This window comes from Panulirus ornatus, chromosome 2, assembly GCF_036320965.1.
Source record: "Panulirus ornatus isolate Po-2019 chromosome 2, ASM3632096v1, whole genome shotgun sequence".
Lineage (NCBI taxonomy): Eukaryota > Metazoa > Arthropoda > Malacostraca > Decapoda > Palinuridae > Panulirus > Panulirus ornatus.
Genome location: NC_092225.1, coordinates 69001534 through 69145712, shown reverse-complemented (window position 1 = coordinate 69145712; position 144179 = coordinate 69001534). Strand labels below are relative to the sequence as shown.

The window sequence follows — 144179 nt, the reverse complement described above, 5'->3', positions numbered from 1 at the left end:
TTCTGAGGCGCAGGACTTGAGCGTGTAACCCAGGATACGCAGTCCTTGCGAGTGCCGGGAGAACTTAAAGATCCTGAACACACGGAACACTCGCAGGGTAACGAAGGCCCCTGACACGTCGTCGTTGTCGGTGATGCCAAGCCCGATATAGTAGGGCAGGATGGCCACCACGTCGATGATGGACATGACAGAGCGTACAAACTTACAGCGGTCAGGCGCAGCGAACATTCGCAGCAAGTACTCCGCCGTGAAGATCATGACGCACGCCGTGTCACCACAGAAGAAGATTATTTTGTAGCGCTCCCCGCAAGGCTGTGACTCCTTCTTGCCAGGTAGGCGTCCACACGGCACCGTCTCTACCACATTGGCCATCACCGACACGGCGATGAAGAATCCTGTCACGTAATAAAACACTAACGCCGCCGTTGACGTATGAGGGTTCTCAAATGCGCGCCACATGCGCTCACGTATTGTACGGTAAACATACTTGTCTTGCTCTCCGCTCTCGGAGAGCTTGTCGTCCAAAAGGCGCTCGGCATTTTCACGTTTGCGGTCACGATAATCTTCGTAACAACAGTCACCAATCACATCGGGAATGATGCCAAAGAAGGCGAGCTCCTCATCGTAGCTAGTGAGGCACTCATGCTTAGGGTAGTGGAGCTTCCCCGTGCGGTAGTAGTTGAGAATATGCCGAAATATATCAGGGTCTCGGTCAAAGAAGTACTCTTTTGTTTCTTCATCGTAGAAGAATTCTCTCTCGTTTGAGCCCAGCAGTGTGTCGGGATACTTCTCGAGCGTGTTACGCCAGGTTTCGAACCGCCGGCCCGACACATTGATCAGCAACTTCTCATCATCCGGGCGCCGCTTATCCTTGGGGATGGGCGGCGCCGGCAATGGGTTGTTGGCGATGGGAACCCATCCGATGGCAGCTGCTCGAGCGAAGGGCAACCAAGCGGCCACCGAGGCCATGCTGTGCGGGGGAATGTTGCTGGTGGGGGCAAGCGCCGGTGCGAGCCACGACACTCAAACAGCTCTCGCACGCACTCGGGCACTGGGGATGCCGCCCTACGATACCCGCCTATTTGTACATGTTTACCTTGTGCCACGATCACTACCGGTACCACTGCTCACTACTGGTCACTTTGTACTTGAAACACACAGCATAACACCCGGGAAAATCGCAAGCAGGGCAGAGGAGGGTGATTCCCGCGCCCGCTGCTCCACTACTGAGCGGGTGTGCGCAGCGAGACCCCCAGTGCCATGCGCGCATCGATCTTCACAGCGCCAGGGTAGCGGCACAGAGCCACCGCACTGCTATTTCACAGGCACCTGACTCCCCAGCTCCGCCAGCCGGACACATCCCTCCTCTCCTCTTTACACACCACCATACACATCTCCTCCAAACATAAACAAGTTTACCATGGTCACGAACCTAGATGTGAGGAGGCTTTGGTTGTGGCAAGGCTCGGGTGGTTGCCTGGAGAGGAATGAGTGCGCGTGTCCCGTATCCATGACGACATATGCGTGAATAAGCTGTCCTTGTCTCAACACTACCTGTCACCTTTTCGCCCAAGACAACAAACTGGCGATATTTACGTTAGTCATGAACGTAGATGTGTTGTAGACAACGCTAGATACACACCGTGTGTGTGTGTTTGCCAGGCGTTATGCTGAGGTGGCAGAGAGGGGGAATGAGGAGAATAATCAGGCTGGTAGACGGAGGGCAGTAGCGTGCAGTGAGTGTGTGTGATCATCGGCAGATCACCAAGACTGTCAGTTCATCCTGCTGCGGGCCGCGCCGCACCGCGCCTCTCTCTCTCTCTCTCTCTCTCTCTCTCTCTCTCTCCCATTACTCATTTCATCTGCTTCTGGCCAGGTGGAGAGGCTTCTAGTCTTCCACCCCAGACACTCACTACCTGTATACACGTTTGAATGTATGTATGTATGAACACGTTGACGTACATTACGTTTACATACACAGACATTTCTCTCACGAAGGGGTTGAGAGCAGGTAGTTAAAGATTTACCCGCGTACTGCTCTTGTAAAATCATTTACATGCGTACTGCTCTCGTGAATTATGGAGGTAGGGCGGGGTACAAGAGGGGGGGGAGGGGTTATGTGTACCGTCGGTGGCACACCTGACAAGACACCAGACGAGAATAGATGTGTTAGTATTGTATCCAAACACGGGGCGCCTCACATCATCATCATCTGGTCCAGTCGCTTCTCTTGACTGGTTCCTGCACGTGGTGCGTCTGAGCGAACCACCCAGCGTCCCCCAGCCCACCATTCTCACCCACACACCCAACCGACCCTCCACACCCAGCCACCCGACCCTCCACATCTACCCAACCGCCAGCCCAGCCCTCCACACCCAGCCGCCTGCCCGCCCGACCCTACACACTCATCCACCCAGCCGACCCTCCACACTCATCCACCCAGCCGACCCTCCACACTCATCCACCCAGCCGACCCTCCACACACAGCCACCATCCCGCCCGACCCTCCACACCCAGCCAGCCGCCCGGCGCGGCGCTCCACTGCAGTAGTAAGTAATGGTCCACTCGACCCCTCAGAGCCAGGCTGGAGATTAGTAAACTTGGCCTACCATGCGTTACACGGACGCCGGCAACACTTCTTTACATATAATTTCTTTCTTTTATTACATTTATTTCCTCCAGAAAAAACTCCTGAGAACTTAATATTCATCAGGAGAGTGCGGAGTCTGAGAGAGGTTGGTGGAACTGGCTCAACCAGACTGTTACACTCACACACACACACACACACACACACACATGCACACCAGTTTCAAATGTATTTTCAGGCAATAAGAGCGAGACATGTCCTAGACAGGTGCAAGGGTCTGGGTGGATAACATGGGCAGGGTCACTCGTTACTGATAACTGTGATAAAGGCGAACCAGACAGCCACGCCCATGAGCTATGATATCTTAAACAGCAGCCGTGTGGGCTGTCTGTGGAACATTACAGCCGTGTGGGCTGCCTGTGGAACATTACAGCCGTGTGGGCTGCCTGTGGAACATTACAGCCGTGTGGGCTGCCTGTGGAACATTACAGCCGTGTGGGCTGTCTGTGGAACATTACAGCCGTGTGGGCTGTCTGTGGAACATTACAACCGTGTGGGCTGTCTGTGGAACATTACAGCCGTGTGGGCTGTCTGTGGAACATTACAGCCGTGTGGGCTGTCTGTGGAACATTACAGCCGTGTGGGCTGTCTGTGGAACATTACAGCCGTGTGGGCTATCTGTGGAACATTACAGCCGTGTGGGCTGTCTGTGGAACACTGAAAGAAACGCATCTTGTATCTTATTTTGTTTATTTTCTCTAACATCAGAATATGTGTGTTGGAAATGAAATGTTTGAGGACAAAGTGTGGTGTGAGGTGGTTTGATCGAGTAAGTAATGAAAGGGTAAGAGAGATGTGTGGTAATACAAAGAGTGTGGTTGAGAGAGCAGAAGAGGGTGTTTTGAAATGGTTTGGTCACATGAGGACAATGAGTGAGGAAAGACTGACATAGAGGATATATGTGTCAGAGGTGGAGGGAACAAGAAGAATCGGGAGACCAAATTGGAGGTCGAAGGATGGAGTGAAAAAGATTTTGAGCGATCGGGGCCTGAACATACAGGAGGGTGAGAGGCGTGCAAGGAATGGCGTGAATTAGAAAGATGTGGTATACCGGGGTCGACGCGTTGTCAGTGGACTGAACCAGGATATGTGAAATGTCTGGGGTAAACCATGGAAAGGTCTGTGGGGCCTGGATGTGTATAGGGAGCTATGGTTTCGGTTCATTACACCTGACAGCTAGAGGCTGAGTGTAAACAATTGTGGCCTTTTTTGTCTGTTTTCCTGGTGCTACCTCGCTGAAGCAGGGGGTAGAGATGCTGTTTCCTGTGGGGCGGGGTAGTGCCAGAAATGGATGAAGGCAAGCATGTACGAATATGTACATGTGTGTATATATGTATATGTCTATGTGCATGTATATGTATGTATATGTTCGTATATTTGAGTTTATATATATATATATATATATATATATATATATATATATATATATATATATATATGTGTGTGTGTGTGTGTGTGTGTGTGTGTGTGTGTGTTTGTGTGTGTGTTCCCATGAGTCCACTGGGAAAATGAAACACGATAAGTTCCCAAGTGCATTTTCATGTAATGATCAGGGGAGATACAAGAAAGAAATATAAGTCAGCTGATATACAACGAAGAGACGTAGCTAGGACGCCATTTGGTAAACACGTGATTGTCCAGGACAGACAACGAGCGTATCATAAACTCATTATGTGGATAAGAAGGGGAATTGTTTACAAATTTTATCAACAATAAAGCTATCCAATTTGTATCGACCTTCACTAATATTAAGGTCATAATTCTCTGCGTATTTAATAATAGAAGATTCAATGATATTTCTCGTGGTACTGGAGTTAGAGTTAATAACTGAGATGGCATTACCCCAGTCAATACAAAGATCGTAGTTTTTAACGTGATTAAACAAGGCATTTGATTCTTGTCCTGTTCTTATACTATATTTAGGTTGCTTAAGTCTGACAGAAAGATCCTTACCAATCTGCCCAACGTAAACCTTATCACAATTTCTACATGGCACTTTATAGATGCACCCAGGAGAATTTTCCGGTGAGTTCCTGATTAAGATATTCTTTATAGTATTATTGATGCTAATGTTAACATTTACATTAAAGGATTTCAGCAACATGGGAAGTAAAGTAAAATTATTACTAAAATGGAGAACTAAAAGATTCTTGGTGTAAATGGGAGGTTTGGGCTCAACTCTATAAAATGATTTCTTTGCTAACCTAAGGGATTTATCAATGAAAGATCTAGGGTGCTTTAACTTACATCCAATAGAATATATCTTCTCAAACTCATCATCAATAAACTCTGGACTGCAAATACGTAATGCCCTAAGGAACATAGATTGAAATGACGATAATTTAACTTTGTCATGTTGTGATGAGTAATAGTGGATATATGAGCATACATTGGTAGGTTTTCTGTATATGCTAACCTCAAACTTGTTTCCTTGCCTATGTATCATGCAGTCTAAAAATGGTAACACCATTATTTTCATTTTCTACAGTAGATCTAATGGAAGGTACTAAATTGTCAAGTAAGGGGAGAAATTTTTGTAAATTTTCATTTGTTGGCCAAACACAAAGAACATCATTTACATACCTAAACCAAATTGCATGAGAAGGTAAGACATCCTTTAGTAATTTTGTTTCAAAAAATTCCATATAAAAATTACTTAGTACAGTTGAAAGAGGGTTACCCTTTGCCATACCAAGTTTTTGAGCATAATATTCTCCAGTAGATTGAAATACACAGTCTTTTATACACAATTTCATCTTGTATCTCCCCTGATGATGTGATTATTACACGAAAGTGCACTTGGGAACTTATCGTGTTTCATTTTCCCCGTGGAGTCAAATGAGAGTTGGGGTGAGAGAGTATCATTAAATTTTAGGGAGAATAAAAAGATGTTCTGGAAGGAGGTAAATAAAGTGCGTAAGACAAGGGAGCAAATGGGAACTTCAGTGAAGGGCGCAAATGGGGAGGTGATAACAAGTAGTGGTGATGTGAGAAGGAGATGGAGTGAGTATTTTGAAGGTTTGTTGAATGTGTTTGATGATAGAGTGGCAGATATAGGGTGTTTTGGTCGAGGTGGTGTGCAAAGTGAGAGGGTTAGGGAAAATGATTTGGTAAACAAAGAGGTAGTGAAAGCTTTGCGGAAGATGAAAGCCGGCAAGGCAGCAGGTTTGGATGGTATTGCAGTGGAATTTATTAAAAAAGGGGGTGACTGTATTATTGACTGGTTGGTAAGGTTATTTAATGTATGTATGACTCATGGTGAGGTGCCTGAGGATTGGCGGAATGCGTGCATAGTGCCATTGTACAAAGGCAAAGGGGATAAGAGTGAGGGCTCAAATTACAGAGGTATAAGTTTGTTGAGTATTCCTGGTAAATTATATGGGAGGGTATTGATTGAGAGGGTGAAGGCATGTACAGAGCATCAGATTGGGGAAGAGCAGTGTGGTTTCAGAAGTGGTAGAGGATGTGTGGATCAGGTGTTTGCTTTGAAGAATGTATGCGAGAAATACTTAGAAAAGCAAATGGAGTTGTATGTAGCATTTATGGATCTGGAGAAGGCATATGATAGAGTTGATAGAGATGCTCTGTGGAAGGTATGAAGAATATATGGTGTGGGAGGAAAGTTGTTAGAAACAGTGAAAAGTTTTTATCGAGGATGTAAGGCATGTGTACGTGTAGGAAGAGAGGAAAGTGATTGGTTCTTAGTGAATGTAGGTTTGCGGCAGGGGTGTGTGATGTCTCCATGGTTGTTTAATTTGTTTATGGATGGGGTTGTTAGGGAGGTAAATGCAAGAGTTTTGGAAAGAGGGGCAAGTATGAAGTCTGTTGGGGAGGAGAGAGCTTGGGAAGTGAGTCAGTTGTTGTTCGCTGATGATACAGCGCTGGTGGCTGATTCATGTGAGAAACTGCAGAAGCTGGTGACTGAGTTTGGTAAAGTGTGTGGAAGAAGAAAGTTAAGAGTAAATGTGAATAAGAGCAAGGTTATTAGGTACAGTAGGGTTGAGGGTCAAGTCAATTGGGAGGTGAGTTTGAATGGAGAAAAACTGGAGGAAGTGAAGTGTTTTAGATATCTGGGAGTGGATCTGGCAGCGGATGGAACCATGGAAGCGGAAGTGGATCATAGGGTGGGGGAGGGGGCGAAAATTCTGGGGGCCTTGAAGAATGTGTGGAAGTCGAGAACATTATCTCGGAAAGCAAAAATGGGTATGTTTGAAGGAATAGTGGTTCCAACAATGTTGTATGGTTGCGAGGCGTGGGCTATGGATAGAGTTGTGCGCAGGAGGATGGATGTGCTGGAAATGAGATGTTTGAGGACAATGTGTGGTGTGAGGTGGTTTGATCGAGTGAGTAACGTAAGGGTAAGAGAGATGTGTGGAAATAAAGAGAGCGTGGTTGAGAGAGCAGAAGAGGGTGTTTTGAAGTGGTTTGGGCACATGGAGAGAATGAGTGAGGAAGGATTGACCAAGAGGATATATGTGTCGGAGGTGGAGGGAACGAGGAGAAGAGGGAGACTAAATTGGAGGTGGAAAGATGGAGTGAAAAAGATTTTGTGTGATCGGGGCCTGAACATGCAGGAGGGTGAAAGGAGGGCAAGGAATAGAGTGAATTGGAGCGATGTGGTATACCGGGGTTGACGTGCTGTCAGTGGATTGAATCAAGGCATGTGAAGCGTCTGGGGTAAACCATGGAAAGCTGTGTAGGTATGTATATTTGCGTGTGTGGACGTATGTATATACATGTGTATGGGGGGGGGGGGTTGGGCCATTTCTTTCGTCTGTTTCCTTGCGCTACCTCGCAAACGCGGGAGACAGCGACAAAGTATAAGAAAAAAAAAAAAATATATATATATATATATATATATATATATATATATGTGTGACTGTCATGGCAGATGGCTATGAAAATTGCCTACCACTTTCTATCATTGTTGTAGAAGATGGTGTTAAGTATCTTTTACTTGAAAATGTGTACGGAGAAACTATTGAATGCTTAGCTGATGTCTACTGTCACTAATGCTGTGTTGCCAGGGGGAAGGGTGGGGCTCTGTTGTTGGGTGACACCATCTAAGGATATATTGTGCAAGGTCTGTGTAAAGTATGGTGGTGAAGTGGGGGTTTCACCTCCTAAACACATATTATACACTGGAGTTCCCAAAGGAGCTCTTCTATCTTCAACCCTCCTCATTCTCTTCCTGTTTGACTTCCATTATCTTTAGCAAATTACAACTTAAAGGTTTTCATATACTGATGACCTCACAATTGCATCACAAATCCCTGACACCAAGGTAGCAGCAACGAACATGCAGCACTACATCACACAATTGAAACAGTGGCTTTCCCAGAACAGAATGTCTGCATCTTTACAGAAGTCCTCAATCACTATTTTATCCCCAGACAGACAGGAACCCAGCTCACACCTCCAGTCACCATAATCACCATGATCAAAACGCTAACCTTTCCAGGCATCATGTATGACACAAACAGGACATTTTCTCCCCACAGGAATAACATCAACACAAAAGCATCACATAGAATGCTCTTTGAACACTAACTGTCACCAGGTTTGAATTAGAAGAAACATCTCTTACCATTTTTTACAAACAATTCATCTACTCCACTCTCACCTATGCATCACCTGCATGGTCTTCCACCCTCTCAAGAACAAGCATAACAAAGCTGCAGATCACAAAATAGTACACTCAGAAGAATCACTGGCTGTCTAGCAACCACAAATACTCAATACCACAATGAAACAAAGATCCTTTCCATACAGTACCACCTTAACATGCCGAATGGTGAGCACTCAAATAGCAATGAAAAGCTTACCCGTGCCTCACAGTTCAGCAGCCCCTGCTCACAAATCCCCCCACCTCCAACAAATGTATACACACTTAAATACAAAATGAGCAGTAAACAACCATCCTCCCAACTCATAATTAAACTGCACCCCACCAGACATACACCCATCAGAAGCCACACTTCCCATACATACATGAGTTACACACTCTCATTCTTGCTCTAGGCATCACCCATCTCTACAACACTACAGACACTGTTTCAGCATATCCCAAGATCCTTTATGCCAACAGTGCAGCTACTTCAACAAAGTCATTGAGCACTTACTACTCAATTGCTCTGCACTCTCAATTAATAAATGTACACAGAACATTATCACACTTTGTTACCCATGGTCCATCTGGTGGACATGGGAGCCTCACAGATAGAAAGGACTCCTGGATAGGGGAAGTAAGCAATTATGATTTTAAGTTCTTTTAGATTTGTGGTATTTTTTTATATAGAATAGACTCCCAGTTTTTATAAAGAATTTAAAATCCCAGTTTTTAAAAAGAATTTAGAATCCTAGTTTTTTTTAAATTCATCCTCACTAATTTTTGTTCCTTCATGACCTAATTCTGGGTAAAGTTTGTTTTGGAGTATATTGATTTGCTGGAATGCAGTGGGGGATGAATTTGTATTTTAATGCCCATTTTCATTTATTTCATATCCTCTTCATAGTAATAGAATTATCCCTGGGGATAGGGGATTAAGAATACTTCCCACGTATTCCCTGCGTATCGTAGAAGGCGACTAAAAGGGGAGGGAGCGGGAGGCTGGAAATCCTCCCCTCTCGTTTTTTTTTTTTTTTTTTTTTTTTTCCAAAAGAAGGAACAGAGGGGGCCAGGTGAGGATATTCCAAAAAAGGCCCAGTCCTCTGTTCCTAACGCTACCTCGCTAACGCGGGAAATGGCAAATAGTTTAAAAGAAAAGAAAAGATATATATATATATATATATATATATATATATATATATATATATATGTGTGTGTGTGTGTGTGTATAGCATGCAAACTTCCAACAGCCAGGATCGAGCCCGGGACCCCTGTGTAACAGGCGGGAATGCTACCACTAGGCTATGGCCCATATTTATATGAGTGGATGGGCCATTCTTCATCTGTTTCCTGGCGATGGTCTGACCGGGCCATATCTCACAGACTATAACTCCTTCGTTAACCATGCAGGTCTCACTCACCCCAGCTATGACTGGCCCTTCACAAGGACACAACGTCACGTAGGGAAACGTTAAGTCGCTGGGAATCCACAGGAGAGCACGACCTGGGTCAAGGGCTTTCGCATCACCTGCATCCTGAGGACGCTGGCTGATGCAGACTACTGTGAGCTGGACACACACACACACACACACACACACACGTCCCCGGTATGGGTCCGGTATGTGGGATGTTTTCCTATGCTGCAAATTAGAGTTTTATTAAGATTTCGCTTACCATTATTGAGCCAACAAAGGATAATTGTCATGATGGCTTTGATGTATCTGCGTTATGTTGGAATTACATCAGTATAGAAAATGGTGACTATCTCTTTGATGTACTAATATCACGTCGAAATTATTATCCAAATAGAAAATTGTGATTACCGATTTCATGTACCCGCATTAAGTCCAGATTGTACTTCAGTATAGAAAACTCTAATTACCGTTGTGATGTATCTGGGTTGCGTTGGATTTACATGAGAATGGAAAGTTGTGATTACCACTTTGTTGTACCTACCTGTATTATATCGGAATTACATCAGTGTAGAAAAGTTGTTAATACCTTTTTGGTGTAGCTGCGTTACGTTGGAATTACATCGGTATAGAACACTGTGATTACCGTTTTAATGTACCTTCGTTATGTACGCATTACATCAACATAACGATGAACTCATTAATGTTGACATGGGTTCATAGGTTCAGTGTTATGACAGTATGAAGTGGTATTTGCCATAATGCTCGGGTCATGGTATATGTCATAATGCTCGGATAGTGGTATATGCCATAATGCTCAGGTCGTGGTATATATCATAATGCTCGGGTCGCGGTATATGCCATAATGCTCAGGTTGTGGTATATGTCATAATGCTCAGGTCGTGGTATATGCCATAATGCTTGGGTCGTGGTATATGCCATAATGCTCGGGTCGTGGTATATACCATAATGCTCAGTTCGTGGTTTATGCCATAATGGTCAGTTCGTGGTATATGCCATAATGTTCGGGTCGTGGTATATGCCATAATGCTCAGGTCGTGGTATATGCCATAATGTTCAGGTCCTGGTAAATGCCATAAACCTCAGGTCGTGGTATATGCCATAATGCTCAGGTCGTGGTATATACCATAATGCTCAGGTCCTGGTATATGCCATAATGCTCAGGTCCTGGTATATGCCATAAGGGGCAGGTCCTGGTAAATGCCATAAAGCTCAGGTCGTGGTATATGCCATAATGCTTGGGTCGTGGTATATGCCATAATGCTCAGGTCGTGGCCATAATGCTCAGGTCCTGGTAAATGCCATAAAGCTCCTGTCGTGGTATATGCCATAATGGTCAGGTCGTGGTATATGCCATAATGCTCAGGTCGTGATATATGCCATGATGCTCAGGTTGTGGTATATGCCATAATGGTCAGGTCGTGGTATATGCCATAATGCTCGGGTCGTGGTATATGCCATAATGCTATGGTCGTATATGCCATAATGCTCAGGTCGTGGTATATGCCATAATGCTCGGGTCATGGTATACGCCATAATGCTCAGGTTGTGGTATATGCCATAATGATCAGGTCGTGGTATATGCCATAATGCTCGGGTCATGGTATACGCCATAATGCTCAGGTCGTGGTATATGCCATAATGCTCAGGTCGTGGTACATGCCATAATGCTCGTGTCATGATATACGCCATAATGCTCAGGTCGTGGTATATGCCATAATGCTTAGGTCGTGGTATATGCCATAATGCTCGGGTCATGGTATACGCCACAATGCTCGGGTCATGGTATACGCCATAATGCTCGGGTCGTGGTATATGCCATAATGTTCGGGTCGTGGTATATGCCATAATGCTCAGGTCGTGGTATATGCCATAATGTTCGGGTCATGGTATACGCCATAATGCTCGGGTCGTGGTGTATGCCATAATGCTATGGTCGTATATGCCATAATGCTCAGGTCGTGGTATATGCCATAATGCTCGGGTCATGGTATACGCCATAATGGTCAGGTTGTGGTATATGCCATAATGATCAGGTCGTGGTATATGCCATAATGCTCGGGTCATGGTATACGCCATAATGCTCAGGTCGTGGTATATGCCATAATGCTCAGGTCGTGGTACATGCCATAATGCTCAGGTCGTGGTATATGCCATAATGCTCAGGTCGCGGTATATGCCATAATGCTCGGGTCATGGTATACGCCACAATGCTCGGGTCATGGTATACGCCATAATGCTCGGGTCGTGGTATATGCCATAATGTTCGGGTCGTGGTATATGCCATAATGCTCAGGTCGTGGTATATGCCATAATGCTCGGGTCATGGTATACGCCATAATGCTTGGGTCGTGGTGTATGCCATAATGCTCGGGTCGTGGTATATGCCATAATGCTCAGGTCGTGGTATATGCCATAATGCTCAGGTCATGGTATACGCCACAATGCTCGGGTCGTGGCATACGCCATAATGCTTGGGTCGTGGTGTATGCCATAATGTTCGGGTCATGGTATACGCCACAATGCTCGGGTCATGGTATACACCACAGTGCTCGGGTCATGATATAAGCCATAATGCTCGGGTCATGGTATAAGCCATAATGCTCGGGTCATGGTATACACCACAATGCTCGGGTCATGGTATAAGCCATAATGCTCGGGTCATGGTATACGCCATAATGCTCGGGTCATGGTATACGCCATAATGCTCGGGTCATGGTATACGCCATAATGCTCGGGTCATGGTATACGCCATAATGCTCGGGTCGTGGTATACGCCATAATGCTCGGGTTAGAGTTACATGTGTGTATAAAAACGCCCCGGTTGCCATGGCAGCGCCGCCCCCCACACATGAGCGTGATGAAATATGCTGAACGTTCAGACGCAGTGATTTCGTCGCTTCAGCTGAAATGATAAGGGATGAGAGTGGGTGGGTGACTGACTTCAGGTGCTACTTTCAAATCGTCATGTTTCATGGGTTGGTACAGATGCAAGCACTACAAACAGCATCCGATCTTATGGCTCCTTTGAAGGTTGTGATATTGGAGGAGGTCAGAAATATAGAGAATCGTGTGGTGAAAATATACGAACGAACTGATAGCTAAAAAAGGAAGGATACCGGTAAATATATATATATATATATATATATATATATATATATATATATATATATATATATATATATATATATATATATTGGAAAGGATCACAATTTTGCGCGTGATCAAGATATTCCTATGAGTCCACGGGGAAAATGAAACACGAAAAGTTCCCAAGTGCACTTTCGTGTAATAATCACATCATCAGGGGAGAGACAAGAGAGGAATATTACAGTCAGTTGATATACATCAAAGAGACGAAGCTTGGACGCCATTTGGTAAATCACATGTATTTATAGTATTGCTTTCAGGTACTCTTATCTGTGGCTCAGTCCTTATCAAAAGACAATTTAGATTATCTTAGGACATCATATCCTGCAGACAAGATGGTGAAGATTTAGTATGGATTAAATGACTCACGTTCTTTACAGTGAATGCCATTCAAACTGTTTACAAGATCGGCTCACACGAAGCTTATACCTTACAAAGGCTACCGGGAAGAGAAACGTCTGTGTATACATTAATGGTTTACAAGGCCACCTATACCATGTGTTGTGTTGTTCTCAGACCAAACATACCATGGTAATATATATATATATATATATATATATATATATATATATATATATATATCATACTATTCGCCATTTCTCGCGTTAGCGAGGTAGCGTTAATAACAGAGGACTGATCCTCCTCGGGAATATCCTCACTTGGCCCCCTCCACTGTTCCTTCTTTAGGAAAACTAAAAACGAGAGGGGGGGATTTCCAGCCTCCCGCTCCCTTCCCTTTTAGTCGCCTCCTTCGACACGCAGGGAATACGTGGGAAGTATTCTTTCTCCCCTATCCCCAGTTCAGTCAGTGTGGTACCGTGCGTCTGTCATCGCAGGCAGAGCACACGGGTGTTGAGGTGGAACAGGTGTTCTGTGTCTTCGGTGTGGGAGTTGCATCGTGGACAAGAGGAGGTGGTGGTGGTGGTGGTGGTTCCTGTGATAGACTGAACCGATTTTTGTAATGTTGAGGAGATGGCTGGTGGGTGCCCCGAGCGCGGACGAGAGGGTGTGACTCGTGTTTGTTTGGGGAGTGTAATTTCAGCTGGGTTTATGTCTGCTGGGGTGAAGTTCAAGAGCGGGCTGGGATGGCGAACAGCTGCATAATGTTTGTCGAGTCATTACATTGTGAATATGTTTTGTCGTCTGCTAGGGACGAGGGACTCGTGGATATAGGGATGAAGCGAGGAGTGGAGGCTGGTAGTTGGTTAGGAGGAAGGAGCAAGAATAGAGAGCTGGCTACTGCTATCGTATAAGGCTTGGTTGCCAAAGATGAGGAAGACGCACTCTACTGGACAGAGAAAAGAAAGTAGATAAGAAATGATAAAGACTAACACCAAACTTTAGTCTTCTTCTTGTGTATTAACTTTCCTAACTTTCGCCTTGGCACAGAAGGACAACAACCAAGTTCTTACCCAAAATAACCTGACCTCTCCTCTCTTAACTAATTCTTTCTTAAAGTTTTATTTCATGACTCATCCCTGCGTTCACTCCACCTGCATTCAGGTTGAGAAGCTGACTATCATGCGGGGCGTGGACGAGCAGGAGGGCTTGTGTTCTGCAGTGGTTCCACGCCCTGGATAACGTTGTCGGCTGATGTGTGTGTGTGTGTGTGTCCCAGGGAGGTCGTGGTCCTCCTCGTCTCTCCCTCCTACCACTCACATATCGCGTCACCTGTGAGGGAACAATTATATCCCTTGAGTTGCCTGAGGTGCCCCTATGATGTGTGACCATTTAGTTCCACTCTACAGTAATCCTGCCTTATTTCATTCCCCTCCATACAAGAGAAGAGGACTTACTTCCTTTACGATCTCTCTTACCATGGGAGTTTAAGACCCAACCCCGAATTCTAGTGATTATAGTAGAGAGGATGACAGGGGAGAACCTTGTCGTTCCTCGCCTACTATTCTATGCATATCATCACTGGAGAGACGACTTACACTATGCTGTACAGTTCACAACATAAGAGGTTCTGTTTTACGAATTATGTCAGATGTCGAGCCATGGAAGCTACCCACCATAACCCAGGTGCCAGGATCACCAGTCCTTCGAATGCCTTGATGCCCGTGTATGTACGAGGCAGTGATTATCATGATACTGTTACAGACATCTCATCAAAACTGCCACCGTAGCCACCAAGATTGATCAGTTTGCCGACTGTGGTCCGCGGTACATCTTCACTGAGCTGTTAATCCGCTTGGAGGCATCAGAAACCTGTGTCGGTCAGTATCAATGGACCGTCATGGCAATACGAATGACGCTCTAACCACGACTGAAGTCAGTGACCAACTACAATGAAATCCTGAGGACATGCCTCACGTAAGACTACTACAGCTGGTAACGCTATACCTAGACCGACTCGCGGCACACGGAACCACCTCAATATATAAGCACCTCTGCCCTTCCTCACACACACATATACGTATTGGATTTTTTTCCCTTTTTCCTCACGTAGGAGGAAATAATGACCAAACACGTTAACGTTCTCACGACAATCGGCTACTCAGTCTTTGACAGCAAGAGTTGACTGACACTCATAATGTTGCGGAGATGCGTTCATGTGTCTCATCCCAGACATTCCCACTCAACAAAGAGCCAAAAAAAAAAAGAAAAATTGCTGACAACAGAAACTCTTGACACAAGCTGAAATCAGCAAAAGAAAAAAAAAAAGAAGAATACTAGTCACTGGAGCAACATAGGGCCAGATGAATCTTGTGGTCTTCGTTGCCTCACGCTGGGTGATAACCTCCACGAAATGACACGGTAACAGCTCCGTCTGGTGAGGACTCACGCCAGCCCTCCCTCTCAGGCACGACACAAGTCGCTCCAAGCTATGAAGAGAAATGTACAGTGCATGATTCAAACTACAGTAACACGGATGGTACAGACTGGACTCTCGTATGCCTGAGGAGGAGCTGTTGGTACGTATCATAGCATGAAGAAAAAGATCTGGCTACAAATAACAGATATTTTTCCTCTGCACCATCAACAGTTAACGAGCAAAAGAACAGTGAACGGGAGGTTGTTATGCGACGTATGATGTTCATCATCACCAGAGAAGGTGGGGAGCAGAACAGTCTAGGGGGCCCCACCACCACCACCAGCAGAAGGTACCAGAAATGACCCACTTCCCCTTGGTAAGGTTTACTCAGCACTGAACTGGATCATTCGATCACACTCACATATACCGTCCACTTATTATTCTCGCTGTCTTCAGTGAACTTTATATTATCTATAATGATTCTTCACCTCCTTACGATATTGAGTTAGATATTTAAGTTTATTAATGACGATTGCCATCCTAATTTGAAGGAACAATTACCTGTCAGAGCTATATACTGCTGTCAAAGATGCTGATAACCTAACCACTTTCCTTAGTTTAATTACCCGCTTCCCCCGATATTATGGCTGGAATGGAATGTTGTTGCCTCCGGGAACTAAGGAGTGATGTTATGATTTTCTGAAGCGTTGTCGATGGCTCTACTGCCCTCACACACTCCTGCCATGAAGGGACAGATGTCTGAGTGTCATTCTTAGCGTGACAGGACAGATGTCCGGTTGTCACTCCTCGCTTGACAGATATTTGGGTGTCAAATCCTCGCTTGACAGGACAGATGGCTGGGAGTCAAGTCCTGGAGTGACACGAGAGATGGTTGGATGTCACTCCCCGTGTGATAGGAGAGATAGCTGAGTGTCACTCCTGGTGTGACAGCCACGGTTGTCATAAACTGTCCCTCGTCGCCTCATTACACTGAGTATGGGTAATCTAGGCGTATCTAATGACGGTATCTAATCTTGCTTCCAGTCACGAATGCTTTTCAGGGACCATATGCTATGCAGCGAGAGCGCGTTGGGTCTTCGAACTGTCTTGTACACTTGAAGGAAGTGATTCAAGATTTCTTAGATGTTTCGATTGGTGGTCATAACTTGATGATAGCCTGAATGACCCTTGCAGTCGAGAGGCCTGAAGCCCAATTAACCAAACAGGCAAAGTTCAATATCTATTCTAAAGTCAATGTTTATTTGAGCCAAGGAAATTTCCCAGATGGTGATAACATTGTCCAGCTCACAACCTTAGAAGAAAAATATAATCGAGTTATCTTACAATGAGCCGCCTGGACGAACGAATCAGTCACACACGACCGTCTCCATGTGCACTATATGTTTACAGTGATACTCTGTCACGTATCTCGAAACTCACCAACTTTTCAGACAGTTAAAGAGCGATGGGCACGTTATCCCTGCTTGAGGACCCGGAGAGATAAGTCCATAAAGGTGAGATGCGACTGAAGGTGCCGTATACCAGGTTAATGTCCACTTAATTGTCATCATCACACTGGAATGTTACAGCAGGTGCGGTGTTTAGAATCTCTTGCCACCGGTTTGGTACAATGACTGAGCTCAATCAGTTCTTAAAGATAGTAAATCTTATACCAATTATCAGTCACTCAGAGATGTTTTCAGTTTCTTTCATATACGCTAAATCTTTCGATCTCCAATGGTCTATGAAGAGAGAAGAAAGAGAGATCATTTTCAAAATCTGTAAGATCAAGAGGTAGTAAAGGACAGTAGGCTGAGGTACACACACACACACACACACACACACACACACACACACACACACTGCTGGTAACACTCGCCGAAGAAATACATTAAAAGTTTTCTCCACAATACTTCGTTGTTTGAGGACGAGCACAGCGAGACTTGCAGAGGAGTTCCAGTAGAGCCAGTGAAGGTGTGACAGCGAGACGTGTGGCAAGTCTGGCGTCTAAAACAGCTGGCTCACAGCAAAGAAAAAGAGCGCGAGTCGTGATACGTGTCATCTAAGAACAATGACTGTCGTAGTCCACAGCGGAGAGAGCAAAGAGATCGGCATCAAGGATGTTCCTCAGCAAGACATACGTGGCCCGGTAGGAGGGTCCCTGAGCGGCGGGGCACAACCACTGTGAGGATGTCTGGCCCGGTAGGAGGGTTCCTGAGCGGCGGGGCACAACCACTGTGAGGATGTCTGGCCCGGTAGGAGGGTCCCTGAGCGGCGGGGCACAACCACTGTGAGGATGTCTGGCCCGGTAGGAGGGTTCCTGAGCGGCGGGGCACAACCACTGTGAGGATGTCTGGCCCGGTAGGAGGGTTCCTGAGCGGCGGGACATAGCCACCATCTGCAAGATCCTGGCCACAGCCCGGCCGGAGGAGGTCATGGACAGTGGACCATCGCCATCAAGGTCCTGAGCACAACAAGACTAACACATGAGAACACTATTCCAAAAGACATTAAGAAAACGTAAAGAAATGTAAAGAGGGAGTCTCATCTAAAGAGCTGCAATGGGTAATCTGAGACTGAGACAAAATGGAAAAGAAAAGGAAGAATTATATAAGAAGATACAAGCATTATATAGGAAGGACAAGAGTAAAATAAAAAAAAAGTTCTAACTAAAGCGAGTTAGAAATTTTTATCAGAGATATGGGCGGTATCAGCTACAGCACTAATTTCCAGGTTTAATGGACAAGTATTTACCTTGATTACAATAACTGTATGTAGCTCAACAAAAAGAATACCAAGAAAATGTCGATGAATTTCATTTAGAAGCTGTACAACCACACAAAAAAAAATAGCTCATAAGAAGGTAAAAAGATATTGTAAAACCTCGCGAATCAAAAAGGAAAATTGAGAAAGGAAATGGACTCCCGTGATGTAGAGGTAAGCGTTCCTGACCGTGACGCATTCACGGGCCGCCCAGGGTCGAGCACATAGGTTTGGATCCTGGATGCCGCAGTCGGGCCACAGTCAACGCAACTGTTCATCCACCTTTAGGGGTTGGTCAATAAACTGGGCACCTGGCTCAGGCATATATATATATATATATATATATATATATATATATATATATATATATATATATATATATATATATTTTTTTTATACTAATCGCCATTTCCCGCATTAGCGAGGTAGCGTTACGAACAGAGGATGAGGACTGGGCCTTTGAGGGAATATCCTCACCTGGCCCCTTTCTCTGTTTCTTCTTTTGGAAACCTCCAACAGCTATGACCACCCCTAAAAGGGAAATGACTATTCGAATACTATGCAATCGAATACCCTTCGTCTCACATTGGTGAGCAACAGGGCCTCCACTGGTCAACTCCCATAGGCTCACACAACCAGCCGATAGCATTTTACAGAACCTAACTGTACAACACGGAGGTACACACACACACACACACACACATGTATATATATATATATATATATATATATATATATATATATATATATATATATATATATATATATATATTTCATACTATTCGCCATTTCCCGCGTTGGCGAGGTAGCGTTAAGAACAGAGGACTGGGCCTTAGAGGGAAAATCCTCACCTGGCCCCCTTCTCTGTTCCTTCTTTTGGAAAATTAAAAAAAAAAAAACGAGAGGGGAGGATTTCCAGCCACCCGCTCCCTCCCCTTTTAGTCGCCTTCTACGACACGCAGGGAATACGTGGGAAGTATTCTTTCTCCCCTATCCCCAGGGATATATATATATATATATATATATATATATATATATATATATATATATATATATATATATTCTTTTCTTTCAAACTATTTGCCATTTCCCGCATTAGCAAGGTAGCGTTAAGAATAGAGGACTGGGCCTCTGAGGGATTATCCTCACCTGCCCCCCTTCTCTGTTCCTTCTTTTGGAAAATTAAAAAAAAAACAAGAGGGGGAGGATTTCCAGCCTCCCGCTCCCTCCCCTTTTAGTCGCCTTCTACGACACGCAGGGAATACGTGGGAAGTATTCTTTCTCCCCTATCCCCAGGGATGATATATATATATATATATATATATATATATATATATATATATATATATATATATATATATATATAACATTGATGGAATGTCCTTGATTAGGGCCTCAGTTGGCCTTGCCGTCTCTCTGCTAACATAAAAGATAAGATGGGTAGAATGGTGCAAGCCATGTATGGACTTGCAGGAGCCCTAGAGATAGAAGGAATACTAGAGGAGCCTGAAGATACAGGGAACAGTGATGGATCCCTGGAGATAGAAGGAACACAGAAGGACACTTGGAGATTGAAGGAACACCAGTAGATACCTGGAGGTAGAAGGAACACCGGGAGATCCCTGTAGAGGGTGACACTGGAGGACCACTGAAGATAGAGGGTGACGCTAGAGCATCACTGGAGATAGAAGGTGACACTGGAGCATCACTGGAGATAGAAGGTGACACTGGAGCATCACTGGAGATAGAAGGTGACACTGGAGCATCACTGGCGATAGAAGGTGACACTGGAGCATCACTGGAGATGGAGGGTAACACTGGAACATCACTGGAGATAGAAGGTGACACTGGAGCATCACTGGAGATGGAGGGTAACACTGGAACATCTCTGGAGATAGAAGGTGACACTGGAGCATCACTGAGATAGAAGGTGACACTGGAGCATCACTGGAGATAGAAGGTGACACTGGAGCATCACTAGAAGTAGAAGGTGACACTGGAGCATCACTGGAGATCGAAGGTGACACTGGAGCATCACTGGAGATCGAAGGTGACACACTGGAGAATCCCTTGAGATAGAAAGAACGATGGGACAAATGAAGATAACAATAAGTCAAAGATTTAGAGATGCAGCTGGACTGGCTGGAACCAACCATGAAGCAGACTGGGGCAGTGACCGTGCTCCGCTAACAAGCGACATGACACGACAACTGAAAAGAGTAAAGGAAAGCAAGGCTGGAACAGAGTCAGACTTCTTCACAAAACTCTGAAACCAATAGAATAATGAAGAGTCTGTTTATGATAAGAGTAGAAGATGAATATGAAGTGTTAGAAGACGAGGAGGATGTATGTAGATGAAGGAAGGAAGGAAAGAAGAGAAATCGAAGATCACCAGCAGAGATGGTTGTGGAAATTGTACCTGAAAGAGATAGAGAATAATGAGAAATTGAAGGTAGGAAATTCTACAACCTATTAAGGAAAGAAAAGGAAAATCTGCAGATGCCAATAATGATGAAGAACTCGACTCCCGAGCAAAAGACAAGAAGGAGCATACAGCAAAGCAAAAGAAGAATGGCTGAGAATAACCGGTATATAAAGGTAGCGAAACACGAAAAAATATACAAATGATAAAGTCGATAACTGGTATTAGTATTTAGACAGAGAGTAATAAAGAGTGCTAATGTAGAAATAAGCGATACTAAAATCATGGAAAAATTAGATATCGAAATCATTCGATTTTGAAAGTGGAAAATCATTTAGAACAAGAATCAAAAGGGCCAGAGGAAAATTGGGACAGTAAACGCAATACAACTGTGACTTGAAGTTATCGATAAGATAGAAGACTTTGGAGCAAAAAAAGATGATTAAGTTGGCAAACTGGATATAGTACTTCAGGAGTGTACTGGAAAGAAAGAAAAAAAAAGATAGCCACATCTGTAGTCGCGCACAGCCGCGGAAATGCAGATACACGGTTGTGCGAACAGCATAGCTCGAGAACCCTGATGGGCCATGTGACGCCAGATACGAAGAAAGGTAAGATAAAAGAGAGAAAAATATGTGTGCAGTTTACCGTGGTTTCAGAGTTAGTCAAGGAACACGAGATGAAATAACGACACTACAACAGATAACAGGAAAGAAAATACTATATGAATACAACAGGATGTGTCCGTGTGTATTATAGAATATCGTAAAGATGTTAGTAGAAAATAATACTGAAAGAATTGGTACACGGGGGCAAGATTGTACTGGTATCAAAGAACGACACTTGGCCTGAGAGGAAAGTTAACAATGTGGAGGAAAACAGGACGAAGTGGGAAAGGGAAGATGGCATAGAAATATGGGGAAACAACTTGAAATTTGTAGATGACACAGTACTAATGGCGGACTACGGAGAATTTTGCAGTTGACACATTACTGCTGGCGGACTTCGAACAAGTTTACATATGACACAGTACTGTTGGCGGACTTTGAAGAAAAACTACAAGCAATAGTGGAAAGAATGTATGAAAATTGAACATGACTAAAGGATGAACGTGCCCAGAACCAGTAACGAAAGCGAGATACAGAGAAAGATATTTATCCTGAGGCAGTGTCGAGATAAACAGCAGAGGTGAAACAAGTAGATGGCCTGAGATAGACATGAAACGTGAATACTCGACATGAAACACGCAGCAGAAACTTAAGATGGTAGATATGTTGTTATTGAAAGGAAAGTTGAGAGAACCACGTATGACTCAGTACTTGTCGTGGATGAAGAAATACTAGCGATGTTAAAGATAGAACAAGAAGAATCCTGTTATGAAGGTGAGGGAAACACCAGTGTGGTTTGTGGGACACGTTATCAGCACAGGTTGGTGAGAGGGTATGTGGTCTTAGAATCGTCAGTTATACCCAAAGAAGATGTTAACGATTTCACGGTTGGTGAATGTAGGTAACTTGATGTTGACGTTCTTAATGAGCCTGGTGGTTGACAGGCCTAGAGCATAACTACCCAACCCGAGCCGGCCCAGGAGGTAGAAACAAAAAGACAGGAAGAGGCTGACGGTGAACGTACCTGATGAAGTAAACGGAAAGCCTGAAGAGCTAAAATCATCATCCAATTATCTGATGAAAGAATTCCAGTCGAGGAAGATGATGACAGGTACTTCTGAACAGTATCAACTGACGGGTAGCTCTGAAAAGAACATATATACTGCATTACGTAATCGAGAACTCTCCAATGAACTTCTGAAATTTTGAATATACTATCTTAATAGAGCGAGCAAGACCCGCATTCATATCAAAATGATTCCATCTAGTGAGCCCCAGAGAAGTATTAACTGGATATCTATAATCTATATAAGTCTATCCTCACTTCCCCATGGCATAGAAACAAAATACATCAAGCCTTGCACGTCCTTGACACATGTCCTCAGCCCGTGTCTGGTGTTTACATGTGAAACCAGAGCTTCCACACGAACGTTAAGGCTCCGGCTATTTATTTGCTTTGCGCGGTAATGTGATTCGTCACGTGACAGAAAAGTCACTGTCTTGACCTCCACTTTGGCACACGAAACGACCGATCCTCGCTGCACACGACCAAAATCCTCCATCACTCGTCATCAAAGGGATCTTCACCAGTCTTTACCCACAATATTTATCCATACATTCCACTGTCCAACTTTAAAGATTGTGTTTAAGAAATATTTATAGAAACAGATGGATTTGTATGTTGTCTGTGGTATTCATGATCTGGATAAAACATATGATAGAGTTCATAGAGATGCTTTGTGGAAGGTCTTAAGAATATATGGACCTTGAGGTGAACTGCAGTCTTGATCAATCTATCGTTTGTCATTTCCCCTAAGTGGCAATACGCTTTTACAAAATTTCTTTTTCGCGATTCTGTGTTCATTTCGTCGCACAACACATCTTCATTATGCAGTGTATCTCTCCACGCAATACCAGGCAAGTTGGTTGGTTCTCTTTTGGCTTTCAGTTTGCAGACTGCCAGGGTTCATTAAGGGAGACAACGCTATTTTGGAACCACCGATCGAAATGATTTGAAATACCTTCGTCAGGTGTTCCAGATATTTCTAAGGCCACACACGCTGCCACCTGCATACATGGCCCTTGCCACACAAATCATCCCAACAAAATCTCCTACTCTTGGCCATCACCTCCTTTGACTTAAACAGCTAAAATCACACAGACGTACATCAGAATTAAATTGATTACTTAATTCATGCAAGATTCTTGAGCATCATACATTTACATTCTTCTCGTTCTCCGAGGCTTTCTGTGCCTCTCCAATTTTCCTCCCTTGCGAAACTTTCCTCTAAACTTTAAGTTTTCCATTACCATCCTTTTTTGAGATGTTTGGTTCACCCTGTGGTCCACAGACCTCCTCCTTTGAGCACCTGTTTACCTCCCCCCAAAATAGTTCACTTTCCTCCCATAGATTTTGATTCATCTTCCTCCTAAGATCCTCATTTACTTTCCTTTGTATATTCAGATACCAAAGTGTCTTTATTATTCACGACTGTATGGTTTGAATTCCTTGTCGTCTGTACATCATAGATTCCTGGACGATGGAACCGCATCTTGTCTATTTCTAAACTAGTTTCCTAAAAGCTTCCTTCCACTCTGTTGTTCCTCACCTTCCATAACATATTCTTACAAAGCCAACCCACACCACCGTCGTGGCCTCGATCAATCCATTCTTTATATGCCTTCTCGTAACATCAACCACACTTTATTATGTTACATCAATTCCCTCAGTTTTTTGTTCAACCTCCTTTGAGAATCAAATATAAGACTCAACCTTTCAATCTTTTCGCTTCTATCCTCGCAGCTCTACCATGACCAGTTCTATTCCTAGACCTCAGATAATAAAAGGGTGACCCTCATATCACTATAATTTAACCTGACAAACTTTTTGTAGACCGCATATCATGCAGGCTGCCTGTCATATTCTTTATTACTAGACACACATCAGTCTCACCCTCGTCTGCCCTGCCATCTCTGTACCATAACCACACGAGCGCACGAACATCCTCCTACTGAAAATACATATTTGCGATATTCACACCTACGTATTGCACGTAGCTGTATACCACCGTTAGTCACCGTGTCCCCTGTTCTCAGCTCATCAGCCAACAGACATAGGCTTCTCCCTGAATCTACATGCTAGATCGCTCTTCTAGTTTTCTCCACAGGGTGTATCCCTAACCACCCGTTCCCCACCTTCATCATGACGTGACATATATGCGACCATTGCTGCCGTAGTACACCTAACCCACTTGAGGTTCGTAAATGATCATCGTGAGCTGAAATATCTGCAGTCAGATGTTAATGGGCTCTCATCATCAGTCGTAGTTCTCACACTTTCCTTCGCATCAGTCACCCAGCACGTCATGACCTTACATTTCTCTGTTTCATCGAGGACTTCAACGTCTTCTTAAGTCTGTTCTCCGTAAACTTAGCACTCCCTGGGTGCGTGTGGCCTGCATCTCCTGCATTGTATGTGCGTCCATTTTTGATGAGCCATGCGGGTTGGTATGGCTGAATAGAGTGTGAGAGGATTACTTTAAGAATGTAAGAGGATGGCAACTGTTCATGTTTTCCGGTAGAATTTCACAACTGCAATATATATATATATATATATATATATATATATATATATATATATATATATATATATATATATATATAGTCCTCGGGAAAATGAAACACGATAAGCTCCCAAGTGCACTTTCGTGTAATAATCACATCATCAGAGGAGATATTGGAAAGAAATGTAGCAGTCAACTGATATACAACGAAGAGACGTAGCTTGGACCCCCCTAGTCAGTCACTCCCTCCTCGGCTTTCTAGACCAATCTTCGGCAAACTATAGAAACGCGGGACCTCTGTGTCTGGATGAACGTTGTCAAGTCACATACTGCCGAAGGACCATCTCGGCCTTTCAGTCCCTCACCTGCAGCGTCCTACAGAGCACAAAGATGGAACTCTTATGCTTCCTCTTCCCTGTTAATGTCCTGATGGACACGTCTGCTACGTGGAAATACGTCGACGACTCCACCATCAGTATTGCGACAGGTCTCCCGACTGCATCGCTGTTCAGAACACCCTCAGCAGCCCTCAGAACAGGTCTACTGCCAACAATATCACCATCAACCAAACCAATCCCTGGGCCATACACGCCCCCAGATCTACCTGGACCTTAACGCGGTGGTGGGGTTTGTGTGGAGCAGTGATGGCTTGGGCTATGGCAGCGGGGATTTTCCTTTCCCTGGTACGTGGGTTTAACCGTGCTGCAAAGGTCAAGCTGGAGCTCTCAGACGAACACATGTTGGCCATTTTTCTCCTCCTATACTTCTCGTTCTTCTCTTCTTGGTCTAGCAAAACTTGAGCAGGTCATTTGTTTGAGGCAAGGGAGGAACCCTTTTGGTGTGGCTAAAATGAATTTCTAAGATAGATTATTCTCATCTATATTAAGAGCGCTGAATAATCTTAGATGCTACAGTGCTTGGCTTATAAGCTTGAATTTTATAATCCAATCCATTCGTGGGCCTTACACATCAACCTCACTTCCGACCCCTGTCCCACCGTCTAATCTCCAACTAGGCCCCAGCCCCTTCCAGGTACTTGTAGCCCTCCAAGTTTCTCGTTGTCACACTGGATGATATATTAACCTAGAGGAACACGTCATTGCCATCGTCAAATCTTCCAGCTATCCTGTCTACATTCTCCGTCGACTTCAGACACTTGGACTCCTTCACTAGAGCTTAGTAACACCCCCAACAATTTTCATTCATTCCAAACTCACCTACGCCTCCTCAGCCTGGCTTTCATCTTCATCCATTACAAAACAGAAACTACTAAAGAAGTGCAGAAAAGAGTACAAAAGACAATCCTTGGTCCACTTACACCACCATGGCGAATCCATGCAACTACCACCTGAACCTCATCCTACAGTCTGTAGTGAAGCCACCACCATCATCTTCCGCCAGAGATCCCTCGTCCCTAGAGTTGCAGTTCAGCACTGCAACAACACAGAACCTACGTGGGCTAGTGAGGAGCAGACGCACCTGAGCCATAATGAATATCATCAGTAAACAGTGTGTCAACCTCCGCGTGTGCATCTGTGTAAGGCATATATCATCATCCCTGTATGATAACTTTCCTTCATCATTGCATGCATTTTCTCTGTGAATTTTCAGCCTTTATCGTTGGCTAATGTAATGAATTTTCAGTTATTGATATTATTACAATTATTTTCATCCTTGTTTTCATTATCATAATCATAATGATAATAATAAAAATAATAATAATAATAATAATAATAATAATAATAATAATAATAATAATCAGAGTAATTATAATGAAAATAATAGTGATAATGATAGTAATAATGATAATAATAGTAATAATAATGAAAATAATAATAGCAATGATAATCATAATAGTAATGATACTGATAACACTGATAATGGTTATGTTGATGATAATGAAAATAATGATAATACTGATGATCATTATTTATGTTATTACTATTAACGTTTTAATCATCATTATCATCATCATTATCTAATCGTTATTAACAACATCATCATTACACTTTATCCACCATAGTTTCAAGTTCCATCATTGGTGTCTGATCCGTTTACGTTTTCATATTCTTCTAATGAAATGTATTTCGATCCCTTGTAAACACGATGTATTCTCTTATTTCCCTTGACATATACCGAGTGATTCAGGAAAGACAAAGATAACGTTGATTAGGTTCTCCGCTCCCCCTCCTGTCTTTAGCTATTGTCTGTATGTTTCGATTCCTTATCTTATGTATAGATGAAGCGGTTCTAGGGCATTCGTCGAGTTCATTCTTCTAATAACCGGTATTTGGTGGTTATGGGCGAGATAGTGCCATGAAATGATGATACGCCACTGAAGAAAGCGTTCCAATATACTTATGCTGAGGCGGGTGTTACCGAACTCCGCCTGCATGAGGTTATACACCGCGGGTGTAGTAGATGTTGAATCATCGTCAGTTTACACGAGTTTTCGTGAGAAAGACAGGGGACAGGAGGTCTGATTGGCCCACGACTGGATAAAAAGAAAAAGGGATTTTAACTTGACAAGAAAATGTAATTCGCTCAGTTGTATTTCAAGCTATCACCGGCTCCCCACGGCTGCACATTAGCCTTCTAGCGTCTCCGTTACCGCCGTCGTTTATGCAGTTTATATCTGGGGGTTTTCTCTGAGTACACCTGAATTTATGAAATTTTCGTTTAAACGACTATTGAAGGTATTCATGGCCTTAGCATTCACTACGTCTGACGGTAACTTATTTCAGTGCTCAACACACCTACAGGAAAACAAGCTTTTTCTCCACGTCCGTAGTACATCTTTTAGCTTTGAGTTTTATTCCATTTGTCCTGGTAACCGTATGATCTTGCATTTCGAAAAGATGTTCGTGATTTACTTTATCAGAATTTTGAACACTTGGAGTAAGTCGCCGCGAAATCTACGTTTTTTAAGGGAGAAGAGATCAAATCGTTTTAGCCTCTCTTCGTATACCATATTTCTAAGGGATGGGATCAATTGTGTCGAGCGTCTTTGTACTTACTCTAATTTTTCCTCCTCTTTTTTTATAGTTCGGGGACCAAAATGGACTGCATGTTCAGGATGTGATCTTACTGGAGAATTCCAACGTGTGAGAATCATTCCTGGTGTCTTGTAATCCATGTTCCTGGCCATGAAACCTAACATTTGGTTGCATTTTTTACTTGCTGCTTGACACTGTTTAGTGTATTTCAGATTGTTGCTAATGACAACTCCAAGGTCCTTTTCGTCACTTACTTTAGTTAGAGAATTTCCGAATAGTTTGTAGTCGTAGCATATACTTTTGTCTCTAAAGTGCATAACTTTACACTTGTCTACATGAAACTTCGTTTGCCATCTGTCTGACCACTCTGCTAGTAAGTTAAGATCTCTTTGAATCATTTCACAGTCCCGCCTGTTTACAGCTCTACCTCCTAGTTTAGTATCGTCGGCAGATTTGGAGATCTTAGATATGAGACCGAGTTCTAAGTCATTAATGTATATTATGAAAGGAATTGGGCCTAGGACCGACCCCTGTGGCACACCACTCGTTACGTCTAGCCAGTCTGAGGCTTCGCCGTTTAATACTACACGCTGCATTCTTCCGGTAAGCCAGTCTCTGATCCTTGTGCAGAGTTCTTCACCGATTCCTTGTGCTTTATGTAAAAGTCTCTTGTGAGGAACTTTATCGAAAGCCTTTTGGAAATCTAAGTGTACTACAGCCGTGTTGGTTGTCCGATTTGATTTTGTGTCCTTCCAGAAACGTGACAATGGCATCATTATTCCCCCTATCTTGAAGATGCAGGAGTCTCGTAGAGAGAGAGAGAGAGAGAGAGAGAGAGAGAGAGAGAGAGAGAGAGAGAGAGAGAGAGAGAGAGTCCCGTTGGGGTTATATAAGTACGTCCTGAGATGATAGGTCACCACACGAACTCCCTTACCTGTGGCGAGCACACGTCAGGCACCCCAGCCACCACGAGTGCTGGGGAAGGTCCATCTCCCCCTACCTGTCATATCGACTGACCTCCAGTATTTTTCTTCTTTGGGGTTTAATGATATGAATATACAGTGAAGCCTCGTATCAACATGATCAAAGGCTACTCAATACTTCTTACTAGCATCGTATTTGATATCCCACTTGCCGACTGGCTTACGATAACACAAAAATGTAGGAAAATTATATAGAATAAAAGATAGGATAGTTAATCCAACGGTAATTCCAAACAGGAACACGTTTTTTAGACCAGGTAACCAACCCCCCGCAGTACGACAGCGATTAACCCGGAGGTGGTTGGCTGTGGTAGCGTGTCAGTGTACACGTACGTGATAATCATCGTACCCAGGCAGCGGCCAGTGATCACGCCATCATGCCTCGGGTCAGTTGGGACAGTACTGCCCTACCCCCTGGCTACCCTGATGCCGTTCATCAACAATTCTAATCATTTTGCTGAATTTCTTTGTTAAAGAGAAATATCAAACAGAGATGTGTACTGTACGTATGAAGTCCCACATATAAGTTGCTGACCGTGATTCATTAACGGACCACCCAGAGTCGAGCGCATAGGTTTGAATCCTGTTTGTGGCAGTCGGTCCACAGGCAACCAGCTGTTTACTAAATGGCGCCGTAGCTACGTCTCTTCGTTGTATATCAACTGACTGTTATATTTCTCTCTTGTGTCTCCCCTGATGATGTGATTATTATACGAAAGTGCACTTGGGAACGTATCGTGTTTCATTTTCCCTGTGGACTCATAGGAATATATATGTGTGTGTGTGTGTGTGTGTGTGTGTGTGTGTGATAAATAGATAAATAAATAAATATATATATATATATATATATATATATATATATTTTTTTTTTTTTTTTTTTTTTTTTTTTTGCTTTGTCGCTGTCTCCCGCGTTTGCGAGGTAGCACAAGGAAACAGACGAAAAAATGACCCAATCCACCCACATACACATATATATAGATAAACGCCCACACACACACATATGCATACCTATATATTTCAACGTATACATACATATCCATACACAGACATATACATATATACACATGTACATATTCATACTTGCTGCCTTCATCCCTTCTCTCCGCCACCCCGCCACACATGAAATGGCACCCACCCTCTCCCCGAGTACGCGCGAGGTAGCGCTAGGAAAAGACAACAAAGGCCACATATGTTCACACTTGGTCTCTAGCTGTTATGTGTAATGCACCGAAACCACAGCTCCCTTTCCACATCCAGGTCCAACAAAACTTTCCATTGTTTAACCCAGACGCTTCACATGCCCTGGTTCAATCCACTGACAGCACGTCGACCCCGGTATACCACATCGTTCCAATTCACTCTGTTCTTTGCATGACTTTCACCCTCCTGTATGTCCAGGCTCCGATCGCTCAAAATCTTTTTCACTCCATCCATCCACCTCTAATTTGGTTTCCCACTTCCTCGTTCCCTCCACCTCTGACACATATATCTTCTTTGTCAATCTTTCCTCTCTCATTCTCTCCATGTGACCAAACCATTTCAATACAGCCTCTTCTGCTCTCTCAACCGCACTCTTTTTAATACCACACATTTCTCATACCCTTTCATTACGTACTCGATTGAACCACCTCACACTTCATATTGTCCTCAAACATCTCATTTCCAACACATCCACCTCCTCCGCACAACCCTATCTGTAGTCCATGCCTCACAACCATATAACATTGTTGGAACCACTGTTCCTTCAAACATACCCATTTTGCTCTCCGAGATAACGCTCTCGCCTTCCACACATTCTTCAACGCTCTCAGAACCTTCGCCCCCTCCCCCACCCTGTGACTCGCTTACGCTTCCATGTTTCCATCCGCCGCCAAATCCACTCCCAGATATCTAAAACACTTCACTTTCTCCAGTTTTTCTTCCTTCAAACTTACGCCGTTCCCCGCGTCAGCGAGGTAGCGCCAGAAAACGAACGAAGAATGGCCCATTCACTCATATACACGTACATAAACATATATAGGCAGCGAATATGAATATGTACATGTGTATATATGTATATGTCTATGTATGTATATTTATGTATACGTTGAAATGTATATGTATGTATATGTGCATGTATGGGCGTTTACGCATATATGAGTGGTTGGGCCATTCTTCGTCTGTTTCTTTGCGCTACCTCGCTGACGTGGGAAACAGCGATTAAGTATAATAGAAAAATTATATATATATATATATATATATATATATATATATATATATATATATATATATATATCCCTGGGGATAGGGGAGAAAGAATACTTCCCACGTATTCCCTGCGTGTCGTAGAAGGCGACTAAAAGGGAAGGGAGCAGGGGGCTGGAAATCCTCCCCTCTCGTTTTTAATTTTCTAAAAGAAGGAACGGAGAAGGGGGCCAAGTGAGGATAATCCCTCAAAGGCTCAGTCCTCTGTTCTTAACGCTACCTCGCTAGCGCGGGAAATGGCGAATAGTATGAAAAAAAAAAAAAAAAAAATATATATATATATATATATATATATATATATATATATATATGTGTGTGTGTGTGTGTGATCGTTAATGATAGTGTTTTATGTCGTGTCATCATATTTTCTGACATACCGGTGGGCCGTTTTGATAACTGTTTCTTTCCCTAAACCTTGAAGGTTTGGAACTCTCTACCTTCTCATGTATTTCCCAGTAACTATGACCAGGCACATTTTAAAAGGATACGTTTTTTCCCCCAAAATTTATGAATACTTTCTCTTGTCTCTTCTTTCCCTCTTTCATTAATCTTTCTATATTCCAATTAAGGCCTGCGACTGGAGCCTCCAACATAGAGAAAAGACACTGCCGGGGTCCCACAGGGGATGGGTTACAGAGCACCACATGTCGATTTAAATACATGACTTGCCAGTGGGCCTGGAAGTATATGCGACTGTATTTGCTGATGATGTTAAGATTATGAGAGAAGTTTGGAGAATTTAGGATGGTGAAAACCTGTAAAGAGATAAAGACAGACTCCAGCTGTGGTCAGGCACATGGCAGATGAAGAAGGGTAATGAAGATTGAAGAAAGTGAAGGGAGGTGTCATTATGAGTTTACTATTTTGGAGGAGAGAAATTGCTAGAATTATCACATTTGGTGGACGTAGAGGGTCGATTTAGTACCAAGGCCATACTCAGGACATAACACCAGGAAAATTGTTTGAGACAAACAACTTAAACAAAGTCAACACGAAAATTGCCCCTCAGGCAGTCACAAATATAAAGATGTCCAGAAACACTTTTACAGCACATGTTGGACCCAAACACGAGCATGCAGCACCAGTTTGCCCATCCCGCTCCAGGGAACACATCGATCTGCTGGAGAAGGTCCAAAGGTGGGCGACAAAGACTCTCCCAAAGTAAAGGAACTAAGTTCCTGGGAGAGGGTAACAGCCAGGAGGGTACGCATGTTGGTGGAGAGAAGGGGAAAGCACCGCTGTAGTTCCTGAGCTGGAAATCCCAGATAAACGAGACAACTTATAACGGAATACAAGAAGCAAGCTACTGCAAAAAAAAAAAAAAAAATGATAATAACCTCTATAGTAACAGAGTTAGGAATGCTTAGAACAAAAATAGAAGTAGACTGTAAATGTTACTAGCATATGTCAGCTACAATATAGTAAATTTACTGGAGAAAGTTTAAGAGATGGGACTTTACGAGTGTAAAGCTCCCTCCCCATGTTGAGCCAGTAGATCATTACAGACACGCACACACACACTCATGCACGCTGTTGAAAATTCCCGAGCGATTGTGAGTACTGCGGGGAGTCATTTATACTGATTGTACACAGTATATGCAGTACTCAGCGCCCTTTGTGGCGTCACGTGTGTTGCCAGTTTAGAAGCGATTCAAACACACTAAGTTACTCAACTTGATAGACTCAAAGGCAAAGAATACTTATGATAATATTATCAATGTCACGTATGAGCTAAAGCTTTTTAGCGAAGCAAATTTTATTAGTGACGGCATCATTCTTTAGTGGATGTACGTGTGATGTGCTAGTGACGCCTGGATCTCGGCGTACCCCTGACACGGAGGCCGAAAACTTGTTGTCGGATTCGTGAGGCCTAAGCCAGGTAGGGGAGCCTCGTCTTGAGTCAACTTCTGTCTGTCCCTGACCTCTCCACCATAAAAAGAATAAATGTATATATCAGAGGAGGTGGACGCCACACGCAACCTGTTTTTTTTTCTCTTTATGAGACACCTGCCAAACAAGAAGGTTTAGTGATGAATTGTAAGCCTCCGCCTTGTCGTTACCTTTGTGCTAAGTTCAAACAAAGTATTGTTGGAGTGAGGTGAAGGGATTGGTACGGCACACTCATCCATACACTACTGAGCCAGGGCCTACCAGGCTGGAATATACCCCAAGCTCATATTTTAAGTTCACGAAGATGTGGTAGCCCAGTTCACCTCATGATCTAGTTTTCTATTCTTATCGATCATTAGTTAAATAGAAGGCGATATGATTGAATGAAATATCTATCTTTAGTTGAGGTTAATAACACGGAACCAGAAGAGCAAGGTAGTTCATTTAAGTTAATCTTAAGAGTCGTGGCTTCTTCTTAAGATCTTGTAGACCCTTAAAAAATCCATTAAAAGCTTCGCAAGTGAATAGATTTTTCTGCATCAAAAGTCTGCTCAAGTTTACCAGATCACCTGTCACCAAAGTACCGTATCAGGCACAGAACCTTCACCTATCTTTACACACGTTTATCATTACGCTATGAGAGGGGGAATTACAGAAAAACAGGAGAACCATATCACACCAGGGATGGGGTCCCACGAGTGTAAAACTCCTTCCCCGCACAGTACGAATATACCTCTGCCTCCCCTTCTCTTCCTTTCAGCTTCAGCACTTCCAAACTCACTGCACTAATTTCCAGACACCAGAGGGTCACACGGCCTCAAGGTAAAGCCCTCTGTCAGGGATCAGGACAGTTTATAATTAAAACCACAACATGCAGAGCTCCCGGGAATCACCAGGGACGTTCCGGGGTTGATGGACATCGCAATACGACACCAGAGAATCTAATCAGTTAAGGGAGAGAATTGCATGGCAGTTTGTTGGTAATCTCTCACCTTTAATTGTCTTAGTAGAATTGACACCTTTAATTGTCTTAGTAGAATTGACATCAACTCTGCTATAAAGTTGCCTGGCAGAGGGTAGACATCGCTAATCCTATTAACACATCAGTCACTAATCTACCACATATCTCGCCCATCTGTGTTAAGGGGGACATATTTCTCCCAGTCAACTTTACTCCCCACTATACAGTACAATGGAGCCACTACAGCTATCATCCACCCTGCCATTTTTCTATGCTTACCTATACACTTTAAAGGTCCACTCCACCTTATTGGATCCACCTTTGTTTTTTATTATCTCTACTGCATCTAACCCCCCCCCCCCAGCTACTGCATCTAACCACCCCCCCCCCCCCCCAGCTTTTCCATTAAGATAGTGCTTTTCTTGCGTCCTCATCTGATGGGAAATCATTGATTCATTTCTTTTTGAAGTATTCTTAAATGTGGCGCGATGGCTTTTTCATTAAGCTTACCTTGTATGTGATGATCATGTGAGCATTACAAGAATCAGTAAGTTATATGTGATGTTCGTGTAAGCATAACAAGCACTCACTAGGTTATATGTGATGTTCGTGTAAGCATAACAAGTACTCAGTTATATGTGATGTTCATGTGTTCAAAATGCTATAAATGCCTGTTTTCGTAACGCTTATAGCCTATTCTGTTTTGATATGCCTATTTGGCCTATTGTCTTTGATTTTTTTTTATTATTCAGCTATAGCGCGGTGTTTCTGATTTACTATTTCTCCGTTATTTCGCCGTCCTTAAAGCGAAAATAGCCTGCTTCTTTCCACGAAGTATATTACTTTATGTTAAAAATGGAACATTTTCCACGTCACCGGTCTGACGGGTACTGGCCGTGTGTGTGTGTGTGTGTGTGACGGGTACAATATATATGAATGTATACCGATACGACGCTCCGCCCTTCGTAGCCTAGGTTGAACACTGTATTGTTTGGGATAGTCAGTTCTCGTACAAACACTTCTGGACGTTATTTCATTTACAGTGAAGTGAGTACTCTATCAAAACCTAACAGTTTAGTTGAAGAGCTTGGTAGCGAAGTGTTCTCTACGGATGGAACAGTATTGTTGTGCCAAATGAGTGAACACCAGTTATTTACGAGAGATGCTTTGTGTTTCAACATTGACAGACATCGAAGCATAAAGTTAGCGCTGTGGCAAAACTTGTAAGCAGAGCATATGCCTTCTTACTTCCTATACCACAGCTGCAGGTCGGCAGTCTCTATTCGTCAATGGTCAAAGTGGGAGGATGAAGTACAGGTAACTTATGCATGTACTGGAAAGAATGGACACACTACAGGAAGAGAGAAGGTTCCGAAACCAAGTGAGATGATGGCACCGACACGCTGGGACCTACCTGGATGATAAAGTAATATATATATATATATATATATATATATATATATATATATATATATATATATATATATATATATATATATATATATATATATTCTCCTTACTTCCTGCCCCTATATAGAAATGTGAAATGTTCAACAATCTTCAACTCAGACGCTTAAACCACATGCTCACTATGACTTTCCCTCTGTGTTCTAAACATTTTCTTAAATTCAGCAATGGATTGCGCTTCAGTCTCTCGGGAGTGTCGAGCGAAAACTCCACAGATAATCTGAATAACTTTATCTTACAACTCAGCAATTGTGACTGACTTTAACTGCGACGCTTTCTCTTTGACATAGTCCCCATGGGGAGCCGCCCAGCGAACCAACCCACTTTGTACAACTACGCTCCTGACTTGAGGAGTGTTGAGATGATTGCCGGAACCATCTCTCACCCTCTGTGTCAGTCGGCAGTAGACAGCAGCCGCCCAGGGAAGTACTACCCATCTGTCTTACGAGTATTGAAGTGATGCCCGGACCATCTGACAACCTTCGTGTCAGGATTTCATGATCTTAAGTTCCATCTCATGAAACCTTGTTACCTAGCTAGACCATATATAATGTACCTTGTTACCTAGCTAGATCATATATAATGTCCATGAAACTCTCATACATCCTTTCTTTGAATTTACCCTCTTTTCTTCCCCTGTTTATCTCTATTTTTACATTCTTAAAGTTTCTTTGCATATATATATATATATATATATATATATATATATATATATATATATATATATATATATATATATATATATATATTGCGTGTTTATACACTTATAAATAAGTTATAGGAATATAATATGATGCTTCGATATATAAGAATATGAAGCACGCGAGACTGGCTCGGCTTCACTTGAGGCTGGGTGGTGGTGTGTCCAGGGATGGCCAAGGGCCAGCACCTGATATATGACCTATAAAAAGCCAGTCCTCTGGACGTTTATGGGTCAGGCGTCGACCCATGACTGAAGACTGGAGGTTGATGGTCTCGGGAACTTCACACATGGATTTTATATATATATATATATATATATATATATATATATATATATATATATATATATATATATATATATATCATAACCTGCAAACATATTCTGGTAATCTACGGTATTTCTAGTACAGGAACTTATTCCTATGCGACAGGACGAAGCTTCCGTACATTGACTAGGCTTCGGCTGCCGCAGTCCACTGTCGTCTGTCTCTGTGGGGTGTAGAGAGTTGTTCGTTATTTCAGTCACTCGAAGAAATCGTCATAGATCTTGTCTTTCACTTTTTATATGGCGATTATTTTAACGTCATATGGGAGTTCGGTGATTAGCGGAGGCAGATGTTATTATGTAAGACGTTGAGGTACTTCTTGGATCATTTGTGAACTCTGCATCAGTCTCATATAGGAAGATCTGTCTTTTCGAAAGAAAACATGAAAAATATTGTAGCACTTTTTTGTACCTTTTTCAACTGCGAACCAAACTACCTCGATATGAATTCTGAAACATAGACACCTGGCTGATGGAACGACCGTATTTTTTCTTTTTCTTTTTTTTCTCTCACTTCCCAGACGGACGTGTAGTACAACCAAGTGGTGACCACTAAAGTACGTGAAGTTAGTGAGTGATACATACGCTGGTGTCCAGGTTGTAAACTGGATCGAGGCCATCGTCAGGGACAGTATGTTGCCAGGAATACATGCTCCAGGCGGATTTTATGGCAACTGGCCAGGGATCATCTGACACGGTTGTATGATAAATGATATTATCATCTGTTAATCAGAATTTTAACAGTTTCCTTCCTGTATAGATCTCCGAAGCCCAAGGCCGTTGGTTGATAATGCTACCACCCTGCCCCTTCCTCCTCCTCTCTCTTACTAAGCCTGAAGGTTCACGTTGTCCTCTACATGGTAAAAGCGCTCCAGCTTGAAATTAATTTAAATAATCTCGGAGAAAGGACACTGGAATGGAGAGACGGGTTGCTCAAACGCAGGGTAGAAATACTCGATTTTGAATGCATGTTTATGCTTGACTCGCCAAAGTTTGTATGTTGGTCCTTAAGTCCGTTAATTCCGACTCATGATGGCCTGAAAAAAAATTCAGATTCCACAGTAATTTGTAGATGTTCTCATCATCCAGAGAACCCTCATGATAGTGAGAGAAGTTTGGTACTCGCCATCACTGACTTCATCCTACTTACATCAGCACCACCGCCCGACACCACCAAGCGTCGCCGGTACCAGCTGTTGACCTTTCGATCAGCCAACCCGTAAATTATATAATCGCCTTCAGAGGGACCGCATCCCTTATCCCAGGTGGGATAGGTTTCCCATATCCCTGGACGAGGCCCCGGATCTTAAGAGATTACAGTGATCCATCCGTAAGGCGCAGAGGGGGAAATCCCAATACGAAAAGGTTCTTGCTTATCTTCTGATTTGACACAAATAGGCTTCCTTAAAATTTTATGTGGTATTACGCAGAAATAGGGTCTCCTTTCCTATCACTGTTGATCCTCTTCCCACATACAGTTTAGGGCGTGTTACACGAACACACACACACACACACACACACACACACACACTAGGTAATTAGGTTTACACTTAATTCAATTAAGTGGAAATCACACTCACTAACGGTCCAGCAGGAAACCACAGGAGACGTGTAGGATAGCCATATTTATAGCTTTCTTACAGTTAAACACAGTTGCTCCGTGCATCATTCGCTGGGTTAAACCAACTCTGCTTAGTACTTCATCGTCCACAACATCCAGTTGTTACAACACAAGTCGGTGATTTAGACTGATCACTGGCATCGACGTTGCCCGCACACGCTCAACCCATTTTCTAATCAATGGAGTCTCTTACACTGAATTAAATAACCAAACATCTCACCCTCTCCTCTGTGCTCGAGGGAATTAAACTCTTTCTAATGTATCCTAACAGTGATGCAAGTAGTGGAGAACAATTAAGCCTTGTACAATATCTGACAGGAACGCTTCGTATACCCTACAGTAAAACTTCAATCACAGAGATCCACTATTCACTAGGATCTCTCTCCCTGTCAGCGTCACAGATGAATGTATCCAGTTACCCATTCTATAGACCAATCGTTAGGGGAGGATGTACAGCTATATTGACTGTGGGCCGACTGCCGCCGCTAGGATTCGAGCCTGTGCGTTCGACCTTGGACGACCCGTGAGTGCGTCACGGTCAGCGACAGATGACAGTTGTTTCTCTACTTCTTTTTCTTGTTCCTTTGTCTTCTTCGCAGGAACTCCTGCTACGAAGATTAGATTATATGAACTTGACAATAGTAGAACATACTGATAACTAGAGCCTACGCGTACAATTGTACGTTATGTTGTATAATTCTCCCTTGTAGAAAACACACTCAAGTCCAGAGATCCTTCTAATTGCCTATCACTTCCACAGGATGACCTGAGCGTAATGCTCTTTTGTTCAAGAGTGCAGAAGTAGCGTGCAGCTTAGGCCTGGTACGTGGTCATGGATGACCTCGAGTGACGTGGTTGAAACCTCTTGTTTGTTTGATTATAAGCACACGAAAGTGCATCGTTGGCGGTAGTGAGAATGAGTGACGAGTGCATATGCGCACAAGTGACAGGTGACAGCGGTGGTAAGATTCACGCGCATGTGTATATATATGATGAGTGGCAGACAGCAGTGTAAAGGAGCGCCTTAAAGAAGTGTGTAAGTGACCAGTGGCAGCAATGTTGAATAGTCGTAGTAAGCGAGATCACGGCAATGGTCGTTTAACATCTGCAGGAGAGAATGTTTACTGCATCCGTCAGTGTCCGGGCGCCCACTCCCTACCATGCCTGATGCAGATGACACGGTCTTTGTTTATCTTGTGAGTGTCACACACCAGATGGCAGAGCTCCCGGAACATGACCCAGTGACTGCTGCTGGTGTTCAGTGATGGGATCAGTTAGCTACACACTGTTGGGTTATCTTGTAAAATGACTGTTACCCCTCTCGTCGCTGTGACGTACAGTATATTTGTGGTGATTATTTATGTCATAATGAGTAATTAACCTAGCTATCATAATTCGTGGATCCTGAAATCTGTCCTGCCTCCCGCTAGTGTCGTATGAGCCGCCTTTCCACCTGACTAGTGAATGATGTTGAACTTACCTGAGTTGCGTCAGGGCCCGCGGTTAAATAAACGTCGGGTGTCGGGTTAATCAGGCAAGCGTTCGTTTAGTGTTGCACGAGTTGCAACTGTAAGAATGAAGAGCACACACAGGAAGACACATGAGCAGAATGTAACCCTTGTAGAGGAGGTGGCACAAACTTTGCTGGCATATGGGGCTGGGAAAGCAAGAGACTCCCGAGGTGAATCGGTTGATCTGAGACATGTCAGACATATCTCCAGGTCTGGGTTATCCAGGAGAGGCGCAACACCAGCGCAGAAGATTCTACGGGACGTGGACACTAATAGTGTAGTAACGTCAGTGCCAGGGGCAGTATTTGCCATCCCTTACATGATTACCTCAAGGAGCACTTACAACCACTCTCGTAACACGGAACACAGGTAACACAAACCTTCAAGGATACAAACTGTACCCTTAACCGTACAAGGACTTTTTCGGTTGGTTAATGTAGCTCGACGGTGGCTGGTCAATCACCTTTAGTAGTTAGACCCCTACCCAGCCAGCCGATCAACCAAACACACACACACCAACAGGCAAATACCTCCCACGCTAACCCTGACGCCTGGAGCAGAGCGGAGGTATTCAGCTTGACGACAAACTCAGGTCATTCGAGCACTCAGGTTCCTCACGAGTGGCTCCTCCTCTACCCTCAGCCGACATGGTCTGGCTGCTATAAACGTCATGTAATGCGACGCGATTTAGAAGAGAGGATGCGCGATTCACAAGAGAAGTTGGTTCGCTGCTTGAGCACCGAGCCAAACTAGAAAATTGAATCAGGAGAATTAGAGTATATTTCTCACGAATATCAACAATGAAACAATTTTTTGCTTGGCAAAACAACATATCGTAAAGATAAGAACGGAGTGTCTGTCCTCGTTAGCGAACGGTTTACTCCAAACCCGCACTGTGTTAGAGCTCATGTGGACAATACAGACAAGGTTCCGTGGCTACGTAGAGGTGATGACACGCTCTGCGATATCATTCATGGAGCACAAGCCACCACCCTACACCAACTATCTCCCAGATGAGGGCGATGTGCTATCCTGGAAGGCACGTACGTATTGGCTTTACTAGATGGCACATCCTACCAGGTGTGGGGGATTCGGAGACAGGCCTCCACTAAAGCGGCACTCCGCCCCGCCAAGCTTCTGTTAGATCCCATTATCAGGGACGAGCCAGGGGCGTAAGGTTCAGGTCCGGCAGGTGCCGGAAGTTCCTCCTGCTGGGTAGAAGAGCCGTCTCCTCCTCAACCCGGAAGGAATAAGGTTAAGAAAACCTCATGGGATTGATCAAGGGATTCGATGGTGAGGTCTAAGGGTCTGGATAGGTTCAAGCGAATCATATTTTGTTCAAAAACTATTCGCAAGAGAGCCACGGCGCCGCAAGCAGTGCTCGTGGTCAGGCCAGAGAGCAAGGTTTTGCATTTCTTTTTATGAGAGTCAAGTCAACCGATCGTTTATCTAACCTGTTCACAGAGGCGCCAAGCATCGACGAGTATCGTCATAATCCGACGACTCAGGTAAGGAAACACCACCAAATTGTGGTATGTGTGACGATTAGAATGGACACGTAAGTGTACAAGTCTATGTAATAACTGAACGATTGTTCCTCTTTGTATATAGATAGATAGACATATAGGTCGATTGTTGTTACCGGACTCTGCCTTTATTATCGCCAGTTGACGAATAGCAGAAACGGTCTCGCCGAAGACGTTCTCGCCCCAAGGGAGGTAAACATTTCCTTGTTTCTCATTAGAGCGAAGCTCGAAACAGCAGGCGCCCCAAGACAGGGTCATGAGGTCATGGAATTAAACCAGCCACACTTGAAGGAGATATAATGAAGATGATACGTCGTTAACGGATATATAATCTGAATTCATCGCATCTTGCTCTAACTGGACCGACCCACACTGAAATGTGAAGTCTGGCCACTGGCCTCTTCTAGACCACGTCTTACCTCCATCTGATCCCTGGCAGTGGCTCCTGCCAGATACTGTGGGTTACTGCTGGTGGTACTCATTAGGTACTGTATACTGCAGCCTCAGAGGGTAGTAAGCTCAGCCCAACATAAGTGGAAATCCACAGATCTGTCCCCTCGACGCGTTTGTATTGAATGACAAGTGGGTAACTACGCTGTCATTGCCGCATACCCTTGTGACCATCCTAACAGCAGTGGTAACCTTTCTTTGACCTTGAAGGGGCGAATTGGCGTTGCCTCTGTCCCCTTCCGTCGTTCGCTGGAAGTTCCTCACCTGGACTAATCCCCTGTCATCCTGCGTCCTCGTGGGAGCTCGCTGGTGTGAACACCTTCCCTCCTGGTGATCGTGGTGTAAGCGCCCCGTCTTACGGGGTCATCCCTGTAACGCTCTACTTTTGCCTGCTCCTGATGGTGGGAACTTCGATAATGAGATCCTAGAAGCCATCAGCACCAGCTGCCGTGCTCCACTTACCGCAGGGCCGAGTTCGTGAACGGCTACAGCTGGTGCCATCTGAGTTCCTGATAGCGGCTGAAGCCACGTAACTAAACACCTGCTGAGAGACTCAGTGTTAATCTGGATTTGCTACAGACCGCTGACGTCTTCCATATAAGTACTCTATAATTCTTATTCTTACCACACAGTTACACTCCTCGTGTCCATTGCATTCTAACTCTGTAGATCACTTTTTTTTCTCTCTCGTGTTATTCACTGTAGCGTTAAACGGAAGATTATCTTTCCTGCCGTTCCTGAGTTTAGTCTTTGTAGCTCGAGTTGAAGTAAGAGTCCTACTACGTCATCTGCCTGGCGGCGACTTGCCAGGGAACTCCGCCAGTCCCCGGTATCGAACGTTAAGTCAATTTACTTCCCATCACTATCCCTGACCCCCGACACCTGGTTCCCCAGGCTCATGTCATCAGCTAGCCGCCTGCTGACCCAGGGTCATGTCATCAGCCAGCCCCTTGCTGACCCAGGGTCATGTCACCAACTGCCTAACTCTCTTATCTCAGAGGGAAATGTATAAAGACTTCAATTTCTTCTCCCAATTTCGGTCCCTGACAAACTGTTCAACTTAATTCCGAGAGGTTGAAGTTTGACCGTATAACTTGGGATCCTCTGAGCCATGGATGCTAATAACTGGCCTCTCCAGGGAGTGTGGTGGTCGCTGGTGGAACAGTTAACCTCGATCTACTGACCTCTTAAAGGAGGAGGAGGGAATCTTCCGAAATCACCGACGGAAGTTACCCACTATATCAGGACATCATCCTCTCACTGCAGTAGTCTTGCCTATGCAGTGTTACTGTACCTTCCTTGGTAGTAATACTCTTATCTTGTATCTACGTTGGTAAGCTAAGAATTAACGACCCATCGTTCTCCCTCTGACATTTTCTATCTAATGGTGACATACTGTCCTCAGAATGTAATTTCCCATTCGTTCAAGAAAGCAAAGTCAGCGTGTGGCGAGGACGGAGTACATGTGTGTGGATGATCAAGGAAGACGGAGTACGTGTGTGTGGATGATCAAGGAAGACGGGGTACGTGTGTGTGGATGATCGAGGAAGACGGAGTACCTGTCTGTGGATGATCAAGGAAGACGGAGTACGTGTATCTGGATGATCAAGGAAGACGGGGTACCTGTGTATGGATGATCAAGGAAGACGAAGTACCTGTGTCTGGATGATCAAGGAAGACGAAGTACCTGTGTCTGGATGATCAAGGAAGACGAAGTACCTGTGTTTGGATGATCAAGGAAGACGGAGTACCTGTGTCTGGATGATCAAGGAAGACGAAGTACCTGTGTCTGGATGATCAAGGAAGACGAAGTACCTGTGTCTGGATGATCAAGGAAGACGGAGTACCTGTGCCTGGATGATCAAGGAAGACGGAGTACCAGTGTCTGGATGATCAAGGAAGACGAAGTACCTGTGTCTGGATGATCAAGGAAGACGGAGTACCTGTGTCTGGATGATCAAGGAAGACGAAGTACCTGTGTCTGGATGATCAAGGAAGACGGAGTACCTGTGTCTGGATGATCAAGGAAGACAGAGTACCTGTGTCTGGATGATCAAGGAAGACGGAGTACCTGTGTCTGGATGATCAAGGAAGACAGAGTACCTGTGTCTGGATGATCAAGGAAGACGGAGTACCTGTGTCTGGATGATCAAGGAAGACGAAGTACCTGTGTCTGGATGATCAAGGAAGACAGAGTACCTGTGTCTGGATGATCAAGGAAGACGAAGTACCTGTGTCTGGATGATCAAGGAAGACAGAGTACCTGTGTCTGGATGATCAAGGAAGACGAAGTACCTGTGTCTGGATGATCAAGGAAGACAGAGTACCTGTGTCTGGATGATCAAGGAAGACGGAGTACCTGTGTGTAGATGATCAAGAGTGACAATTTCTGGCTGCTCTGCCTTCTGGATGTATGGCCATGGACGTGTACACGGTCGGCTACAGAAGGAATGTCGGGCATATACGAGCGTACGTCAAATGACATGTCGCTGCGGTAATTACTGAAGGACACATGTGCACATGTGACGTGGGGCGGCAGCGGGCGGGCATGACTGGCGCGGGAATGCGGATGACGTGTGGCAAGTGACAGCAGCAAGAGAGACTGGTAGGTCCAACTAATCCTGGCCGAATGAAAAGGAGAAATGATCGATATGTTCAAGACGAGCAAGCGCGGTGACCGAGAGCTTAGGTAATATTCCTCTAAGGTCTGTAGGGTAAGTGTTCAATGAAGAAAGAAGTTTTCTGAATTTTCCCATTTAAATGAGGAACAAACACATCAAAGTCCCATAGGCTAATTCATGAATTGCCTTGACCGCTTTATATGCTCTAGTTCAGCTCAACTAGATGTCGACCCTCATACACCACATCGATACAATTCTTTCCATCAACGCGTGCTTCTCACCCTTATTAATGTTCAAGCCCCGATACCCCAAAGCCTTATATATCCCATCCTTTCATCCCCTTCTTCTCCCGCTTCCCCATTACTGCCCCTACTTCTGACACATAGATCGTATTGACCAATTTTTCATCACTCTTGATCTCATTGTGTTTGACCAGTTCAGCACACAGCAGTGTCATCAGACTGCACTCACTACTACACCTCCCTCTGACCCTGACAATTTTTTTTTCCACTATCTTTTGTTCTTATTCCACACACCGTCGTCAGTCATTTCATTCCCAACACATTCATTCTTTTCCTTTCCTTATCGTTCAGGACCTAAGAATCGCACCCAAACAACACCGTCAGGATTACTTTGCCTTCAAACATGCCCGTCTTTGCCATTACAGACACTGACCACCCACTTTCGTGCAGTCTGTCACTGAGGATAACAACTTAAATTAAAGAAATGCGTCTTCAAGGTTATTATATCACTTCCCATGTTGCAGAAATATTCTTAAACTTATAACTTAAAGACAGTTGATTAACTGGAAGAGACCATGAGAGTGACACGAGAACCAACGTAAAAATGAACAAGTGGTAGCAAGTGGAATCAGGATTCAGTCCTCGAATCTCTTATTCACCTGTGGACACTGTAGACAGTCCATAACTGCCTGGTAGAACGTAGGATTAAAATTTCCAAGAATATAAAGATACCTTGACTAGTAACACAAAGAGCATTTTTTGTTACGACATAGATTGTCTTCTACGGTGTTTCTTTGAAGTCAAAAGACTTCTTCCCGGGAAAAAGTTTACGGGAAAAAAAAAAATAGTTCTGAGGACAGGGTAAACAAAATCCTTGTCCAGCTCAAAGCGACTACTCGGCCATCGCTCCATGCCGTATAACAGGATCCAACACCCATTACCCTTTTAGGATCAGCCGATCTGAATCTTCTTTATAGAAAGCGCCCGGGTTTAAACCTGAGGACGTATCGATTTACAGTCGAATGGTATACCACTGAGCTACAACCCAAGCCTAAGGAATATAAAGTCCAAACCCATATATATATGTATATATTCACACCATAAGCTATTCGATCCATTTCATTGATGTCAAATGTCTTCCTCTGGAAACCGAAGGACATGAAACAGGCAAAACACGAACACCTATGGATCAATTTCCTTGCAGGTTCTAAAACATCGTTAACACCGGTCTTGCTCCACCGATCGTACGCTTCTGTAGCTAACGTTGCCTTTTCATGACTAGCAGCCTAGCCGGCACTTATGTAACGAATCGATTTGGGTAGAAATATCCGCTTAAATGAAACACTTGTCCACAAGAAGTGAACGGTTTACATAACCTCCGCTCTACGAGGCAAGAATCCCGTTATCACAAATCAAAAGGTGATAACACAAGGTCAGCAACACGAGCTTGGGTACTTGTACTGTAAATAAACTGGTGCATTCCCTGCTGAAGGCGATGTGAATCTATTTCGGAGCAACTCACGACCCTGATCCAGGTGATTTTTGGCCTGGAACATCTAATGGTTATCTCCATTAAGAAGATACCTCGTTTTTGAAAAAAAAAAATACTAAAAACCAACTTGATAAGATTCATTCTTCTCATGCTTCGAAATAAGCGAGCACCACTACTTTGTTGATGTTAGACTGATTAATAGGACTGAAATTAACCTGATGATAAATTTGGGGACTTTGCCCTGCCGAAAGCCATAACTATATTGACAGATACACTTGGCTGTCTACACTGGAGTAGATATCAAGAATTAGATTGCCTATCATCCACTTATTTCATATGATTATATACACTCCAGCCGTGGATTGACTGTGGGATCTTGCCCCATACCACAGTATGTGGAGTGGTGCTCATAAACTCCTCGAACCATCGTTTGTTTTATGTTCATAAAGAGGATCAGGACGCACGCAGTCCCTCGTCATCAAGATTTGTAGTCTAGAGTTAGTTACGTCTGAGTGTATGGCTCAGGTCAGCAATGTTGGAGTGCGCTGGTGAACCTCGTATACTTAGGGGAACCAAATTGGCGACCCTGGTAGCTGCTACGTATACTTAAGTCACGAATTTCGTGTTCACATATTACAGAAAATATTTTGGGTGCTTACATTCTCCCCATTCTGAACTTTTGTTTGTATATTAGTAAAAGTATTGTAGACAAAATGAGGAAATTGAGAAAAGACAAACATTGTTTACTGATCAAGCCGACGTACGTCTATCGCCAATGTATTGTTGCGCGTAACGACCATGTTTACACTCACTCACGAGTTCGTGTCACGAAAAACCCTACAAGTGAAAGAGTGTGGCCCCAATGTAATCTTCGGTCTGATGAAAGATATTTTTCGAAATCAATAAAAAGACGGGAATAATATGTTGAACTTACCAAACAGCGTGTGTATGTGTACACTGCAAGAAGGAAAGAATATGATTATCATATTTGAATATAAAAAAAGCAGATAATGGATGTTCCTTAGGAATTAATTTTACATCTATAATTCCATCGGGTTCGTTCAGGAAAATCTAGTTCACGTGAAACGTTTGCATCTTGTTAATGACCTAAATTTAGAGCTGACAGCTTCTGTATGGGCTCGGGCGTTTATGGTGAGAGAAGTGACCTTTGCTGAACCAGCACAAGTCTTGGCGGACCCGGATCGGCAGTTGTTGACATCATATAAGAGATAACGTGAAGCTAAACCCCTCCCACGCAACCACCCCTCCCACGCCACGACGACCACCCTCCCACGCCACGACTGCCACCCTCCCACGCCACGACAATACAGCCATCTACTCCCTCACAGCAGTATGTAAAGACTGAGATAATAACAGGAGCAGAACCTAAACATATCATGTTGAGACCTGTAGTAGCAACATACATGTGTATATTGATTGATGAAGTGCTCCGTTAGGCACCACATGAGCGAACCGCAGACCAGATAAGTCTGAATCGGATCGTTATGTGAAATTCACTGGAGGATTATATAGACGCACCATGAACCAGATGTCTAGATCTATATCTACGATAAGCCATATGCCGTTTGCTTACTGAGATTCAGTGGCGGGTTATATAGACGCACCAGAGGCCCGATGTCTTACTCGTAGTCAGTGATAAGCCTTCGTGGAACGCAGTGAAGGAATATATGGACGCACCACAAGGCAGGTAACCCCTTTATACACCACTGGTAAGACTCATAGGTCACTCGGTGAAATTTTCAATTTACGCTCACCCAAAGTGTGAACGAAGAATTGAAAACATCCGAAAAAAAAAAAAAAGACTGCCACAGACCTTGTGGTGGTCTCAGGTAAGACTTACAAGGCAGAAGATGAAATACTAATCAAGGACAGTGGTAGAGGCATATTTCAAGTCGAACCTCGAGTTATATCTTTCGTGTCTCCCCGAAAGCGAGGCGGAGGTAATCCCTCTTCCCACCCAGGGCTGTGCTAGTGCAAGGGGTAAATCCTCAAGGATCACAGTGGGAGGTGAGCGCGCCAGGGGGCGCTGCCACCTCTCTCTCTCTCTCTCTCTCTCTCTCTCTCCCACTATCTCCCTGGGAACAGCAGCTCAACCCTTCCCGACCATTGACACATATCCGAGATGGAGACAGAATGTGGTTCTGGAGACGACTGACCTCCACCAACCCACATTTAGGTGAGGGAAAAAGAAAAGACAGCAACCTGGGCTAGGGAGTGGAGCGTAAAGAAGACTGCATCATTACAATGAGACAGAATGAAACACAGCGTCTTTGAGGACCATCCTGCCCCAAAGGAGCCAACTATACCCTGCTCCTTCGATGTATACATATGTATGTGTGTGATGATATACATCTCAATGCAATAACAAAAAAAAAAAGGCATTTTGAAAGGAGTATTCATTCTTCGTATGAGTAGGAGAGTCCATATTGTTTAGCCTGATTAATTTCAAGTCATTTGGGAGCCCCTGTGAGAACCATGACTGGGATTAAACAAAGAGCTGTGTTAGGTGGTGCTCAGCCTCAAGTAAAGGTAATCAATACTTTCTGACGAACAGTAAGATGCGCTGTTCTTCACGTCACCAGAAACATAATTAGACACATCATCGGAGGAAGGTCATATGGCTGCAGATAGACAATTTTTATTATTTGAAAATGTTACCTGGTGACCTACAATATCTTTAGGAAAATGGGTTTTTTTGTATCTGACGTTCATATCAAAGTTAGATTTCACGTAAGACTTACTTACAGTAACGTATTGACACTTCTGGTAAGTAACGTTGATGTAGCGATAGAATTCCATGTAAAAAGAATGTGAAGTTATCTATTGGACAAACAAGCAAGAAATTGGAAGCTAGGATGAAATTACTTCCTTGTAATGATCACATCATCAGACATCATCAGGGGAGATACAAGAAAGATATATGTCGGTTGGTATACAACGAAGAGACGTAGCTAGGACGCCTAGATCTAGTACCCTAGATCTTTCATTGATAAATCCCTTAAGTTAGCAAAGAAATCATTTTATAGAGTTGAGCCCAAACCTCTTATTGACACCAAGAATCTTTTTGTTCTCCCTTTTAATAATAATTTTACTTTACTTCCCATGTTGCTTAAATCCTTTAATGTAGATGTTGCCTTCAGCAACAATAATGCTATGAAGAATATCTTAATCAGGAACTCACCGGAAAATTCTCCTGGATGCATCTATAAAGTGCCATATAGAAATTGTGATAAGTTTTATGTAGGGGAGACTGGTAAGGATCTTTCCGTTAAACTTAAGCAACATAAATATAGTATAAGAACAGGACAAGGATCAAATGCCTTGTTTAATCACGTTAAAAACTATGATCATTGTATCGACTGGAGTAATGCCATCTCAGTTATTAATTCCAGTACCACGAGAAATATCACTGAATCTTCTATCATTGAATACGCAAAGAATTATAACCTTAATATTAGTGAAGGTTGTACAAATTGGATAGCTTTATTGTTGATAAAATTTTTAAACAATTCACCTTCTTGTCCACATGATAAATTTATGATACGCTCGTTGTCTGTCTTAGACAGTCACTTGTTTACCAAATGGCGTCTTAGCTACGTCTCTTCGTTGTATATCAACTGACTTATATTTCTCTCTCGTATCTCCCCTAATGATTGGGTTATTACACGAAAGTGCACTTGGGAACTTATCGTGTTTCATTTCCCCGTGGACTCACAGAAAGAAAAAAAAAAAAAAAAAAATATATATATATATATATATATATATATATATATATATATATATATATATATATATATATATATATATATTATCCCTGGGGATAGGGGAGAAAGAACACTTCCCACGTATTCCCTGCGTGTCGTAGAAGGCGACTAAAAGGGGAGGGAGCGGGGGGCTGGAAATCCTCCCCTCTCAATTTTTTTTTAATTTTCCAAAAGAAGGAACAGAGAAGGGGGCCAGGTGAGGATATTCCCTCAATGGCCCAGTCCTCTGTTCTTAACGCTACCTCGCTAACGCGGGAAATGGCGAATAGTTAAAAAAAAAAAAAAAAAAAAATATATATATATATATATATATATATATATATATATATATATATATATATATATATAAACTAATACAGTTATAGTCTGGTGTCTCTGTCATTCAAGCAAGGAGCTCTGTGGCTCTCAAAATTCCCTTACTAAATGCCCGACTGAGAAGATAGAGAAGCACAAACAAAGACTATAATATTCATAATTTTTGATGAGAATATATAAAACTGAATCTCATAATATTGCCCGGTACACGGCATGGCTGCTTTTGGTGTCAGAAGATATAACATGTAGTGACGAAATATGTAGAACCATGAAGTGTAGGACGCCAGCTTATATCACGATATGGCGTAGGTGATGGCGGGCGTTCTTCAAATTTCCCGCGCTCCGAGCGGTCCGTTTTGGGCTGGCTGCCTCGTCCTTGATCAGTTAGCCAACGGTTCCCTGAGGTCCGTTGACGCAGTGCTCTCTCTCTCCCTCGTCCTCCAGCGTAACGACCACCATTAAGGAAATGCGAACTGCGTCGTCAAATGGTGCGACTGGAGCCACGTTGCGCAGCGACGTGAGTTGAAGCTGTTGCAACTTTGGTCGGGTCTTGGGCTCAAGAGTTGAAGGTTCTAGAGTCGGCAGGAGGAGAAAACGACCGTTGCTAGAGGGTCCGTCAAGAAGTAGCTGGTTCGGTAAGACAGCAAGGCAGCTGAAGAAGATGACCCGAGAGTCGGCAGCACAGCCTGGGGAAGATGTTGGCGCCAGCGACTACAGGATGACTGGGGACAGATGATCCTGATAGAGGTCTTGGAGAAGTGCATAGGTGGTAGCGGTAGTGGAGGACCCTGCGGGACTACAGACCGGGTGTAAAGCTGGCTAAGGCCTGCAAGGGAGGGACAGTGATGGCTTTGGGGCGTTCTTCAACAGGACGAAGTCAGCAGGGCAAGAGGAACTGAGGAACTCGAGAAGTTCGAGGATAGAGAAAATGATGGTTGGCTGAGAGGAGGATGTGACAGCCACGTCATTAGAAGCGTCAACGTGAGGTAAGTGCAAGCGGTCAACGAAGATGACCTCGGCGGTTTTAAAGCACTTAATGATGAAGTGCTTGAAAGTTCTTGAAGTGTCTCCCTTTAAGGCTGCTGCAGCGGTGGTGGGAGGTCGAACCGCGTCAGCACGGACGAAGACGTGACTTGGATTGAAAATCCTGTCGTGTGGTGGGGTGGAAAAGTGGGGGCATCAGGGAGCATAACACGCGATTTTTCTATTTAAGAAATGGTGGACAGTATGGCAGCGGGCGATGCCGGGAAAACAATGTGAAATAAAGCCTATTAGTTGATTTTCCTTTAAGTGATTGCTTGTCTGGTCACCAACCTGAAATTTGTCTTACTTCAGTTATGATACCTTTTTATATTAGTGTTATGAATTCCATGAATTAATTTACCTTTCTCTTACCTTACTGTCTTGCCTTAAACAACAGATAACACGATCGACTTTATGATATGTAGACCATTTGCAGGGGGGTTTTATCGTTTTCATGGTTAAGGTTGATTTACTTTTAATACACGTGTCAAAATGAGTTTATTTAGTTATGTGAATAAGTAGCAGTATGACAAATAGATATTTGCTAGGATAGATAATGAACTTTGCCTGGACCTGTAGGCCGTAGGCTGACGGAACAATTGGTTTCTTTGTACTCTGTCATGTCATTCTGACATTCATTTAATTTTGCTGACAACCTCCACACTATTGTGATACGCTGGTGGCAGCAGTGGGATCGGCTGTGATACACCCACACAACCCAATGTTTGCATGCTCATTTTCGTCTGTTATTTTGGTGTAATGACCGTTCTGTTTTGATGCCCATAGCATGAAGGATCTGGTACCTTAGTATGCGTTCAAGTGTTGACACAGTGTACTTCTAGCTAGAAATCATGGGAGGTATTAGTTGGAGCGATAGACAGTATGTGAACCAAGAAGTAACTCATAGGAGGTGTACATAGTGTCCATATCTGGTTCTTACATGGCATAAGCCAGAAAAATCTGAGCATTTTAACAGGGTAAGAGATGGGAAACCTAATTGTGTCTGAGAAGGGTCTCAGAGGTACCGATTCCCTATATAAAACACAAGGTAGCAGTGACGAGATGGTTGCTTCCAGGCCTCAAGACCTGAGTGGCCTGACATGCCCTAACAGAAAGGCCTTATCTCAGCCATACACTCACCCCTAGCACGCTCAACACGACACATACAAACACAAACAAACTTAAATGACTCGACGGCCCAGGCTTCGACACTGGCCTGTGCAGTTTAGTTTCTCTTTAACCCACAGCTGGTGTGTTCTGGCATCTATCTTCGTCAGACATTATTTCAAGTGCCAGTGGTGACCCGGATATGCGAGCAGCACACCATTACTGGGGCGAATAAAACCCCTGCACATACGAAACAGATGTTCACAAAAAAAATAATTTGGGAATGCGTAAACTAAACGGTATGCCGATCTAAAGTATTGGCTGCGCCAAATCACTTTACTGTTCCTTTAAGGTTTTGACGGCCTTACTAGGACCCCTACTTTGATAAGAACTATACTGATGATACTCGTCAACAGATTGTCGTATGGGCTTGTACTTAGGAAGCGAGTCGTCAAGGCTTGTACTTGGTTAGATTTCGAAGCTCTATCATGGGATGTAGATTCTTGGGAAAGCTGTTCAAGGCTGCCGACTTCTTTATTGAGCTCCAGATGGCATGAACCAACAAATCTTACCATGGCAGACATTCCTTCCTAATTGGCGCTCCCGAAGTTGGATCTTAGAATTATGTTTTTAGTGGTATTTACCGATACCTGACGATAAAGTGCCATTCAGGTATGATCATCATATCTTATCGAAGATATAGATTAGAACGAATACAGGGTATGACAACAAAAATAATTCTTTCGCTTAGAATTAACTTTATGAGCTAGAAAGTTATCTGAAATTAATACCTCCTCAAAAATGAAAATACTAAATAACTTCAGCAACATGATTTACTATATCTTCCCAGTTAGAAATACAATGACCAGAAACAACAGTATGAAGTTAAAAGGAAGTAAACAGAAAAAACATGGCCGATTTTTCTTCAGCTGTTGTTAGACACCATTGGAAGATAGTGCCACCATATGTTATTAAGACGAAGACTCCGACCACATATAAATCACGACTGGACAAATATTCTGATTATATTAATCATCCGTAAAGGCAGGTATCATAGCAATGACAGCAACCTAGATACATAATGTAAATAATCATTTATCAACAAAATTACCAGGAAAGATCAGTTGAATGACGTTGGTGGCAAAGTTAGAATATATGTTAGAATTCTAGATGTAACCAAGTTACATAGATCAAATATCGACTCGTATGTCTTACTCTGTAGTGAAGAATAAGATGACCAAAATAATTGATGGAGTGGTATAGGGATCCCTGAAACGATGGACAGAAAATCAAATAACCTTATACGAAGAAAATGAGATTTTAGGTCTTTACAACACTTTACAAGAAGTTCAATATAACATGCATTTATTTCAACGGTTATCAATTAAGACAAGAGCCTCCTTGTTAGGTTAGATTACACTCCTGTAGAATGTCCATTTTAGTTTACTTTCTCATACTGTTCAATGTCTCTTCATGCCTATTTTTCAGCCAATTGGCTTGCCGGAGGGAACAGTGTGTAGGGAGGACCCTGCTGCTTTAATATCATACTTTTATCTGAGTGGATTAAGAATCAAATTTACTATTACTCTCCTCCAACAGGTAACCTCATCATAGATCATCAGGTCTTCGTTTATTTGTCCTTTATGTACACTCTCCCTGTTCTTGTACTATTAGTACCACAGTTTGTCTCTTAACTACGTGCATTTCTGCATATCAACAAAGCATTGTTATGTTACTCGTGCTTTTGTATCCTTACATTATGAGTGTTAAACACCTTAAAATAGTGTTACATTAAAATGCTCTATTGATTCCAAGTTTTTTTTTACAGAAAATGAATTTGCTTGTTAAGTAGGGGATACATTTATCTAATTGCCAAGTTATTGATATGTTATTGATTGTATTCATATTCACCCCAAGGCCATTTTCTGTGAAAGACTCCTGGTGCAAACCAGGACTTTTATTAAGGCTCCTCCAGCTCAAAGCTGCGCTACTTCCAGCAACAGGGAAAGGCAGACTCTCTTGAAGTGAGAAGTTCATTAACAAGGCTCTACTTCCAATTATACAGCCTCGCCAAAGTGACTTTTCACTTGGTGTGACAAAATCCAAAGTATGCCTAAATTAGCGGAAATATTTCAGAATTACACAGTCTATGCCATCAAAATTTACTGAGCTTTGTTTAAAAGAGCATGTAGAGCAAAGTTTGATTTTAATAAAAGATTCGTGGCCAATCAAAGAAAATCTATTGCACTTTCACCAGATCAGGAGCCCAAACATCGATATACATGGTATTTACAGTATTCACATGAACTGATATATAAGGAAATTAAATCCATCAAGAAATGAGTGCTATGTGCCTTAACTTACCCAAGAATGATAAAAAAGAAAAACAATGGAGGTAGCATGTTTACATGGTAGCGGCAATCGCTTAAAAGAGCACGGTCGTGACCTTCGCTTCGGCGGTGATGCCAAATGGTCGTTTATATAGCACTTTGGTGCACTTACTTTTACGTCAAAATTATCAAAATACATCAGAGTAACACAGTGTATACCATTCAAATTATCTCCTGGTTTATATGGTTGGACAACGCTTCAGCCTCTGCTGACAGTTAGGTTGCGATCTCACTCCTCAGGTTTATCCAAAAATGTTTGCAGTAGTTAACCCTACAAACTTGAAAAACCTGCTGTATGATGATAGAAAACAATACAATCTAAGGGTAACAATTGTAAAACAATAGATTTAGTGTAACCCCACTGAAGTCAATGACCGTACTATCTAATGCTTTTAGAATATCAAAGCTTCTAAATTTAGTGCCACTCATAAAAACTGATAATAAGACGAAGAGATTCAGTTTGCCATGGGTGTCAAATACATGAAAGAATTCATCAATGTTCATGATTTTTAATCATATATCTTTAGGCCCGAGATGAGATAGAAGAAGTAATCATGTAAATAGTCGATTATATCTAAGTCAACGAACTATATAATCATCTAATAAAATAAGACATATAGCAAAAGAAAATTCAAGGAGATTTTGTGGGCCTTATTTGAATGAATATATCGTTTACGGGGCACAATGCAGTTTAAGAAAGCTGTTTCCATTATTTTGTTTTTTCATTCTGTTTCATAGTTATCATTTAATCTCCTCAAATGATATATAAGAATTTCTGAGAAAGTTCTCTTTATATTTGTGTTCTGTTTTCGCTGTTTAGATTAGAAAGAAAGAAAATCTTTATTTTTCAACTGCCAGACCACAGTAAATGCCAACACAAGCGAGCCTCAAAACAGTGAGGACGTGCCTCAGGACCAGACGTCTATCTATTACACATCTGTTCTCTAACAGTCCTTGCCGTGTAGCAGCCAGGAAGCTCCATGTGGTCAGTCATCTCAGAACTTTGTCTTTTTCCACATTCTATGGACATAGAAATGTCGGGAGGCAAAGTCTTGTAATAAACTGTTTTCATTTCTTAGGTATCAAGTATTTTTGAGATTTTAAACAGGGGAATTACCCCAAGCCGTGAGCATTTAAGGTGCTCGTCATATGCCTCAGAAGATGCTGTGGTTACGTAATAAATATGATAAGGAACTTCTATCAAGTTGCTGAGAGAAGACGGAAATATCTTTTCCACAGTCTATGACTTTGGGATCAGGTATATAATTTTGTCAGAGCCTCTCACAAATGGAAGAGTGTAGTGTCCAGTGATGATGTGAGCTGTGACCATAGTCTCTCTTGATGGACCAGAATTGTGCAGAAATGCTAGGATATTAACCAACCTTTACATTAGTGTGGAAGCTTCTGTTGCCCCTAACACACTAGACGTAAGATCTGCCACAGACCCACATCTCAAATGATAACAGTGGCGATGGCACAGTAGCTTCATCTTGAACTGTGGGTTGAGGTGCAGGTGGTGGTTGGAGTGAGGTAAGAAGACGCAATTTACAGAGCGCTCCTTGAATTTATAACGAGCTTTTTAGGCCAGCCAATGACCAGAACATTAAAGGATACGCCAAACTAGATCAAGGATGCATTTGACCAGAATGAAAGGCTGTGTGCTCTTGATCCAGTCTATATAAATGATTACAAGATCAAGCGTAATAAAATTAACTTTCTTAGGAGTGTAACCTCGTTTCTGTCACTGGTACAGAGAGGTGTGTTTATCATGGTGATAGAGCAGTCACATTTCACAATTGTCTAAACCCAGTTCGCTAGAACTTCTTGGGACTGGGAAAACAGGTGAAAACAAACAAGTGCTACAGGACGTTCCATTTAGATGGAACCAGAGAGAGCAACAAATACTGTGGAGCTTAAAGATGCTTTTGTTCATGATTGTTCGACACATACGCTGTTTCATGACATGGTTAACCAATTACGGTAACTCTCTGTAAGATACTTCGTGTAATCTGGAAACAAGCTTCACCACACAGCTAAGCGTAAGAGGTTCACGTTAAAGGATTGGCTTCACTCTTTCGTCTTCGGGTAAATGCATTACCTTCATTTAATCCTCAAGAATCCTCTAAAAAATTATTTCCTGGGCCAGTGTCTTTCAACAGTCGTACATGATCAACCTTAAATCAGTGACTCGTCCTTCTGCGTCACCAATTAAAGCATAACACCATGAAGAGAAGGCCGAGCTACTCTGACCCCATGTACTACATAGTCCCACAGACGACTTGATCAAATTACACTGTCAAATCCTCCAATGATAAAAGATGGCAAGTTTCTGAACTAAATGCGAGAAATGATATATATATATATATATATATATATATATATATATATATATATATATATATATATATATATATATATATATATATATATATATATATATTGCCGGACAAGGGACTATTACAAGAAATGCATTCCTGTCTCATGCGAATCATTCTCCTTTAACATTTAGAATAGATTAAGTCTGGCTAGTTGTTCTCGACCTCAGACTGCAAACAGAAATTCTAATAACGGGTACACCTAAGGATGAATACCATTTCCAACTGACGAATGACGAATCTCGCCTGTAATGACGTTTCACTGACGACTTCATGATTTATGAAACGTATTAACGACGAACGTGACCCAACCAATTCCTTTACTGACCAATTTCGTTATCACTAGATGTCACTCGTTGCGTTGTTACAACCGCCTTTCACAAGAACTGTTAGATAAGCCACTTAAACTGAATTTCATATATTTGTAACGATATAATAACTCCAAATGCATCATGTAATTAGCAGATGTTAATTCTGTCAAAATGTTAAGAAAATACAGACCAAGTGTCGAAACTTCGTTTAATCTTTAATGGTAACGGAATTTCCTGTGATAACTGTATTCTCGGTTTTCATGAAGATTTGTATTGTTTCATCTACGAAGTAATAAAGTGCTGAATTCATTTTTGTAATGGTTATTAAAGTGTTATCATGATTTGATTGTTGTAACGGTGAAAATTGCCCATATGGCTTCTCTCATTCAACCCACAACTGAATTATGAATGAATTGGTGAAACGTTTCGATTATATGTTTTCTTAACAGATCGAGGTCTTAGGAAATGTTACTTCTTAATCATTAATAGTGGAAGGCACTTCGGAGTTTTCGTTTACAAATCTGCCGCTCGAAACAGAAAAGAGCTTCGAAAATTTCCAGTTATTTCACCATATGAGTGATTCATGGTGTTCAGACTGGTTCACGAGACTTTTCGCTTGAACTTTTGATGGAGGTGAAGGCGGAACAACAAAGTATTATTCATATGATGAGTTCGATGTGGTAACTTGCTGAGGCAAAATAGCTTGCTTTTATTTTTCTTTCTTTCTTTTTGCGTTTAGGTAATCAAGGATAATAGGATTTACAATTTGAACATAGATTTAACTTCATGCTTTGTATCTGATTGGGTGTTGAACCTAAATTAGAAGCTTTGTCTGGCTCTCCGTCGAAAGGTCAGCTGGATTCCATGGTCGTGTTAAAAATGGCAGTTTGGTGGAAGCGGTTGCCTGAAACTATGGACAGTGATCACATGACACATTCTAAATGGAAATTGTATTTGTTGACAGTTCAGTGTATTATTCCATGATACATGTAGGCGGCTGTAAAGCTGTTGGGTTCAAAACTTTTTCATAAGCCAATCTATAAACAAATTTGTAGACAACTTTTATGGTTCTGTAGAGCCAGCAGTTGGTGTTTGTAATGCACCGTTAAGGATTTTATGTTAGATTTTTGAGTCGTTTGAATAGTTTACAGTTAATCTTTGAACAGATTATTGCACTGAGTGGGTGGTAGCAATGGTGAGTTGGATAGCAGTTTGCCAGTACATGTGGTTATCATTTTAACGACTAATTTAATGCTGATTCATTGTGATTAGCAAGAAATTTTGAGTGAACACCCAATTGTGGTCGAAAATGTGATGTCGAGATAAGTGCGATTTTAGGATGTGCGTTTCTGCACTGAAAACGTTCTAAAGTTAGGTTTATTTAATCCAAATGGGGACTATTTGTATCCTTGATCACATTAAAGTTAGTAACGTATATGTTAGTTAGTAGGTGTATGTTTACATTTCAAACGTTACAAAATTTGGTATTGACTTAGGCTTCGGTATATATTGCTTTAGCCCAACATAGATTGGTGTTACTCGGAAAGCTCAATGTATATTCATATCTGTGATGACATATATACCTACTATTATTTACCGTGTTTTGATAATAAATTGTAATGACTTAGATTAATTTATATGAATATACTTTTCGGACAAATCCATTTCACATTCTTCGTAAATAAAGCAATGTAAAGTATTCACTTCTCATGGTAGTTTGTAATTGTTGTTATCGACTCAAATATATTATAAATGGTTTTATTTTTCCATATAATAATGAGATTATATTAGAATGGTCTATTTTACTTACAAGTTTCATAGATACACTGTCAAACAGGTAGACATAATGAAGGTGTATAAAAGTTGTACGAAACAATGACTTTCTATAAGTTTGGCAGTGTAACCGACGCAACAAAACGCGTTAGTTAATCAATGCAATGATGGCGAATCCTTATGGAATTTTTCCCACTGTGGCAACCAACAGCAGTGCCACAGTGCTGTGTGTACAATGTAAAAAGTTCTTCACGTATATGGACAGTGTTGTGCTGTGTGATGGTGCATGTAAGAGATGGTATCACACCAAGTGTGCCAAGATCCCAGAGACCAAATACCGCGTCATTCAGGACAAGGACGAGAACAGATCTCTTGGTCTTAAGTGTGTTTGGACATGTAAAGATTGTCGTGATCGACCTGACGCCGGTAGAGATTCGGAGTTTGAGTCTTTTGTGAGAGAGAAACTTGGGAAATTAGGCCAAGTTCTTGAGTACTTGGTAACCAAAATTCAGGACATTGAAAACAGACAGAAAAGCCAAGAAGTGGAATTTAAGGTATTGAATGCATTTTGATTTTATATTAGCTTATTGGGTGTAGTCCAATTATAGAGGTACTACAAGTCTGACTTAAGGAAATGAAAGAAAATGGGTAAAGTTCTACTGCTGGAGCACCATAAGAATTAACTTGAATATCAGTGACTGTTTGGCAGTGGTAGTGTACTTTTTTGAGATTAGAATAAGACTGGTGGATTTTAATTGGGATCTTTTTACTTATTGAACTCTGATTTATACATAGCTGTTACATGTTTGGTCGAGGATAGTTAATTACTGTTGTATTATGAGTTAAACTGCGCATTGAAATTTGCTTTTAGTATTGAATGAATATAATCTAAAGTAGTTGTGTAATTCAGAAATAGAGTAAGAACTGCCAAGTTTGATTTACAGCATTATTTTTCTATTTTTCATACAATGGAAGGTGTTAGTAGTAAGGGTTATAGATATCAGATAATTGGTGTCGGATGATGTAAAAGCAGATTAAGTACTTGCAAGGAACCGAAATGTAAAAACCAATTATTTGCTCATGATAGCTAGCACTTATTTTAGAAATATATTACTATGTATGCGGTCTGCTGCTAGGGTCATCACGGAATGTCTGCTGCACGTGAGAAGATTGGGCATTGGCACAAATGGCTGTTCAGAGCATCATTCGTGTGTTAACATTAGACAACAACTGACATGATGCTTAATCAAGAATATTTTTGGTATATTTTCACATGAATATTGAAAATTGATTAAGGTTATTATACATTCTGTTGATATTTTCTGGTGTTTCACCTTTTATCTCTTTTTTTATTCATGTTCACTGTTTCTCATGTGATCTAGGTAGCACCAGGAACAGATGAAGAAATGGCCTCATTTACTCACATCCATTGTCTATCTGTCATGTGTAATGCACCAAAACTACAAAGAGGATATATGTGTCAGAAATGTAGTGAAAAAGAAGGGGGAGACCAAACAGACGATGGAAGGATGAAAAATATTTTGAGTATTCAGTGCCTGATCATGCAGGAGGATGAAAGGTGTGCATGGGATTGATTGAGTGAATGGAAGTAATGTGGTATACAGGGGGTAATATATTGAAAATAAACAACAAGGGCATGTGAAGCCTGTAGAGCTTGGCTTTGAATAGGAGGCTGTTTCATGGATGTTTATGTTAATTATCTCTATATTTCCCCCCTAACCTTCAATGCTGTTACCAAATTTGGTATAATAGAATATAATGTGCCAAATCACACCAAACAACTTTTGTTTTAAAGTATTCTTTATGCTAGATTTATTTGATTAGGATTTCTGGCCTAATAACTGCAGACTATTCTGCTTGGGTATTTGGTTGAATAACAATTTATTATTTGACCAAGACACAACTGAGTAGCCATTAGCTATTGTATTGTGGGTTTTGTGTTATTTAATGCTTATTGTAGTACTGTACTTATTTGATGTGCATTAACTCTCACATAAATTAATATTATTTTGCTGGATTTGTGTATGATATTTCCCATGTAAATATGTTTCCTTTTGTGTTTAGTAGCCATGTGACTTGGATAACTAGTAACTTGATAGACACCCTGTCAGTTATCATGAAAGGTACATTAACTTTTATAAAAGGTTATGTCAAAGCTGTGTATTATGCTACGAGACATAATTGCTATAATGGTCTGTCATAGTTTACAATTTGTATCTTATTCTTTCGCATTATTTCCCTAGTAGTGAATTCGGTTCAGTCAAAATACTTCTGGTTACAGATCATGTTAGTGTTGCTATGGCAAAGATTTTACCTTTCCACCTCCTAAACATGCATTTTATTCCTCAACACTGAAATGTGCAGTATACTTCTTAATTTTTTATTTCATCTTTTCACTCATATTTTTGGAGTATATTTGTATTTTTCTCTATGTTGTGTTCATTAAAAAGGAGGCTCCCAACTATCTTTTCTGTTTCTTGTTATTAACGTTGTTGTTGCTTAGATGTTTAGTTCTCTTCAGAGAACTCCAGGCACCACAAGGTTTGTAAGTTTTTCATTAACATCAAGGAAAATATGGGGTTGATTATTGTAAAAGTAGATGAAACACTCTTAGAAATCAACAAAATATACTGAAATCAATCATGACTGTGTAACAGATGAGAATTACTGTAGTTTTTAGTGTTATGATTGAAATATACCAGTGATATTGTCATGGCTGAGTTCCACCTCATAGTGAGGAGAATGCAGTGTAACTCACTTATATACATGAAAATACTCAGATGATTTTGAATGCAACTCAAACCTTCCAGCAACAGGATCTAAATGCAATACATTATCAATCATGTTTTACAGATAACATCAAACATCAAAAATATGGAAATTGTTGGTTGCTTAGGGAAGGTAAGGTTTTCGTAGGTTCTCTTGATATAGTACAATTGTTTCACTTACTTTTACATTAATTAAGTCCACTCTTTTGCTAATCATCATAATCCTTTTCATTATTAACTAATGTTCTACTTAACAATGGAAAGGTATGGTCCAAATCACATTGCCAGTTTTATGATATTTTATATTGGTTAACGGTAACCAAAAAAGAATTAAAAACCATTGAAGCATGTCTACAAGTCAACAGAATCTATTAAAACCTCTCCTAACTCACCCAGGCTGCTGAAGTTTGCCAAATTTTTGGAGTTGCTTCATTTGAAAAGTGTGATTATGGTCTCATATTTTACCCATTTGCTTGATGGCCATGTTTATTTATGTAATTTATGTACATTCAGACACAAACATATTCAAATGCATGAATGCTTTCCAGTCCATATACTAATCCATGTGGCAAGGTGCAGCAGATGATAGTAATAGTATACTTTATAGCATTTGGATGATAAATGTTGGAAAGTAAAGAAAATCATGGTACCTAGATGAAGTTGGATGAAATTTGATGGAAGTTTTTCACCAACTTTACATTAGTTGACCTCAAGTTTTATGTGATCTTTGTAGTCCCTCTAACCACTGACTTATTTGCTATTACAGGATTAAAAGATTATCCAAATCTAACCTTGCTGGTCTTATGTATTCTTGACGCGGTACGCTATCATTCCAAAGCAGATATGCTGATATTCTAAAGTTGTTTCTGTGGTACTCCTGAACTGGAGTTCTTCCAGAAAATAATATTAATGACATATTAGTGCTTGTGGGAAGCATTAGTAGAAGTGAACGAGAGAGCAGATGATGTAAAAGAACATTTAAGTCACACAGAGTTAATTCCCCAGTAAATGGGCAGAATATTGAAGCTGAAAGAAATTAATGGTAAAACAAAGAATATGAAGCAACCGAAAGACACCTGAGTCAGACCCAAGAAACCTGACTTTACCTTGCACATAGAAATTACAATTCTGCATCAACCCAAGAAACCAAGGCTAGTAAATAGAATGAAAGATGTCTTCTATTAATGAGGAGTGGCTTTTTCTCATTGCCCTTTTTTATTAATGATGCAACAGAAATGCAATGTATTCCCTTTTAAATGAAAATCTGGTTTATGCTATCAATAAATTCACATCGGAGCTTTCGCTTTCTATGCAAGTAAAAAGGACAAATCTTTCTTTTGGTCTTGAAATTCTAGATTTAAGTCAGTAATATTATAGTCAGTGTGATCTACATTCAGTCATTGGTGATAAGCTGGTACAGCTGAATATGATTTGCTTTAATACAAATTAGATTGATTGTGTGTCAGAGTTGTTTTCATAACTGAACACAGTTTATGTGGTATCATATTGTGTAGAGTAGGATCTTGCATTAACATGATTTTTATTGGTATTAGGTTGTGATATTTTGTGAACTTGGTGCAGTAAATTTCACCCTAAATTTGAATTAATGAGTAGCAGAAATATGTTAACATAGTCCCAAATGGAAAACACCAAAAAATTTAATTGATGCATATCACAAATTGCATTCAAATGGTACCAGCGGGAATATTCCCCCAAAATTTGAATTCAACATGTATTTCAGTTAGTGTGGACTGCAGAATGTTTTAATGTTCCCAGCTGATTCCGAATATACCCATAGATATGACTACCCCTATTGCAAAATTCAGTAATGCAACCCAACTTGAAAACCTGAACATTTGTTACTGTTTGAACAGTTATATAGCATTTGTGTGTGTGTTTTTGCACCTTTTATCCCTAACCCATATTTACCAAATGAAAGTATGGCGTGCATTAACATTCCTCTTGGGAGTCCCGTCTTTATTTCACATTAACTTGCAACCCTGCAGTTTATTGTGGGAAAGTGAAAAGTCTGTATGTAGTACATGTGAAGCTATAGTGAATAGTGACATGTTAGTGGACCAGATTCAGTCCTCAGTGCAGGTAGTAAGTGCAAAGCCAGCCCCTCCTGTCCATTCTTCCTCAGGTTGGTTGAGAAATGAATGCCAAGCTCAACTTGGGATAATTGCTACAGATGTGACAGGCTCTGCTAACTGACAGATGTAACTCAAGCCAGGTTACCTGAGTAGTTCCCTAGTCCAGGAACATTAACAGGCCTGACCTTCGTAGAAATATGTTACTTTAAAAGCAGAACAACTGGGCTTTTAGACCCCATATATTGTAGTCAGAGTATGAGATCTGAAGATTATAGCATGTATATGGTTTGGATGCTTTGTATTGAAGAGGAGCATCCACTTGATAACATGCTTGAATTGGACAAGAGTTCATACACAGGAAGCATAGTTTGCCATGACCTAAGGCAGTTTTGATCTCATCAGACACCTGGGAAAACAATAAGAGACTGAATGTTGGCCTGTAAATATTACCTTCATTTTAATCATCTAGGATAATTACACCATCACTGAGGGTAAAAGCATCAATATTTTGATTCTCTCGATTCTCTAACTGAACAGCTGGAAATTTGACACCTCCATAGACATCTTGTTTTGTCTCAAATAATCCAAAGTCATCATTTACAGTAGGAAAATGTGACTGAACCTTGAAGGGCATCTGCCCTGTGTCATCACTGTGCTTTTACCAGGTAACAGTGTTTGAGAAGCATGCAAAAGTCTGAACAAGCCTGATTTTTGCTCAGCTATAGGTTCTGGCTCGAAAATTTTAAGAATTACCCAAAATTTGCTATGTGGTCTGAATTTTTACTTCATGGCTTGAAAAAATGCTCCAAAAGTAATTGATCTTGTGACCTTTATCCTTTTCATGTGGAGCATCCATTAAAGTTAGTAGCTATCTTGATTATAGAATTATTTGAAATAGATAGTCTTATTGTAAGTTATCTTTAAATTAACCTCTGTACTACGGTGTTCTGAAAAGTGATCTCGACAGGATATAAAGTCTAAATAAGTTTGACTAGACCTTGTGGTAAGCCCTTTATTAAACAGTACGTATGGAATTGTCTTGAATGTTGTCGAAAACGTATGTAATGAAAGTGGTGTATGTGTGAGTAAAAAATGGTGTTGTGAGGGACTGGTTTAAATAAAACATTGGTTGGTGACAAGCTTGTTTGATATCACCATAGTTGAGAATGTTTATGGATTGAGCAATATGTGAGTAGGGTATTGCTGAACCATGGTGGAACAAATTGAAAATGCCTCTTTAGTTCAGTGCAGATGATGATGATCTGTTTGAATCAAAGGAATTGTTAAATAGAACAGTAGGTTGGTTTAATTACATTTGTAGAAGGAGTTTACATAGAGGAAATGCAAATATGATTAAGATTTTTAAAAGAGATCAGCTGTCACAGTGAAGTATAATTTTGCATGATGCAAAACTTGAAGTTGTGAATTGGTTTAGGTATTGAAGGATGAATTTCTATGTGGTTGGCAGTAAGGAATCTAAAGTTTTGTGTAGTCTTACTGGGAGAAAGAATGGAGGTACTTTAAAAAAAAGCTTTGTATGTTGAAAAGATTTCAATTGTATAGTGTGCAAGAATCTTTCATGACAAAATATTTGTATCAGCTCTCCTGTATGCAATGTGAGACCCTAGTTTATATAGGTGAGGATAAGTAAAAGATTCGTACCTTACTGGTACATAATTAAAGTACTTGAAATTAGAAAAGATAAAACATATGAGAAGGATATGGAATATAGTGAAATTAATAGATTCGTAGGGGTCTTACAGGAAGATATGTTCATGTATTGATGCATGGCTTGGGATAAGTTGATTAAAAAAGATGCACAAAAGTATAATTAAAGGTACAAAGAGAAGAAATACAGATATATTACATAAGAGGTGGATAGATTCAGTGAAAGAATTTATTAGGCTCAATTTGCTATTTCAAATGTAGCTGTCAGAGAATTGACTTTTGATTGAGTTTGAAGGATATTAACTTTTAATTAGAATCTCATTCCCTCTTCCTCTTTCTTCATTGTTTGTTTGACCGTTTTTCCATTGTCTCCAGCATCATTCCAACCCATTCAAGAGAATGTGTGAATGGCTGTCTGCACTTCACCTATTCACCACAAGTAGTGCTAGTATTATTAGGAAGTATGGATGGAAGTCTTGTATCAATGCCTCCCTCAGAGTTATTGAAGGAGCATATTTTAAGGGAAATACTGCTCAAGAATGTGAGTAGCTTGTGTGTTGGGCCTTATTTGAAGAAATCTCTCAGCTACTTTATGTACAATGGAGAAACTATTTATTGTATTTTAGAACCACATTTTTTCATAAAGTCACTAATCTGTGATTACCTTGGACAGTAAGTAGGATTCATGGCTGCAGGATGCACTGACAGATGCTCAGTGACAAGCTTATGTAAGATATCCAACAGATTTATAAGATTGTGAACTTGGCAGGAAGTATTTTGCACTGATGTATTAGGTTTATTAGTGTTTCCTTTGAATTTTATTAGGGCCACCATTGAATTCCTTTATGCACTTTTTCTATGGATGTTGCAAAGCTAAAGATATATATTACCTTCTTTGTACATAGCAATGGCAGCAACAACAAACATCAGTAACCATCCAAGGCTCTTCTCTGCCTAGTCCAAGAACAACACACATCTTCCAGGACTACGGAAGTCAGGGTCACCACTCAGGGCAGCAACAACTGACAGCTAATGCACAGCAACAGACCAGCAAGGAACACATCCCAGGATTCACCCAAATGGACCACAAAATTATTCATGAAGTTAAGTTGAAAATGGACTCTGCAAACCCCAAACAACAAGAGGTTGAGGGACAGACAGGTGATGGCTTACACTTAATGAGGCCACTAATTGATCCAATTACAGGCCAGGAGATGGAGGGAACGCAAACGCAGGTTGGTGTGTATTTGTTTCCCATTTTGATTCTGATTTAATTCTAACATATTAAGAATAAGGTGCATGGGGTCGCAGGTTGTTTATCTAAGTGAAAATTTTATCTCAGTCTAAGCCTGTTATGTATTAGGGCATTTACATTAAAAGTATTTGTAAATGTTGAATTATACTTATAATAACCATTTCTTATAATTTACTGTAGGTATTAAAACGAGATGTGTTGACCTAACCTCAAGTGGCATCTGACAACATCACCTGCCATTGTTATAGCCCACCAGCCGCTTGAGAATGACTTGCCTTTTGCCCTATCGAGAGTAAGAACGTTTCCAGGAATAAATCAGATATTTCTTTAATCAGTAGAATGTAATGCATTTAATTTCAGAAGCCCATTGTAACATGGATTTGGTCATAAATTTCATGTCATAAAGTAAGCGTACTTGATGATCCAAACACTAACCTTTAGTACTACTGCCTCTGATCATTTAGTGGCTAAGAATGCTTTATTGACTTTTCAATCCTTTAGATTGTACATTTTTCCAAGGCTGGCTTCATAGAACTGTCTTCCCTCCATAAGAAAATTTAATTTATTGTATAACCTTTTTTATTACGTTTTGTATGGAAAAGGTGCTAAAGTTTCTGAAGCTAGCACTGAAATTAGGTTTGATTGGGTTTTTTTTGAAAATTAGGTTTTATTGTATAAATGAAAATTTGCATAAATACATTCTTTAATAACTAAAATTATAACAAGCCCACTCAATTCCAGTAAGGCCAAAAGATATTCAGAAGCATATCCCGTGCATTTTTAATGTTTTAGATATCTGTGAGTGGATGTAGCAGCGGATGGAACCATGGAAGTGGAAGAGAGTACACAGGGTGGGAAAGGGAATGAAGGTTCTGAGAGCAATGAAAAATGTGTGGAAGGCAAGAACATTGTCCTGGAGAGCAAAAGTGGGTATGTTTGAAGGAATAGTGGTTCCAACATTGTTATATGGTTGTGAGGCTTGGGCTATAGATAGGGTTGTGTGGAGGAAGATGGAAGTGTAGGAATGAAATGTATGAGGACAATATGTGGTGTGAGGTGGTTTGATTGAATAAGTATTGAAAGGGTAACAGAAATGTGTGGTAATAAAAAGAGTCTGGTTGAGAGAGCAGAAGAGGGTGTATTGAAATGGTTTGGTCACATGGAGAGAATGAGTGAGTAAAGATTGACAAAGAGGATATATATGTCAGAGGTGGAGGGAACAAGAAGCAGGAGACCAAATTCGAGGTGGAAGGATGGAGTAAAAAAGATTTTGGGCGATCGGGGCCTGAACATACAGGAGGGTGAAAGGCGTGCAAGGAATAGAGTGAATTGGACTGATGTGGTATACTGGTGTCGACCTGCTGTCAGTGGATTGAACCAGGGCATGTGAAGCATCTTGGGTAAACCATGGAAAGTTCTGTGGGGTCTGGATGTGGAAAGGGAGCTGTGGTTTTGGTGAATCACACATGACAGCTAGATACTGAGTGTGAACGAATGTAACCTATTTTTGTCTTTTCCTAGCACTACCTCATGGGGAGGAGGGGATGTTATTTCATGTGTGGCAGGGTGGCGACGGAAATGGATGAAGGCAGCAAGTATGAATATGTACATGTGTATTTTTTTTTTTTTTTCTGTCTCCCGCGTTTGCGAGGTAGCGCAAGGAAACAGACGAAAGAAATGGCCCAACCCACCCCCATACACATGTATATACATACGTCCACACACGCAAATATACATACCTACACAGCTTTCCATGGTTTACCCCAGACGCTTCACATGCCCTGATTCAATCCACTGACAGCATGTCAACCCCGGTATACCACATCGATCCAATTCACTCTATTCCTTGCCCTCCTTTCACCCTCCTGCATGTTCAGGCCCCGATCACACAAAATCTTTTTCACTCCATCTTTCCACCTCCAATTTGGTCTCCCACTTCTCGTTCCCTCCACCTCCGACACATATATCCTCTTGGTCAATCTTTCCTCACTCATTCTCTTCATGTGCCCAAACCATTTCAAAACACCCTCCTCTGCTCTCTCAACCACGCTCTTTTTATTTCCACACATCTCTCTTACCCTTACGTTACTTACTCGATCAAACCACCTCACACCACACATTGTCCTCAAACATCTCATTTCCAGCACATCCATCCTCCTGCACACAACTCTATCCATAGCCCACTCCTTGCAACCATACAACATTGTTGGAACCACTAATCCTTCAAACATACCCATTTTTGCTTTCCAAGATAATGTTCTCGACTTCCACACATTCTTCAAGGCTCCCAGGATTTTCGCCCCCTCCCCCACCCTATGATCCACTTCCGCTTCCATGGTTCCATCCGCTGCCAGATCCACTCCCAGATATCTAAAACACTTTACTTCCTCCAGTTTTGCTCCATTCAAACTTACCTCCCAATTGACTTGACCCTCAACCCTACTGTACCTAATAACCTTGCTCTTATTCACATTTACTCTTAACTTTCTTCTTTCACACACTTTACCAAACTCAGTCACCAGCTTCTGCAGTTTCTCACATGAATCAGCCACCAGCGCTGTATCATCAGCAAACAGCAACTGACTCACTTCCCAAGCTCTCTCATCCCCAACAGACTTCATACTTGCCCCTCTTTCCAAAACTCTTGCATTCACCTCCCTAACAACCCCATCCATAAACAAATTAAACAACCATGGAGACATCACACACCCCTGCCGCAAACCTACATTCACATGTGTATATATATACATATATATGTCTGTGTATGTACATGTATGTATATGTTGAAATGTATAGGTTTGTATATGTATGTGTGTTTGCATTTATGTATATACATGTGTATGTGGGTGGGTTGGGCCATTCTTTTGTCTGTTTCCTTGTGCTACCTCGCTAACGTGAGACACGGCAAATAAGTGTAATGATAATAAACCATGGAAAGTTTTGTGGGGGCTGGATGTAGAAAGTGAGCTGTGGTTTCGTTGCATTACACATAACAGCTAGAGACTGAGTGTGAACAAATGTTGCCTGTGTTGTCTTTTCCTAGCGCTACCTCACACACACAAGGGGGGCATTTCATGTCTGGCGGGATGGCAACGATAATAGATGAAGGCAGCAAGTATGGATATGTACATGTGTATAAATGTATATGTCTGTGTATGTATATGTTGAAATGTATATGTATGTATATGTGCTTGTGTGGGCATTTATGTATATACATGTGTATGTGGGTGGATTGAGCCATTCTTTCGTCTGTTTCCTTGCGCTACCTCGCTAACGCGGGAGACAGTGACTAAGTATAATGAATAGATATATATATTTTGGCGAAATGCATGCATAGTGCCATTGTACAAAGGCAAAGGGGATAAAGGTGAATGCTCAAATTACAGAGGTATAAGTTTGTTGGATCTGGAGAAGGCATGTGATAGAGTTGATAGAGATGCTCTGTGGAAGGTATTGAAAATATATGGTGTGGGAGGCAAGTTGTTATAAGCAGTGAAAAGTTTTTATCAAGGATGTAAGGCATATGTACGAGTAGGAAGAGAGGAAAGTGATTGGTTCTCAGTGAATGTTGGTTTGCAGCAGGGGTGCATGATGTCACCATGGTTGTTTAATTTGTTTATGGATGGGGTTATTTGGGATGTAAATGCAAGAGTTTTGGAAAGAGGGGCAAGTATACAGTCTGTTGTGGATGAGAGAGCTTAGGAAGTGAGTCAGTTGTTGTTCACTGATGATACAGCACTGGTGGCTGCTTCAGGTGAGAAACCGCAGAAACTGGTGACTGAGTTTGGTAAAGTGTGTGAAAGAAGAAACCTGAGATTAAATGTGAATAAGAGCAAGGTTATTAGGTACAGTAGGGTTGAGGGACAAGTCAATTGGGAGGTAAGTTTGAATGGAGAAAAACTGGAGGAAGTGAAGTGTTTTAGATATCTGGGAGTGGATTTGGCAGCGGATGGAACCATGGAAGTGGAAGTGAATCATAGGGAGGGGAAGGGGGCGAAAATTCTGGGAGCAATGAAAAATGTGTGGAAGTCGAGAACATTATCTCCGAAAGCAAAAGTGGGTATGTTTGAAGGAATAGTGGTTCCAACAATGTTATATGGTTGCGAGGCGTGGGCTATGGATAGAGTTGTGCGGAGGAGGGTGGATGTGCTGGAAATGAGATGTTTGTGGACAATATGTGGTGTGAGGTGGTTTGATTGAGTAAGTAATAAATGGGTAAGAGAGATGTGGGGTAATAAAAAGAGTGTGGTTGAGAGAGCAGAAGAGGGTGTTTTGAAATGGTTTGGTCACATGGAGAGAATGAGTGAGGAAAGATTGACAAAGAGGATATGTGGCAGAGGTACAGGGAACGAGGAGAAGTGGGAGACCAAATTGGAGGTGGAAAGATGGAGCAAAAAAGATTTTGAGTGATCGGGGCCTGAACAAGCAGGAGGGTGAAAGGCATGCAAGGAATAGAGTGAATTGGAATGATATGGTATACCGGGCTCGAAGTGCTGTCAATGGATTGAACTAGGGCATGTGAAACGTCTGGGGTAAGCCATGGAAAGTTTTGTGGGGCTTGGATGTGGAAACGGAGCTGTGGTTTCGGTGCATTATACATGACAGCTAGAGACTGAGTGTGTACGACTGTGGCCTTTGTTGTCTTTTCTTAGCGCTACCTCGCGCACATTGCAGGGCTGTCATTTCATGTGTGGTGGGGTGGCGATGGGAATGAATAAGGGCAGACAGTATGAATTATGTACATGTGTATATATGTATATGTCTGTGTGTGTATGTATATGTATACATTGAGATGTATAGGTATGTATATTTGCATGTGTGGACGTGTATGTATATACATGTGTATGCGGGTGGGTTGGGCCATTCTTTCATCTGTTTCCTTGCGCTACTTCGCTAACGCAGGAGACATTGACAAAGTATAATAGATAAATAAATGAATATATTTATTATACTTTGTCGCTGTCTCCTGCATTAGTGAGGCAATACAAGGAAACAGACAAAAGAATGGCCCAACTGACCCACATACACATGTATATACATACACGTCTACACACTCACATATACATACCTATACATTTCAACGTATACATATATATACATACACAGACATATATATATTTTTTTTTTTTTTTTTTTTATACTTTGTCGCTGTCTCCCGCGTTTGCGAGGTAGCGCAAGGAAACAGACGAAAGAAATGGCCCAACCCCCCCCATACACATGTATATACATACGTCCACACACGCAAATATACATACCTACACAGCTTTCCATGGTTTACCCCAGACGCTTCACATGCCTTGATTCAATCCACTGACAGCACGTCAACCCCGGTACACCACACCGCTCCAACTCACTCTATTCCCTGCCCTCCTTTCACCCTCCTGCATGTTCAGGCCCCGATCACACAAAATCTCCTTCACTCCATCTTTCCACCTCCAATTTGGTCTCCCTCTTCTCCTGGCTCCCTCCACCTCCGACACATATATCCTCTTGGTCAGTCTTTCCTCACTCATCCTCTCCATGTGCCCAAACCACTTCAAAACACCCTCTTCTGCTCTCTCAACCACGCTCTTTATATATATATATATATATATATATATATATATATATATTTTTTTTTTTTTTTTTTTATACTTTGTCGCTGTCTCCCGCGTTTGCGAGGTAGCGCAAGGAAACAGACGAAAGAAATGGCCCAACCCCCCCCCCCCATACACATGTACATACACACGTCCACACACGCAAATATACATACCTACACAGCTTTCCATGGTTTACCCCAGACGCTTCACATGCCTTGATTCACTCCACTGACAGCACGTCAACCCCTGTATACCACATCGCTCCAATTCACTCTATTCCTTGCCCTCCTTGCACCCTCCTGCATGTTCAGGCCCCGATCACACAAAATCTTTTTCACTCCATCTTTCCACCTCCAATTTGGTCTCCCTCTTCTCCTCGTTCCCTCCACCTCCGACACATATATCCTCTTGGTCAATCTTTCCTCACTCATTCTCTCCATGTGCCCAAACCATTTCAAAACACCCTCTTCTGCTCTCTCAACCACGCTCTTTTTATTTCCACACATCTCTCTTACCCTTACGTTACTTACTCGATCAAACCACCTCACACCACACATCGTCCTCAAACATCTCATTTCCAGCACATCCATCCTCCTGCGCACAACTCTATCCATAGCCCACGCCTCGCAACCATACAACATTGTTGGAACCACTATTCCTTCAAACATACCCATATATATATATATATATATATATATATATATATATATATATATATTTTTTTCTTCTTCGCTGTCTCCCGCGTTTGCGAGGTAGCGCAAGGAAACAGACGAAAGAAATGGCTCAACCCACCCCCATACACATGTATATACATACACGTCCACACACGCAAATATACATACCTACATAGCTTTCCTTGGTTTACCCCAGACGCTTCACATGCCCTGATTCAATCCACTGACAGCACGTCAACCACGGTATACCACATCGATCCAATTCACTCTATTCCTTGCCCGCCTTTCACCCTCCTGCATGTCCAGGCCCCGATCACTCAAAATCTTTTTCACTCCATCTTTCCACCTCCAATTTGGTCTCCCACTTCTCCTCGTTCCCTCCACCTCTGACACATATATCCTCTTGGTCAATCTTTCCTCACTCATTCTCTCCATGTGCCCAAACCATTTCAAAACACCCTCTTCTGCTCTCTCAACCACGCTCTTCTTATTTCCACACTTCTCTCTTACCCTTACATTACTTACTCGATCAAACCACCACACACCACATATTGTCCTCAAACATCTCATTTCCAGCACATCCACCCTCGTGCGCACTATATATATATATGTATATATATGTGTGTGTTTGTGTGTGTATGTATGTAGTCATACAGGGAGTGCTCACCCTCCTCGAAGGCTCAGATTGGGGTGTCTAAATGTGTGGATGTAACCAAGATGAGAAAAAAGGAGAGATAGGTAGTATGTTTGAGGAAAGGAACCTAGATGTTTTGGGTCTGAGTGAAACAAAGCTCAAGGGTAAAGGGGAAGAGTGGTTTGGGAATGTCTTGGGAGTAAAGTCAGGGGTTGGTGAGAGAACAAGAGCAAAGGAAAGAGTAGCATTACTCCTGAAGCAGGAGTTGTGGTAATATGTGATAGAGTGTTAGAAAGTATACTCTAGATTGATATGGGTAAAACTGGAAGTGGATGGAGAGAGATGGGGGATTATTGGTGCCTGTGCACCTGGTCATGAGAAGAAAGATCTTGAGAGGCAAGTGTTTCGGGAGCATCTGAGTGAGTGTGTTGGCAGCTTTGATGCACGAGACCAGGTTATAGTGATGGGTGATTTGAACGCAAAGGTGAGTAATGTGGCAGTTGAGGGTATAATTGGTGTACATGGGGTGTTCAGTGTTGTAAATGGAAATGGTGAAGAGCTTGTAGATTCATGTGCTGAAAAAGGACTGGTGATTGGGAATACCTGGTTTAAAAAGAGAGATATATGTAAGTATATGCATGTAAGTAGGAGAGATGGCCAGAGAGCATTATTGGATTACATGTTAATTGATAGGTGCACGAAAGAGAGACTTTTGGATGTTAATGTGCTGAGAGGAGCAACTGGGGGGATGTCTGACCATTATCTTGTGGAGGCAAAGGTGAAGATATGTAGAGGTTTACAGAAAAGAAGAGAGAATGCTAGGGTGAAGAGAGTGGTGAGAGTAAGTAAGCTTGGAAAGGAGACTTGTGTGAGGAAGTACCAGGAGAGATTGAGTGCAGAATGAAAAAAGATGAGAGCAAAAGACATAAGGGGAGTGGAGGAGGGTTGGAATGTATAGGGAAGCAGAGATGGCTTGCACAAAAGATGTCTGTGGCATGAGAAAGGTGAGAGCTGGGCAGATTAAAAAGGGTAGTGAGTGGTGGAATGAAGAAGTAAGATTATTAGTGAAAGGAGAGAGGCATTTGGACAATTTTTGCTGGGAAATAGTGCAAATGACGGAGAAGTGCGAAAGAAAGAGGTAATAGGTCAAGAGAAAGGTGCGAGAGGTGAAAAGGATGGCTAAAGAGAGTTAGGGTGAGAGAGTATCATTAAATTTTAGAGAGAATAAAAAGATGTTTTGGAAGGAGGTAGATATAGTGCATAAGACAAAAGAACAAATGGGAACCTCAGTGAAGGGGGCTAATGGGGAGGTAATAACAAGTGATAGTGAAGTGAGAAGGAGATGGAGTGAGTATTTTGAAGGTTTGTTGAATGTGTTTGATGATAGACTGGCAGATATAGGGTGTTTTGGTCGAGGTGGTGTGCAAAGTGAGAAGGTCAGGGAGAATGGTTTGGTAAACAGAGAGGAGGTAGTGAAAGCTTTGTGGAAGATGCAAACTGGCAAAGCAGTGAGTTTGGATGGTATTGCAGTGGAATTTATTAAAAAAGGGGGTGACTGCGTTGTTGACTGGTTGGTAAGGATGTTCAATGTATGTATGGTTCATGGTGAAGTGCCTGAGGATTGGCGGAGTGCATGCATAGTGCCATTGTACAAAGGCAAATGGGATAAAGGTGAGTATTCAAATTACAGAGGTATAAGTTTGTTGAGTATTCCTAGGAAATTATATGGGAGGGTATTGATTGAGAGGGTAAAGGCGTGCTCAGAGCATCAAACTGGGGAAGAGCACTGTGGTTTCAGAAGTGGTAGAGGATGTGTGGACCAAGTGTTTGCTTTGAAGAATGTATGTGTGAAATACTTAAAAAACAGATGGATTTGTATGTAGCATTTATGGATCAAGAGAAGGCACATGATAGGGTTGATAGAGATGCTCTGTGGAAGGTATTAAGAGTATATGGTGTGGGAGGTAAGTTGCTAGAAGTGAAAATTATTTACCAAGGATGTGAGGCATTTGTACGAGTAGGAAGAGAGGAAAGTGATTGGTTCCCAGTGAATGTCGGTTTGCAGCTAGGGTGCGTGATGCCTCCATGGTTGTTTAATTTGTTTATGGATGGGGTTGTTAGGGAGGTGAATGCAAGAGTTTTGGAGAGAGGGGCAAGTATGCAATCTGTTGTGGATGAGATGACTTGGGTAATGAGTTAATTGTTGTACACTTATGATACAGCGCTGGTTGCTGATTCGGGTGAGAAACTTTAAAAGTTGGTGACTGAGCTTGGTAAAGAAGAAAGCTGAGAATAAATGTGAATAAGAGCAAGGTTATAATGTTCAGTAAGGTTGAGGGACAAGATGATTGGAAGGTAAGTTTGAATGGAGAAAAACTTGAGGAAATGAAGTGTTTTAGATATCTGGGAGTGGATTTGGCAGCGGATGAAACCATGGAAGCGGAAGTGAGTCACAGAGTGGGGGGAGGGCGAAGGTTCTGGGAGCATTGAATCATGTGTGGAAGGTGATAATGTTATCTTGGAAAGCAAAAATGGGTATGTTTGAAGGAATAGTTGTTCCAACAATGTTATATGGTTGCGAGGTGTAGGTTGTGGCTTAGGTTGTGCGGAGGAGGGTGGATTTGTTGGAAATGAAATGTTTGAGGACAGTATGTGGTGTGAGGTGGTTTGATTGAGTAAGTAATGAAAGGGTAAGAGAGATGTGTGGTAATAAAAAGAGTTTGATTGAGAGAGCAGAAGAGGGTGTGTTGAAATGGTTTGGTCACATGGAGAGAATGAGTGAGGAAAGATTGACAAAAAAGTTGTATGTGACAGAGGTAGAGTGAACAAGGAGAAGTGGGAGAGGAAATTGGAGGTGGAAGGATGGAGTGAAAAAGATTTTAAACGATCAGGGCCTGAACATACAGGAGGGTGAAAGGCATGCAAGGAATAGTGTGAATTGGAATGACGTGGTGCACCAAGGTCAATGTGCTGTCAGCGGATTGAACCAGGGCATGTGAAATGTCTGGGGGAAACCATGGAAAGTTTTGTTGGGCCTGGATGTGGAAAGGGAGCTGTGGTTTCGGTGCATTACACATGACAGCTATAGACTGAGTGTGAATGAATGTGGTCTTTGTTGTCTTTTCCTAGCCCTACCTCACACACACGTGGGGGTAAGGGGATGCTATTTCATGTGTGGCAGGGTTGCGATGGAAATGGATGAAGGCAGCATGTATGAATATGTACATGTGTATATATGTATATTCCTGTGTATGTATATGTATGTATACATTGAAGTGTATAGGTATGTATATGTGTGTTTGTAGGCATTCATGTGTACACATGTGTATGTAGGTAGGTTGGACCATTCTTTCATCTGTTTCCTAGCGCTACCTCGCTAACGGGGGAGACAGCGACTAAGTGTGATAAATATAGATATATATAGATAGTTATTATTATTAATTATTATCTTTATTATCATTATTATTGTTATTACTTATTACTTAGTCGCTCTCTAACCCACGTTAGTGAGGTTGTGCAGGGAAACACATGAAAGAATGACCCAAACCACCCACATACACATGTATATACATAATCGCCCAAACATGCACATATACATACCTATACATTTCAATTTATGCATACATATACATATATACACTTGTACATATTCGTACTTGCTGCCTTCATCCATTCCTGTTGCAACCCCGCCACACATGAAATGGCACTTCCCTCCTCCCGCGTGCACAAGAGGTAGTGCTAGGAGAAGACAACAAAGGCCACATTCGTTCACACTCAGTCTCTAGCTGTCATGTGTAATGCACCGAAACCACAGTTCCCTTTCCACAGCCAGCCCCCATGAAACTTTCCATGGTATACCCCAGACGCTTCACATGCCCTGGTTCAAACCATTGGCAGCACAACCCCGGCATACCACATCATTCCAATTCACTCTTTTCCTTGCACACCTTTCACCCTCCTGTATGTTCAGGCCGCAGTCGCTCAAAATCTTTTCCACTTCATCCTTCCACCTCCAATATGGTCTCCCACTTCTTGTAACCCCACCCCTGACACATATATCCTCTTTGTCAATCTTTACTCACTCATTCTCTCCATGTGACCAAACCATTTCAATACACCCTCCTCTGCTCTCTCAACCACACTCTTTTTATTACCACACATCTCTCTTACCCTTTCATTACTCATGCGATCAAACCACCTCACACGGCACATTGTCCTCAAACATCTCATTTCGAACACATCCACCCTCCTCTGCACAACACCCTATCTATAGCCCATGCATCACAGCCATATAGCATTGTTAGAACCGCTATTCCTTCAAACATACCCATTTTGCTCTCCGAGACAACGTTCTCACCCTCCACACAATCTTCAACACTCTCAGAACCTTTGCCCTGTCCCCCACTTTGTGACTCACTTCCGCTTTCATGGTTCCATCCACTGCCGAATCCACTCCCAAATATCTATAGCGCTTCACTTCCTCCAGTTTTTCTCCATTCAGACTTACCTCCCAGTTAACTTGTCCCTCAAACCTACTGAACCCAATAACCTTGCTCTTATTCACATTTACTCTCAAGCTTTCTTTTTTCACACTTTACCAGACTCAGTCACCAACTTCTGCAGTTTCTCACCCAAATCAGCCACCTGCGCTGTATCATCAGCGAACAACTAACTCACACACTTCCCAAGCCCTCTCATCCACAACAGACTGCATACTTGCCCCTCTCTCCAAAACTCTTGCATTAACCTCCCTAACAACCCCCTTCCATAAACAAATTAAACAACCATGGAGACATTACGCACCCCTGCCGCAAACCGACATTCACTGGGAACCAATCACTTTCCTCTCTTCCCACTCGTAGACATGCTTTACATCCTCGAAAAAATTTTCATCGCTTCTTGCAACTTACCTCCCACACCATATATTCTTAATACCTTCCACATAGCATCTCTATCAACTATCATATGCCTTTTCCAAATTCATAAATGCCACATACAAATACATATGTATTTCTAAGTATTTTTCACATACATTCTTCAAAGCAAACACATGATCCACATATCCTCTACCACTTCTGAAACCACACTGCTCTTCCCCAATCTGATGCTCTGTACATGCCTTTACCCTCTCAATCAATACCCTCCCATATAATTTCCAGGGAATACTCAACAAACTTATACCTCTGTAATTTGAGCACTCACCTTTATCCACTTTCCCTTTATACAGTGGCACTATGCATGCATTCTGCCAATCCTCAGGCACTTCACCATGAACCAATATCACAGTCACCACCCTTTTTGATAAATTCCACTACAATACCATCCAAACCCGGGGCTTTGCCGGCTTTCATCTTCCGCAATGCTTTCTCTACCTCTCCTCTGTTTACCAAACCATCCTCCCTGACCCTCTCACTTCACACACGTCCTCGACTAAAACACCCTATATCTGCCAGTCTATCATCAAACACATTCAACAAACCTTCAAAATACTCACTCCATCTCCTCACTTCACCACCATTTGTTATTATCTCCCCATTAGTCCCCTTCACTGATGTTCCCATTTGTTCTCTTGTCTTACACACTTTATTTACCTCCTTGCAGAAATCTTTTTATTCTCCCTGAAATTTAATGATACTCTCTCACCCCAACTCTCATTTGCCCTCTTTTTCACCTCTTGTACCTAGCTCTTGACCTCCTGCCTCTTTCTTTTATGCATCTCCCGGTCATTCGCACTACTTCCCTGCAAAAATCGTCCAAATGCCTCTCTCCTCTCTTTCACTAATAATCTTACTTCTTCATCCCACCATTCCCTACCCTTTCTAATCTGCCCACCTCTCACCTTTCTCATGCCACAAGCATCTTTTGTGCAAGCCATCACTGCTTCCCTAAATACATCCCAATCCTCCCCCACTCTCCTTACATCATTTACTCTCACCTTTTTCCATTCTACACTCAATCTCTCCTGGTACTTCCTCACACATGTCTCCTTTCCAAGCTCATTTACTCTCACCACTGTCTTCACTCCAACATTCTCTCTTCTTTTCTGAAAGCCTCTACAAATCTTCACCTTCGTCTCCACAAGATAATGATCAGCCATTCCTCCAGTTGCCCCACTCTGCACATTAAAATCCATGTGTCTCTCTTTCATGCACCTATCATTTAACACTTAATCCAATAATGCTTTCTGATCATCTCTCCTACTTACATACGCATACTTATGTATATCTTTTTAAACCAGGTATTCCCAATCACCAGTCCTTTTTCAGCACACAAATCTACAAGCTCTTCACCATTTCCATTTACAACACTGAATGCCCCCATGTACACCAATTATACCCTTAACTGCCACATTACTCACCTTTGCATTCAAATCTGCCATCACTATAACCCGGTCTCAAAGGCTCGGCAAACTGCAGTTTATAGAACATGGAGTGTTTTTTAGTGAAGATTTCCTGAAATGAGTTTCATATGCTATAAAAATGGTGCTTTATTACCCTAAAATGTTGTTCCACTACCCTCAGAAATTGATTGACCTATTCACAAGGCATATCATAAATTAATGATGTCAGGTAAATGAGCATGCAAAGTATAGCAGTGCCATAAAAAATATATGAAACATTATAAGTACAAAATATATTCTATCAACAGTGCTCCAGTCCTCAAGGGAGCTTCCCTCCAAGGGGTGGCCATGACAGAAAAACCAGTATCATGTTGTACGGTATGAGTATACTAGTTCTCTACTGTGCTACATATAAAGACACAAAATTTACTTTAAAAAGCATATTACTTGAAATTTGCATGAAAAATAGAAAGAATCATGAAAATTAGAGCAATCTGTGTGTGTATCAGTATAGCTCAGGGGTATGAAGCCAGCATCAATTTCCCTTCCATACCCTTAGGTGGCAGAACATTGTCATTCATTTCAGACTGTTGAGGGGTGTTTTTTAACATTATGATAGAGGAAAAGCAGTTTTGCCACTGTGGAAAAACTGTGGCAAAAAAGACAGCAATAATCTGAACACCATTAAAATCAGTCAAACAGCACATCCAAAGGGTGAAAGCACTATTGAAGATTTTGAAGCAAAAAGTGATCCAAAATCAAAGCCAATAATCACATCTTAGTTGATATTTAGATTTCCAGATATTCAGGTAGTCTCCAGACCATATCAGTAACCTCATAGGCAAGGGACTTAAACGCACTTACCAAGCATTTGTGAATGCATGGAAAGGTAAACCTTATGTCCTGATTTGTTCAGGCTTTTTATCCTCAGCTCATGGATTCATTTGATGTGAGCTGAGGAGCATAGGAGGCAAAAACCAGCAACCTTCCATGTATCTTTACTTATTATAACAGTATTATTGTTTATGGTCGTATTTTGTATTTATACTTCTAAGTAATGTGATAGCAAGCTGACAGTTATCTTGCCTTTAATGTTCCCATATTGGAGTAGTATTACTCACAGACAGTTTAGGTGTCAGAACCTTGTGTTATGAACTAATCCACATTTTATCATTGCTTGAACACCTCTTTCTTTTTATAAATGAAGGTGTGACCATATACATTTAATAACTGTGAAAGAGTGCTGTCAGCTTTTGCAACAGACCAGATACTGAAGAGAAAGTTTTGCTGTGTTTTGCATTAGTCTTACTTTATAAACATTTAAGCAGGTATGCACACAATTTGGCAGGCCACATAGTTCAGTTAGGACCATTTCTACCCCTTTTTTTCCATGTAAATGATTTGCCAGATGGACAGAATTCATACTTAGATTTTTATTTTTTAATGTTATTGATGTTTTGAGAGAAATGAGGAATAATGATAATTGCTTCAGTTTACAAAGGAACTTAGACAAATTCCATAGATGATCTAATACATGGTTGATGAAATCCAACCTGAGCCATAATAAAGTAATTGAGATGGGACACAGATTAAGAAAGTCTTGATATGACTTTAAGAGGTAGCAAGTTACATGAATGTTTGTTTGAAAGGGACTTAGGATAATATTTTGCCCAGCCTAATGCCAGAGCACCGCATTAGGAGAATTAGGAAGGAGGCAAAGTTTGTGCTGGTTGATTTTAGAGTTGATTCCAAGTGCATGGATAAAATGCTTAGGTTGCTATATACAAATTACATTAAACCTTAACTGAAATACGTTTTGCAAATTTGGTCATCTTGCTTAAAGAAACAAAACTAACAGACAAGGTCTAGAGGATTGCAGAAAGATTATACCAGATCTAAGATACCAGGTACTGAGAGGTAAGAGGCCATAAAGTTGCCCACCATGGAAGAGAGAAGAATGGTAGGGGGACTTAGTCACATCCTTTGGGTTTCCAAATAAGTGTGACAGTGTGAAGAGTAGATAGTTCTTTAAATGTGCAAAAAAAAAAAGCAGCCTGAGGCCATAGCAGGAAAATAAGATACACGTTAGAATTATGTTAAGAAATAGTTTTGTAGTATCAGAGTTACAGATATATGTAATAAGCTAAGTGATGAAACTGTGAAAGCAAATAGTGTAGAACTCCTTCTCTCTATTTTACAAATCAGTAAATACATGTAACAGTAACAATGGGGATGCATTCCTGGGAGTCAGCTTAATTAACACGCCATATAGTGGATCACATTATCATAGGATTCAGTATCGTAATGGGCGGTTATGTTCATGGGGGGAGATTTTTCAACCAAATGTGCTCACAAAAAGATGAATTAAAATGCCAGAAATGTACTGTTACTGTTGTCCAGTTATTTGGATAAGAAAAAAAGCTTGAATTAGTAAAATTTACTATAGAAATACCACATGAATTTGCTTTGGATACTGTAGGCAGAGACTCGGCAGTATCACCACCACATTGATCAACCTCAAAACGCCACAAACTAGTCTAGCAGCACCTCTAGTCTGAAATTCATTTTGCTTCTCTTCTTCTCAGAAGCAGGTGACTCTTTGGGGCTTTTTTCATGTAACATTGTACCTTCAGGTGGTTAAGACAATATTGTGACAAAAGAATGTGGACTGTATGTTCATCATAACTCATGAACATCAGATTGGCTGCTGCAAGAAAATAATCGCTCATCAGAGTGATCATTTGGTATTAGAATGAACCCTCCCATTGTAGAAACTCTACATTTATTTGTGTTTTTTCTGTTCATTATTTCATTTATATCTTTAAATACTTGTATGATATTGTATACCATACTTTAACAGCCACCTCTGTTGCCTCACATGTTTTTGGAAACTTTGATTTTTCTGTTTTCCTTATTTCATTTTTTCAAGGACACCAAATGAGCAGATACCAGATAAGGTTAGTGGGTCACCATTCAGTAGGGAACCCCTGTACTGATAGATAGGAGCTGAGGGGAGGGAAAAATTTTAGAGGATGATGTACCAGTATGTGAGGAACCCAATAACAAGTTATAACAAGTTCAAAAGTGTTATCACGGTGAAAGAAGATATTATAGGTCTAACACTAGCAAGATGGAATGAGGAAGAGATTTTGGAAATTAAGATATCTAGAAAAGAGAACATGATAAAAGACTTGACCCACACAAGACTCATGGTCCTGATGAAATCTCGTATGTAATAAAGATGCGTGGAGATACACTAGATGAACCTCTTGCATTACTGTTCAGGCTGTCACTGGAGAGAGGCAGAGTGCCTGTGGAATTAAAATGGGCAAACATCATACCTAGATATAAGAAAGGAGACCAGGAACAGGCCCTGTAGTACTAATGAGTGTGGTATATAGCATTCCAGAAAAAATTATAGAAAGCAAGTGGATGTCTCTTTATTGAGTTGAAATTTTTCCTAAATGAGAGAGATCATGATTTTAGGGAAAGGGGGTAATGTGTAACTAATGTGTTAGATTTTTGTGGGAGAGTGAACTCAGTCCTAAGACGAAGGGGAAGGTAGAATGGATTGTGTGCTTCTGGACTGCCAAAAAGCAGTTGATACTGTATCACTTGGTTGCATAATTAAGAAGCTCAGTGACCAAGTAGGAATAAGGCAGAAACTTCTACTTTGGATGAAAGATTATATCAGTGGGAGAGAGCAAAATATGCATATTAGAGGTGCCTTTTCCAAATGGGTTGAGGTAACCAGCGGAGTGCTGCAAGGTTAAGTTTTGGGACCATTATTCATCTTGATGTATATTAATGACTTTATTAAAGGTATAGAATTGTACTTGAATATGTTTGCAGATAATACAAAGGTCGTGAGAGAAATGAAAAGTGAGAAAGATTACATTGGCTTACAAGATCTAAACAAGCACAAAGTTTGTCTGAAATGTGGTAGATGACACTCAACTTGAGTAAATGTAAAGTAATGAGGGTGGGACAGTGCGAAAGATGACCTCTACAAGCTTATTACGTAGCAGGAAATAAATTTCCTACAATGTTATGTGTGGGAAGGACTTAGGAGTCAACATCTTCCCTAACCTGTTGCCATAGTCGCACTTTAGGAGAATAGTTAAAGACAAACTGTCTGGTGGCACATATCAGAATAGCTTTCATGCACATGGATAAGGAAATATTCAGCACGCTGTTCATATCATAGGTAAGTTTTAAACTAGAATATACCTCTAAGGTTTGATCACCACATCTAAAGAGGTACAAAGAGCTCATAGAGAAGGTTCAAAGGAGGGCAGTAAAAAGGTACCAGAATTAAGAAAACTAAGGTACAGGAAAAGGCCGAAGGCTTTGAATTTACTCATCTTTGAAGAGAGAAGGCTGGGATGTGACTTAATCACAACCTTTTAAGTTTTTAAAAGAGATTGATAGCATGGACAATTCTTTGAGGGACAGAGCAATCAGATGACGTTACATGAAATTAAGTATGAAACTTGTAGGTAAGAATGTAAAGAAATACTTTTATAGTGAAAGAGTGGTGGATGAAGGGAACAGATTGACTGAGAACATGGTTAATGCATACTGCATACATAAGTTGTATGATAGCAAAGAATGTTAAAAATTTGGGGCCCACACACACACACACACACACACTTCAAATAGGTAATTATAGGTTGATTATCCCGCATCCAAAATGCCTGGGACCAGAAGTGTTTCGGATTTTGGATTTTGGGATATTTGCTTATACATAATGAAATGTGTGGAGAACAGGATAGTATGGAAACAAACGGGTTAGAGCTGAGACATACCTCAATGTTTCGACCATTCATTGGTCTTCCTCAGGAGGTACTAATTCCAGCATTGAGCGGGACTGTGTTCCCCAGCAAGTGATGGTCATCCAGTCAGACGCCCTGGCATGCCGCTCTCTGATTGGATCACTTGTCCTGCTGCCTCCACCCATTCACAGCAATCTCCGCTGCCTGACATAACCCTTTCTAAACTACCTAACTTCCACCTTTCTCATGCCTCATACATCTTTTGCACAAGTCATCACTGCTTCCTTATATACATCCCATTCCTTACCCGCCCCCTCACGTCATCTGCCCTCACCTTTTGTCATTCTACACTCAATCTCTCTATGTTCTTCCTCACACAAGTCTCCTTTCCGAGCTCACTAACTCTCACCACTCCCTTTTCCCCAACATTTTCTCCTCTTTTTTGAAAACTCTACAAATCTTCACCTTCTCCTCCACAAGATAGTGATCAGACATCCCTCCAGCTGTCTCTCTTTTACATCCCTGTCTATCAACACGTAATCCAATAATGCCTTTTGACCATCTCTCCTACTCTTTTTAAACGAGATATTCCCAATCATCAATCTTTATTCAGCACACAAATCTACAAACTCTTCACCATTTCCATTCACAACTCTGAGTATCCCATGTACACCAGTTATACCCTCAACTGCCACATTACTCACCTTTGCATTTAAAGCACCAGTCACTAAAACCTGGTCTCATGCATCAAAAATGCTGACACACTCACTCAGCTGCTCTCAAAACCTTGCACTCAGCTGCTCTCAAAACCCTTGCATCTCATGATCTTTCTTCTCATGACCAGTTGCATACGTGCCAATAATCACCTATCTCTCTCCATCCACTTTGTTTTACTCACATCAATCTAGAATTTACTTTCTTACTTTCTATCACATACTCCCACAACTCCTGCTTCAGGAGTAGTGCTACTCCTTCCTTACCTCTTGTCCTCTCACCAACCCATGACTTTACTCTCAAGACATTCCCAAACCGCTCTTCCTCTTTACCCGTGATCTTTGTTTCACTCAGAGCCAGAATATCCAGGTTTCTTTCCTCAGGTAAACTACCTGTCTCTCCTTTCTTCTCATCTTGGTTACGTCCACACACATTCAGACACCCCAATTTGAGCCTTTGAGTAGGATGAGCACTCCCCGCTTAACTCCTTCTGTTTCCCTTTTTAGAAATTGAAATACAAGGAGGAGAAGGTTTCCAACCCCCTACTTCCGCCCCCTTTAGTCACCTTCTACGACACATGGGGAATACGTGGGAAGTATTTTTTCTCCCCTATCCCCAGGGATGATATATACACAGTGAAGTGGGCTAATTGGGAGGTGATAATAAGTAGTGGTGGTGTGAGAGGATGGAGTGATTATTTTGAAGGTTTTTTTTTAATGTGTTTCATGATAGACTGGCAGATATAAGGTGTTTTGGTTGAGGTGATGTGCAAAGTGAAAGGGTTAGGGAGAATTGTTAGAACCACTATGCTTTCTAAACATACCCATTTTTGCTTTCCGAGATAACATTCTTGCCTTCCATACATTTTTCAACGCTTCCAGAACTTTCACCAGTTCCCCCACCCTATGACTCACTTCTGCTTCCATGGTTCCATCTGCTGCCAAATCCACTCCCAGATATAAACACTTCACTTCCTCCAGTTTTTCTCCATGCAAACTTACCTCCCAGTTGACTGGCCCCTCAACCCTACTGTACCTAATAACCTTACTCTTATTCACATTTACTCTCAGCTTTCTTCTTTCACACACTTTACCAACCTCAGTCTCCAGCTTCTGCAGTTTCTCACCCAAATCAGCCACCAGCGCTTTATCATCAGCAAATAACAACTGACTCACTTCCCAAGCTCTCTCATCCACAACAGACTGCAGACTTGCCCCTCTTTCCAAAAACTTCCCAAGCTCTCTCTTCCACAACAGACTGCATACTTGCCCCTCTTTCCAAAACTCTTGCATTTACCTCCCTAACAACCCCATCCATAAACAAATTAAGCAACCATGGAGACATCACGCACCCCTGCTGCAAACCGACATTCACTGAGAACCAATTACTTTCCTTTCCTCCTACTCGTACACATGCCTTACATCCTCGATAAAAACTTTTCACTGCTTCTGACAACTTGCCTCCCACACCATATATTCTTAATACCTTCCACAGAGCATCTCTATCAACTATTATATGCCTTCTCCAGATCCATAAATGCTACATACAAATCCATTTGCTTTTCCAAGTATTTCTCGCATACATTCTTCAAAACAAACACCTGATCCACAAATCCTCTACCACTTCTGAAACCACACTGCTCTTCCCCAATCTGATGCTATATATATATATATATATATATATATATATATATATATATATATTTTTTTTTTTTTTTTTTTTTTTTTTTATACTTTGTGGCTGTCTCCCGCGTTTGCGAGGTAGCGCAAGGAAACAGACGAAAGAAATGGCCCAACCCCCCCCCCCCATACACATGTACATACACACGTCCACACACGCAAATATACATACCTACACAGCTTTCCATGGTTTACCCCAGACGCTTCACATGCCTTGATTCAATCCACTGACAGCACGTCAACCCCTGTATACCACATGGCTCCAATTCACTCTATTCCTTGCCCTCCTTTCACCCTCCTGCATGTTCAGGCCCCGATCACACAAAATCTTTTTCACTCCATCTTTCCACCTCCAATTTGGTCTCCCTCTTCTCCTCGTTCCCTCCACCTCCGACACATATATCCTCTTGGTCAATCTTTCCTCACTCATTCTCTCCATGTGCCCAAACCATTTCAAAACACCCTCTTCTGCTCTCTCAACCACGCTCTTTTTATTTCCACACATCTCTCTTACCCTTACGTTACTTACTCGATCAAACCACCTCACACCACACATTGTCCTCAAACATCTCATTTCCAGCACATCCATCCTCCTGCGCACATCTCTATCCATAGCCCACGCCTCGCAACCATACAACATTGTTGGAACCACTATTCCTTCAAACATACCCATTTTTGCTTTCCGAGATAATGTTCTCGACTTCCACACATTTTTCAAGGCTCCCAAAATTTTCGCCCCCTCCCCCACCCTATGATCCACTTCCGCTTCCATGGTTCCATCCGCTGACAGATCCACTCCCAGATATCTAAAACACTTCACTTCCTCCAGTTTTTCTCCATTCAAACTCACCTCCCAATTGACTTGACCCTCACCCCTACTGTACCTAATAACCTTGCTCTTATTCCCATTTACTCTTAACTTTCTTCTTCCACACACTTTACCAAACTCAGTCACCAGCTTCTGCAGTTTCTCACATGAATCAGCCACCAGTGCTGTATCATCAGCGAACAACAACTGACTCACTTCCCAAGCTCTCTCATCCCCAACAGACTTCATACTTGCCCCTCTTTCCAGGACTCTTGCATTTACCTCCCTAACAACCCCATCCATAAACAAATTAAACAACCATGGAGACATCACACACCCCTGCCGCAAACCTACATTCACTGAGAACCAATCACTTTCCTCTCTTCCTACACTTACACATGCCTTACATCCTCGATAAAAACTTTTCACTGCTTCTAACAACTTGCCTCCCACACCATATATTCTTAATACCTTCCACAGAGCATCTCTATCAACTCTATCATATGCCTTCTCCAGATCCATAAATGCTACATACAAATCCATTTGCTTTTCTAAGTATTTCTCACATACATTCTTCAAAGCAAACACCTGATCCACACATCCTCTACCACTTCTGAAACCGCACTGCTCTTCCCCAATCTGATGCTCTGTACATGCCTTCACCCTCTCAATCAATACCCTCCCATATAATTTACCAGGAATACTCAACAAACTTATACCTCTGTAATTTGAGCACTCACTCTTATCCCCTTTGCCTTTGTACAATGGCACTATGCACGCATTCCGCCAATCCTCAGGCACCTCACCATGAGTCATACATACATTAAATAACCTGTATTGTTGACTGGTTGGTAAGGTTATATATATATATATATATATATATATATATAGAGTTGTGCGCAGGAGGGTGGATGTGCTGGAAATGAGATGTTTGAGGACAATGTGTGGTGTGAGGTGGTTTGATCGAGTAAGTAACGTAAGGGTAAGAGAGCTGTGTGGAAATAAAAAGAGCGTGGTTGAGAGAGCAGAAGAGGGTGTTTTGAAATGGTTTGGGCACATGGAGAGAATGAGTGAGGAAAGATTGACCAAGAGGATATATGTGTCGGAGGTGGAGGGAATGAGAAGTGGGAGACCAAATTGGAGGTGGAAAGATGGAGTGAAAAAGATTTTGCGAGATCGGGGCCTGAACATGCAGGAGGGTGAAAGGAGGGTAAGGAATAGAGTGAATTGGATCGATGTGGTATACCGGGGTTGACGTGCTGTCAGTGGATTGAATCAGGGCATGTGAAGCGTCTGGGGTAAACCATGGAAAGCTGTTTAGGTATGTATATTTGCGTGTGTGGACGTGTATATATATACATGTGTATGGGGGTGGGTTGGGCCATTTCTTTCGTCTGTTTCCTTGCGCTACCTCGCAAACGTGGGAGACAGCGACAAAGCAAAAAAAAAGAAAAAGAAAAATTACTATATACATGTATATATCATCTCTGGGGATAGGGGAGAAAGAATACTTCCCATGTATTCCCTGCGTGTCATAGAAGGTGGCTAAAAGGGGAGGGAGCAGAGGGCTAAAAATCCTCCCCTTCTGTTTTGCTTTTTCCAAAAGGTGAGAACATTATCTCGGAGAGTCAAAATGGCTATGTTTGAAGGAATAGTGAGGCACGGGCTATAGATAGTCTTTTGCGGAGGAGGGTGGATGAGTTGGAAATGAGATGTTTGAGGACAATATGTGGTGTGAGGTGGTTTGATCGAATAAGTAATGAAAGGGTAAGAGAGATGTGTGGTAATAAAAGGAAGTGTGGTTGAGAGAGCAGAAGAGGGTGTATTGAAATGGTTTGGTCACATGGAGAGAATGAGCAAGGAAAGATTGACAAAGAGGATATATGCATCAGAAGTGAAGGGAACAAGGAGAAGTGGGAAACCAAATTGAAGGTGGAGGTATGGTGTGAAAAGATTTTGAGTGATCGGAGCCTGAACATGCAAGAGGGTGAAAGGTGTGCAAGGAATAGAGTGAATTGGAACGATGTGGTATACTGGGGTCGATGTGCTGTCAGTGGATTGAACCAGGGCATGTGAAGCATCTGGGATAAACCATGGAAAGTTTTGTGGGGCCTGGATGTGGAAAGGGAGCTGTGGTTTCGGTGCATTATATATGACAGCTAGAGACTGGGTATGAAAGAATGTGGCCTTTGTTGTCTTTTCCTAGCGCTACCTCGCACGCACATGGGGGAGGGGGGTGCCATTTCATGTGCAGCGGGAATGGATGAAGGCAGCATGGATGAATATGTACATGTGTATATTTGTATGTGTGTGTATGTATATGTATGTATACGTTGAAATGTATAGGTATGTATATGTGTATGTGGGTGGGTTGGGCCATTGTTTCATCTGTTTCCTTGCACTCCTTTGCTAATGCGGGAGACAGCGACAAAGTATAATAAAATATAAATATATATACAGAGGTGCAAGAGGTGAAAAAGAGGGCAAATGAGAGTTGGGATGAGAGAGTATCATTAGATTTTAGGGAGAATAAAAAGATGTTTTGGAAGGAGGTAAATAAAGTGCATAAGACAAGAGAACATCAATGAAGGGGTCTAATGGGGAGGTAATAACAAGTAGTGGTGAAGTGAGGAGATGAAGTGATTATTTTGAAGGTTTGTTGAATGTGTTTGATGATAGAATGGCACATATAGGGTGTCTTGGTCAAGGTGGTGTGCAAAGTGAGAAGGTCTGGGAGAATGGATTGATGAACAGAGAAGAGGTAGTGAAAGCTTTGCGGAAGATGAAAGCCGGCAAGGCGGCGTGTTTGGATGGTGTTGCAGTGGAATTTATTAAAAAATGGGGTGACTGTGCTGTTGACTGGTTGGTAAGGATGTTCAGTGTATGTATGGTTCATGGTAAAGTGCCATTGTACAAAGGCAAAGGGGATAAAGGTGAGTGTTCAAATTACAAAGGTATAAGCTTGTTGAGTATTCATTGGAAATTATTATTATTATTATTATTATTATACTTTGTCGCTGTCTCCCACGTTTGCGAGGTAGCGCAAGGAAACAGACGAAAGAAATGGCCCAACCCCCCCCCCCCATACACATGTATATACATACGTCCACACACGCAAATATACATACCTACACAGCTTTCCATGGTTTACCCCAGACGCTTCACATGCCTTGATTCAATCCACTGACAGCACGTCAACCCCGGTATACCACATCGCTCCAATTCACTCTATTCCTTGCCCTCCTTTCACCCTCCTGCATGTTCAGGCCCCGATCACACAAAATCTTTTTCACTCCATCTTTCCACCTCCAATTTGGTCTCCCTCTTCTCCTCGTTCCCTCCACCTCCGACACATATATCCTCTTGGTCAATCTTTCCTCACTCATTCTCTCCATGTGCCCAAACCACTTCAAAACACCCTCTTCTGCTCTCTCAACCACGCTCTTTTTATTTCCACACATCTCTCTTACCCTTACGTTACTCACTCGATCAAACCACCTCACACCACACATTGTCCTCAAACATCTCATTTCCAGCACATCCATCCTCCTGCGCACAACTCTATCCATAGCCCACGCCTCGCAACCATACAACATTGTTGGAACCACTATTCCTTCAAACATACCCATTTTTGCTTTCCGAGATAATGTTCTCGACTTCCACACATTCTTCAAGGCCCCCAGAATTTTCGCCCCCTCCCCCACCCTATGATCCACTTCCACTTCCATGGTTCCATCTGCTGCCAGATCCACTCCCAGATATCTAAAACACTTCACTTCCTCCAGTTTTTCTCCATTCAAACTCACCTCCCAATTGACTTGACCCTCAACCCTACTGTACCTAATAACCTTGCTCTTATTCACATTTACTCTTAACTTTCTTCTTCCACACACTTTACCAAACTCAGTCACCAGCTTCTGCAGTTTCTCACATGAATCAGCCACCAGCGCTGTATCATCAGCGAACAACAACTGACTCACTTCCCAAGCTCTCTCATCCCCAACTGACTTCATACTTGCCCCTCTTTCCAAAACTCTTGCATTTACCTCCCTAACAACCCCATCCATAAACAAATTAAACAACCATGGAGACATCACACACCCCTGCCGCAAACCTACATTCACTGAGAACCAATCACTTTCCTCTCTTCCTACACGTACACATGCCTTACATCCTCGATAAAAACTTTTCACTGCTTCTAACAACTTTCCTCCCACACCATATATTCTTAATACCTTCCACAGAGCATCTCTATCAACTCTATCATATGCCTTCTCCAGATCCATAAATGCTACATACAAATCCATTTGCTTTTCTAAGTATTTCTCACATACATTCTTCAAAGCAAACACCTGATCTACACATCCTCTACCACTTCTGAAACCACACTGCTCTTCCCCAGTCTGATGCTCTGTACATGCCTTCACCCTCTCAATCAATACCCTCCCATATAATTTACCAGGAATACTCAACAAACTTATACCTCTGTAATTTGAGCACTCACCCTTATCCCCTTTGCCTTTGTACAATGGCACTATGCACGCATTCCGCCAATCCTCAGGCACCTCACCATGAGTCATACATACATTAAATAACCTTACCAACCAGTCAACAATACAGTCACCCCCTTTTTTAATAAATTCCACTGCAATACCATCCAAACCTGCTGCCTTGCCGGCTTTCATCTTCCGCAAAGCTTTCACTACCTCTTCTCTTTTTACCAAATCATTTTCCCTAACCCTCTCACTTTGCACACCACCTCAACCAAAACACCCTATATCTGCCACTCTATCATCTATATGGGAGGGTATTGATTGAGAGGGTAAAGGCATGTATAGAGCATCAGATTGGGGAAGAGCAGTGTGGTTTCAGAAATGGTAGAGGATGTGTGGATCAGATGCTTTGAAGAATGTATGTGAGAAATACTTAGAAAAACAGATGGATTTGTATGTAGCATTTATGGATCTGGAGAGGGCATATGATTGAATTGATAGAGATGCTTTGTGGAAGGTATTAAGAGTATATGGTGTGGGAGGTAAGTTGCTGGAAGCAGTGAAAAGTTTTTATCAAGGATGTAAGGCATGTGTACGAGTAGGAAGAGAGGAAAGTGATTGGTTCCCAGTGAATGTCAGTTTGCAGCAGAGATGCATGATGTCTCCATGGTTGTTTAATTTGTTTATGGATGGGGTTGTTAGGGAGGTGAATGCAAGAGTTTTGGAGAGAGGGGCAAGTATGCAGTCTGTTGTGGATGAGAGGGCTTGGGAAGTGAGTCAGTTGTTGTTTGCAGATGATACATTGCTGGTGGTTGATTCAGGTGAAAAACTGCAGAAGTTTTTGACTGAGTTTGGAAAAGTTTGTGAAAGAAGAAAGCTGAGAGTAAATGCGAATAAGAGCAAGATTATTAGGTTCAGTAGGGTTGAGGGACAAGTTGATTGGGGTGTAAGTTTAAATGGAGAAAAATTGGAGGAAGTGAAATGTTTTAGATATCTGGGAGTGGACTTAGCAGCGTATGGAACCATGGAAGTGGAAGTGAGTCGCAGGGTTGGGGAGAGGTTGAAGGTTCTGGGAGCGATGAGGAATGTGTGGAAGGAGAAAATGTTAACTCGTAGAGCAAAAATGGGTATGTTTGAAGGTACAGTAGTTCCAACAATATTATATGGTTGCGAGGCATGGACTACAGATAGGATTGTATAGATAGGATTGTACAGAGGAGGATGGATGTGTTGGAAATGAAATGTTTGAGGACAATATGTGGTTTGAGGTGGTTTGATCAAGTAGATAATGAAAGGGTAAGAGAGATGTGTGGAAATAAAAAGAAAGTTGTTGAGAGAGCAGAAGAGAGTATGTTGAAATGGTTTGGACAAAGAGGATATATGTGTCAGAGGTGGAGGGAACAAGAAGTGGAAGGATGGAGTGAAAAAGATTTTGAGTGATTGGGGCCTGAACATACAGGAGGGTGAGAGGCGTGCGAGAAATAGAGTGAACTGGAGCGATGTGGCATACCGGGGTGGATGTGCTGTCAATGGACTGAACCAGGGCATGAAGCATCTGGGGTAAACCATGGCATGTGAAGCATCTGGGGTAAACCATGGCATGTGAAGCATCTGGGTTAAACCAGAAAGGTCTATGGGGCTTGGATGTGGATAGGGAACTGTGTTTTCGGTGCATTACAAATGACAGCTAGAGACTGAGTGTAAATGAATGTGGACTTTTTTGTCTGTTTTCCTGGCACTACCTTGCTGAAGCATGGGGTAGGTAGCGATGCTGTTTCCTGTGGGACAGGGTAGTGCCAGGAATGGATGAAGGCAACCAAGAATGAATATGCACATGTGTGTATGTGTATATATATATGCATGTATATGTTGATAAGTATATGTGTATGTGACTGGATGGGCCATTCTTCACCTGTTTCCTGGCCCCTATCTCACTGATGCAGGAAACAGTGATTATATATAATAGTAATGATAGTATATATAATGTGTATGTGAGCAGATGTGCCTTTCTTCATCTGTTTTCTGTCTGTGTAAAAGAAAGTGCTGACAACACAAATATATTAAATTGAAGATAAACTCATATTATTGATAGATTTGGAGTTTGTAAATCTCAAAAGTGAAATATAACTGAATGTTGAAGTTGCTGAAACAAATCCTGTCATAGAGGTGAAATGTAACCTCCCAAAAGATATGTAATAGCAAAAAAGGAATAGGGGATTTGCCTGCATTATAAGGGAAACCCTAAGTTTCATATTCCCACTTGTCTCTGCAGCCAGTGAGAGAGAGAGAGAGAGAGAGAGAGAGAGAGAGAGAGAGAGAGATCAGTCAATAGCAGCTGGCCCCTCCTATAACCTTTAACCCTCTAATAGACTTGTCTCTGTTTTTATACTTTTCTCTAACATTCAGGGTCTTTCTGCTAATTATCTTAAATTGAACTCCATCTGAGTAGTACGTCATCTAATTTCTAACTTATCTTTCATACCCAACTTTCTGACAGTGTTTTCTTTGACCTCTTTTGCTCTGTTATTTTTTATCTTAACTTATGATTCCATTTCAGAAGGATGTGTGCATATTCTTACACCAGCATGCCAGGTGCATGTCTTGACAGCCTTGAATATCCAAACTTTGTCATCATTAGGGTTGAGATTAGTCTCCCAACTACTAATAGTTTCCTTTATTGTGCCAACTGCTATCCTAGCTGACATCGTCTCATCTTCAAACTGAGGTCCTCTAATAAAGAGACCTTAACACATATAGGGAATGGTTGAACTCACATACTGTTGGGGAGATTTGAAGCTCCTTATTTTCCATTTTGAATGATCTTGAGCTGATTATTAACCTCATGACCACTTTCCTTACATTGTGTATGTATTTTTCACTTCTAATCCCTCGTGTAAGTACACAATCTTTCCTTAGTTGGTTCACTTGGCAATACTTTTATAAATGAATCTTTGTTAACCACACTCCATTTAGCTGCCTTTTGTATACATGAGTATTGGCACTTTATCAGCACTGACTACAAATGCTCCTTGACTTACAATGGTTCAACTTGTGATTTTTCATACTTTATGATGGTGCGATAGCGATATGCTCTCAGTAGAAACTGTACTTCGAATTTTGAATTTTGATCTTTTCCCAGGCTAGCAAAATGCAGTACATTACTCTCTCATAATGCTGCCCAGTGGCAGCGAGCCACAGCTTCCAGTCAGCCATGTGATCACAAGAGTAAACAACTGTTACTCTACAGTGTACTGTGTTGCCAGCATATTTTGGATTTTGTGTTTTGTGTTTTAGCACCCAACCATGTTTACAGAATGCCCATCTGTGCCTCCTACTTCTGGTAAGAAGAGGAAAGCAATTACTTTTGAGATAAAATTAGATATAATTGCCCAGCATGAAGGTACACTCAAGGCACCAGGAAAATTCGCAGCAGAGAAACATTTTATTATAAGATAGGCTTTGTGTTAGATGATTTTGTCCAACTGTAAGCTAATGTAAGTGTTCTGAGAACATTTAAGGTAAGCTAGGCTAAGCTATGATGTTCGGAAGGTTAGATGCACAATATTAAAGGTTTTTTCGACTTGCGATATTTTCAACTTACGATGGGTTTATTGGAAAGTAACCCTATCGTAAGTCGAGGAGCATCTGTAGACTAATGGATTTCTAATTTTATTAAATTGCTGCTTCTCCTCTGATGTTTCTTTGTCTGCTGAGTATTTAACAGTTTATTGTTGCTGGAATGGAAGCATGTGTCCCACTTCTTTTAGGACTACCTCTTCCAGTCTAGGGTTCAACAAACGAGGCATTTTGTGCAAGGGCCTGATATATTAGACCTCAACAAATTCTTTCCTCCACCTTATAACAGTCAGCTTTCACCTTGGCTTAAAATTATTGCAAGCATGTTATCCATAAGATAGAGCATTCTTTTACCCAAAGAAACTCTAGTGCTTCCCCTTTACAACCACTAATGGGTCTTTTTGGTCTTCAGCCAGAAGCATGTGTAACAACTTTTGTCATGCTGCCTTTACTTTACTTTTTCATTTTGAAAATACTTTAGCCATCTCTTTCATTGATAAAGCTACACTTAGTTCTTTTTTCCTCTCTGATGCCTTCTAGGATGACCGAGTTTTCCTAGTTTTCCTTCAACCCCAGATACGCCTTTTACGAATCTTTTGCTGCTTTATGTAATCATTTCTTACAGTGTGAAAAGCAACTCTCTTAGGACACAAGTAAGGCATGTAAACCAAATGGCATTTGTCCCCATTCTCTGAGAGAGTGTAGTTCTGACCTTATACCTAAACTTGTTTGTGAGTTCCTCTTCCGTTTAAAAACCAAAGCTTTTCCTTCATGAATATATGAATTGGTGTATTCCATCTCAGAGAAGAGCGACTGTTCTAACCCTTCCAGCTCTCTTATTGTTGCTCCGACTTTTAGTATTTCCAAAATGTCTGAAATCCTTGTCACTCTCATTCCCTTATACATTTTGAATCCCTTGGTTTTCTTTCTGATCATCAGTATAACATACAAGGCAAGAGTCACTGATGTCAGTCTTGACAATGTCTGATCATTGCCTCTGAGAGATTTTTGGAAAATCCTTTTTGTAGCACTTGATATATCAACTGCTTTTGACTGTGTATGGATTTTGAATCTCGTCTCTAAGCTCTCTTCTTTTGGCTTTCCTCCCTCACTTTGTTCCTTCATATATAGCTGGTTTTCTAACTGATCTATTTCCATAGTCATTGAAAGGCTAATCTCTCTCTAGTTCCCTATCAACAGTGATGTTATGCAGGTTTCTCTGTCTCTTACATTCTCCCCCCTTTTCTATCAACAAATTCCTTTCTTTAGCAGGTGGCAGATGCACTAATACACAGACATCTCAGCTCTGCATTCCTCCCCCTCCTTCAGTTCAGCTCCATCCTCTATCACTTGCTGTGCATCATGTCTCTTCATGACTTCCTTTCTGAATTAAGACTTGGACAGGATTTCCTAGAGGGTAAGATTTATCCAGCATAGAACTTGCCCATCTCTTTTTGATAGATCTATAATCCCGTCTCATGAATTAGTAAACATACTTGGTATTGCTTTCACATCTAGCTTATCTTGGAAACTGTGCTTTATACACATAATGTAGCTAAACCCACCTCCATCTCTTATCAGAGAAACTGGGAGTCATGTTCAGATGCCATTAATTCTTTTCTACTGAACAGTTGCTCTCATACAAATAGTTGTTCTGTCCTTGTATGGAATATTGCTCTTACATCTGGGTAGATTCTAGTGCTACATATGTACGTACTAGATGGAGTCGAGTCCAAAGCCATCAGACTCAACTCTCAGTCTGACCTTGAAATTTGACCCACTTTCCCTACACTGTAGTGATGATTCACTCTGTCACTTCTTTAGATATTGCTTTGGTTTTTCCTCCTGAGAGTTAGCTTCATGTATGCCCCTGCTCTTTGTAAGATGATATAATACTTGGCAAGCTACAGCTCCAAATGATTAAGTGGCTATTTGTAGTTCAAGGGTTGACTGGTGTGATATGTTTCTTTTCCTACACCACTAGACTTGAGTTCTGTACCTATTGTGTATGCTAAAAACTGGAAAAACAGGTCTTCAAATTTTGTTTCTCATTTTAAAATGAGGTGAAATGTTTGTTTCCTCTTTTAGAATGAAGATGAATACATGTAAAAGAAATGGGTAAGTACAAAAAAAATGAGCTTACATAATGTTAAGGGCCATGATATTGTACAGTGCTAAATTTAACGCATTGAACCCCCGGGAGAAGGGTTGGTGGAGAGCAGGGGTTGAGTTCCTGATGCAAATTCAACAACAACTCTCATCTTTTTATGAAGTAAGACATGTAAGTGTAAAGGATATGTAGGAATAAAGGAGTTAATATAACAATATGATCATGAGTTAGCTGTAATGATGAGTAATTTCCCCTAAGCAGCAGAGGAAGTGGAGGGTGAGCCTTGTGACCATTCACCACATGACAGCTATCGACACTAATACTATTTATGGCTACAATTTACACATATTTACATTTATTTGCATTATATTTGCACTCCTTAGTTACTTTGAATGGGTAATTTCAGTAATAAGCACCCAAAGTGACCAACAAATACTTTTCAGCCATAAGAATATCAAAATGTTAGAGGAGTGGTCAGTATAAGCTAACAAAAACTAGCTCTTTTATGATGACCCCAGGCAGCTGCTATGTTAAGTCATCATATCATTTCTCCTGATGTTAAGGGTTAAACATAAATGGGAGAAGTTAACACTTCAAATATTGTTGGCTGCTGTTCACTAAGAGCACATCATTTATTTTCAGTCACTGTTTAAAGTGAAGGCCAAAACAGATTAGTATCAGGTTAAAGTACATAAATGCATCTTCAAGGTCACCACTTAAGACTTTAATACAAGGAAAGAGAACAGACATTGCTTCCTTTGATTTTGCCAAATCATTTGACAAAGTAAACTTTGGAGTGTTGTTAGAGAAAGAGTCAAGACAAAAAATTCAAGGGAAACTAGAAAATTGATTGAATTGTTTTTAAACAACAGACAATCAGAATTGTATCAATTGCAACCTCAAATGAAAACAATTTTTGTGTGTAGTACAAGGAATAGGTCTAGCTTCAATATTCTCTGTGATATTGATTTCAGACATAGTTTAGGATATAAGGGAGAGTATAGTCAGATGTTTTACGGATGGCACGAGTGATTGATACAGTGGGAACAGATGTTGACCAAGAAAAATGCAAAAAGACCTAGATATAACATTCAAATTGTTGGAAGAGAACTTAATGGAATATCATAAGAGAATTTTGAGTAAATAAGTCCTGGAATGATTAGCAGTATTTTGGTGTCTTCCCATAAAGACCCTTTAGTGAAAGAGTGAAAAGTAAAGAAGATATTAAAAAACCTACTGATATTATTATAAGAAACTGGAACTCATAGGGTACATTGATAAGACAGTACTTTCAAGCCAAATAATGAGCAGTATGATAATGAGATTCTTCACAACAAGGTGCAGAAAAGTAGAGATGAAAATTTGTAACATATATGGCAGATGCAAATTTGAATACTTCTGTATTGTAGGGTCACCAATTAAACAAATGGAAATAAACAAGTTGGCAGAATACAGAATTGCATCACAAGCATAAAAGTTGGAAAGACTATTTTATAGTAAGAAACATACGTGGGGTTGCTATAGAGACATTTGAAAGAAAACTAGACTCTTGGTTGAAGTCAATCCCCCTATGAAACTTGATTTATAATTATACAATAGGAGTTGGGTTGGAGAAAAACAGTATAATTAAAAAAGCAAGACATGCAGTGAGTACTGCTTCCTAGCCCTGCTATTCAGGCAGAATCTCGTCATAGGTACTCTTAAGGTAGGTAGGTACCCTTTATTGTTGTTAAGTAATTACATATACTGGTATTACTAGAAGGGGGAGAGGATTGTGGGAACCTATTAAAACCAGTAAATGAGAACCACGCAGCTATACTCTTTATGATTGTCTTTGCATATTTACACCATGAAAAGAAAATATCATGAAGCATATCTTGAGTATGGATTCACTTATTTCACCAGCAAAGATTGGGCTCAAGTGCCTCAATGCATGATATATTGGACCTGCAAAACTCATACTTCATCTTCTGTGACTTCATCCTGAACTAGTTCATGTAAGTGTGGAGTATTCCATGGCAAAGGTTACTGATCTGAAAAGAGCTGAGTTAGATGTGGAGGGGTCATTCCACTAACAACACATTGTCAAAATATCATACCACGTGTTACTACAGGTTGTAAGTGCCATAATAGCACATCATTTGGAAGATTCATCATATCATGTTTCATAACTACCCTTCATTTGCTCCTCAGCAAGGCCCAGGAGAGAAATCATGGGCTCTGATACTCATACTGTTTCTGGGACCCTTATCTTTTTCCCCCTAATTTAACAGAATTCTCCCCCTCAGTCATTTATATTGTTTTTTTCACCAACATTTCACCAATCAGTTTTGTCTAGATAAAGCTCTCCAAGCCTGCATATATTTCAAAGATTTATTTGAGTATGGGCCCACCTAAGGATCAGTCCATAGTGTTTTGCACCTTGTACATTACCCACCTTCTCTCCTGTGCCATGCTCCTTAATGGGGACAGTTGCAACAAGATCAGGCAAGTGTTACTGTCAAAGGACACCAAGAAGCTGGAGATATGTGATATGGCAATTAACATTTGCGATTAAGTGTTGAGGAAAATCAAACATTTGGATAAGTTTTTCATGTTTTTGCACAATACCCGAATGAAGACAACTGAAGAATTATTCTTTTCATCATCCAATGGAAATGACCATGAGTGCTCATGATGTTATGAGCTTTGTTTCTGAATTCTTCAAGAAAGTAGGCCTTTCGTGGAATTGGCTTAATGTCATCTGTACAGATGGTGTTCCAGCAAAGCTTGGGTCATTTTCGGATTTGCTCACAAGAGTCACAGGGAAGAATCCTAATGTAGTAGGCACCCTCTACATGATTTTTGATGAAGCATGTTTCAAAGATGCTTCATCAAGGCTTAAAGATGGTGCTGAAACTGTCGAGACTGTCAAGTTCATCGAAGGAGGAGCTCTGAATGTACAACTGTTCAAAAAAGGTGCTGAAAACTGTCAAGATTGTCAGCTTCATCAAAGGAAGAACCCTGAATACACAACCATTCAAAACCTTGTGCCAGGTTATGGAATAGGCTCATCAACCAAGGTATGTTGCTCCCCACCCAAGTCTGGTGGTTATCAAAGGGCAACATGTTGGTATGCATTTTGGAAATATGACAAAAACTGGCAACGTTCATGGGAGCTCAGGGTAAACTTGACCTTCAAGCATTCATAGAATTTAATAATTAGACTTACCTTAAAGGAGATTACCATTATCACTCACACTAACCACAATTATGCTTTCATTGTGAAGCATGAACTATGGAAGAAAAATGTGGATACAAGACACACATCTGCATTCCATAATCTCATATCTCATTTAAGATTTTTTTAACAGCTGTTGAACCAGATTTGCAAAATATTATCTCAGAGCTTCTGTGTTCATTGGCAGATGAATTCAAGTACATAATTCTTTTGTGGAAACAAGGTGGATAATGCATTCATGTCACTCACAAGAAATACTTTCTGATGTCAAGTATATGAATTGTTCGATGAAATGCAGAAAGAGTTTATCAACGTCATCAGTGACAGTACCATCAAGGCCAGGTTTGGAGAGGGAGAACTCAGCTCATTTTGGGCAAAGGCCAGTAGAGTATATTGCAAAGTCAGTCTTCTTGCTCTGGAAATTGTCATCCCTTTCTCCTCCGAGTCTGGTTTCTCTGCACTGTCAGTGATCAAGATGCGATACTGCTATGAGTTGGATATTGAATCTGATTTTCAATTTGCCTTATGGTCTTCCTGCAGATCATTCTAGTTCTGGTGGGAAAGAAGCAGTGTCAGGTCTCCCATCAATTGTATATTGTTGCTTTTATCAGTTACTGATGTATGCATGATTCTGGTTATTCATATCACACCAGTTAAATTTGTTTTGTGTATTACAACCAATATTGTAACTGATCTATTGAGAGTCTGTAAATAGGACTTAGTGTAAGTTACTGTCCTTTGTCTTCACCCTTTAAGTTTCTGTGTATAGTACTGATAACTTTGTAAGTTATACTGTGCTCACAATGATGAGCAATTTGGTTTTAGTAACTGTGCCTCCACCCTCTGAATATGCAGAGGATGGTCCACAAGCCAAGATGGCAACTCTAATTGGTCCATATGGAAGAAAAGATTAAGAACCCTTGGTCTGTGCATACATATTATGTGTGGATCACCTTTGATAGAATTTTTAGAACCTGTGATGGTACTTTACTATGGTACAAATTGATTTTCATTTGAAACCAAGTATGTTGTGTTAAGTCTAGTCAGCAACAAGGTAGGTGCAAGCCCGGGGCCAGCCCATTGTGCCTCTCACAGTGCATGCATGGTTTGAGAACAGCCCTTATTTACATTTCATAATCTTCTGCCAGCATTTTAGCAGCCAATGTTATATTTAATCACCAAGCTGTGTGTTTCTGTTCAATTAGAGTAGCAATAAAATGACTGGCAAAAAAGTAAAGTCTCATGGAAGAGGGAATTTTGGAAATAGGTTTGCTTGAAAATCTAGGAGAAAATTACTTCCACTTCCCCTGCATTATTGTTCAACACCAATACCTCTTTGCTTTTCTTTGCATCATTATGACAGTATCCCAGAAGTGAACTTTCTGAAAAAACAAGATTTTATTTTTCTAATTCATTCTGTTTTAAGACATTTTGGCTTAAAGGGTTTGATGTATATCATGATCTGGTTTTTACAGTATAGACAGTGAATGATAAGACAATAGATTTTATGTAATGCATTGTATGCAGTATGTGAAATAGTAAGTAATGTACTAAATTATATTTGTAGGAGGCTGGCGATACCCTATATAGCTTCACGGGAAATTTCTCTGGGGCTTCTGCATCAGTACAGGTAACGTAGTGGTTATGACACAGCCTACGTATAGTATGGTATACATAGGTCATTATAGCCATCCCGTGTCATTATGGTACAGCTAAAGTTTTATGGCATAGTCTAGATGTAACAGCCATGATATACAGTACTAAAATCATAACAAAATAGTGTGTGTGACATATGCAGTCAAGCAGTCTTTACCAAATTGACACACTGCCAAATTTACTTTTATAGCTGTAGGTTAGAAAAAGTACATCATATTAAAAGATCATTGTTATTGTTATTAGAATTTTCTGATTACTGAATAGTTTTGATAATTTAGCATGTAAAGTTCTGCTTAGGCACAAGTTGGCTAGGATTGTATGCTAAATCGCCACTCAGTTTAGAATAGAAAACTTGTAAACAAAGGTATCTTCCAGCAGTTATTGCATTAGTGTCTTTTTAATCATAACATATGTGAAGTGATAATTGTAGCACAGGTAAGTCTATATAGCTATTGCACACATGATTTTGGGATGATTATCCTTTCATAGGCTTTAGATATGATTTGCAGATGCATCAAAGCTCTTTATAAGGTACTTTGATATCTTATATGATCATTAAAATTCATGTGGTAAACATCACTGAAATTGGGTGTGTTCAGAGTTTCTGTTGTATCACCTTGTAATTTTCTTTGTATTTATTAAGATTATCAAAACTGTGATTAATTTTAAGTGCTTGGGCATTGGTTCTGATTTCATGCAGAACAATTGTAGGAGAGATTACATAATGGTATTGTATGTAGACTTGGTTAAGTACAAGTTATGCATGTTTAACATCACCTAGTTTGAAAATATATTCTTTATGTCATTTATTTTTCTCGCCAAAGCTGGATTATCCCATGCGCCTTAGGAGAATCTTTAGGATCCACAGTGGTTAAAAGCCTCTAACCCTCACCATTTGGTGAGGTAAATGCCCTACACTAATTACATGTTCAGTGTTTGGTGCCCACTGGCCCAGCTTGGGTTCACCTGCCGATCAAGCAACAACTCTTTTCTGTCATGACATCATTGTTCCACTGACCATATTGTCAGCCTACCTCATGATTCTCAGGGTCCTGGATATATGAATGTATTCTGCTTCAGCCTTTTTTTTATTATGGTATCTTCCATGCTACCATGGACAAGTATCCTTCTCTTATTTGGTTTCAGTATAGCATATTCATGTAACAGAATTATCTTATGTAACTTGTACATAAGTTGATATTATTACATATTAAAGTTTTTACCTTTTCTGATTGGATGTTGGCCCCTTCCACCTTCTGCCTCTCTTTGTACCCTGGATATGGGTTGTTTTTCTATACTTTTAGAAGCTTTTAGTGTCTGGGACCCTTACACAGGAAATTTACAAAGTTAGGGATTGGAGTGATAACACTGATTCAGGCCCTGATGTGTAAGTCCAGGGTTAGACATCAGTTACTTGAGCTTGTGCTTGTTGAATCATTCCAGTTGACCTTAACTGATGTTTTCATAGAAAAGGGGATCAATTAGGTCAATCCTTAGGGGAAGGGAAATGGGGGAAGAGTTGTGTATAACGAGGGAGGCACGTAAGGACAGGATTAGTGGTGGCTTTTACCATGGCCACCCCCTTGATGGGAGTTCCCGGAGGGAAAGGGCATCAGATAGATAGATAGAGACTGTTCCAAACAGGATGAGGAGTGCTGGAATTAATGTGTGGCAGAAGATCACCCCAAGTCACAGTGGTCAGATAAGAATCATTTGACCCACATAGTGTGGCAGGCTCACACCTCAAGCATTGCTGCACTGTCAACCAGTGGGTGATGTGAACTGCAAATTACCCCTTTGCAAGCCTGAAGCTTCTCATATAGATATGCATTTAACACAGAGGATCCTGTTAGATTAAGATCTTTCTTCTACCTGGGTCATTGCTAGGAAACACAAGAGATGAACATTAGCCATCCTCATTTCCAAGAAGTTGCCTTGCCCTAGATAGTATACTTGATCTTTTTGTTGAAGGCCATATCCCATCCAAGCAAGATTGAGGAACCTACGTAATCATTCTACCATGATTCCAGCGAAGTGGTGGCCATCATCATTAGAAGAGGAGGTAGTGCATGATGGGATCTTGCCCATGGTAGTATCACAGGACAAGATCAGTCTGTCTTTATTCCTAAGTTGCCACTGGGGAGCTAAAAAGATGAATGGGTTTTCTTACAGTAATATGTCTTGGCTAGTTTGCCAGTGATATGCAAAGGTACATTACAGTGGGGCTTATCATAGTTTGTTTTCCCAGTTTGGGTTCCATAATCATGTCTTTTAAAGGCATGCAAGCCATTTGGAAGCTTTCTAAGTCTTAAGAATTTTACAGTATAATAGCTTATATAATGGTTCAGCTCCTCATCATCATATGAACACTTTTGTCTTTATATCCATGGACCACAGTATGTCCAGATTCAGGAATTATCATCTCGTTGATGACAGCTCCCTGTGGGATAGAATAAACCCAATCCGTGGTTTCTTGGCTTAGAAAGAGACTATTTAGAAATGCAGTAGTCAGATTGTCAACACCTCTTGGAAGGCATTGCTTAGTGAGCTTTTTGCCATATGCCAAGTTAGATCCCTCAGAGACTTTGAACTTCTCCTGAGGTTATTGAGGGCAACAATTATTAGTGCTTTATGGAATATTGAAACCTTTTTTGAGGGAGAATATGCCCATGCTTAACCTAGGCTTTACACTAGATCACATGGTGTGAGGAAGTTGGCCTTAGCCCACCCCAGAAATCTTTCTTTTGAAAATCAACAAATGAAGTATTTGCCATTTTCTGCCAACCTCGTCAGACAGTTCCTTAGCTTAGGCATTGTGGATCTGCCAAGTCTAGCCCTAGGGATTTCTCCTTTAGGATATTCTTGTAGCCCTAAATTCACTATTAAAGGTATATGTGTCTGCTTTTGGGAACTTTTTTTTGGGGGGTATGCTCTCAGGCTTGCTGGACAGGCTGCAGAAGAAAGAGAAGTGGGTTTTGAAATTTTTTAAAAACTTTTCTGTCCAAATTGGTATCCTGCAAGCATTTTTTTTCTGGAATTTTCCCCTACCCAGCCTCCCCCTCTCTTTTTCAAAAACTCTTATTTATCATCTGCAACCATTTTTTGATTGATGTCCACGATTTGTGACTTCTGAGCTGTTGGGCAACCAGGATTGAGTAGGTCAGTAACATCATCTTTTTTATGGTTTCTGTTTAGCTGAGGTGCCTGAAACGATTGAGCTGCCTCCACTTAGTTTGGAAGATGGTGATGGATGGAGAAGTCATTATTTCCTCACCAGAAAGATAGAGGGCTAGAATGCCCTAGCCCTAGTTTTCATCGAGAATATCCTAGAAAATCACTAATACTAACAGGACATTGCCATAGAGTACAAAAGACTTTTCAAACTTCAAAACTCATACATGTCCAGGGAATGAATATTCAAGGAATTTGCACTGTATTGGCAAATGCCATATCAAGATTAATATCCACAGCAACAAAAATTTTTGTAAAGAGATATGTATTCAACTGATCCTTCCATTTGGGGTGACTCATCACATGGATCTCTTTAACATGAAAGCAAATGCCTTTTAACCAACCTGTGTTTCCATGATGTTCAGAAAAGGGGCAGTTGCAACAGATGCCCTCATCATAGACTGGAACTATTAGACCAATTTTGTATTTTTACCCCAGTAAATCACCTGGGGAAAGTTCTTAATCTAATTGATTGTAGGAGTTTAGTGATTTGTAGTTCCAGAGTAGGAGAGACAGCTATGGTGTCAGAAACTTCTTCCGTTCTGAAATTCTCCCCAGTTGATACCTCAAGTTTTCTAAACCACCTTGACTTTATTTCAGGAGCCCAGTGCCAAAGGAAATTGCTCAAAGATTTTCTCAAAAACTTTTCCATTCTTAGATTTGGAGAGCATTTAATTGATAGTCCTTTCCTTAATTTTTGTCTTTCTACTTAAGGTAAACACAATATCTGTTAGTCTTGGACACTTCAAGTCTTTCCATAAAGATTCATGTTTTTGAGGTTTAGGAAGCTCTTTGTATTGGGCTCCTCTCAAATATTTTTCAAGACCAAAACTAGACAAGTAATAATACAATATTACCCTACAGAAACTGCGTAATGAGGGTTTTGATATGATTTTTTCTGAACCTACGTAAGTTAAGCATCTCCACTAGCTTCACTCTCTTTTTGAGAAGCCCAGTTGCCTTCCAAATGCAGCCCAAATGGGAGTTGTCGAAAGTCTGAGACAGAAGAATTTTTTCTGGCAGTATAGTGCCACAATAAATCTTGAAACTTTTTGTAGCCCTTGGTGCTGGAGGAGTTTATGACATGCATGTATTCTTCAAAGATATGAACCTTTTCATTTTTAAGGTGAAAAGGAAACAAGTTCATCTGGAATTCCCTCATTTTGATTTATTTAGGGAAAGCTACAGGTACTGCATCATTCCTTATGCCTAGTGAAGTCTTTGAGGGAGTTTGTAGATGATTACCAGAAATTCTCAAGAGGAACATTCAGTTGTTCATCAAGGAAGCTTTAGATCTCTCTCAGCAAGGAACACCTCTTCTTGGATAAAGATACTTGTTTTGTTGACCCAAATGATAGTAGGAAGTTAACTCCACCTTAGCTTTTCTGAGAAACCTCTCTCCTTAGAGATCAATAGTAGAGGTCTTTGGTGTTGCCTCAACACATTTGCTAACCTCCTAACTCTTCATTTAGGTTTCCTTTCCAACCTTACAAATCTAAGTTTTACGGATTGTTTGAAAATGTGTTTAACCATACATTTTTAAAGATATTCATATTGTGGTAAAAAGAAAAAAATAATTATATTTCATTCACTACTTTAACAGTGTCCATAAGCTTTGTAGTTGTTTCAGTACAACATGCCAAAAAGTGCAGGATTAAGACCTGATTGTCAAGTAAGTTGCTACTGCACATGTTATATTGTTTGTGTTACCTGCACCATAAGATTGACCACTCATAGTTATGTTGTATCTTGAATGATGATCTTGTTTTGTTGTAATCATTGTGAGTCATGGATAATGTTTTCATAACTGCAAAAGTTTAAAACTTTTTGGTAAAATCACCAGCTGCACCAGCCACATTTAGTGTTGCAATGGTCAGATGGGTTCTTGCATGAAACACCATATCTCCTGCTTCATCTTAGTTAACTTTCAGTGCTGGAATAGTTGGTATCCATTAAGGCACTCTCCATAGAATCCAAAGACTCATTAATGTCATGAAGTAATTCAGGATCAACTTCTTCCTGGTCCTCTGAATCAAGTTTAAAGCCAATTAGGTTCATTTCTGGAAAACTCATGAGAGTACACTGTTAGTAGCATGGCTGAAGGATGACTGACTATGAGGAAAAATTATTGAGCATTGCCACTTCAGCAACCTCTCACACTCATCAGATGGCCTTGAAATAGAGGCACTAAACTTGATGCATAAATTTACGTCCATAGAGTTTACCTGGTTTTTTCAAGGATGTATCAGTCTAGAGGGTTTAATAATACCTTACTCTAAATGTCAATGATTGACCTTGTGTGGTATTGAGCTTTTCTTCTGTGGGACAGTCAGACATGAATGTGCCATAGGCAGCAGCCTATAACTTTTTTTTGTTTGTTTATTTTATCTTTATAGAAGAAGTTTTTCATTAAACCTCCTTCATCCTGTTGTTAAGCTATCAAGGTTCAAGAGATGATCCAACCCTGTGAAGAAATTTAAGATTTGAAAAATTTAAAACTCTGCAGGACACTGATCCATGAGCAATTTTTCCAGATTGTTAATTCCCATACTAAATACCCCTCTCATATAAATATCTTTTCTCTAAGCTGATGGTGACTGCCATTAAGTTGACGTAAGGGCTCAGGGAATTATAAGGCATGTTGGTACCATTGGCCAGAATGATGTTTATGTCATCACTAAGTATAGGTTGCTGATGGGTTGGTGAATAAACCCTAGCCAAGCTTGCAGGTGGTTAGTGAAGGATGCCAGGATGTAAGAGGTCTCTTACCCCTGGAAATCCTTGAGGTTAATGAAGGATGCCAGGATGTAAGAGATTTCTAACCCCTGGGAATCCTTGAGGTTAGTGAAGGACGCCAGGATTTAAGAGGTTTCTAACTAGGAATCCTTGAGATTTTCTTAAGGTTTACAGGACACTGTCCTGGAGAGACAGTTTTTCTCTAAAGGATTCAAAACCCCTTTTTTTTTTTTTCAAAGAAAAGAATTTATTTACTTATGCTAAGCTAAGATGACATTAAAATAACTTGAAACATATGAGCAGATCCCTTATTCACACTTATTAGAATAACATGAAATATAAGAGCAGATCACTCACTCACACTTCTCCCATGCAGTTTTTGTGTAATGCTGTCAGAGCCATAGTGGGTGACATCAACAAAGTAGGCAAATGTGCAACCCAAAATGTGTCACACTTAATGCATGGTAAAGAAAAAACATAACATGTATCCTGAAGGATTGGTAGAGAAAAATTCTCAGAAACAATGTTGCAATCATCTGCTGAAACTATATTCTCATGCCCTATCTATGATATCATGTTGGCAAATCCCCCAAGCAGCTGTATATGCAGCCTTTGTCTTTATGTTATTGAGTCACTGAGGATGGACTTCTTTCTGTTCAGGATGAAGCGTATCTATGAATAAGTTCGTCTTCTCTGTGAATTTATTGGTTATTTTTTAATGTCATTGTTTTCTATTTTTGCACTGCTGTTTTTGATATAATTCTGACAGTTGTATATAAATTTTTATTTTTCTCTTGGCAAACATATTTCAAAATTAGCCCCACTATGTTGATGATTGAACTGAGCATTCTGCACTTTTTTTCTGATTGATAACAGTGCCAAAAAAGGAAACGTGTTTTGTCTGTCATTTATTAAAGTTGTTCTAATGTGTGTGTGTATATTAGGATACAGTATATTTAATGCAAATAATAGACACTTTATTTCTTGTTTAAACTTATATCCTTATTGACTGATAACTGTGGCCCCTTAAGAAAACATGGTATATCAGTCATATATTTCAGTGACTTCATTGCAAACATGAATAAACTATCATCAGCTATGTACCCACTAGTTAAGATTGTTTTTAATGATATGGCACAGGTAAAAGCATGTCCTAATCATGCTTATCTTGGTTTCTTGGTTGAAAAGTAAGGTAATATTAATGCATAAAAATAATGCAGGAATTGATATGAAATCTTCTTGTATTTGTAGACTTTACTCTTAAAGTTGGAAAGCGACGAAAAATAAAAAAATAAGAATTGCATAACTTTGTTGTACAAGGAAAGAAGGATGTATCACAACAGCCAGTCCTTGTATAGCAGGTCTCCTCACAGAAGTGATGGGAAGCAGCAGCCAGATATGTACCATGAGTCCAGGTCATGGAGTTTGGGAACACATGCATGTAGCTCGTGAGAGCAGTGACTAAAGAGCGCATATAGGAGCAGGAAGCAGTATCACGATGGATGCACAGGGATGGTTGAAGAGAAGTGACAGTAGGAGAAATAATAAGGTAGAGGGCTTTTGACTCCACTCTGGTTAACAGAATGCTGAAAGAAAAGTTATCCTCAAATATGCAAGCAGTATATTGGCATTGCTAGAGCAAGAGTGACTATAGGGAGAAATTATTGGTAACCACCCAGGCTTAGTGGGTGGCATTGCTAGAGGAAGAGTGACTGTGGAAAGAAATTATTGGCAACCACCCACGCTCAGTGGGTACCATTGCTAGAGGAAGAGTGACTGTGGGGAGAAATTATTGGCAACCACCCACGCTCAGTGGGTGGCATTGCTAGAGGAAGAGTGACTGTGGGAAGAAATTATTGTCAACCACCCAGGCTCAATGGGTGGCTTTGTTAGAGGAAGAGTGACTGTGGGGAGAAATTATTGGCAACCACCCAGGCTCAGTGGGTGGCCTTGAAACAGAAGCATGACAATGCATAAATTTACTTCTAATGGAGTTGCCCTGCTTGCATAAATAGCCATCAAGGGAAGTTATTGGAGAAAATTTGCTAGGTAAGAGGAAAAGAACTACTATGAGAGTGAAGAGGGAAGGGAGAGTTAGTTGAAGTATGTATTGTGGAATCACCAGCCTGTGTGAAAAGGATTAGAGGTAAAAGAAAATGAATTTTGGTGAGAGAAAAAAAGAGGGTAGGCAATAGGGCAGTACCCTGAGGGACACCACTGCTGACAGGGTAACATTAAGACTTCACTCCATTAAAAATCAGTGCAATGAAACTACTATAGAAAAAACATACTGTAGAGAACAGAATAGGCAGAAAAGCCTAAAGAAGTGGTTTGGTAAGCAAAGATATTTTATCAAATTTTCGTGAAATGTTAAGAACCAAGTGTCAAAATATTCACCAGAATCCCCAAGATAGGAGGCACAGAGTTGACTCTCATAGAACAAACCATTATTGGACCTTACACTTCAAAAGCTGTATTGTTAGTTTTAAAAAGGAAATGAGAATGTGTTTGAGAAAGTCAGGGCAAAGGTTGAGTTTTGAAAGTTATAAAGGTATGAAAAGTGAAAGCATTGAGCCAATAGCTAGAAAGGTTATGATAGTCTCATTAATAAGAGATGGGCTTTACCAAGAAGAAGGACAAGTTTGAATTTTTAGACAGAGATGAAATAAGTGGGTTGAGATTGGAGTTAGTTTGAGGGATACTCCTCTGTGACATTAGGAGGTATGCCATCTGGTCCATATGCCTCGTTTATCTTTAGGTGGGAGGAAACATGGAAAACCTTATGTGGAGAAAGTATATGAGAGGTTAGTAAGAGGTGGCAGAGACAGAGTGGAATCATCCAGGGTGGGTTTAGAGGTAAATTAGTAGTTGGAAAGAGTGGGTTTATGTGCTGAAGAGTTAGATGATGATATATCAAGTCAGAAAAGCGGAGGAAAGGTTGAATAACAAAAGTTTTTTGAGATGCTTTTGAATGAAGACCAGAAAGATTTGTCAGGTAAATAGGAATACAAATCAGCACATCAATCTTTGATGAAAACATGCCGGACTTCACTGTCTAAATGTGAGTCTGATATTCGCCAGTAGACAGTTTGCATCTTTCACAGTTCTTTTTATGTGCAGCTTTAGCAACAGATTAGGTGCAATGTTCACCTTTAGGTTGCTTTTACCCACAGATTCTTGTTTTCTGTTTTCTGCTAGGTGATGCTTACACTGAGGCCTTCTTTCATTGTCCCATCCTCATTATTATGCACTTGTGCTTACAGTTGCCCCTTTAAGCTGAAGCAATTATTGTCATTTCTGATTTTTCTCATGACTGTGGCACCATCTGCAGGCATATTTAGGTAGGAGTCTAGTCTATCAAGCAAGTCACTTATGTAAGTCAGGAATAACAGTGAGCCCACCACTGAACTCAAACCCTGAGGCATGGCACTTATCATCCAGCCCACTTTGAGGATGCACCTTTTACATGCATCTTTTGTTCCCTTCCACTAAAGTAATCATCCCCTCCAGTGAAGGAGACTGCCCTTATGCTTTCCTGTAGTTGTAGCTTCTTTATAATCCACTGATGGGGTGATGTGTCCAAGCCCCTCTGACAGTCAGAAGACGCAGTCTATCTTTCCTTCTCTTTTATCCAAGACTGAGATCACCCTGTCATAGAAGTCTTGAAGATTGGTTATGAATGAGCTCCTTTCCCCAAAACCATGTTGCCTTTTAATTAGGTAATTCTTTCTTTGCAAGTAATTTTTTATTTGCTTTCAAATTAACTTTTCCAGTGTTTTACATACCACATTTTTGGGTGAGACTGGCATGTAGTTCAGCATGATTTTCTAATCCTCTTTCTCAAATACTGGCATAGCATTTTCCTTATGCCATATCTTTGGAACTACCCCCTTCCTCTAGTCCTGTTCAGTGATATTTCTAGTGGATTAGCAAATGCTTGCAAATATACCCTGAGCACAAAAAGGGAGACTTTATCTGGACCATAGGCCATGTATGAGTCTAGGTGTTTTGATGGTTTAATTACACCCATCCCTTGCTTAATGTGAGATAATTCTATGCAGTTTTGCTATTCCACATGGAACCTGCTTATACTAGTCAGTTCCTCTTTTCGTATGGTCAAACTTCACTACTATGCAAGGGTATGATGTAGAAAGTGCGCCAAAACTTCAGTGTGGGTTGGCGGGTGGAATAAGTATGGGTCTTGGGTTTGCTGGTTTTGCAGAACATCCTTTCATAAAGCAACAGACGAGTGTATATAATTTTGGTCAGTTTCTGTGCCTTCCGAAACTTTTTCCCCCTTCCTCTTTTGCAATCCTGGTGCAGGTGAAAACATCTGTAGATTTATAATTCAGCTTCACATGTTTGCTCATTATCCCCAAGAGTTCTGTCCTCCAAGTTCCTTAACCCAGTTAGCTGTTCTTTATCCAACAGATCCTTCTGATAAACTTACAGAAAATTTTGGTGTGTAGTACTTTTTCTGCAGAGTTCTTTTCAAAGTCTCTCTGCTGCTTCCTTCTTACTTCACAGCATGCATTCCATGTTCTATATCTTTCATGTGTTGGCCAGCTGCAGTGCCATTTGAATATCCTCTATAAAACATCCAAGAACTCTTTCACTTTATGACATTTCCTGGTGAATGGTAGTAAGTACCTGACTCTACTGAACAGGGAGGAAGTCTTACACTTGTGTGTGTGTAACTATCCATCTGAACTGTGCGGGGAGGGAATTGAACACTCTTGGGGACCCATCTCTTTAATGCTGTCTTCTGTCGTACAACCTTTTGATAAACTTATGTACTACATCCACATCCACATTGATTGTGTGAGTTTTGACAGACCAGGATATCTTTTGCTCATATATATATATTCTTTCTTTCTTTCATACTATTCGCCATTTCCCGCATTAGCGAGGTAGCGTTGAGAACAGAGGACTGGGCCCTTGAGGGAATATCCTCACCTGGGCCCCTTCTCTGTTCCCTCTTTTGGGAAAAAAAAAAAAAAAAAAAAAAAAATATATATATATATATATATATATATATATATATATATATTATTATTATTATTATTATTATTTTGCTTTGTCGCTGTTTCCCGCGTTTGCGAGGTAGCGCAAGGAAACAGACGAAAGAAATGGCACAACCCACCCCCATACACAGTGTACACACACACACGCCCACACACGCAAATATACATACCTATACATCTCAATGTACACATATATATACACACACAGACACATACATATATACCCATGCACACAATTCACACTGCCTGCCCCTATTCATTCCCATCACCACCTCGCCACACATGGAATACCATCCCCCTCCCCCCTCATGTGTGCGAGGTAGCACTAGGAAAAGACAACAAAGGCCCCATTCGTTCACACTCAGTCTCCAGCTGTCACACAATAATGCCCAAAACCACAGCTCCCTTTCCACATCCAGACCCCACACAACTTTCCATGGTTTACCCCAGACGCTTCACATGCCCTGATTCAATCCATTGACAGCATGTCAACCCCGGTATACCACATCGATCCAATTCACTCTATTCCTTGCCCGCCTTTCACCCTCCTGCATGTTCAGGCCCCGATCACTCAAAATTTTTTTCACTCCATCTTTCCACCTCCAATTTGGTCTCCCACTTCTCCTCGTTCCCTCCACCTCCGACACATATATCCTCTCGGTCAATCCTTCCTCACTCATTCTCTCCATGTGCCCAAAGCATTTCAAAACACCCTCTTCTGCTCTCTCAACCACGCTCTTTGTATTTCCACCCATCTCTCTTACCCTTACATTACTTACTCGATCAAACCACCTCACACCACACATTGTCCTCAAACATCTCATTTCCAGCACTTCCACCCTCCTGCGCACAACTCTATCCATAGCCCACGCCTCACAACCATACAACATTGTTGGAACCACTATTCCTTCAAACATACCCATTTTTGCTTTCCGAGATAATGTTCTCGACTTCCACACATTCTTCAAGGCTCCCAGGATTTTCGCCCCCTCCCCCACCCTATATATATATATATATATATTTATTCATTTATTTATTATACTTTGTCGCTGTCTCCCACGTTAGCAAGGTAGCACAAGGAAACAGACGAAAGAATGGCCCAACCCACCCACATGCACATGCATATACATACACGTCCCCACACGCACATATACACGCCTTTACATTTCAACGCATACATATATATACATACACAGACATACATATATACACATGTACATAATTCATACTTGCTGCCTTCATTCATTCCCATTGCCACCCTGCCACACATGACATAAAAACCTCCTCCCCCCTCATGTGTGCAAGGTAGTGCTAGGAAAAGACAACAAAGGCCACATTCATTCACACTCAGTCTCTAGCTATCATGTAATAATGCACCGAAACCACAGCTCCCTTTCCATATCCAGGCCCCACAAAACTTTCCAAGGTTTTCCCCAGACGCTTCACATGCCCTGGTTCAATCCATTAACGGCATGTTGACCTCAGTATACCACGTCGTTCCAATTCACTTTATTCCTTGCACGCCTTTCACCCTCATGCATGTTCAGGCCCCAATCGGTCAAAATCTTTTTCACTCCATCCTTCCACCTCCAATTTGGTCTCCCATTTCTCATTCCCTCCACCTCTGACACATATATCTTTCTCAATCTTTCCTCACTCATTCTCTCCATGTGACCAAAACATTTCAATACACCCTCTTCTGCTATCTCAACCACACTCTTTTTATTACCACACATCTCTCTTACCCTATTATTACTTACTCGATCAAACCACCTCACACCACATATTATTGTCCTCTGACATCTCATTTCCAACACATCCACCCTCCTCCGCCCAACCCTATCTATAGCCCATGCCTCACATCCATATAACATTGTTGGAACCACTATTCCTTCAAACATACCCATTTTACTCTCTGAGATAATGATCTTGCCTTCCACACATTCTTCAATGCTCCCAGAACATTGGCCCCCTCCCCCACCCTGTGACTCACTTCTGCTTCCATGGTTCCATCCCCTGCCAAATCCACTCCCAGATATCTAAAACACTTCACTTCCTCCAGTTTTTCTCCATTTAAACTTACCTCCCAATTGACTTGTCCCTCAACCCTCCTGTACCTAATAACCTTGCTCTTATTCACATTTACTCTCAGCTTTCTTTCACACACTTTACCAAACTCAGTCTCCAATTTCTGTAGTTTCTCACCCAAATCAGCCGCCAGCGCTACATAAGTGAGCAACAACTGACTCACTCCCAAACCCTCTCATCCATGACAGACTGCATACTTATCCCTAGGGATAATGGAGATAATATACCTTCCATGTATTCCCTGTGGGTTGTAGAAGTCAACTGAAAGGTGGGAACCAGGGGCTGGAAATCCTCCTCTCCTGTTTTACTTTTCCAAAAGAAGGAAGAGAGAAGGGGACCAAGTGAGGATTTTCCCTCTAAGGCATAGTCATCTATTCTTGACGCTACCTCCCTAACATGGGAAATGACAAAAGTGTATGAAAAAAGAAATGTATTTTTTGTTCTTGATTTCCGTTGCCACACTGCCACACATGAAATAACATCCCCCCCAGCGAGGCACCACCAGAAACAGACAAAAAAAGGCCACATTTGTTCACACTCAGTCTCTAGCTGTCATGTGTAATGCACCAGAACCACAGCTCTTTTTCCAAATCCAGGCCCTTCAGGCCTTTCCAAGGTTTACCCCGGACGCTTCACATGCCCTGATTCAATCCATTGACAGCACATCCACCCCAATATACTACATCGTTCAAGTTCACTCTGTTCCTTGCATGCCTTTCACCCTCCTGTATGTTTTTAGGACAACATTGGGTGGGAGGTGGTTTGATTGAGTAAGTAATGAAAGGGTAAGAGAGATGTGTGGTAATAAAAAGAGTATGATTGAGAGAGCAGAAGAAGGTGTGTTGAAATGGTTTGGACACATGGAGAGAATGAGTGAGGAAAGATTGACAGAGAGGATATATGTGTTGGAGATGGCAGGAACAAGGAGAAGTGGGAGACCAGATACAAGGTGGAGGGATGGAGTGAAAAAGATTTAGAGTGATCAGGGCCTGAACTTACAGGAGGGTTTGGTAAACAGAGGAGAGATAGTGAAAGCTTTGCAGAAGATGAAAGCCAGCAAGGCGGCAGGTTTGGATGGTATTGCTGTGGAGTTTATTAAAAAATGGGGTGACTGTGTTGTTGACTGGTTGGTAAAGATATTCATTGTATGTATGGTTCATGGTGAAGTGCCTGAGGATTGGCAGAATGCATGTATAATGCCATTGTACAAAGGCAAAGGGGATAAAGGTGAGTGTTCAAATTGCAGAGGTATAAGTTTGTTGAGTATTCATGGGAAATTATATGGGAAGATATTGATTGAGACGGTAAATGCATGTACGGAGCATCAGATTGGGGAAGAGTGTGGTTTCAGAAGTGGTAAAGGATGTGTGGATCAGGTGTTTGCTTTGAAGAAAGTATGTGAGAAATACTTGGAAAAACAGATGGATTTGTATGTAGCATTTATGGATCTGGAGAAGGCATAAGATAGAGTTGATAGAGATGCTTTGTGAAAGGTATTAAGAGTATATGGTATGGGAGATAAGTTGCTAGAAGCAGTGAAAAATTTTTATGAGGATGTAAGGCATGTGTACGAGTAGGAAGAGAGGAAAGTGATTGGTTCCCAGTGAATGTTGGCAGAGGATGCATGATGTCTCCATGGTTGTTTAATTTGTTTATGGATGGGGTTGTTAGGGAGGTGAATGCAAGGGTTTTGAAGAGAGGGGCAAGTATTCAGTCTGTTGTGGATGAGAGGGCTTGGAAAATGAATCAGTTGTTGTTTGCTGATGATACAGCGCTGGTGGCTGATTCGGGTGAGGAAATGCAGAAGTTGGTGACTGAGCTTGGTAGTGTGTGAAAGAAGAAAGCTGACAGTAAATGTGAATAAGAGCAAGGTAATTAGGTTCAGTAGGGCTGAGGGACAAATTAAATGGGAGGTAAGCTTAAATGGAGAAAAACTGGAGGAAATGAAGTGTTTTAGATATCTAGGAGTGGATTTAGTAGCAAATGGAACCATGGAAGCAGAAATGAGTCACTGGGTGGGGGAGGGGGCAAAGGTTCTGGGAGCATTGAAGAATGTATGGAAGGTGAGAATGTTATCTCGGAGAGCAAAAATGGGTATGTTTGAAGGAATAGTGGTACCATCGATGTTATATGGTTGCAAGGCGTGGGCTATGGATAGAGTTGTGTGGAGGAGGGTGGATGTGTTGGAAATGAGATGTTTGAGGACAGTATGTGGTGTGAGGTGGTTTGATCGAGTAAGTAATGAAAGGGTAAGAGAGATGTGTGGTAATAAAAAGAGTGTGGTTGAGAGAGCAGAAGAGGATGTTTTGAAATGGTTTGGTCACAGGGGGAGAGAATGAGTGAGGAAAGATTGATAAATAGGATATGTGTGTCAGAGGTGGAGGGAACAAGGAGAAGTGGGAAACCAAATTGGAGGTGGAAGGATGGAGTGAAAAAGATTTTGAGGAATCGGGGCCTGAACATGCAGGAGGGTGAAAGGCGTGCAAGGAACAGAGTGAATTGGAACGATGTGGTGTACTGGGGTCGACATGCTGTCAATGGATTGAACCAGGGCATGTGAAGCATCTGAGGTAAACCATGGAAAGTTTTGTGGGTCCGTGATGTGGAAAGGGAGCTGTGGTTTTGGTGCTTTCTACATGACAGCTAGAGACTGAGTGTGAATGAATGTGGCCTTTGTTGTCTTTTCCTAGCACTACCTCGCGTGCATGCAGGGGGAGGGTGGTGTCATTTCATGTGTGGCAGGGTGACAGCTGGAATGAAGAAAGGCAGCAAGTATGAATTATGTACATGTGTACATATGTATATGTCTGTGTATGTATATATATGTATACATTGAAATGTATAGGTATGTGTATGTGCGTGTGTAGACATGTATGTATATACATGTGTATGTGGTTGGGTTGGGCCATTCTTTCGTCTGTTTCCTTGTGCTACCTTGCTAACATGGGAGACAGCAACAAAGCAAAGTAAATGAATAAGATATATATATTTTTTTTTTTATTATACTTTGTCGCTGTCTCCCACGTTTGCGAGGTAGCGCAAGGAAACAGACGAAAGAAATGGCCCAACCCCCCCCCATACACATGTATATACATATGTCCACACACGCAAATATACATACCTACACAGCTTTCCATGGTTTACCCCAGACGCTTCACATGCCTTGATTCAATCCACTGACAGCACGTCAACCCCGGTATACCACATCGCTCCAATTCACTCTATTCCTTGCCCTCCTTTCACCCTCCTGCATGTTCAGGCCCCGATCACACAAAATCTTTTTCAGTCCATCTTTCCACCTCCAATTTGGTCTCCCTCTTCTCCTTGTTCCCTCCACCTCCGACACATATATCCTCTTGGTCAATCTTTCCTCACTCATCCTCTCCATGTGCCCAAACCACTTCAAAACACCCTCTTCTGCTCTCTCAACCACGCTCTTTTTATTTCCACACATCTCTCTTACCCTTACGTTACTCACTCGATCAAACCACCTCACACCACACATTGTCCTCAAACATCTCATTTCCAGCACATCCATCCTCCTGCGCACAACTCTATCCATAGCCCACGCGTCGCAACCATACAACATTGTTGGAACCACTATTCCTTCAAACATACCCATTTTTGCTTTCCGAGATAATGTTCTCGACTTCCACACATTCTTCAAGGCCCCCAGAATTTTCGCCCCCTCCCCCACCCTATGATCCACTTCCGCTTCCATGGTTCCATCCGCTGCCAGATCCACTCCCAGATATCTCAAACACTTCACTTCCTCCAGTTTTTCTCCATTCAAACTCACCTCCCAATTGACTTGACCCTCAACCCTACTGTACCTAATAACCTTGCTCTTATTCACATTTACTCTTAACTTTCTTCTTCCACACACTTTACCAAACTCAGTCACCAGCTTCTGCAGTTTCTCACATGAATCAGCCACCAGCGCTGTATCATCAGCGAACAACAACTGACTCACTTCCCAAGCTCTCTCATCCCCAACAGACTTCATACTTGCCCCTCTTTCCAAAACTCTTGCATTTACCTCCCTAACAACCCCATCCATAAACAAATTAAACAACCATGGAGACATTACACACCTCTGCCGCAAACCTACATTCACTGAGAACCAATCACTTTCCTCTCTTCCTACACGTACACATGCCTTACATCCTCGATAAAAACTTTTCACTGCTTCTAACAACTTTCCTCCCACACCATATATTCTTAATACCTTCCACAGAGCATCTCTATCAACTCTATCATATGCCTTCTCCAGATCCATAAATGCTACATACAAATCCATTTGCTTTTCTAAGTATTTCTCACATACATTCTTCAAAGCAAACACCTGATCCACACATCCTCTACCACTTCTGAAACCACACTGCTCTTCCCCAATCTGATGCTCTGTACATGCCTTCACCCTCTCAATCAATACCCTCCCATATAATTTACCAGGAATACTCAACAAACTTATACCTCTGTAATTTGAGCACTCACTCTTATCACCTTTGCCTTTGTACAATGGCACTATGCACGCATTCCGCCAATCCTCAGGCACCTCACCATGAGTCATACATACATTAAATAACCTTACCAACCAGTCAACAATACAGTCACCCCCTTTTTTAATAAATTCCACTGCAATACCATCCAAACCTGCTGCCTTGCCGGCTTTCATCTTCCACAAAGCTTTCACTACCTCTTCTCTGTTTACCAAATCATTTTCCCTAACCCTCTCACTTTGCACACCACCTCGACCAAAACACCCTATATCTGCCACTCTATCATCAAACACATTCAACAAACCTTCAAAATACTCACTCCATCTCCTTCTCACATCACCACTACTTGTTATCACCTCCCCATTTGCGCCCTTCACTGAAGTTCCCATTTGCTCCCTTGTCTTACGCACTTTATTTACCTCCTTCCAGAACATCTTTTTATTCTCCCTAAAATTTAATGATACTCTCTCACCCCAACTCTCATTTGCCCTTTTTTTCACCTCTTGCACCTTTCTCTTGACCTCCTGTCTCTTTCTTTTATACATCTCCCACTCAATTGCATTTTTTCCCTGCAAAAATCGTCCAAATGCCTCTCTCTTCTCTTTCACTAATACTCTTACTTCTTCATCCCACCACTCACTACCCTTTCTAATCAACCCACCTCCCACTCTTCTCATGCCACAAGCATCTTTTGCGCAATCCATCACTGATTCCCTAAATACATCCCATTCCTCCCCCACTCCCCTTGCTTCCATTGTTCTCACCTTTTTCCATTCTGTACTCAGTCTCTCCTGGTACTTCCTCACACAGGTCTCCTTCTCAAGCTCACTTACTCTCACCACCCTCTTCACCCCAACATTCACTCTTCTTTTCTGAAAACCCATACAAATCTTCACCTTAGCCTCCACAAGATAATGATCAGACATCCCTCCAGTTGCACCTCTCAGCACATTAACATCCAAAAGTCTCTCTTTCGCACGCCTGTCAATTAACACGTAATCCAATAACGCTCTCTGGCCATCTCTCTACTTACATAAGTATACTTATGTATATCTCGCTTTTTAAACCAGGTATTCCCAATCATCAGTCCTTTTTCAGCACATAAATCTACAAGCTCTTCACCATTTCCATTTACAACACTGAACACCCCATGTATACCAATTATTCCCTCAACTGCCACATTACTCACCTTTGCATTCAAATCACCCATCACTATAACCTGGTCTCATACATCAAAACCACTAACACACTCATTCAGCTGCTCCCAAAACACTTGCCTCTCTTGATCTTTCTTCTCATGCCCAGGTGCCTATGCCATTTCCCGCATTAGCAAGGTAGCGTTAAGAACAGAAAACTGGGCCTCAGAAGGAATATCCTCACCTGGCCCCCTTCTCTGTTCCTTCTTTTGGAAAATTAAAAAAAATAACGAGGGGAGGATTTCCAGCCCCCTGCTCCCTCCCCTTTTAGTCGCCTTCTACGACACGCAGGGAATATGTGGGAAGTATTCTTTCTCCCCTACATATGTAATATATATATATATATATATATATATATATATATATATATATATATATATATATATATATTTTTTTTTTTTTTTTTTTTTTCTTCTTTTCTTTGCTTTGTTGCTGTCTCCCGCATTTGCGAGGTAGCGCAAGGAAACAGACGAAAGAAATGGCCCAACCCACCCCGATACACATGTATATACATACGTCCACACACGCAAATATGCATACCTACACAGCTTTCCAAGGTTCACCCCAGACGCTTCACATGCCCTGATTCAATCCACTGACAGCACGTCAACCCCGGTATACCACATCGATCCAATTCACTCTATTCCTTGCCCTCCTTTCACCCTCCTGCATGTTCAGGCCCCGATCACACAAAATCTTTTTCAATCCATCTTTCCACCTCCAATTTGGTCTCCCACTTCTCCTCGTTCCCTCCACCTCCAACACATATATCCTCTTGGTCAATCTTTCCTCACTCATTCTCTCCATGTGCCCAAACCATTTCAAAACACCCTCTTCTGCTCTCTCAACCACGCTCTTTTTATTTCCACACATCTCTCTTACCCATACGTTACTTACTCGATCAAACCACCTCACACCACACATTGTCCTCAAACATCTCACTTCCAGCACATCCATCCTCCTGCGCACAACTCTATCCATAGCCCACGCCTCGCAACCATACAACATTGTTGGAACCACTATTCCTTCAAACATACCCATTTTTGCTTTCCGAGATAATGTTCTCGACTTCCACACATTCTTCAAGGCTCCCAGGATTTTCGCCCCCTCCCCCACCCTATGATCCACTTCCGCTTCCATGGTTCCATCCGCTGCCAGATCCACTCCCAGATATCTAAAACACTTTACTTCCTCCAGTTTTTTCTCCATTCAAACTTACCTCCCAATTGACTTGACCCTCAACCCTACTGTACCTAATAACCTTGCTCTTACTCACATTTACTATTAACTTTCTTCTTTCACACACTTTACCAAACTCAGTCACCAGCTTCTGCAGTTTCTCACATGAATCAGCCACCAGCGCTGTATCATCAGCGAACAACATCTGACTCACTTCCCAAGCTCTCTCATCCTCAACAGACTTCATACTTGCCCCTCTTTCCAAAACTCTTGCATTTACCTCCCTAACAACCCCATCCATAAACAAATTAAACAACCATGGAGACATCACACACCCCTGCCGCAAACCTACATTCACTGAGAACCAATCACTTTCCTCTCTTCCTACACGTACACATGCCTTACAACCTCGATAAAAACTTTTCACTGCTTCTAACAACTTGCCTCCCACACCATATATTCTTAATACCTTCCACAGAGCATCTCTATCAACTCTATCATATGCCTTCTCCAGATCCATAAATGCTACATACAAATCCATTTGCTTTTCTAAGTATTTCTCACATACATTCTTCAAAGCAAACACCTGATCCACACATCCTCTACCACTTCTGAAACCACACTGCTCTTCCCCAATCTGATGCTCTGTACATGCCTTCACCCTCTCAATCAATACCCTCCCATATAATTTACCAGGAATACTCAACAAACTTATACCTCAGAAATTTGAGCACTCACTCTTATCCCCTTTGCCTTTGTACAATGGCACTATGCATGCATTCCGCCAATCCTCAGGCACCTCACCATGAGTCATACATACATTAAATAACCTTACCAACCAGTCAATAATACAGTCACCCCCTTTTTTAGTAAATTCCACTGCAATACCATCCAAACCTGCTGCCTTGCCGGCTTTCATCTTCCGCAAAGCCTTTACTACCTCTTCTCTGTTTACCAAATCATTTTCCCTAACCCTAATATATATATATATATATATATATATATATATATATATATATATATATATATATATATATATATATTTTTTTTTTTTTTTTTTTTCACCATTTCCCGCGATAGCAAGGTAGCATTAAGAACAGAGGACTGGGCCCTTGAGAGAACAGCCTCACCTGGCCCCCTTCTTTGTTCCCTCTTTTGGGAAAAAAAAAAAAGAAAAAACGAGAGGGGAGGATTTCCATCCCCCCGCTCCCTTCCCTTTTAGTCGCCTTCTACAACACACAGGGAATACGTGGGAAGTATTCTTTTTCCCCTATCCCCAGGGATAACATATATATATATATATATATATATATATATATATATATATATATATATATATATATATATATATATATTTATATATATATATATATATATATATATATATATATATATATATATATATATATATATATATATGTGTGTGTGTGTGTGTGTGTGTTATTTATTAATTTTGCTTTGTCGCTGTCTAAATAAATAAATAACATATTTTTTTTTTTTTTTTTCCAAAAAGAAGGAACAGAGAAGAGGGCCAGGTGAGGATATTCCCTCAGAGGCCCAGTCCTCTGTTCTTGATGCTACCTCGCTATCGCGGGAAATGGCGAATAGTATAGAAAAAAAATATATATATATATATATATATATATATATATATATTTTTTTTTTTTTTTTTTTTTCAAACTATTCGCCATTTCCCACATTAGCGAGGTAGCGTTAAGAACAGAGGACTGAGCTTTTGAGGGACTACCCTTACCTGGCCCAATTCTCTGTTCCTTCTTTTGGAAAATTAAAAAAAAAACGAGAGGGGAGGATTTCCAGCCCCCCGCTCCCTCCCCTTTTAGTCGCCTTCTACGACACGCAGGGAATACGTGGGAAGTATTCTTGCTCCCCTATCCCCAGGGATAATATATATATATATATATATATATATATATATATATATATATATATATATATATATGCTGTGTTTTCGATGCATTATACATGACAGCTAGAGAAAGTGTGAATGAATGTGGCCTTTGCTGTCTTTTCCTGGCGCTACCTCGGACGTGTGCACGGGGAGGGGGTTGTCATTTCATGTGTGGTGGGATGGCGACGGGAATGAATTAAGGCAGCAAGTATGAATTATGTACATGTGTATATATGTATGTGTATGTATATATATATATATATATATATGTATACTTTGAAATGTATAGGTATGTATATGTGCGAGTGTGGACGTGTATGTATATACATATGTATGTGGGTGGGTTGGGCCATTCTTTCGTCTGTTTCCTTGCTCTACCTAGCTGATGCAAGTGACAGCAACAAAGTATGATAAATAGAATAAATGAACAAAAAGATTTTTTAAACAATTACAGTATCCTTATCAGGTTCATAGATGTAGCATGTTGTAGCCAGGACATGTAAGATCACTAATGGCTTACTTTTACATTATGCCCAAAATATATTTATGCATTGCTTCATTAAATTAGTTAGAAATTCATATTGTATATCTTTTACATTATAACTTATAAAGTGAAATATGCCTCTTATCTTATCTTTAAACCAGTCACAAAAGTAGGTGTTACAAGTTGTGAAGTGCTTGTGCACAAGTATTATAACCTGGAAACATCACATGTGCTCACATTAACTCTGGACAGTATTTTACCGTAATGATTTATAGAATGGTTTCCAAAATATTGCCCTGAAATTTTTCTTTCATTATGAGTTGAAAATTCCGTGTTTCTTTCCGTGATGGGCGGGAGTGTACATGAGGGTTATTAATCTCCTTGATGTGCAAAAGGGACTATTAGTAAGAGGATAATTCATTGATTGCCTTTGAAAAGTAAACAGGGCCATTGATACATTACCAGTCTATCAAGATGAATTTTTAATTCATGAAAAACTTTTCTCATTTGAAAGAGGAATTTGGCTTTGTATGCACTTAATATCCTCTGCAGACAGATGCATTTTGTTACTTGCTTGATAGTAAAATTAGATTTTGAGCTATTGCCTTCTGTTGACACAAGTAGGTAGCAGGGCAGAGCTTTTTATTAACAGTATCAGTGGCTAACTGCCAAAACACACTTAGTATTGCTGTTGGGGGTCACAATTGTTTGAAAGAATTTTTCATGTAATCTTTTGGTAAAACATTTGCTGGACAGTATTGCCCTCTCCAGATTTTTTTTTTTTTCATCATTACAGTGGTTAGTAAATGCAGTGTCATTATGGGAATACTGAAATATGTAATAATTGTTTCTTAAATTTTGTTTATAAATATTGGGAGTTTTCTTCATTTTTATTTTTTTCAAAATTGTTTAGTTGATAGCTGTCTGGTGTACATGGGTGCATCTCTTGTTATCTTTAAAGTTGATGTGGTTGGTTTTGCACTTTAATGAATTTCATTTTTCCAGGGCCAAGCTACAGCAACTCCTGCACTGAAGGAGGCAATGGAGTGTCATTACGGTGACTGCAAGTGCATTAAGCAAGAAAATCAAACTGTTGAAGTTCCTGCTGCCCCTAAACCTTGCTCTGGTAAACACTGTAACTGTACCTGTAAAACTCATAAAATTGTTATTGCCCACAAAAAGGACAATGTAGGCAAGATACACAAATGTCCTCATTGTGATTTTACAAGCAAACGTTCAGACAATGTTAAGCGACACATGTTAAGGCACACCGGTGAGAGACCCCACAAGTGCCCCCACTGTGACTTTAGTGCTAAGCGACCTCACTCACTGAAAAAGCACATTGAAAATATTCACAGTAAAGATCTCAGAACAGATGGAATAGTTGAAAATATTCACACTAAGGATATTAGAACTGATGGAATAGTTAGATAAGGGATGCATTCTATGTTCAAAAGATAAAGTCAGTATCTCATATCTCATGATGTTGCCTGTAATTTCAGGAGGTTTTCAAGTGATAAAGAAGAATTCATGAGGTTTTACAAGATGAAAGAGAAATCTTCAAACTGCATCTCACCAAAGTTTTAGAAATTTTATAGGCAAAGTGGTTTTAAATGAGATGATGATGATGGAAATCTCCTGGGAGATGTTATAGGGAGAATCCTTAGACATTCCCTGATAGAATATGTTTCCATGTATCCTTTATAGGGTAACAGGGGAAACGCATGATGATTCCTTTGAGGATGAAATGCAGATGTAAAGTAGAGGAAAAAATTCTTTCTTAGAAGACCCTTCAGATTTTCCCTATGAAATAAGAAGGGTAAGGGTAAAATCTCAAGGTCTGTTTTTTAAGATGATAAGAAAAAAAAATTTCCACTTTTTTTAAGGTGTCAGATGAAAAGATTTTAGATCACACTACAGCTTGAAGTTGAACAGGACTGCACAAAGCTAGTAATAAGAGATTCTTTGTTGGACCGTGAGGATCAATGGATAACAATAGAAAGAAAATCAATGTAATGTCCTTTTCTTTTTGTTACTCCAAACCAGATACATTTTTTTTTTTTCTTTCTTCAGTTTTGTAGTAGACTTTCAAAGACCTTCAGATCTCTGTACTATCTTTGTAAATTGATTTATGATTTTTATTTTTCTTATTTCATTTTATGAAATATATTTACTTTTACTTCAGCATATACTTTTATTGAGAAAAGGTGTTTGAAAGGTATTTTCTCAATTTTCAGATGGAAATTCCTTCATTTAATTGCAAAAAAGGATTTGAACTTTGTGCAGTCTTGGAAATTGGATAGGTACTTCATCTTCAAAGGGGCCTCTAAGAGTACAAAAAGTAGATCCCAATGCAGCAGCAAGATCCAATGGATAGGGATCTCTGTTGATTTAATTTCTCTAGATCTTTTGGAAATGTAAATGAAAAACTTTATGGGATTATTTATGCATAAAGTGCTGTAGAATCTCTAAATTTTGAGTGAAGTTTAGGCTAACTACTTTATGGTTTTGTTATCCAAAAATATATATAAATACCATGTTCTAATCAAGATCATAAGGTAATGTAATAACAGTTTTGTGTGTTTTTCGCATTGTAAAGTAGGGGTGGTTTTTCTTGTCAGCCACGCAAGTGACCCCTCCCCACAAGGACTGAAAGGGGATGTAATATTAGGGGTGCAGGTATAGTTGTAGATTGACAGGCTCCACACACACACACACTGCTTGTCAGTAACCTCAAGTGTTCCTTGGTTATTATCCAAGTACTAACCTTATGCATTATTCTATATGTTAATTATGGAATGGTAAGCATAATGTCGTCCATTGCATCGTCAGTGCTGAACATTCTTTGCTTGATGACAAAATTTTGGAATAAAAACTGAATCACATGTTTTCAGTGATAAGGCAGCTCCCAGATTTGCCTTTTAGGCTCAGCTGCTCTATTTTTTCTGGGTCCTGTTTGATTTCCATGAAATGTTTCAGATACAGCAAAGTTATTGAGAGAATTTAACCAGTCTTATATTATTAATTAAGCATTTGCTTTGGATACCAGCAAATCCCTTCTTTTATGATATTGAAACTCAAGAATTTTGTTGTATTGCTTTTTTCGTAGAAAATTGATTTTGATACTGGAGTGACCAGTTTTTCCTTCAGTATAATGCGTCAAAAATCTTAATACCTCCGCTCACGTACTGTAGCATATACTGTAAATTCTAAACAGAAAAAATATCTTAATGGAGTGACTACAAGTCATTCCAAGTTTCATCTAGAACTGGTCTGTAAAATTGCAATACAGTCATTGATACCAGCACTGCCAAACCATTCTCACCCATTTGCAAACAGCCGGGAGATTCTGTCATATTTTATTTCAGATAAGTATTTAGAACCAGCCCTGATGTAGGTGAGAGGTAGAGATTGTTCTTAGTCCCATTGCACCACAGATCAGAATTTAGTATTTCTTGTCAAAACCAATTTCTTGTTGTGGTTATAGGGCTTTAGAAGACTGATAAATCCTTTGTGTAGTTTATATTTTCATTACATATAAATCGTACATTACTTCCTGAGTCCCAGACATAGCAGCCAGTTCAGTTGTTCATCATTCCTCTTTGGTATTTGTCAGTAAATGTCTGTATTGCATAAGTTAAAAGATATGCAAGTGTGAATTGCCTTCTTACTTCCTCTTGCCCCAGGACCCTAGTTTGCCCAGCATGCCTCTTTTGTCAACTTCAATTTTTCATATGCCATTTTTACTAACTCTCACAAGTAAATGAACTCAGTGACAAATTCATATTTATATGTATTTAAGATATCTCAAAGCAAATGCCCATCACCTTCAAAAACAAGAACCTTAGTCTGGCATTTATCTATTTTTCTCCTATTTCATTGAAAGACCAGTATCATCTTTTTGCTTTAATTCTGGTAGCATACAATATGTTCAACCATGGTTCACCTGCATACCACAATCACCCACCTGATTCTCATCAGTCTGCCAGGACACTAAATCTTTTGGTGCTGGACGGGGGAAAGTATTTCTCCATCAGATGGCTGAAACTTAACAAAATTTTAAATTCAATTGAAAAAGCACTAAGTCATTTGAACAGCCTTAACCATTTAAACTGCATGTCATAGATGTTTAAACCTCTGCACAAGACAAGACATAGATCTTGGCACACCACAGGGTATATCAACTGAGTGTATCATCCTTGCTCTCAGTTTCCTCCACCATGTCTGGAGACTTGAGAGTCTTCCTCCAATATTAAATTAAATTCCTCTTTTCATGATCTCTTAATATGCCCAAGTTAGATATTTGGGTCTCATCACCATCCAAGCATCACAATATCTTGTCTATTTGCTCCAAAGTATGGAGATTCTTACGAGGATATGAATGACATCTTCCCATTATGTTGATTTGTGGATAAATTAGACTTAAGGATTTTACCTCTGGCTAAGTAGAGTTGCAGAGGACATTTAGCATCTGTAGATGCTTTCAGGAAGTGCTTCACTACCCCAGTGAAATTGCATACATACGGGACCAGCACCAAAAGGATTTAGCAATCATGGTAACTTAGCATAATCCTAATGCACCCACAATTATTTCAGTCCAGCCAGTCATACAGTAACACTGTTTACTCTCACGCAAGTTGCTCTTGACAGCAATCTGAAGTGTTCCATGCACACAACAGTCAGAAATTCAAAGTCTTTTCTTGTTAATTTATCATAAGTTACTTCTAAGTAAATATATGCTTCATATATTTTGTTTCCCCCTTTTTTTTCTTCAGACATGTCACCTTTACCTACCAATAGCAAAAATCTGGTTTATATGCTGAATCCTTTCCTAGATTCACCTTATTTACCACTACTGACCTTCATTGTTGATGTAACTGATAATTTTGGATCATCCTACTTATTCTTTACCCACAGTAGATTAGCTATTCATATCACAATATTATTAATCATAATCCAACCATACAATTTGACAGTTAGGTGAAGATTGCTCAGTATATTTGTAATACTCATTATGTTTGTTATACTAATGTTTTTTCTCCACCTGTTGATCTGTTTTGTACATACACTGTCACATGCAGCTAGCTATTCCTCTATTGACTTTTTTTCCTGTTCACTTTTAAGGATGCATTTTAAGGATGTGCATTTATGAAAGTTTGTGAAACAAGCTTTATCCTGGTTGTTAGGAGAATAGAGGGAGTGAAGCATCTCAAGAGAAGGATCAGTACCAGGTAAGGCCTGGCAAATCATAAGAACAACATTTCCCAACAAAGACAATCTTTAATGTTGCCTCAGATGCATAACCACAGAAATGTGAGATAATAAATGTTGATAAGTATATTAACTTTTAGATGTTTAGTTTTTAACATATCCCAAAAATCATCAAAGTATACCGTCATAAAATTCAAACATTAAAACCTGAATTTTCATAAAAGGTTATTTCAAACTTTTTAAGGATTAGGACAGTTCCCATTAGAGACCAATCTATATGGTGCTAGATCTACCACTAATTTCAGATATATCTGCATTGCTATATCAGTCCTTAATTCCAAGCATGGCTGTAAAGTGCAAGATCTACCACAAATTCCAGGTGGCATGGCTATATGGTGCTAGATCTCCCAGTGATAAAATGCTCTTACATCCAGAAAGGAGGATGGTAAGGAAATATGTCAAAAGATTAGAAATAGTTAAGGCTCTTCAACATCTGTTGTTTTCTGTCATTATCACATACTAAGATTTAGAAGATTAGTGTAATGTACCCAGAATGGGTGCTAATAAAGGGATTATGAAAGAGTATTACCATGCTTCATTGGGAAATTTCAAACTGGAAAGTTTAATCACATTGTGAATAATAGAGAAATATGAGTTCCTTTTGAAGGATCTGTGTAGAAGCATTCCCAAAGTTTGGATGGCCCAGCTCACTTTACCTTATTGTACATATGATTGACAGATTATTGTTATTATTATTATTATTATTATTATTATTATGATTATACAACCCCTGGACCACAATTATAATATTCCTGTACCTTCAATGCTGCACTTCATCAAGGAGCAGGGGAATAAAGGTCTCCTTTGTAGTGAGAATATCCTCATCAAGATTGTACTCTTTTCCCTCTATTGACATGATTTAGTCTTGCGAGAAATATCTTACTCATATGTAATTACTTTCAAGCAAATTCTGGTAACAACAATGAGGATATGTAAATGGTCTTTCAGTTTTTATGAATTTCATCCGTGCTGTGTTATGGATATGCAGTTTTAGGTAATACACTTCAGAAAAGAAAACCATGAAAATATGTATAATAAACAATAGAAGCCTATCAGATCTCTACATGAATAATTTGGTAATTTACAGTTCATATGAAATGTCAAAGTATGACATGATCTTTCAGAGAAGAAAAAATTTGTCTGTCTCCATAACTCTCTTTACTCAATATACTATTATCCCTGGGGACTGGAGAAAAGAATAACACCCATAATCCAGCTTGTCATGGAAGGAATTGAAGAGAGATGGGAGAGTGGGCTGGAAATTATCCCCTCCTGTATTTTTACTTTCCAAAAGAAAGAACAGCAGAAGGAGCCAAGGGAGGATATATATATATACCCACATAAACGTGCATATACATAAATGCCCACACATGCACATATACATACCTATACATTTTAACGTATACATACTTATACATACACATGTATATATTCATACTTGCTGCCTTCATCCATTCCCATCGCCACCCCGCCACACATGAAAATGGCACCCCCCCCCTTCCCCCCGTGCATGCAAGAGGTAGGGCTAGGAAAAAACAACAAAGGCCACATTTATTCACACTCAGTCTCTAGCTGTCATGTGTAATGCACTGAAATCACAGTCCCCTTTCCACATCCAAGCCCCACAAAACTTTCCATGGTTTACCCCAGATGCTTCACATGCCCCGGTTCAATCCATTGACAGCACGTCGACCCCGGTATACTACATCGTTCCAATTCACTCTATTCCTTGCATGTCTTTCACCCTCCTATATGTTCAGGCCCCAATCACTCAAAATTTTTTTCACTCCATCCTTCCACCTCCAATTTGATCTCCCACTTCTCGTTCCCTCCACCTCTGACACATATATCCTCTTTGTCAATCTTTCCTCACTCATTCTCTCCATGTGACCAAACCATTTCAATACACCCTCTTCTGCTGTCTCTACCACACTCTTTTTATTACCACACATCTCTCTTACCCTATTATTACTTACTCGATCAAATCACCTCACACCACATATTGTCCTCAGACATCTCATTTCCAACACATCCACCTTCCTCCACACAACCCTATTTATAGCCCATGCCATGCAACCATATAACATTGTTAGAACCACTATTCCTTCAAACTTACCCATTTTTACTCTCTGAGATAACATTCTCGCCTTCCACACATTCTTCAGTGCTCCCAGAACCTCTGCCCCCTCCCCCACTGTGTGACTCACGCTTCCATGGTTCCATCCGCTGCTAAATCCACTTCCAGATATCGAAAACACTTCACTTCCTCTAGTTTTTCTCCATTCAAACTTGCCTCCCAATTAACTTGCCCCTCAGCCCTATTGAACCTAATAACCTTGCTCTTATTCACATTTATTATTAGCTTTCTTCTTTCACACACTTTACCAAACTCAGTCACCAGCTTCTGCAGTTTCTCACCTGCCACAAGTGCTGTATCATCAGCGAACAACAAATGACTCACTTCCCAAGCCCTCTCACCCACAACAGACTGCATACTTGCCCCTCTCTCCAAAACGCTTGCATTCACCTCCCTAACTACCTCATCCATAAACAAATTAGACAACCATGGAGACATCACGCTCCTCCAATACCAGTTCCATGGGATGGATCTGGTACTTGATTCCTATGAAATTTCTCACACATTTTCAACTTTTGCTCAGGGTATTGAACTGAAACATAAACCTCCAAACTTACAAAAATGCTTTTTACTTTGCACAATAACTTGATTCAATATTCGAGACCTGTTTCTCCATTCACATCAGCTCAATATTCAGAATGCTCTCTGCATCTAATTCCTAGTAATTTTTCTGGCATCTTCATCTCATATATCCACCACCCTTATCAGTACTCTCACTTTATCTGTCCATCTCTTTTGCAGTCTATCTCTCTTTGTACCTTTGTCTGTACTATTATGTATATCTTCTAGACCAACCTATCATCTGCCATATCTTCTACACAGCTATACCATCTCAAATGGCACTCATCTGCATTTTTTCTTCTGCTTTCCTCTCCCTTTATGGAAGCATGTCTTGGCACATCCCATCCCACAAAAGACCATTCTAACCCTCCCAAGTATTGCCTTCTGCTGTCCTCAACCTTTGAAACTCTACTCATCTCTCTTTATAAACACTTTGAATCTTGTTCCCATCTTTCAGTTTTAACAATATGGCTTTTTAGGTACAAGGTCCACTTGTGATCTCTCATATGTGATGCACTGCTGGACCTCTTATGTAAGGAATTTTATTGAAAATTGTCATAGCCATAAAGATCTCTTAAGCTTTGGTACATCTTTGCCTTTGAAGTTTCCTTTCTTAGCCTTTTCATCTTCTTTGTTCTGAATCCATATTTTCCTTCCTGGTTGTTCCACTGTAGTAATTCATGATCTTGCAACTTCTCCCTCTCATCCTACCAACAGTATTATATGTCAGGTTCTGTCTTATTGCCTACTGTCTTTCTTTTCTTTTTTATCTAAATAATCTTTCCTCAACTTTGAACCTAATCTGTTTCATCCTTACCCTCCCCTGTTTACCCCAACACTCACTTTTTCTCACACAACATATTTCTTCTCCTAACTCAGACATATACACCACCTTAAGAGGGGTAACAGTGACTTGTTTTATTTTAGTTTCTACATTTTCTCTTTGTATCATTTTGAAAATTTAAAATTTACCTCTGCATTACTATTAATGTGTATGTAACTACATCCTCCACTCTTGAATATCCCACATAATGGACCTTTTAAAACCTGCTTTCCTAATACTAGGGGTGTTGTATAGGAGCCATAATTATTATTCTTGTGAGCAGCTACCCATATCTAAAGGGCTTTTATTCACATCAATATGAAGTACTGCACCCTTATCTGGTTGGCTTCTCCATTTCATTGATTTGCTTTTTATCACCTCTCGTCAGTCATCCCAACCCATCCACTGTATTGTTGCTGCTCTTTCTCCCTCCTCTGTAGGTTTTATTTAGGTTACTGTTCTCATGAGCTGTTTAAATGTGTTCCGGGCACTAAGTCTTGGACCCACAGCACATGACTAGCTGCAGCTTCCCATAGTTGCCTCTTGTAGAAAAAGTTTTTCATACTTAAAAATATACACTTTAAGCCAGTTGTATGCTGCAGGCAGTTAACTAACATGATTGCAAATTGGAAGTTAGAAAAGACAACAAAGACAATACACTGAGAATGAGGTTGCAGGACACATGAGCATTCATTTAACAGTGTCATCAGTGAGAGACTATAACCATTATCCTAGTAAAGAAGCATAGCATGGGAACACTCTGTTTAAAATCAAGATTACAGTTGACATTCAAGAGTTATTCTATTTGAGTCATCAAGGAAGACAAGTTTGTTGCATGAATATAAAAATGATTTTTTTTTTTCATTAATATAAAAATGGTGTTAAACTGTAAGATGAACAAATACTTTTGTCAACAAGGTAACAATCATACAATTAAACACCAAGTGAATGACTACTGACCTAAAGAAATCTTTATACTTAGAAAAGGATTAGTGACAAATTTATGTGAATGGTGTCATATTAACAAAATGATTAGTGTTAGACTGATGTGAATAGTTTCATAATAAAATAATTGGTTATAAATTGATGGGAATGGTATCATTATAACTGAAATTCTTTTGGCTAATGATATAAAATAATACAAAGATATCCTTATATCTAAAATCCTTGGATACTGCCTGACCTCACTAAGTGTAAACGACAATTCCATTTACTATTACCAGGGATAAGGTAAAGTATTCCTGAGCTTTCTCCAAACCATATATTCCCATGGCAGATATGAGTCAAGAGTGTCAGTACCATATAATTTTTGGTCTGACCTACACTCCCATTTGAAAAGTGAATTTGATTATATGGCTAACCATCATAAAAGTATATATTGTTCCCAGTTAAATAATATGACTAAAAGAAATAGTCATTGCCATGTCTTGGGGATCATGATGTGTATTAAGTATGTTTATCTCCAATTTACTTTTACTGGTCTTTCCGAAGCTGCATAATCAACTTATTATTAGTCATGCCCTCAGCACTGACAATGCCATAACCTCTGGATAATTTAAGACTGAACTAGGGAGAGAAGTATCACAAGTTTTGTCACCAAAAGTGATTCATCACATTGTGCAAGAAGTGGAAGAATCTCCTGTACCAGTAAAGAGTACCCTTCATTTCTGCCAAGACTTCATGACACCTGTAACCGAAAAACACGACGCTGGCAGAAGAGAAAAGCAGTTGCATTACATTTTACCAGATTATTTAGTGTAAGGATTTATTGAATCTGACATCAGTGACTTGGTTGCAGTGGTACTGGTGTGTCCCAAAAGGAGAATTTGCAATGACTGGTTTCACTGTATTAACAAACAAGAACTTTTAACTTTTCCTGTTTAGAATCTTTAGCACAAAACATACTGACTTGAAAAAGACATTTGTTTTTAATCCTAGACTCAAAGAAGATAGGGAGTATAAATTATTGGATTTTTGTTTGATATGTTATGTGTAGGACTACACAGATTGTCATTACACATTTACTGTGTTCAGTTTTCAGTACACTCAAAAGGATGAATTGCCCACATTGCTTTAAATAAAAGCATGTTTATTGTGTTGATACCAGTAGATAGAACTATTGTTTGTATCCCAAGTAACATGGAATATATTGAATACATCTGGGCGAATTTTGTTCCTTCATTTTTAGTAATAATTTAGAGTTGATCATCATCTGAATGTTGCCAGATTTTTAATAACATTCAGATCTCTAGAAATTCCTCCTCTTATAGTAATCTTCTTAAATGAGACCAAAATTTATTAGATCATGGTATTTATAGAGCTGGCAAACAAATTTCAGTTGACATTACTCTCCTTTATTTGTTCACTTGTATTCCCACCATTAAGTGTAAAAATTCTGCAGTGCTTATTTGTTAGAAGCTGTTATTAGATATAAACGTCACATTAATATACAATGTTTTTGAAACATTTGAGAACTGTTGTACTGTATTCTCTTTTATTTATTTTTTCTTTTAGCTTAAATGTATCATGTGTATAATCAGATTTCTATAGTTGCATAGTTTGGACCATGTGAAACAGACATCAGAGGTTCTGTTGTAAGTATTTTGTATTTAAGTTAATGGAAGATTGAAATATATTGTGTTTAATGAGAAAATTGAAGAGACCATGACTATATATGCTGGTGAATGCTAGCACATGCAGTTCTGACCAGACTGCCTACTTTGGCTAGATCACTTGTACTTCCACCAACTTGATCCCAATGAGATAGTTTGAAAGTTTCATTGCTTTGACTCCTTGAATCATATTACATACATTTTATCTGACAATCTGTTTTATGGATTATGTTACTATTAACATTGGGTGGATCAAGTTTTTGTGAAAACTAATGTTTTAGAACTAGGGTTTCCATGCATAGACCGTACAGGCTGGTTGATGGGAGGACACCCAGTTTTGGTGGTTTAATTGATTTCATTTGCGATGTAAGCAATGTCAGCCAGATTGCAGTTAAGAATTTATTTGGATTTATATGTTTGTGGGATTTAAAAAAACACAGTGGATGTGGATAAGCACATGCTTAACCATTTACTTTGTTGTGACGAATTTTTTCTCTCCCATGAATTGCTAATCTTTTGAAAAATTACTATTGCGTATGTGATTTGATGAAAGGAGTTGAGAGAGGATGATTAGTTTCATACTGTTCAGCAACCTTTTCTTTACTGTGTAAAGTGTTATTGCTGAATATGTAACATTGGAATTAGACTATTCCAGGTATCATTCTTCTGTTATTCATTTGCGGAAATGAAATTTTGTGGTAGTGATGATTCATCTGTATCATCTTATTTTTATGATTTTATGGTTTTAAAGAGTGAACACTATATAGCAGATTTACAGTTTATGCATAATATTAACAACTGAATATTTTTTTAGATTATTTTTTCTATATTAGAGCCTATTTATAGAAAGTTTTCGTAAAAGTGAATTATCCTTGTATCATATATTTTATAATTGATTTTATACCCGGTTTATGTAACTTGCCTATTGATTTTTAGTACTGTGCCCATTGTAAATCTTAAATAAAGCTATTATTGCTGCAGCTAAATTGTACTTTTAGTACCAAAATGAGCAATTCATTAATATTCTTTTAAGAATATTAACATATCATGTAATCTTTACATCAATACAGCAGCCAAGAATTTATATACTGCATGATGATGCATGAGAAATAAATCTGATGTTAGTAACATGAGTGCTTATAAAAAACATCCAGTTACTAATTTAAATCAACAGGCTTAGCCATACAAGTGAACTTAAAAAGCTAATATCTTAAAGCTTTACAACAAACCTCTGAGATTGAACATTTAAACTGTCTTGATGAAAATCATATAGACCTTGTAAATCAGAAAATGATACTATCATACAGAGGTCACCTGAACAACCAACCTCAAAGTGCTAGCTAGTTGTGAGTTGAGTTAATGTGCATGCACCTGTCTTATGATTTTTTCCTTTTAACCATCTGTTCACCCTACCCACTCATCTTTTTCTTTCTTTTCTATTTTTGCTGCATATCCCCCTCCTCCATATAACATATCACTCCAATTTACTCATGCATGCCTGTCACCATCATCGATGATTAATACACAACTCTTAAATCTCTCTCACTCCATCCTTCCATTTCCTCCTTGATGTTCCCTCTCCCTATGATCCCTCCTTTTCTAACACTCCGATCCTCATAGGGTTTATTTGCTCATCATTATCATATGTCCAAACCATTTTCAACACATCCTGGTCACTTTTGTCAATTCTACTGCACTTACTACAGTACCTCACTCTTATACTGTCATTATTTACACAACCTTCCCACTTCACGTTACATGCTGTCTTCAGTCATTTCATGTCCAACACATCCACTCTTTTCCACTCCTATGCATTCAGGTTCCAATACTCATAACCATACAATACCAATCAGACAACTGGCCACTCCTTCCATACACTCCCCATTGCACTCCACCCTCCGACAAACCTCAGTTCCCTTGCTTCCATTCACTCACTGTCTTGGTCACTCCTAAACACCTAAAGCTCTCACTTCCAAATTTTTCCCATTCAAATTCATACTCAAACCATTCTATCTCAACACTGTCCAGCCTCCAGCTTGCTACACCTCATTTTCTTACTTTTTGTTAACACTAACTTTCTGCTTTTGCAAACTGACACCAAAACTCCTGCTGGAGTCTTGAGTGTGCCATCAGAGCAACGAACTCGCCTTGCTGGTTCCCCCACTTGCTGTATTCTGTAAACCCGTTCTTTTATACCAGGTGGGAGGGGCACTTGACCCAAAGTAACCTTTCCTCCCGATAGGACTGCCCCTGGAAGAGTCACTCCCTGGGATCACTTGGTATGGCCTATTCTAACCAGCGGGTCACTTGACCCAAAGTAACCTTTCCTCCCGATAGGACTACCCTGGAAGAGTTGCTCCCAGGGATCACTTGGTATAGCCTATTCTAACCAGCGGGTCACCTGGCCCAGAGGGGGGAGCTTGTGTAGGCTATGTAAGCGCTGGCGTTCATAGCCTATTAAGTGTGGTGTACATACGTATCGTATTTTTAAGGGTGGCTTACTATGTTTATGTACAAACAGTTTAAGTTTGCAAGTTATTTAGGGACCAGTTTCTGTTGCCCAGGACCTGTCGACCCGCTATGTAAGCGATATGGCCAGTCGACTTTCCCGGAATATCATGTAGTGAAGAAAATTTAAAACGAAGTATTTTAAGGCTTTCTATTTTATCTTCCATTATTCGCTGCCTCCCAGTAACATGATTTTGCAGAATTTTTCTTTTGTATGAGCTGAGTAACGTAATTTTACCTTAGCACGTGAGGTTTTGCATCCAGTGAACTTGGGACAAAGTATCGGGTCGAGATTCCAAGCCTTGATCTCTGTGCTAATCAGACATTTGCCATATAAGTTAATCCTGAACAATGTCCTCGGCATCGAAGACACGGTTGAGGATATAAATTAAATACGTCGTGTGAATTTATTTAAACAAATCAACAGAGCGTTGATTTTATTAGTGAAGCTGTCAGCTTCTACTGTTTTTGAGCACCCTGTGGTTATGGGCTGTATCGCAGTGGAATTCAGAGGCTACAAAGGGAATTTGTCAGCTCCCAGTGGAAAAAATTAATTGATCTTCGAGATTAGATTGACACCAGGGACTTTTCCTGCTGAATATAATAAAAGTCGATTGTGGTGGGGACTGAGAAGACATCGTGAGATAAATAATTGTAGAAGCAGTTAAACGCAGGCCAAAATTAACAGAATCTGTGAAAACTTCATAAATCATAGCACAACATCCGTAATCGATAATATTATCTATGGTAATTATAAAGCTTTTGTTCGCTGAGGGGAGTTTGCTGGAAGTGGTTATCTCTGGTCGGAGGAAACGAACGCACTCTGCGAACAAACTCCCCAGCAACTAGGTATAAATACAGGGCCAAAGCAATCTCTCATTTTTCATGTCATCGAAGATTAGATGATTCTCAAGTTACTACAGAAAATTATTTTTTTCAATTGATGATATTGTTTATATCAGAATTTTATAGACTTGTTGTATTAAGCAACTACATTTTCCATGATTATAGGCCACTTTGTTATCGACTAATTTGATAACGTAGTATAAAGGAATCTTAATCGCACTTTTCCAGTCTTCAATCATTTTTTGTAATAACTTTTGTCTCAAAAAGGTAATCCTAGGACTTAAAAAGTAATTCTAAGACAAAAGTAAATCTAGGACAAAATAGTAATTGTAGTAATTACACAGTTGATAACCGTGGCACCAAAAGTACAATATTAACATATTTTCAAATAGATTATAACGTACATATATATGTATGAATATTTCAGTATGACATAGAAAAGTATTTGAATCTTATGATAGATATATTTGTTGATACGATATGACAACAGCCATTGTAAACAAATAATAAGAATTCATATAGTCTTTCTCTGTGTTGCAAATAGTCGTATCTTTAACATAAAAACATTCAGATATCTAAAGCTATTTTTTGTAAATAAGAATATAGAATATTTCTTTTCATTGCTTCTCATTCCCGAACAAAATGTACCCCAAAATGATTAATGTACTTTGAAGCAGATTAAGAATATTTACAGACTCGAGGTAGAAAAAGATATTGTAAGCGACTATGCAGAGGTAACTGTATTAACACGCGGACAGATACCCAAATTTGCAGACCAAGTTAGCAACAGTAGTTCAATATTGTCTTAAGTAGACTTTTGTCACCCGTATTCAGAACCATGGGAAGGAAAGGGAGAAGATTTGGAAGAAAGGAAGGAGCAGAGAATCGCGTTGAAGTAAGTTTAGATCAGTTTGTGACCCTGTTAGGGACCAGTGCCAGCTGAACCAGGCTGACAGGTTACCTTAATTTTTGTCACTGCTTACCGTTACTGAAGTGAGAGATTTTGGGTACTGTCTAAAGGCTAATTATTGCATATGGTGGGTTTGCGGTGATGTTCACTGAAACATATTGAAACATGCCGGTGACAAGATGCCATCATGTGTCACTGCCACAGTTTGTTACATTTATTCACATTAGGCTTTGTTAACCTAAGCTAGACAATGTTATGTTGGTTTTTAAACAATTGTACAAGATTTATATTTTCAGCACCACATTTTTCATGGTTTTTGAAGTTCTCTCCACTTTCTGGGGTCTATTTGGGGTAGAGTACAGGAGGGAAGGGGAGATTGAGCAACATGTCGCACTAGGACACTATTGCTACTTATTTTTGCCTTTGGTAAGCTTGACTGGTATGGTTGATTGTGTGTTAACTGTCACTCATGAGTATAGCAGAAAATTTTGAGTGTTCTCCATGAAAGATAAGGGCAAGTAAGGTTTCAGGCTTGAAAATATCCTATCTCAGGCTTAGAATTGACTTTAATTCATAGTAGTAGTAGCCTTATTTTGTCATTTTTTATGTATACATGGTTAGTAATCTTAGTAGATGCCACATTGATTATCTAGTCCATAAACTTGTTGACTGCTTTTTGAATACTTTGAAATTTAGTGTGCTTTACTTTCAGCGCCCCAAGAAAGAAAGGCCCCAAACCACCAACTATGAAGAACTTGTTCGTGAGAATAAAAACTTTGAAACATACTATAAGGTAATATTTTGTAAAGTGTTTCTTTTTAGCTTTAATATTAGTGATGGGCATATCAGTTTTCTTTCTTTATGAGATACTTTAGTCACTTAAAGCAGTTAATGAGGACCTATAGTTAATAGTTTGTTGTAAGGTGGTTTGATGATGCATGAATTTACTTTGAAGCAATTGAAAGTCTTAATTTAACCTTGAAGCATGAATTTCAAAGCATTGAAATAATAGGTTATATCATGAACATATAATAGTGTGACCGTGTGGAGTAAATGGAGAGGAATTACTTGAGGTCATGTATATATCTCTCTCGCTAGTACACGTTAACGAAATAGTATGAAATAAGGTCCACAAATATAGGAGATTGTACTACAAAGTGAAATTTGGAAATTCTTTATCCTTATTTACTGTTTTTACTTGATAGGGTCAAAAAATTGTCCCAGAAGGTGAGTGGGATGCATTCATAACATGTATGAAGGAGAACCTGCCTGCTGCCTTCCGTCTCACTGGGACAAAAATCATGGCTCGTGCATTGCTGCAGGTCATGCAGAAGACTTTCTTCAACCCTCTTTCTCAGCTTGTTCCTCCTGAACTGACACAAGAGGAGCTTGATGCTGGAGAGGAGCCGGTAAAGCCTTTGAAGCCCATCTGTTTGCCGTGGTAATGATAGTATCCTTGATTTGTTTTCTTGATTGTATGATATGTTAATTTTTTAAGCTGACATTTCTAGAGTTCATTTTCCTATAGTTTTAATGAGTGTCAGTATTCAGTAGATGCAGTATGTTGATTTTGATGCATTAGATGTTATTGTAAATAATGCAAATTATTTAGCCACTGCATATTTATGGTACTGCACAAACTGTCTATTTTTATTAATTCCATTCCCAGTTCTCTTTTCTAGATCACTCACATTCATCAATAACCTTTTCACTGTTTGATTTTGTTATCCACCTGTGCACAAGATTCATTTTTCTATTATTATTAAGGGATGCACAAATATCAATACCATCAATTTTTGTCTTGAAGATATTACAGTCACAATATTTGAAGGGATACACATTGGGCTTATAATAACTTCTTCTACTAACCAAACTCATGGTAACTCACTTGTGATTCTGTTTGTCCTGTATAGGATCTGTCACCAGTTCTCACAAGTGCATTTTGTCCACTTTTCCCAACTGTGTATATTTTCACTTCACTTCTTCTTCAGATAGATTGAAAAGGCCATTGTTGCTTTAGAATGGGAAAGGATACAGCCTTGAACAAAAATATTGCTTTGATTGTAATAATAGTGGACAGAGCAAGCCAAGCTGGGTTGCCTGTCACATGGTATATGCTCAACCTTCAGTCTGAAGTGTACCTTAAAAGTGTACTTTAAAACAGGGTAGTTCAAAATCAGTATGAGGCCTACATGAGGGATTTGTCAACTAGTCAGTTTCATTCCATGTTCAGCATCATACTTATAATTTACTGTTGCGGTATTTTTGGAAAGTTGGGAATAAAACACCAAGTTCTTGAAATTCTGATACCTGAGATGATCCATCCTTCGTAGGTACCCTGATAACCTTGCATGGCAGTTGAATTTGACTCGACGCAACATCCGCCGAAGTGAAGCATATTGGCAACTACATCAGTTTCTTATCTCTGAGACTGAAACTGGAAATATTTCTCGTCAGGAGGCCGTCAGTATGATTCCCCCCCTTGTTCTTGATGTTCAGCCTCATCATAAGGTAATTTACATATTAGTCAAAGAATGTATTTTAAGTAGAGGATTGGGGGTCAGTGGATGGTAATGGATAATGTTGTAATTTCTTGGTTTGTATAGGAAAGGTTTTTGAATGGGAAAATGCTGAAATAGATGTTAAGTGGGATGTATGATCATTTTTTGGTGTAGGCAAGTGTGAAACTTTTTTGGTGAACTCAGAAAAAGTGGATATGACATACATGTGGCAGAGTTGGTGAAAGTAAGCAAACTTGGAAAAGTGAGCCATATGCAGTGACACCAAAAAATATTGATTCAAGAATGGCATAAGGTGAGAGAAAATGAAACCTGAGGATTGGAAGGTAATTTACAAAGTAGTGTTTGGATGTAAAGCTGAAGTACGTAGCATTGCAAATGTCAGATGTGGATGTTTGAAAAAGGGCTGTGAATGATGAAATAAGAATGTTAAATCACTGATAAAAGAGAGTTGGAAGGCATAGGCAGCATGTGCAGAGAAAGAGTACAATTGGTTAGGAGTACAAGAGAGAACAGTA

General features: G+C 40.6%; 3 protein-coding genes across 13 annotated transcripts in view; 2 read left to right on the top strand and 1 right to left on the bottom strand.

The window, feature by feature from the left end:
* Shal (Potassium voltage-gated channel protein Shal) overlaps nt 1-1830 on the bottom strand; it is a 468140-nt gene extending 466310 nt beyond the window's left edge. For 3 of the 10 annotated variants that reach the window (XR_011714479.1, XR_011714477.1, XM_071676933.1), the window contains exon 1: nt 1-1829. This exon is cut by the window's left edge and continues 146 nt beyond it. Coding sequence is in view for 8 of the 10 variants with exons in the window: in XM_071676933.1 (XP_071533034.1) it covers nt 1-969 (969 nt within the window). In the remaining 2 variants the exon portion in view is untranslated. The other 7 variants (XM_071676946.1, XM_071676925.1, XM_071676892.1 and 4 more) reach the window with 7 other exon arrangements.
* Nucleotides 1831-59159: 57329 nt separating this feature from the next.
* On the top strand, nt 59160-137864 carry LOC139757004 (uncharacterized). 2 transcript variants are annotated; one of them, XM_071676956.1, is made up of 4 exons: nt 59160-59616; nt 66518-66847; nt 103037-103099; nt 126480-137864. In XM_071676956.1, exons 1-4 carry the CDS (start codon nt 59227-59229, stop codon nt 126906-126908), a joined length of 1212 nt encoding a protein of 403 aa, XP_071533057.1. In that variant the 5' UTR covers nt 59160-59226; the 3' UTR covers nt 126909-137864. The 2 variants fall into 2 exon arrangements, with proteins under 2 accessions (XP_071533057.1, XP_071533067.1); XM_071676966.1 differs by lacking the exon at nt 103037-103099 and having other exon boundaries at nt 59161-59616.
* A 3083-nt stretch (nt 137865-140947) lies between these two features.
* The window catches only part of Nsun2 (tRNA (cytosine(34)-C(5))-methyltransferase Nsun2), a 42956-nt gene continuing 39724 nt past the window's right edge, over nt 140948-144179 (top strand). The window contains exons 1-4 of the mRNA XM_071676884.1: nt 140948-141127; nt 141855-141935; nt 142348-142583; nt 143476-143653. Coding sequence (XP_071532985.1) covers nt 141071-141127; nt 141855-141935; nt 142348-142583; nt 143476-143653 — 552 coding nt within the window. The 5' untranslated portion in view covers nt 140948-141070. The remainder of the gene's footprint in view (nt 141128-141854; nt 141936-142347; nt 142584-143475; nt 143654-144179) is intronic.

What these genes read in the sequence shown, in the direction of transcription:
- LOC139757004 (XM_071676956.1), top strand. Translation starts at nt 59,227, where the DNA reads ATGATGGCGAATCCTTATGGAATTTTTCCCACTGTGGCAACCAACAGC. An exon ending in GCCAAGAAGTGGAATTTAAG is followed by an intron (nt 59,617 to 66,517) that starts GTATTGAATGCA and finishes CTTTGTACATAG; the next exon opens with CAATGGCAGCAACAACAAAC. An exon ending in GGGCTTCTGCATCAGTACAG is followed by an intron (nt 103,100 to 126,479) that starts GTAACGTAGTGG and finishes TCATTTTTCCAG; the next exon opens with GGCCAAGCTACAGCAACTCC.